The 144,179-nt window shown below is 41.5% G+C and overlaps 3 protein-coding genes across 6 annotated transcripts in view; all 3 read right to left on the bottom strand.

The window, feature by feature from the left end:
• The window catches only part of bnip1 (BCL2 interacting protein 1), a 12,469-nt gene extending 2,630 nt beyond the window's left edge, over window positions 1-9,839 (bottom strand). Inside the window, exons 1-5 of one of the 3 annotated variants that reach the window (XM_033029638.1) lie at window positions 9,730-9,839; window positions 6,479-6,602; window positions 4,904-4,995; window positions 2,642-2,746; window positions 1,502-1,620 (exon numbers count right to left, since the gene is read on the bottom strand). In XM_033029638.1, the coding sequence (XP_032885529.1) occupies window positions 1,502-1,620; window positions 2,642-2,746; window positions 4,904-4,995; window positions 6,479-6,602; window positions 9,730-9,758 (469 nt within the window). In that variant the 5' untranslated portion in view covers window positions 9,759-9,839. Of the gene's footprint in view, window positions 1-1,501; window positions 1,621-2,641; window positions 2,747-4,903; window positions 4,996-6,478; window positions 6,603-9,429; window positions 9,530-9,729 lie in introns of those variants that run through there. The other 2 variants (XM_033029637.1, XM_033029639.1) reach the window with 2 other exon arrangements.
• Window positions 9,840-28,090: 18,251 nt separating this feature from the next.
• crebrf (CREB3 regulatory factor) lies at window positions 28,091-108,909 on the bottom strand. 2 transcript variants are annotated; one of them, XM_033029636.1, is made up of 9 exons: window positions 108,808-108,909; window positions 81,656-81,832; window positions 78,148-78,273; window positions 68,777-69,839; window positions 65,564-65,761; window positions 61,640-61,829; window positions 50,250-50,323; window positions 35,112-35,234; window positions 28,091-34,420 (listed from the first exon to the last, which is right to left on the bottom strand). In XM_033029636.1, the coding sequence occupies exons 2-9, from the start codon at window positions 81,662-81,664 to the stop codon at window positions 34,305-34,307; spliced, it is 1,899 nt and encodes a 632-aa protein (XP_032885527.1). In that variant the 5' UTR covers window positions 81,665-81,832; window positions 108,808-108,909; the 3' UTR covers window positions 28,091-34,304. The 2 variants fall into 2 exon arrangements, 1 of the variants encoding a protein (XP_032885527.1); XR_004413460.1 differs by lacking the exon at window positions 28,091-34,420 and adding an exon at window positions 58,183-58,253 and having other exon boundaries at window positions 35,169-35,234.
• Window positions 108,910-116,381: 7,472 nt separating this feature from the next.
• atp6v0e1 (ATPase H+ transporting V0 subunit e1) lies at window positions 116,382-143,077 on the bottom strand. The gene is made up of 4 exons (XM_033029635.1): window positions 142,902-143,077; window positions 141,843-141,890; window positions 118,458-118,584; window positions 116,382-116,834 (listed from the first exon to the last, which is right to left on the bottom strand). Exons 1-3 carry the CDS (start codon window positions 143,003-143,005, stop codon window positions 118,491-118,493), a joined length of 246 nt encoding a protein of 81 aa, XP_032885526.1. The 5' UTR covers window positions 143,006-143,077; the 3' UTR covers window positions 116,382-116,834; window positions 118,458-118,490.
• Window positions 143,078-144,179: the final 1,102 nt, after the last annotated feature.

Raw genomic sequence — 144,179 nt, 5'->3', positions numbered from 1 at the left:
TATTTACTCATGTTACTAATTATCAAGTTTAATGTATTTTCCAGTCAAATTGTTCTCCCTCTCAAGTGATCATAGAAACATAGGAAATAGGTGCAGGAGTAGGCCATTCGGCCCTTCGAGCCTGCACCGCCATTCGATATGATCATGGCTGCCTTCTCTCCATACCCCCTGATCCCTTTAGCCACAAGGGCCACATCTAACTCCCTCTTAAATATAGCCAATGAACTGGCCTCAACTACCTTCTGTGGCAGAGAATTCCACAGATTCACCACACTCTGTGTAAAAAATGATTTTCTCATCTCAGTCCTAAAAGACTTCCCTCTTATCCTTAAACTGTGACCCCTAGTTCTGGACTTCCCCAACATCGGGAATAATCTTCCTGCATCTAACCTGTCCAACCCATTAAGAATTTTGTAAGTTTCTATAAGATCCCCCCTCAATCTTCTGAATTCCAGCGTGTACAAGCCGAGTCTATCCAGTCTTTCTTCATATGAAAGTCCTGCCATCCCAGGAATCAGTCTGGTGAACCTTCTCTGTACTCCCTCTATGGCAAGAATGTCTTTCCTCAGATTAGGAGACCAAAACTGTACGCAATACTCCAGGTGTGGTCTCACCAAGACCCTGTACAACTGCAGTAGAACCTCCCTGCTCTTATACTCAAAACCTTTTGCTATGAATGCTAACATACCATTTGCTTTCATAAATATTTAATTTATGAACCACAAGAAAATATTAGTTTTTTTTGATTCAATCACAAATTTTGATTAATCCTCTAAAATTGATACTGACACAGCATCTGGAGTTCAGCACTTTTTGTGAATACTGACATTAAGTTTAGTATTCACAGATTAGATGTTGACGTTGTTGAAAATCTTGAGCTTTTATTTAAAGTGTAAACTCAATGTGATAGAGCTACTAATTATGTTAAAAGTGGAATTGTCACAATGTACATTCTGGTTCATCCCAAACACATGGCAAAACATGACTGTTGAAACTGAAAAACAGTAGTTGCTGGTGACAAGTAAAAGTGAAGATGATGCAAAGCTGGACATTGACAGCTTAAATGTGGATACTTCATTCTACAGCTGCATTAACACAGGAAGGCAAAGGAGGAGCTGGGAATAAGGAATTACCTACATCACTTACTTCAGCACATCTGCATTTAACCAAACAGATTACTCTGAAAGTAGCTCTGATTTTCATGTAATGACAGCAAATATTGACATGTTAACCAAAATTCTAACTATATAATTAAGCATCTAACAATGGCCTCATTTAATAATTTAGGACTAATTTTGGCTTGTTTGCAGAATTCTTGTAAATAGTAAGTGTTCAAACCACTTATCAATATCCAATAATCAAAAAGCAAATAGTTGATGGTTATCCTCTGACTACAGCTGAAGAGATTAAATTGGAAGCAGATAAAAAGTCCTTCAGTCATGTTACGCCATTTAACGCAGGTGAACAGAGAAATAGTCCATGTATTAGTACTTCAACTTACCCAATGTTTGCACTGATTCTTCACTTTGCTGCACTTGTTGCGACATCATCCTGCTGATAGTCATCAAGCTCTCAGTAATGCTGCTTGCTGTCTGTACTAAGCCTTCCTTTGTCATCTTCCTAAAACCCCAAGAAAATGTAATCCATTTCAGAAATTGTTCTTTTTTATTTGGTCAAAATTAAATGAAATATACCAAAGTACCTTAGATAATTATCAGTTTCGAACTGGAATACATAAAATTTCAATAAAAAGAAAGGAAACCTCAAGCCACAGCTATTCTCTAGAAACATTTAAAGAGAACACGAACAAGATAAATCTCTAGTGCACACAAAATCTAGTCAGTAACAAATCTCTTTTTCAAAATGTACCAGATTTTCTTTTCTTCACCCAACACTTAAACGCTTATATTTCAACCCAATAGCCACAAGTGGCGATATCTTTCAAATATTCTCTAATATGATTGGAAGTGAAGGATTTTAGCATACAATTTCTGATATTTCTGACATGCTGTGTTAGTATCAATTTTAGTGGATTAACCAAATTATATTGTCAGGTACTTCAGAGGGAACTACAATTCATAAGAAATTACTTATTTTAGGAGCAGATTGTCTATGTGGCAGTAATTATGCATTAACTTGATGTGTTAATCACACCATTAAAGTTTGAAAAGTTATTAAAATCAGTAACTAAAAGTATAATAAGAACAAACTGGTATATAAAATTCAATTAAAATAAAATCTATTAATACAAACGCAATCCTTCATTGCAAACAATGGCGAATTCCCTGCATTCCCAGATCTAACCTGGTGCAAGTTGTACAAGCAGATTCTCCAAGTGCTGGGAGAATGCTTGCACTCCACTGCTGGGCTTCACAAGGAATCCAATGATTTGAGCACATTCAGGAAGTCCTTGGAGAAAAATGCCCAGACGTTTGGAACAACTGCATTCATGGTCAACTGGGTTGGAATACTGAACTCGCTTGCACTTGAAGGGACTGCAACTAAATCTATGTGATACTGTGCTATCTCTGCAAAATCTGATCCAAGAACTAATTTTACAAATACAATTAATTCCAAAGACATATTGCGAATAGCAGGCAGCTGTAAAATTATATATGCTAACGTAATATACATAATTTACCGTTGTCGAACTGAAGAATCCCCACTTTGAAGCAATTCATCTTTTTCATGATTGTCTATGGCAAGTTTGCAGGCCAGGTTTGCTTTTCGCCAAGCATTTTGGTTGCTTTAACAGAAGCACAGAATCAACATTTGTTTACTGTAAGGTACTGAACAATCAAACAATCAACAGCACCTTTGGATAGGCACATGGATATAAAGGGAATGGAAAGATATGGAGTTTGTCGTGGCATCGTGTTCAGCACTAATATTGCGGCCCAAAGGGCCTATACCTATGATAAGGCTGAATGATGTTAAAAATATAAGAAAATATTAAATGGATTCCTGGGCCAGCTTACAACTTATATTTAGTCTCAAAGCAGGCTTTTCTCCAGTAGATTGATACAGAAAGGCAAATCTAGGCTTGCCTCGGGTTGCTGTGTATTAAGATAATGACCAATGACTTTGATATGCAAGTCCTTGTACCAATGTCCGATGCCTTTGATATGCAAGTCCTTGTACCACATGACAAGATGCCTTTGATGCAACTGATGATTGACGAGACAACTCAGACACATTCTGCAGTAATGTGTATTCTCTGTACCTCTGACCATAATGTCTTTGGAATGTGCTTAGGTGACAAAAGAACAGTATATAATACCGTGTAATTCTGTTTTCAGGGAAATGGAGAGAGGACAGCCAAGGGTCTGTGTTGCTCCCTTGTCTGGGGTTTTCCTTGCCACTTCCATCGGCCGATAATTAGTAAAGTTTTGAACTGGTCTACCAAACCGCTTTGTGAGTTGTCTGTTTATTAAGAAGTTAACCTGTTTGTTTAATTAGAAGTTAACCCTTTTCACCTATGCTGTATTGTTCTATGTTCTACAAAATACTATTAAGATTGAAGTTAAAGATATATGGACACACTGATCTGTTCTGTATTCATGCCTTCTATATTCTGTTGTGCTGAAGCAAAGCAAGAATTTCATTGTCCTATCTGGGACACGTGACAATAAGCGATTGCAGGGCAATTGCTCTACAAAGCCTTGAGTGCACTGGGCATCAACGGAGTGGCGAGGAGAAGAGCCATTAAGAACACCACAGAGGCAGCGGAGAAGGCCTCGAGATGGCTCTGGATCAGGAGAGAATGGGGAGGAGCGAATGCCACCTGAACACGTCGTGGTCTGATCAACCACGGCTGGGTCACCTGGGTGAGGGTGTCTGATGTTGAAAGACCCGAAACACCCAATGACCCCAGGTTACATCACTGATGATGTGTTCAGGAGCATCAATAGATGTATTTGTATCAATCTTGACTTGACTTGACATCAGGCTCACTGGCCCGTAACTCCCTGGCTTATCCTTGCTGCCCTTTTAAAATAACAATGCCACATCAGCGACTCTCCAGTCTTCCGCAACTTCACCTGCTGCTAATGATGCAAATATCTCTACAAGAATCTCTGCGAATTTGCTTCCTAGCTTCCCATAAATGATCAGCAAATCCCATGTATGTAAAAAACTTAAGGGTAGGCAATGTACTCTTTGCCAATCAAAGTCAAGCTTTGAGATATTAATATATTCAGATCAGAAACCTGATTTCAAAAATATTATTTTTGATTTTAATGTACCATGAAGTACCCCAAAATCTAAAAGGCACAAGTTCCTAAATATGTTGTAGGAAAAATTGTCAGAACTTGTAATGTTCAAGTTAAATTGTATTGGAATATATTAAAAAGAAATATCCTAAAGGCCCTCGGGTCTTGAGAGAGAATATGAAAGAATAAATGCACTGAAGATTACCACATGCTAACAAGCTGGAGCAACAGAGTACTATGGTGAAGCTTGCACAATATTAAGTCGTCATATAAAAACTGCATTTTTGTTGTCATCACAATAAAAGGAATGTAATAAATTAGTGGCACACATTGAATTTTATTGACATTTCCCAACTTGCTCTAATCCAGATGCTTTTCAAAGCATAATTTGTGATAGATGCATTGATAGTGATACAGCAGTCAAAATCACATTGTGATAATGTTAACAGAATTATAATAAATTGTATTTCATTTATATGTGAAGCAATATTAGATCAAAATCAAAGTGGGGTAAAATTACAAAAGGGGACAATCCATAAGGTAATGATGGATTTATCCTTGTTTGCCTTTATTCTAACGTTTCAATTTGTATATGAAAGCCTAAACAAATGTGCACTCTACAACACATTATAAGCAAGTTTAGAACCTCATTATGCTATTGTTTTCAGACCTCTATCTTACAGATCACTTACCTTAACATTTGTTTGTGATGATTCTCCACTTCAGCCAGCAACATCTGCTTCTCAGATTCTTTGTCTTGTTCCTTTGCCATCTGTTCCAAATCCTTCAAAAAATTTTTTTTTTTAAATCAGGAAATCCTTACTCTTCATATTTGAGAAGCAATTTGAAAACCTGAGATTTGTTATCAAAACAATCCGAACTCCCTAACCAACACACCCACTTTCCAGGAACCTTCCTCTGCAACTATAGGAGGTGCCATACCTGTACACCTCCTTTCTCAACACCATTCAGGGACCTAAATGCACTTCCAGATGAGACAGAAATTTACATGCACCTTCGTCAACCTCACTCACCTGTTGCAATCAGTGCTCTTGATATGGCTTTCGCTACATTGGTGTGCCCAAGCCTAGACTAGGTAACCACGTCACAGAGCACTTGTGCTCTGTCCGCGAGGGCCAGCTGGAGGTTGTGAGCCACTTCAATTCCGTTTCCCAACCCAACATATCTATTTAGCAGCTTTGTTCACTGCCAGAATGAGGCTACATGCAAACTCTTGAGCAGCTTACAATTCAATGACTTGAACATTGAATGAGCTTAAGAGTTCCTCCAGCAGTCTGTTTTTGTTCATGATTCCAACATCAGTAGTCTCTAATGTCTCTGGCCTTAATGCAGGTTTAGTGTGACTGCCCATTCAATGTTGTTCCTAAACTTCTGCATATATAAATGCTGTTTATTCTGTGGGCAACAGCAATTGTTATTATTTTTGACCAAAGTAGTTGAAAATCCTGTTGACAACCAAGCTTAAATGTTGCACTACTGTTGTCATAATTTGGCAAAGTTGAACAGAAAAAAATGACTAAGGAACACAAATGAGCAGAAAATGCTTGCAGCAAGCTGATACACCAAGAAATATGCAACATTGCTTCGCCCCACATTTAGGTAAATTTTTTTTTTTTTTTTTTGGCAATTGCGTAAATGGGTTTCTAGACCTGAATATTCTCTGAGATGTCTTAAGATGTTTACTATGCTAAAATTGATGCTGCTAATTATATCAGGGATAAAACCAGCTTTAGTCGGATGGGTCCCAATGGTTGAACTGACTTTATGTATATGGGTTGGGTACCAGAGAGGTACAAAGTATAACTATCTTCCATTGTTCACAGGTGCCTGCTTAGATTATCAATAGTATACAAATAAGAAAGTTATGGGACCTTAACATGAAAAAAATATGAATGTTGCAATGATTTGAACAGCTTAATGAACATTAGCTTCAAAAAATATTCCTTACCCAAGTCAATATCTGAATTAGAGACACAAAAGACAGCAGAGACTGGAATCTGGAGCAAAAAACAAACTGCTGGAAAAACTCAGCAGTTCAGGCAGCATCTGTGAAGGGAAATGGATAGTCGACCTTTCAGGTTGAAACCCTTCCAGAGGAAAAGGTTGCTTTTTGCTCAATATCTAGATCACTTGGTTTCCTTAGTAAGGAATGTAAGTGTAGAGTTTATGTGTCTGGTTTAAGTTGTACTTTTGCTGGCACTATTGAGTAACATCTATCTACTTAAAATCTTCAAGAAGTCACTCACCTGTATTCGAAGTCTGAGTTGGTGAAACATTTCTTTCACTTTGGCATTAAATTCTGTGAGAAGGTTCAAAGGTCCAGGACTGTCTCGGATATCCTGCAGGCAAATCACCAGGTGTTCTTCTAATCTAAGCATTGGATTTAAAGACTAAACAGGTGCAGCCCTTAACGGGAACTCTTATTCGTTAACAGATTATCATCAAACCATCTTATTTTAGGATTATTTCATGAAGATGAAATATGTTTAGATATCTAATGAAAGAGAACATTTTGAAAACACGCAATTATTTGTTGTTAATATAAAAGTGAAAATTTCAGCGCAAACTAATGAGATATTTAAGCATTTCAATTTAGAATAAACAAGATCAGCATAATTTACAAAGCCTAATAATATTTTCACTATTTATGAAAGTAAATTCTAACAGTCAATAATTTACAAATGGAACTTAAGGCCTTTCAAAAATATGGAAGCAATTTTCTACTGCTTAATTGCTTAGAATTCATCAGGCATAACTATTCTAGTAACTTGGGGGGGAAAGTTAACTGGACTTTCATCGCAGCACAGCCATGACGTTTAACAGCTGTTGGCAACGCAGAACTATTTGATCATTTGTGTGGTTAAGAAAATGTTGTTGGCTGTTTTACCTAGTATCACATGATTTTACCTAGTATCACATGACAGTAGCACTGTCATGCTAATTCTATACTCAATAATGTAGGCCATTCAACATCTGTCATCATTTCAATTCGATCAAAGCTGATAGCTGTCTCCACTTTATAATTTGATTCCTATTCCTTGACGTTTTTACCCAACAAGAAATCACCCAATGCGAAATATTATCCAATTGCATCGTCATTTAATGAGGAAACTGCAGATTTATATTACCATTTTTTTGAGGGAGGGGGTTGGAGTGTTTCCTGATTTTATTCCTCAATGATCTACTTTTAATTTCATAGGGCGCACGTACCTTCTGAATTCTATACCATAGGAAGTTGCTTCAATGTGGCAAATATTATTTTAACATGTTTCACTTCGATCATTCTGTTATAATTCTGCTACGTCATTAAATACAGTGGACCATACTCCAAAGGAGAGGATTGTATTCATGATAGGATTCAGAGTACAGTCCTCTGTATAACCAAAGCATCACTTCTTCACTTTTGTGCTCCAGCCTGCATGAGATGAGGCTAACATTCAATGTAATGTCTCAATGTAATAAAAAGGAACTTCAGATGCTGGTTTATATCAAAGATAGACACAAAATGCTGGAGTAACCCAGCGGTTCGGGCAGCATCTCTGGAGAAAATGGATAGGTGGTATTTCGGATTGGGGTCCTTCTTCAGACTGAATATAGTAGGGTGAGTGGGGGGGGGAGGGAAGAATAAACTGGAAGAAAAGCAAAAAACAAAAATCATGACAAATCAGGGTCGGCAACAGATCCCCTCAGGCAAGGAGGTTCCCTGATAAACTGACTGTTGACTGGAAACAGTTGTGACCCCAAGATGAATACATAGTGGCGAACTCTGGAACTAGTTAGCCGACTTTTAGTGGAGAGCTGCGGGAGGGAGAGGAAGGGGGACCGAGACATTTGTAGAAGTTACCTAAAATTGGCGAATTCAACGTTTATACCGTTGGGTTCTAAGCTGCCAAAGCGAAATATGGGGTGCTGTTCCTCCAATTTGTGTGCGGCCTCCCTCTGATTTAAATGTCCCAATAGTGCAATGCATTAGTCCTTGGGAAATATGCATCCAATGGAATGTCTGAGTAGGGTAAGCTGTGGCTCTCCAGCTCTTCCCATTCCTTTTCCTACACCACCTAAAGAGGCAACTTGATCCACAAGCTGGCACCTGTTCCTGGAGGTCCTACAGAACATAATCTTTCCCATTCCAAAATTCTGGATGTGGAAGGAATTACTGTGCCTTTATGGCAGTATATGGGACAGGGAGCCACAAAGTAGCTAGAGCTGAGTAATCACCCTTCAAAAAGCCTAAATAACTCTTGATGGGTTGGCAAACTCTTTTGTTTAGAATCAGATTAATCGATTAAACCGATTTACTCAAGAAATCCCGTCAAATTCTATTGGTAAAATTATCAAAGTTAGTCTATTACAACGATTAAGAGAATTTTAGGTCAGATTGCCTAAATAGGCCAAAACGTCACCTATCCATGTTCTCCTGAGATGCTGTCTGACTCACCGAGCTACTCCAGCACTTTCTGTTTTGCTTAGATCAGATTAGGTCTTTAACAATTGCAACCATTTTTTGGAATGGACTGAAAATAATATCCTCTTCATCAACACAAAGGCAGCCTATGACAGTTTGGAAAGGCATCTCAGTCAAACTTTGTAACCTCGTCATTCGTTGTCTCATCTAACTGATGATTGATATTTTCATGTCACTCTTAACAGGAAAACCAGTCACTAAAAAGATTGGTATAGCAACTGCTCCATCCAGGATCACAGGAAATTGCAGAGTTGTGAAAGCAGCCCAAACCATCATTTCCCAGCCCCCACCCTCCAACTGACTTCATCTACATTTCACACTGTCTCAGAGGAACAGCCAACAAAAGCAAGAAACATATACTCCAGTCATTCTCTCTTCTATCATATCGCCTGGCAGATACAAAAACTTAAAAGCATGTAGCAGTGGATTCAAGACCAGCTTCTTTCCGCTGTTATCAAACTCATAAGAGTTCAATCACTACAAAAATACACCCTGCCTGTACTTCCTACGTGCACACCCCCTCACACCCAGTCTCCAGTTACACACACTGCATACACCCACACCAGCAACATGCATTGTCTGCACACCCACCTGCTCACCAGCAGCATACACTGTCTGCACATCCAGTTTTCACACAAATTCTCACCAGAAACAGACTGTCTTCACATCCAGTCTCTATCTGCACACACATCCTCACCAGCAGCACACTGCACACTCGGTCTCTACACTCACACTGATCTTTAGCAGTGCACACATCCTCGCCAGCATCATACACTGCCCACGTCCAGTCTCTATCCACACCCCAAATCTCTATCCACACCCCCAGTCTCTGTCCACATCCCCAGTCTCTGTCCACATCCCCAGTCTCTGTCCACATCCCCAGTCTCTGTCCACATCCCCAGTCTCTGTCCACATCCCCAGGCAGACACACGCCCGGCGCTCACACCCCGTCAGTGCCCATTGTTGGACGTCTCATCTTGATTTGGATGTTTTCGGAACGGAGGAAAACAAACGAAGGAGCCACGTCTTCACCTGCACCAACGCTTTAATCTCCAGATCATATTTAATTATTTCCTGCGCACAGATCCTGACGTGAACATCCTGGGCCGCCGCCATGTTTTACCCAGGGACTACAGCGTCCGCCGCTTGCCGTCTGAAGGAAGTGTGCGGAGAACGCACTTTCAAAATGGAAATAAAAGCGTGTAGCTGTTGAAATCAAAGCTCCGCTATAGGATCTTTGGTTGAAATGCTGTGCAAAAAATAAGTCCAGGAGTCCTGAACTCACCGAGTTCCTCTTGCACTTTGTTTCTCTAACTTCGAAACGGTTCAGAAGTGAAAGAGGCAACCTATGGCATCTGGCCCCGTTTTTTCTCTCACGAAAATGTGAATCCATTGTACCTTGGTCCTGTACTTTGCTTTTAATCATGGTTTTAAATAAAAAAGTTTGTTTTATATCTGAAACACATTGTATTTTAATTAACAGAGTCGCGTAATGGTGAACATCTCAACCAACTGCAAAAAAGCAATTGCTCTCCTTAATTACAACACGCAAATAAAGATAATTCCAACCCGGGGTTCAAATAACTGGGTACAAAACTCGTGGTGTAATTTAAAAATACAAATAAAACATAAAAGGTAGGAGTTCACAAAGTTATGGGGTCTTTTGGTGAGCAAACAGGAAGCTCGTGTGCCACATGAGGGCAGGAGACTAGGCTCGATTTTAAATGATACTTTACCTCTATCTTCGATGATGATATGGGTTTAACAGTTAACATAGAACCATAGAAAATAGATGCAGGAGTAAGCCATTCGAGCCAGCTCCGCCATTCAATTTGATCATGGCTGATCATCCAAAATCAGTACCCCGTTCCTGCTTTCCCCCCTTCCTGAGAACATTAAAAAAGACTGGTCTGCCCCAACAGCTGCTGACAACCTTCTACCGCAGCACCACAGAGAGCATACTAACGTATGGCATCTCTGTGTGGTATCTCAGCTGCACGGAGGCGGAGAGGAGAGCTCTTCAGCGCATCGTCCACTGAGCGCAGAAGATTATTGGGACACCGCTACCAGCCTTGGAGGGCATCTACCACACACGATGCCTCAGGAAGGCCGTCAGCATCCATAAAGACTCCTCACACCCTTGTAATGGACTGTTCGAACTACTTCCCTCCGGCAGACGTTACAAGGCCTTCTATGCCCGCACATCCAGACTCAGGAACAGCTTCATTCCCAGAGCTATAGCGGATCTGAACCGGCCCTGCTGAGTGCCACCCACCCCCATAGACTGTCTCCCTCGGATGGTCACTTCGCATAGTCACATCTGCACTTTAGTCTGTTTTTACTGTTTTACTGTTTTAATGTTCTTTTTACAAACCATGTTCTCGGGGTATCTAAATCTAAATTGTATTAGTTATTTAAGTTATGACATCGGATGGAAGCTGCATACCAAATCTCGTTGCACATTTGTGCAATGACAATAAAATATATTATTATATTATTATTATTATTATATCCCTTGATTCCTTAAGCCCTAAGAGACTGAAGAAGGGTCTCGGCTTGAAGCGTCACCCATTCCGCCTCGCCAGAGATGCTGCCTGTCCTGCTGAGTTACTCCAGCATTTTGTGTCTTCCTTCGATTTAAACCAGCATCAGCAATTCTTTCCTACACAGCTAAATCTATCTCTCTCTTGAAAACATCCAGTAAATTGGCCCCACTGCCTTCTGTGACAGATAATTCCACAGATTCACAACTTTCTGGGTGAAAAAGTTTTTCCTCATCTCAATCCTAAATGGCCTACCCCTCATTCTTAAACTGTGACCCCTGGTTCTGGACTCCCCCAAGGTCGGGATCAATTTTCCTGCATCTAGCCTGTCCAATCCTTTAAGAATTTTATATGTTTCTATAAGATACCCTCTCATCCTTCCAGATTCCAGTGAATACAAGCCCAGTCGACCCATTCATTCATCATATGTCAGTCCCGCCATCCCGGGAATAAACATGGTGAACCTATGCTGTACTCCACCAATAGCAATAATGTCCTCCCTCAAATTAGACCAAAACTGCACACAAAACTTCAGGTGCAGTCTCACCAGGGCCCTGTACAACTGCAGTAGGACCCCCTTGCTCTGAAATTCAAATCCTCTCACAATGAAGGCCAACATGCCATTAGCTTTCTTCACTGTCTGCAGTACCTGCATGCTTACTTTCAGTGGCTGATGTACAAGCAGACCCAGGTCTCGTTGCACCTCCCCTTTTCCTAATCTGAAGCCATTCAGATAGTTCAAGTTCACGTTTATTGTCACTTAACTAAGTGACAATAAACAGTGAAATTTGAGTTACCATACAGCCATACTAAGTGAAAAGCAACAATACACACAGCTACATAAAATAAAATTTAACATAAACATCCACCACAGTGGAATCCACATTCCTCACTCTGATGGAAGGCAATAAATTCCAGTCCTCTTCCTCCTTCGTTCCCCGTGGTCGGGGCCTTTGAACACTCCGCAGTTCGCCGCTGCCGACGGTCCGATATCCAAGCCCTCACGTCAGGATGATGGAAACTCCGGCGTCGTGACGGATCGAGACACTCTGCAGCATTGAACTCCCGAGCCGGCCTCTTCTTACCAGAGACCGTGGCTTCACGGTGTTAAAGTTCACAGTCCCCCGCGGTCAGAGCACTTTAGCTGGCGATCCTCAGCAAAGGATTGTCCGCTCCGTGATGGTAAGTCCGTGCCGCTCCCACGGCTTGCAGCTCTGGGCCGGTACCCAGGAAAGGCTGCACCACTCCACATTGTTAAGCCGCAGGGGGGGGGGGACTGAGATGCGACACGGAAAAAATCACATCTCCGATGAGGTGAATGGCTGAAAAAAGATTCCCCTGACCCCCCCCCCCCACATAAAACATACCCAAGAAATATTAAAACATACATTTAAGACATACTTCAAATAATAAAAACAGAGAAGGGACGAGAGACTGTTGGCGAGGCGGCCATTACGGGCAACACCCTGTGGTAATAATCTGCCTTCTGATCTTGCCACCAAGCTGGATACTCACATTTATTTATATTATACTGCATCATGCCATGCATCTGCCCACTCACCCAACCTATCCAAGTCACCCTGCAGCCTCGTAGCATCCTCCTCGAAGCTCACACTGCCACCCAGCTTTGTGTTATCCGCAAACCTGGAAATATTACATTTAATTCCCTCGTCTAAATCGTCAATATATATTGTAAATAACTGGGTTCCAGCACTGAGCCTTGCGGCACCCCACGAATCACTGCCTGCCATTCTGAAAAGGACCTGTCAATTCCTACTCTTTGCTTCCTATCTGCCAACCAGTTCTCTATCCATGTCAATACCCCACCCTCAATACCATGTCCTCTAATTTTGCACACTGATCTCTTGTGTGGGACCTTGTCAAAAGGAAGAAATATAAAATATTGCATATTAAAATTAGAAATACTAAAGAGTTAAGAACCTGTCCCACTTACGCGACCTTTACACGCGACTGCCGGCATCCGTGATAGGTCGCCGAAATTTTCAACATGTTGAAAATTCAGCGGCGACCAGAAAGACGTTACGACTCTTTGGAGACCTCTCACGGCCATACAGGCTATATGGTATCAAGTATCAAGTATCCTTTATTGTCATTCAGACTTTTCAGTCTGAACGAAATGTCGTGCCTTGCAGTCATAACATAGAATAAAATAACAATAAACACAGATTTAACATCCACCACAGTGAGTCCACCAGGCCCTCCTCACTGTGATGGAAGGCAAAAGTCTTAAAGTCCTTGTCTCTTCCCTTCTTGTTGTCCCTCTGCGTTGAGGCGATCCAGGCTTCCGATGTTGTGACCCCACCGGGTGATGGTAAGTCCCGCAGCTGATTCCGAGCTCCGCGAACGGGCCGGTTCAAACTCTACGGCCCGGGGCGGTCGAAGCTGTTCATAAGCTGCCACCCTCCAGTCCAGCGGACGAAGCTGTTGTTGCGGGAGCTCCGGAAAAACAGGTCACCAACCTGGGACCTGCGAGCTCCCGACGATGTCGTCCACCGGGCCCGAAGTTGGGTCGCTGCCGCCGCAACGCTGCCACAGCCCCGAAGTCTGGTCGCCGCTGCCGCAACGCCACCACAGCCCCGAAGTCGGCCAGTAAGTCCTGGCTGGCTCTGCCTCCGGAGCCTCGAGGTCGGTCGCCGTTGGAGGCCGCCAGCTCCGCGATTAGGCCTCAGCGCAGACGGAGGTGGAGACGGGGGATACAAGAAAAGGTTGCATCCCCCCCCCCGAAGGAAGAGACTAAAACAAGTTTCTCTCACCCCCTCCCCGCACATACACAACTAAAATAAACCGAAATAAACTATAACAACAAAAAGAAAAACAAAAAAAGAAAAGACAAACGGACTGCAGGCGAGCCGCAGTTGCTAGGGCAACGCCGCCACTTCCGGTCATGAGAGGTCTCCTATGGTCGTGAGAGGTCACCTGTGACATGTCGCCAGGGGTCGCCTGCATGGTCGTGAGAGGTCTCCTATGGTCGTGAGAGGTCTCCAAAGAGTCATAGCATCTTTCTGATCACCGCTGAATTTTCAACATGTTGAAAATTTCGGCGACCTATCACGGGTGCCGGCAGTCGCCTGTAAAGGTTGCATAAGTGGGACAGGCCCTTAAGGAATATTAAAAACTTGATCAGTGTTGGAGAGCTGGGGCGGAGGGAGGGATGGAAGCAGAAGCAGTGGCGGGGACAGATGCGATGGCGAGCCAGGGCTGGCGAGTGTTTGCCGGGCTGGCTAGTGTTTGCCGGGCTGGCGAGTTGCTCGCTGCAGCTCCGGCCATGGAGCAGCCGCAGTGCAAGAGTCCCGGGCCGTCGGAAGCGTTGCACCGCTGCCGTGAGAGTCTCTGTGCCGAATTCGCCCAGGTGACCGGCATGGACCAGGCTGCGGCTCGGTGCATCCTGGAGGACAACCACTGGCTGCTGTAAGTAGGTATCAAGCACTGGGTAGAAACGGTGGAAGATAGTGGCCTTCAAATGGGGGTGGTTGGAGAAAGCATCCTGCTTGCCAGATATTCACTTAACTGCAGGAAATATGTTCCCGATGTTGGGGAGTTCAGAACCAGGGGTCACAGTTTAAGAATAAAGGGTAGGCCATTTAGGACTGAGATGAGGACAATCTTTCTTCACGCAGAGAGTTGTGAACCTGTGGAATTCTCTGCCACAGAAGGCAGTGGAGGCCAATTCACTGGATGTTTTCAAGAGAGAGTTACATTTAGCTCTTAGCGCTAACAAAATCAAGGGATATGGGGAAAAAACAGGAAAGCGGTACTGATTTTTAGATGAACAGCCATGATCATATTGAATGGCAATGCTGGCTCAAAGGGCCGAATGGCCTATTCCTGCACCTATTTTCTATGCTTGAGTATATGGCAATAAAACTTGATTTTGAAGCATGCATGCATGCATGGTGGAGGTATAATGTAGTCACAGAGTGATACAGTGTGAAAACAGGCCCTTCAGTGCAACTCTGCCACACCCGCCAACATGTCCCAGCTACACTACCTGATTTTGGTCCATATTCCACCAAACCTGTCCTATCCATGTATCAGTCTAACTGTTTCTTAAATGTTGGGATAGTCCCTGCCTCAACTACCTCCTCTGGCAGCCTGTTCAATACACCCACCACCCTTTGTGTGGAAAAAGTTAATCCTTAAAAAGTTACCTCTGAAAAATACTTCAAACAAAAAACATTGAAATCACACTTCTACAATGCACTAAAACATGATGCAGTCCCGATAACCCATTATTTCCTTCAGTTAAATACTGGGAAGGTAGCACTATTGTCATTTGTCACTCAACTATTATGTTTGTTTACCTCACTGACTATTTCTAACCCCCCCCCCCACCCCAAATTCCTTTGACAGGTTGAATAGAAATGTCTCCAATCTTGTTTTATTAATTGAACATGTAGATGAACATCCTCAAGGAGTGTAATCAGATGGAAACTGATTCAGATGCGGTGTTTAAGAGCTTGTTCAAAGGGACATATTTTAAAGGAGTGACACTTGCAGGGGAATGTGTGAGGAGGTTATTATTTTTCTTTAGCTTGAACCAGGACATCTGAAGATTCAACGTTTAATATAGTAATTGTGCTGATACTGACTACAAACAACCACATAATGAATATCATTCATTCCGGAGGTTTTATTTTTCTGATGCCATTTAAACTTCACTTGGATCTCAATCACTTCAATGTAAAAGTAATTGGGAATGGGGAGCATTGGAACAAAAATTTGCCCTCAGTACATATTAACTGTAATATAATAATGTAGGCATGTTGGTAGGTGCAATCAAAACAAATATCTTTTTATCATTGTTGTGTTATGAATACCACAGAAAATATTATGTACTCTCAAGATCACAATGAATACAATAATATTGCTTAAATATAGTTATTGGACTGCATTTCATAAAAGTCCCAGCTCCAGTACGGATTACTCCAACTCCAGCAAACATCAGCTGTGGACCAATTATGGGAAATTGCAGAGGCATAAAATAATCAGGAATGCTTCAACGAATTAAGAGCAGGAGTGGCCGCCCAGCCTGTGGAGCTTTCTCCACTTTCCAAAAAAATTACAACTGATCTGATTGTAACCTCAACTCACCATTTCTGTCTGCCACTTGCTTATCAAAATCTAACTTAAAAAATCTCAAAGACTTTACTTCCATCGCCCTTTCAGGAAGTTCCAAAGACAAACCTTTCCATAGTCAAGACATTGAATACAAGGACAGGGAGGTCAAGCTCCAATTTTACAAAATGTTGATCAACTACAGTATTGCATGCAGTTCTGGTCAACACACAAGGGGAAGGATATGATAGTGCTGTAGTGGGTGCAGAGGAGATTCATCAGGATGTTACCTGGGGTTAGAGTGTTTTAGTCGGTGAAACATCACTCCCTGACGAGCTCAATGCGTTTTACGCACGCTTTGACAGGGAGAATACTGATGTGCTTTCCCGATTCCCCATTCGCTGTGATGGCATTTCAGTCTCAGTCACGGAGGCCGATGTCAGGAAATCCTTCAGAGGGGTGAACCCCCGAAAAGCACCTGGTCCTGATGGTATACCCGGTCGTGTTCTAAAAACCTGTGCGGACCAACTGGCGGGAGTTTTTACGGACATTTTCAACCTCTCACTTCTGAGGTCTGAGGTCCCGACCTGCTTTAAAAGAGCATCAATTATACCGGTGCCCAAGAAGAGTAAGGTGACGTGCCTCAATGACTATCGACCAGTGGCACTAACGCCGGTGGTGATGAAGTGCTTTGAGAGGTTGATTATGGAGCAAATCAACTCCTACCTCGACAAAAACCTGGACCCACTGCAGTTCGCGTACCGCCACAACAGATCAACGGTGGATGCGATCTCGCTGGCCCTCCACTCCGCACTGGACCACTTGGACAACAAAAACTCATATGTCAGGCTGTTATTCATTGATTACAGCACGGCATTTAACACATCATCCCCTCCAAACTGGTTACCAAACTCGCAGAACTGGGTCTCTGCGCATCCCTCTGCAACTGGATCCTCGACTTCCTCGTCCACAGACCACAGTCTGTTCGTATTGGTGGAAATGTGTCAGCCTCGATAACAATCAGCACGGGAGCACCTCAAGGCTGCGTGCTCAGCCCCCTGCTGTACTCACTCTATACCCATGACTGCGTAGCGAACCACAGTGCGAACTCCATCATCAAGTTCGCTGATGACACCACCATCGCGGGGCATATCACTGATGGGGATGAGTCAGAATATAGAAGAGAGTTCGAGCAACTGTCCATATGGTGCCAGCGCAATAACCTGGCCCTCAACACCAGCAAAACCAAGGAACTGATTGTGGACTTTGGAAGGAGTAGGAGGGGGTGACTAATGCAATCATCAAAAAAGCACATCAGCGCCTCTACTTCCTGAGAAGATTACGGAGAGTCGGATTGTCAAGGAAGACTCTCTCTAACTTCTACAGGTGCACAGTCGAGAGCATGCTGACCGGTTGCATCGTGGCTTGGTTCGGCAATTTGAGCGCCCTGGAGAGGAAAAGACTACAAAAAGTAGTAAACACTGCCCAGTCCATCATCGGCTTTGACCTTCCTTCCATCGAGGGGATTTATCGCAGTCGCTGCCTCAAAAAGGCTGGCAGTATCATCAAAGACCCACACCACCCTGGCTACACACTCATCTCCCTGCTACCTTCAGGTAGAAGGTACAGGAGCCTGAAGACTGCAACAACCAGGTTCAGGAATAGCTACTTCCCCTCAGCCATCAGGCTATTAAACCTGGCTCGGACAAAACTGATTATTAACAACCACTTTCTGTTATTTGCACTTTATTTGCAGTTTATTTATTCATGTGTGTATATATTTATATCATGGTATATGGACACATTTATCTGTACTGTAGTAAATGCCTTACTATTTTTCTGTGTGCTTAAGCAAAGCAAGAATTTCATTGTCCTATACAGGGACACATGACAATAAACTCACTTGAACTCACTTGAACTTATAAAGAAAGATGGGAAAGGTGTTGGTGCATGCATCCTCTTGAGCTTCCTAATAGCAGGGTCGTGTATGGAACTCAAATCAATCTAAGTATGACTGTCTTTTTGTGTAAAATATGGACCAATCCTAGTTACAGTTCTGGGTTCAGTCCATATCTCTGTCTTAGTTTCCAGAACATTGATGATTGTATTGTTGCCAAATTCTGTAATACAAACGTAAAAGTTTAATAATTGTTTTTACGATTTTCTGTTCTGCTCTCATTTAAATCATCGTTTCCAACTCCCTTTCTCGATCTCCTCTATTGCAGGCCACCGACTCCCACAGCTACTCACGTTTGGCTTGATTTTATGTATGTTTGGCATATCTGATCTGTTTGGATAGCATGCAAAACAAAGCTTTTCACAATACCCAGTACGTGACAATATAAACCTACCTTGTTGGTATCTCTTCACTTCCCTTCAAGAATCTTTCACCCAAGCAATTTCTGCTGCTTTGTCATAACCGTTCTGATGATGACACAATGGTGCTTTCAAAATGATTTTTTTCTTAAAAGTGTTTTCTTCTCAACCGTAATTGACAGGATTCAACTATATCCACTGTGAGATGCAAATGTGAGTGCTCACAATCACGATGCCAGAGACAAAGTCGTGGAAACAAGGAACTCCTTTATTTACGAGTCTGCAGCCCCCGGGTGTTTCTCCAACCGAGACACACCGAGACCAGGAAACCATCCTCTACTTATACAGCACCATTTGGCTGAATCAGCCTCCCCTTCTGGCTCCTTCCAATCAGAGCACTGAGGTTTACACTCTAACCGGAACGCCTCGTAATGTCACGCAATGCCTAGGGTACCTCCCAGATCATACATTGCATGTGCATTTAAATGAGACATCTTGTCATGCTGGGTGTTGTCGTAATATTCATGTATCTTATTAAGCATGTGCAGTACAGAGTAGTTCATGCCCTTTCCCCTAGTTCTCGTGATGTTCCTGCCGGACTGCTTATCTTCTAACTCTCAGCCTTGAAATGTCACTACCTGTTCTCTCGCTGTTACTAATCTAGCCAAGCGCGGTCGGGTGTTTGTGCTGAAAGCTCACTATTATCCTACCTCAGCTATTTCTCAGGATTTCTAGTCAAAATCAACTATCCCTATTAACCCTTTCCTCACAATCCACCCTTTTTCTTTTGCTACGCATCTTTGATTTATACTATTTCTTCCTTTTCTAGTGCTAGCAGCAGACTCTTCACCTCCCTATCCTCCTCTCGCTGGTCATACTGTGTTCTGAAGGCCATCATGGCGGCATTGTTCTTTGTCAGGGCTGTCTCTATCAATCGCTGAGCCAACGATGGGAATGATACAACATCCGAATAGGCACAGCAACCCCATCATAACTACCACTGATGTTAGGGCTGATGTAAAGATGTGCTTCCATTTCCCAAACCAGGAGTCTAGAAACCCAGTCCAGGAGGTGTCTACTCCAGAGTTCTCGGCCAATTCGATAGACAGGAAGGTGAGACCTGCTAGGGCTCTTGACACTGACCCATCCGGAGCAGTGTTGTTGGGGATGAAGGTGCAACATTGTTCCCCAAACATTACACTGCTCCTCCCTTCTCAGCCATTAGTATGTCCAAGGCCATGAGATTTTGCCAGGCCATTAGGCTGGTAGCTGTCAGTTGTTCCGCTAATCCTTCAACTGCATCTCGAGTGTAATTTATAAAGCGTTGTTGATTGTAGTATAGGTAGTTGATCCAGTCCACATTTACTTACAGTGATTACCATCATTAGCACAAGTGCCAAGCACTGCATTTTATCTCTTATTTCAATCGCTCTTTCTCAAAGATCAGAGTCAGTGGTTTCTTTCCCTGTCTTACTGTCCACTCCTCCTCAGCCGGAGGTTCCACTCTATTCTTTATTCGCACTGCGTGTGTCCACCCTTTTTCTTTTGTCTGCACTGCTGTTTCCGTGGTCAATAGTACCAAATATGGACCAGTCCAACGGGGTTGCAACTTTTCTTCCTTCCACGATTTTACAAGATCCCAGTCCCCCGCTTTCATAGAATGGATTGGAAAGTCGAGATGGGGACTCTGTGCCAGCAGCCCCTTGGTTTTTAATTCTGTAATAGAACGAGATACTGCCAGTAAATAGTTCCTTAAGAAAACATCACTACCCTCTATGGTGGGTATTCCTTCTATCTTTCCCAAATAATAAAGACCTAACTTGTTCAACCTTTCTCTGTATCTTAGTTGCTGAAACCCAGTCAATATTCTAATTGATCTCCTCTGTACTCTCCATATTTTGTTGACCTTTTTCCTATAATTATGCCTACCAAAATTATACACCATACTCCACAATTGACCTCACCAATACCTTGTACAATTTAACATTACAACCCAACTTCTATACACAATGCTCTGATTTATAAAGGCCAACACACCAAAATCTTTCTTTACCATCCTATCTACATGAGATTCCACCTTCAGGGAACTATGCACAGTTATTCCTAGATCCCTCTGTTCAACTTCATTCCTCAATTCACAATCATTTACCATGTACGTCCAATTTTGATTTGTCCTGCCAAGATGTATCACCTCACACTTATCAACATTAAACCCATCTGCCATGTTTCAACCCACTCTTCCAAATGACCTAAATCTCTCTGTACACTTTTAAAATCTACTTCATTATTCATACCACCTATCTTAGTATCATCTATATACTTATTAATCTATTTTACCACACCAACATCCAGATTATTGATTCACATGACAAACAACAGTGGACCCAACACACATCCCCGAGGTACCCCTCTAGTCACTGACCTCCAACCTGACAAACAGCCATCCACCATTGCTCTCTGACATCTCCCATACAGCCACTTTTAATCCATCTTGCTATTCCTCACTAACCCCTTCTTAGCCAACCTTATTTCCTTATTGAACCTTGTCAAAGGCCTTACTGAAGTTCATCTAGACAACATCCACCACTTTACCCTTATCAATTTCCCTAATAACCTTTTCAAAAAAATCAAGATTAGTCAAACATCACAATCACAAATCCATGCTAATTCTTCCTAATCCTACCCTATTTATCCAAATTCCCATATATATATTGTCTTTAGTATCCTTTCCATTATTTTTCCCACCACTGATGTTAAACAACGTTCTTGTTAAAATTCTACTCTTTTCTCACATCTTTGTCCTCCTGTTCACTTACCTCAGGGCTATTATCTATTCGTACCTGCGGGACAGCCCTCATGTAATTATTGAAATGATACTAGGTATATCAACCTTCTAAACGAACATCGGTCGGTGGTTTAGAAAACTCATACATACACCTTGTCTTCGGGTTTAAAGGGTCCTTCCTCCTGGTCCACCTCCAACAGCTTTTACTTTACCTGTTCATAAATAGACTTGTATATCATAATTAACTGTTTCATATACTTTTTAAATTCTATCTTTAACTGTTCCAAACTCGGTCCCTTGTAGGGACCTCTCCATTGTGCCACCTGCTGGTTAGTTTGCATGCAACATCTCTTTAGTGCCAATGGCAGGGCATCGATTCAATTCAACTTTGTAATTACACAAATCTTATTTATATTAACCTTCAATGTTACATTTATTCTTTCCACCATGCCTGTGACTGCAGGTGTTACAGACCCAAATGTGTATTTTACTCTAAGGGCCTGTATTGCCAACTTGACTTCTCCCTAAATGAAAACAACCCGTTGTCAAAGCTGATTTCTGTAGGTCTACCAAACCTCTTAATTACCTTATTCATCATAAACGACACTACAGTGCTCATACCTAAATCGATTCAGACTTACCCTAGACATAACAACAGCTTATCATCTTCCAGATGCTGTTCTGGCTGCTTCGTCTGCACTTTAATTTACCTTCTTATGTGCTTGACATGTACTGCTAACTTCTGGTCTCCATTTCACCGTACAATTTCAACATATTTTCCAATCTAGTCTGAACTATATCCTGCCTTTCCCAAGGTCATCATCCTCTGTCCTACATTCTGAAGTTTTTTTTATCTCTCTCTCTCTCTTACATTACTTTTCACTTGTGGAACAAACCAACAATTCATCCATATCATCAAATACTTTCTAAGGGTATACCTTCCAACTCTGCCTTTATCGTCCAATTAAAACATGGGGCTAGTATTCAAAACCCTACCTCATCCTAGCCTTTCTTGACATCCTCCTTTAAATCCCTTTCTCTCTTGGGGACCCCAGTCCTGTTAGGGCTTATATCCAGATTAATTTCACTCCTGATAGGACTTTTTGAGGAAACGTTCCCCAAAGACATTTATTATTGGCATGTAATTCTCTGGCCCTGCTTGGTTCTGTCATAGGACTCACTTGTGTCAGTTCATCACTTATTTCAGTCTTTTCAACCAGGTCTGTTGTTTATTGACAACATTGTCTTTCTTTTTCCAGCTTTCTTTTTTAAGTTTTTCCTGCTGGTTTGCAAGTCTTTTTCCTATCTTTGCGATATTTCTCGACCGTAGAGACCAACTGTTTGCTGAATCGGGGGTGGGAAATTAATGACAATCCCACCACCTCCTCCAATCTGCTTGACTTTAAGAAGAATGACATCCACCACAGTAGTTCATAATATAATGTTCATCAACTGAACATCGTCCGGGGTTCGGCCGCGGGCCAGTGGCTGCGTCAGCAGGACTGGTGGGCGGCAGCTTCGACCACCCCGGGGCGCGGTGATTGAGCCGCGGGACAGTTTTTAACATCGCCCGGTGGGGGATCGCCTCAGCGCAGAGGGAGAAGAGGAGGGAAGAGACTGCAGACCTAAAGACTTTTGCCTCCATCACAGTGAGGAGATGCTGAGTGGACTCACTGTGGTGGATGTTAATATGTGTTTATTGTTGTTTTTTATTGTATTGTATTGTATGTATGACTGCTGCAATTTCGTTCAGACTTCGGTCTGAATGACAATAAAGGCTATCTAATCTAATCTAAACTGGTTGCCTTCTATTTCTTGTTCATTTTCAACTCTCCACCTTTTCAACTGGTTTTCCAGATAGGCTACATTATTTGCCTCTCCTTGTGTATCTCCCCTTTGTTCCTTGGGGTTCACCTTAAGTGGGTAATATTGTCTGAGGGCCTGCCATACCCTCTGCCTGACTGTGTCAAACAGTATGCCATTGCTTATTACATTGTTCGCATCAGTTTATACCATCCATCTTCAGTAGTTCTGTCACTTTAGTGGTTCCTATCACTTTTACCAACAGTGCCTTCAAATCTTCCATGGTCAATAATCGTCCCACGTTCTCCTCCTCCAAAGCCCTAATCCATTTCCTCCCCAATCAGGGATATAGGGTGAGGTTTTTTTTTTTCTTAGCCTGCTCAGTTTATGGGTGCCCCAAGGGATAATCTGTGTCTGTCCTTCTCTTTCCTCTTTAAAGCAGTCTCATCACTTTATCCCTATGCTTTCCACTTTAATCCTTTCTGGTATGCCTTCTTTCTTATTCTAAACTCAATTTCTTGCTTCTCAAATATTCTAGCCTCCTTGCAAATTCATTCACCTTTCTTTTTAAATCTTCCATTGACTCCTCCTGCTTTATTACTTTCACACCTGTCGTTTCCTACTTCTGTTATCTCCTAACTGCCTCTCTCTCCTTTCTTTCTAAACTTGAATGTTTACCATAAAACAACAAACCATAAAAGCTGATCATGTTTCATCAATTAACTTATTTCCAATTATTTCAATACATATTCACCACTATTTTAAATGTCCAATTCCTAGCACTAGTAACAATTTTCCAAATTAACTTTACTGACAAGAAATCTAAAAGAACATCAGAAAAACCAAAAGCTGATTTTACAACTTCCCCTTTTAGGTTACGAGGATACAAACAGTTCATCGTTATCTTACAGCTGTTCGTAACCTTCCCCCATTGCTTCCAATTTATTTAAAGGAACCTACAGTGGAAATTTTTGATTCTGCTGTGGGTGTTCAACTCTATAATTTGTTGTGTTCTATTTTTATTTATTTATTTATTAACCTTTACAATGTGGTCTACAAATGCAATAAACAAAATAATTATCACATATATAAACTTCCTCTTTCATTCCAAACCGGTTTTTACACACAAATCACATTCGTTCTATTCTTACTTCAAATAAATTATTCAATTTATATAATTCTTATCTCCCTGTCCGACGTCTCCCGTCCGACAGAACATTCGCCCCAACGGACTATCGGGCAGAATGTGAGGACCCTCTTTCCTTGGTGCCTTTTTCTTAACACCGTGTTTATCATACCTGCAAACATTCGCCCGTACAGACCCCTGAATTCTTCAGGGTGGTAACCACAAGGTCTTAATAGCTGCCTTGCCCGTACAGACCCCTGAATTCTTCAGGGCGGTATTTATCTTAACATCGTGTTTATCATACCTGCCTTGCCCGTACAGACCCCTGAACTCTTCAGGGCGGTAACCACAAGGTCTTAACCCAATCGCCCGAGAAGTACTTAATAGTCAATTTTCCTTACCCGGGTACCGTGCACAGGAATTGCTCGATTGATCCCTTCCTTTACTCCTGATTCCCTCTTGTTTCCAGAGTCTCTTGTCCGGATATCACTCGCTCAAACGGCTGACGGCAAGCAAGGAGTCTGAGACCGCTGAACTCAGCGGGGTGCACCGTCCCTTCTTCCGTATACTCCCGCCAGCCGTCCGGAGTGGGATCCCGGAACCGAGCCCCCAAGCTTGTGAGATGCAAATCTGAGTGCTCACAATCACGATGCCTGAGACAAAGTCGTGGAAACAAGGAACTCCTTTATTTACGAATCTGCAGCCCCCGGGTGTCTCTCCAACCGAGACACACCGAGACCAGGAAACCATCCTCTACTTATACAGCACCATTTGGCTGAATCAGCCTCCCCTTCTGGCTCCTTCCAATCAGAGCACTGAGGTTTACACTCTAACCGGAACGCCTCGTAATGTCACGCAATGCCTAGGGTACCTCCCAGATCATACATTGCATGTGCATTTAAATGAGACATCTTGTCATGCTGGGTGTTGTCGTAATATTCATGTATCTTATTAAGCATGAGCAGTACAGAGTAGTTCATGCCCTTTCCCCTAGTTCTCGTGATGTTCCTGCCGGACTGCTTATCTTCTAACTCTCAGCCTTGAAATGTCACTACCTGTTCTCTTGCTGTTACTAATCTAGCCAAGCGCGGTCGGGTGTTTGCGCTGAAAGCTCACTATTATCCTACCTCAGCTATTTCTCAGGATTTCTAGTCTAAATCAACTATCCCTATTAACCCTTTCCTCACATCCACCCCATTCCCTATCCTTCTGTACTCAACCCTTCTCATCCAACCAGGGCATAGATCCTTGTCTTCAACTTCCACCTCACCAGCTACCATATTATGTGAATCATCCTTTATTATTTCTACCAAATTCAATGTGATGCCATGATCAACACGTATTTATTACAAGTCTTGCTAACCATTCAGTGCTTTGGTGAGACCTACATACCATTTTTGAGACACAAGAAACTACAGATGCTGGTTTACATGAAAACACGAAGAGCTGGAGTAACTCAGCAAGTCAGTCAGTATGTTTGGAGAACATGGGTAGGCAACATTCCAGGTCAGGACACAACACAAATCATTGCCTATCCATGTCTTCCAGAGACCAACTCACTGAATGACTCCAGTTCTTTGTGTTCTAAATACAACTATGAAGGAAGTGCAGAGAAGTTCACTAGATTGCTTCTAGGATTAATGGTTGTCATATTGGCAACTTTGAACTTATATTCTTTGGTGTTTAGAATCTTTAGATAAAGAGTGGCTCATTTGAGTCCGAGATGAGGAAGGATTTCTTCTGAATCAGCAATATTTGAGGCGACAAAGCTTTTAGACAAGTGATCCAATGATCAGATAAGCCATGGCTTTATTTCATGCAGCAAAGCTCACATCTGTTCCTTTGTTTTATGATGCAATTTTGGTAGGATTAGAATTGAGGAATGTTTGGCTATTGATTTAAAATTTTCTTCAATTGAAACTAATGGTTATGGCACAAAAAATCTGATGTAAAACAAACTTGGTTCCTAATCAAGAGTTGGCAGTTAGGATTACCTTTACCAACTTTAAATTACATTTCACAAAATTGTTCATAGGAGTATTAATGAACAAAATGTTAATATTCAATATGAAGCCAAATGGCAAATCAATATACACTTCAAAGGAAAATAATTTTGTGGGGAAATTTCAGCTTCAGATTTTAAGAACTGAATATATGAGTAACAGTTGTCACGAGAATTAAAATTAGGAATTCCCAAGTGGTCAGACTCTGGGAAACACATCTTAGAAGGTTATCTGGGAATGGAGAGAAATGGAGGGAGTTCAAAATGGAGAAACACACTTTAAAACAACATTTTCCTTAACTTACACCTGCTGTAAGCAGTGCTGAAGAGACTGAGATAACAAATTTGGATATGAACATCAGTGTTTCCAATGATCAATAGCAACCATTATGGAGGATCAAAGTATGTTTTAGACCAATCAAAGCCAAAGATAAAAAATATATTTCAAGAGATTTCAAAAGATGCGATAAAGTAGGAACTGAGTTAGACAATCTTACATAAGTGGAAATAAATTGCCAGAGTGGTAGTTTCCTGCTTCAGCAAGATTGTATTTTTTGCCATCCTTTTTGGCATCTTATTGCCATCTTTGGTAATGAAAAATCCTTGTAAAATCAGTGACCTAAGTAAATTACTTACTTAAGGGAAGTTAATAAAGACTGCATATTGTTATGGACTTGGACTCCAAGATCTCTGTATATCAATGCTGTTAAGGGTCTTGCTATTAGTTGTGTATTTTCCCCTTATATTTAACCCCCCTCCCCCCTCTCCCCATCCACACAGTGCAACACCTCACACTTGCTCGGATTAAACTCCATTTCTCCTCCTATTTCTGCAGCTGATGCATATCCCGCTGTATACTTTGACAGCCTTCTTTAGTTACCGACCCCAGCAATCTTGGTGTAATCTGCAAATTTACTAACCAACCCATCTATGTTTACGTCCAAACCACTTGTATTTATCACCAACACAGAGGTCCCAGCACTGATACCTACAGAACTCCACTGGTCACAGCCTGAATATTGTTTTTCAACTACAACCCTGTCTTCTATCAGAATGCCAGTTCTGGATCCATATAAACAAGTCACTGTTGATCTTGTGCATTTTAATCTTCTGGATCAGCCTATCATGGGGGACTTTATCAAAAGCATTTCTATGTAGTTCACATTTTAACACATTTTGGACAATGTGTGTTCTGATGTCAAATATTACCAGCTCATTATCCTTTGACTGCTTTCATTTTTACGAATAAGCATCCTCTTAACACTATCATGAAATCTCTGAATAATTACAGGACAAGTTGTCCTTAATGGTTTTATACAATGCCTCTGAAAAGTGTTATTTAGCAAAATCATTTCAATCAATAACGTGGAAAGGTTTATTACAATCCAATCCATACATCACCCCTGCATACAGATTTTTATTACATACTAGACCAAGTGCTGGGTCTGCTCCCTCAACGCAGCCGTTCCCTACCCGCAGCCCCCACGGGAGACGTGGTCCTCCAACTCAAGCGGCTCAGGAATCAGCACACACACACATATATATATATATATATATATATACCCACAAACGCCCTGATTATATATACACATATATATACAGATATATATAGATATATATATATATATAGAGATATATATATATATAGATATATATATATATATATATATATATATATATATATATATATAGATATATAGAGATAGATAGATAATCTAAGAATAAAAAGTCAATGTACATTCTAGGGTTTAGTTGCTTTATTATAATCTCTGCAAAACAATATGAAATTCAGACTGTGATTACAAGTAGCTGTAGTACCAACACCTGGCTGATACAAAGCAATTAAGAAAACTGTTAATGGGGCACAATCACCAAAACACAACACAACCTTGTTCATTAAAATATTTTCCACCATTTTCTGTACATTCAGCAAATGCATACGAATTAAAACCCCTACACTAACATAAACCTACGTTGAGGTTTAAACAAAATGCCTCCAAATTGACAGGCAAACAAATGTATCATTGGTAACTAGTTGCCAACTTAAAAAAAAAAAAATCCCTTTAAGTCTTGTCAGAAAATCATAGCAATTGTCCCATTTTTAGGAGTCGGCCTATGTCACTCTTCAGCTAGCTAAATAATCAAAACTCACAGTGAGTTGTCCTCCAATTTTCCCTCTTGTGGGTAATGTCCCTGACTGGTGTCATCATCCAATTTTTCAAGACTGGCCATCAGTAAATGGAGAAACATGACCTTAAATCCTTGTTCTACCACCTCAGGGCACAGTACATCGTTAAGCGCACCACCGTCAACCACGGTTTTAATGAGTACAAAATTAATTGTAATGCAAGGCTCTGCTGTGTACCAGCATCAATCTCACGTATAGACTACACAATTATTAACACACTATAACCAATTTATTGGGGGGGGGGGGGGGAAATGATGTTTTCACGTGACATAATTGTGTCCATGAATAATTATATGAAAATGGTAATCAGTTACCAAGATTGTTCAAAATTAAAATTGATATAATTTGGAGTGATCACCCTTTCTTTTGAGATATTAAATATATAGTGCTATGATGGTTAATATTCATTTGAAGAATAAATTGCAGTGAACTCTGGATTGCATGACAGGAACAAGTATAGATTATTGTAATAGGAACCAAATTAATATACATGAAGTGAATGCAGAAATCTAATTTGTGGTATTATATTGTGAACATGAAAAAAGTTACCATGGAATAAAAAGAGGAAGAAGCTCAGAACAGTTCCCCTTTCAAATCCAGTAACAAAACATATAGCAAAATCCTATTATAAAAAAATATTAACCAGTGAATTGAATGAGGATGTGACATTAAGAATTGTGTTTGAGGTGGAAATATTAGTGTTCTAAAGTTGCAGAAGACATTTAGTACTATATATTCAATAGGTACGGTACTGAGAATAATAATTCTAGCAACCTCAAACTGCTGGCCCAGATTAGTCTCTTCTGCTATTATATCATGAATGTATTAAAGTGCTTTATTCAAATAAGATATGGAATAGTTACTGGTGTCATAACTTCCTTAAACACAATGCTGGTACCAAACAGGCCTAATTAAAAAAGTCTCCCAAATGTAAAAATACTTATGTACATATTATACTGTACATTTCACTAATATTTAAATTGATGCAAATTCCAACTGCAATATGTATACTATTTTGTGGCGAGATACAACAGCAGTAATAATCAAATTCAAATATCCCATTGAAATTATTTTCTTAAAAAGCCAATAAGCATTTTACAAATAATTTTTCATCATCTCATTTTCTTCAGTACATTGTAGCAATGAATAACATTACATATCTTTGTTAAACATAGGGTCCCATGGATGTCAGAATGTACAATGAATAAAATTACGATTCAGTATAATTTTTGTATATATACATTATATATCATTAAGTTTTTTTTAACTCATTCAATGGAAATCAACAATAATTACACTTTCACATCCTATATCCACTTTCAGTAAGACACCAGATAATGATGTTGCAGGATGAAAATGGTATGAATGAAACAAAAACAAATGACAGTAGTAAATTAGCCAGCAGTTCAATTTAATATTCTTTACTCAAGATGAATTCTAGCTAGAATTTAGAGAAAGCAGACAGAAGTTCCAAATGTCTTGTAAAGTGAGCACTTACTTAACTTGAGGATGGAAGACAACTGCATAGATGTTCAGGATTTCAAACTTATAATCTATTGTGCTACTACTAAATATATATTGTGTATCAAACACATTTTCTTTTAAAGTAGATAAGCATCTTTGTATTGGAAACAACAGACCTGTTAACTTTGACCAAGTGTATATTTGTTTAGTGCATTAATTGAAGAGCTTTAATTTAATGGTACATACAAAACATATTGTTAAATTGTTACATATTCATTGACTTGGTTATGGCAAACGTACGTCTGGCAAAAAAATGTTTATACGGGCACAGATTTTCTTAAAATATTTATATAATTAAATTTGTTGGAATATTTTAATAAAAGAAATTGGGTGAGAATAGAATAGTTTTGAAAAAGATAAATACATTTTCAACAATAAATCCTGAATTATAAAGTGAATGAAGAATGATCTAATTAATCACGAGATACTTGTGCAAGTGAAATATATGTCAAAACAAAATACTCATGCTAAGTATGTTGCATTCTGTGGGTCTTATATACTTAAAATTTGCAATATAGAATGGAAATATAATAACATCTAAATAGCTGATCAATATGAGCAATGCTACCATTCTTAGTAAATTATGAAATTTTGAAACAACTAATGAGTAAAATTGAATGCAATCAAACAGGGAATATACCTTCAAAGTTAGGTTGCTTTGGAATACCCACATCTAATTTCATCAAGAAGCATTAAGTGGGCGTCATACTGGCAGTTATTGTTTAGATTTGAACATATTCACTATTAAAACAACAACACCTCAACTATTCTTAATAGTTTCCAACATCAAAATTCCAACACTATTTTGTGAACACTGTTCTAAAATTGTACATGGCAACAGTTTGAGGATACATTTTGTTAAGGCGTAAAGGCTAATCACATCTGACAAATCTGTTGAGTTTTGTTAAAGGTGTAATGCATAGGATAAGCAAGAAGAAAACCAGAGATGCGAGTAGTTTTAGAAGGACTTCGGCAAATGCCATAGGGGGTTATTTTAAACAGTTAAATCATTTTTGATTGAGGATTTATTAACTAACAAAAACAGTGTGGGAATAAACAGGTTATTTTCAAGTTAGGAGGCACTGACTAACGAGGTGTTGCAAGCAGCAGTGCAGGTGCCCGAGCAGTTCACCATTTATATTTATGGCTGGAAGACAGTGTGATATATCCAAGCCACGCATAATTTGTAAGTGGTTTCAAGACTCAACTGGCAAGTACATGGTAAATGGATTATGAAACTGTAAAAAAAAATAGGTCATTCACTTGGGTCGAGAACACAGAAATGCTGAATACTTGTTTAAATGTTAAAATATTTAAGAATTTCAGAGACCTGCGTGTCTTTGTACACTTCAAATTAAAAGGCAGCAGAAGCATGAAATTAGGAAGGCTACGAATATATCATCGTTTATCGCAAATATAATTGAGTACCGGGTAAAAATGTCTTAATGTGATGCACCCAGAATGTTGTGCACCAGTCAGGTCTCAGCTTGGCCTATATTTTCAAGCTCAGAAGAGTAAGAGGTGATTTCAATGAAACACAAACTTCTTCAGAGCTCCACAAGATAATATTACCCCAGCAGAAATGTCTCGAAGCAAGGGTGACAAGTCAGCAACTTAGGACAGATACGAGGAAAAAAATCTTCTTTATCCAGAGGATAGTGAATCTTTGGAATTCTCTTCGCAAAAGGGTGGTGGAGGCAGAGTATTTTCGGCAGAAATGGCGAGATTTTTGGTTATTAAGGATATAAAGGGATTTTGGATTAGTGCAAGAAAGGGGCACTGAGGTAAAATAGCAGACCAGGCGTGAAGAACTGAATGACCTACTCCTACTTTTAGTTCGTAAACATTTCTTCAAACTACTTCCACTGACTTTGTTGCCAGCTTTCGACTTTTTTTTAAATTTAGAATAGATGGTTCTTTCACCACACATTAAAAATCCAGTTTACAAAATGAAAATATTAAAGGAACATGTTATCAATCTGATTTATCCAAATTGCTGATTTAGTGACATGTACAGCTCAGCACTGCATTTTAAAACTGTTGCAATTGGGCCAGGAAAAAGAGTTTTGAAAAAACAGATAGGGTCTGAAAATAGGACTAAATATATTTAAAGTTATAAAATATAGCTATTCAGTCCTACAAGGTACTTTATGACTGGAGATAGTTTTACAGATCTGTTGTTCCAAAACTTATGACAAGGATAAACCAATCATTCCAAGAACACTGAACATGCTCAATATATCAAAAATTCCAAATAGAACATTATACATTTCTCTTTTTATAAGGTTATTTTTTATATATATTAGCATACATTAAAATATTTCATGAAAAAAGGAAGCAAGATATTACTGGCATCAAATTATAACCATTTTTAGACTGTTTAGTGCCACAGAGTCCCCTGGTAAAATGTAAAGCTGCACAGCTTGCTTTCATCTTGTTGCCCAAGTGTAACTGTACATTTTACTAACAGGTATAAATCAAGTATCAATGTAGCATTCTTACAGGTCAGGAGTAGCAGCAAATGGCAGGAATACAAATGCAATGATGACAAAAGTGCAATTCTAATATCCGTAAAGTAAAATATCATCAATGAACAAGCTATCTTTATTTACAGAGAAACACTGCTAATCAAAATCAAACTGCACTTCAACAGGCTGCCAATGGCATATAGCTTGGATGTTAACACTAAATTTGACAATAACTCTCAGCTATCAGTTGTTCACAATTAATGAAGTCAATAACTGTGAAGCATCCTTTTGGAACTATGACTTACCAAAGTGACACAACTTTTCAATCCAGTTACAACTAATGCTTATTCAAAATAAAAACTGAAACCCAAGTTGATCTTTTATAATGTCTTAATTGAAAAGCTACAGAAACAAACAAATAAGATCAACTGTATTCATATATTTACCTTTAACAATATCTATTTTGGTTACCTAATTGAAAATACAAAAATATATAGCTTTAGAAGTACTTTTTACATCCTATCAAGTAACATTTAGAAATTTGACATGCACGTTACTACATTAAATGCAAAAGGTGGCAACTGAGGAATTTTAGTATCGGTAGGCAATGTACATTTATACAATTGTACAAATAGTTAAAATTAAATTTTGGTTATTTGCCTTTGTTTCAAGAGTGTACCACATACATGCTTTTTATCTTTTTTAATGTAACAACTGCAAGCCACTATAATACACTGAAATGTTAACACAAATCTATTTATAAATTACATTCTTTCGCTATGCAGAAGATATGAGCCTATAATCTTTCAATATCTGATTTTCTAGAAGCTTACAGGATCAAAATCTTAGAAAGTGTACTTGCATCCTCTTTCTGTGGATATTTGGACCCACACAACATATTTCACAGTTCTCGTAAAACCCTAACCCAACCCTGATTACATTCAATTTTGTATCAGTGTAAGCTGTGCAAAACTTTACTTCACTGGCATTATGCCAAATAATTGCATTTATCTTTGGTACAAAATAGTGTGCAAATATTTCTGAAAAGTACCGAAACCCTTGTTTCAATAACCATCTTTATACAATACAGACTCTGTGGCATATATATCTACATTGTTGAAATATTCTTATATACATTCATAATGGTTTAAACAGCCAAAGAGTGAAAATAAACAAATACTTTGAAAATCCATAAAATTTACCCACTGTACATCCATTACCTTACATCTTTTCTTTCATTTTAAATACAAGGCACAAAGAATATTACTCCTTTCTGAAACTTAAATACTAATGCAATGTCTGAAGAGGCCATGTAATTTACTATATGAACTAGTTAACGCATACTTAATAATACAAGAATATATACAAAAAGAATATATAGTAATGGTGTTAATGGAAGAAAATCAGCAACAGCTGTTAACTCTATAAGGAACTACAAATAATATTTGTTTTGATTTCTTGATTCAACCACTGCATCCATATCTCTCCTGAAACTTAACATAAGTTTCAACCAACATATTAGAACACATCAATCACTAGGTCATTTCAAAAATAGGTAAGTAAAATTTACCTTCTAGTACCTGAGCACATAACCATATCTATAAAGAGCATTCCTTTTTCCAGAACTCTGTATCAACATGAGTTTCCACCTCTCTTTTTAAAGCAGCCCTCACACAACTAACAAACTGTCACTTTTTATAATGAATCAAACATTTATCACAGAAATGGCAGATATGTAATTATAGGCTGAAGCTGTTTTGGACAGAGGATGGCACGTTATGCTTTTGATGTAGGGACTCGAAGACCTTCAAGGCCACCTGTTGGGTCCCCTTCTCCTGTTTTTTCCAACACTTGGTTGACAAAGTCAGATGTTTGTCCAGCTACCATTGTCCCTATCAAAAATACAAATCATTAAAAAAAGATTAGCTAATTAATAATGAAAAAGCGACTCCATTTATGTTAGCAGGTATACGGTATTAAAAGCAAGAACAGCACTAATGAGCAACCAAGAGCTAGGTTATAAAACAAGCTTGCAAGTATACAAGGCTTAGGGAGTATAAGGAAAATATTTTTTAAAAGCATCAAACAACAGCTACTCATTGCTGAATCTCTCTAATCTTTCCTGTATATCTTCTACTCGCACAGAGAAGTTTGATGTAGTCAGCTGTGCAGATTTAAAATCAGGGAATTGCTTCTTTGAAAATTCAGATTTGTAAGATTCTCCAATATACTTCCCCACATTAACCCATCCCAACATTCATTGACTTTTGCAAGGAAAATAATAGAAACTATAAGGCATAAAACCAAGGAGAATTGCAGAAAATTACAAATATACACATAGTAGTCTAAAGGTAATTTGTGATTTATCCATGCCAAATAATGGCGATTGTCCACTTTAAAGTTTATTGTGTAACGTCCAGAACATTTAAATATTTAACGAACACTGAGAGAACAATTTAGCTATTTATTATAGCGATGCGTCCTCTCAAAGTTTGCCATGCACGTTAATCTATATGCACACTACGAGGGAAAATGGAGTTTGATAAGACAAAGAATTAAAATAAACAGGATATAATTTCTTACCCAGTGTTTTGTTTAAAAGATTTTCAAGCTTTTCTAGCATGCTGTTGCCTTCCTTTTCCCCCTGATTCTGTATACGACTTACTATATCTTGTTTAATTGAGTTAATCACATAAAGCAGGTGATCTACAAAGAAAAATATACATACACTTAGAAAATCCACTGTGTTTTAAAACAAATGTCAGTAGTTGTCAAGTGTTTAATTGTCATATGTATTGAATTGGAACAATTATATTATTACTTTCAGCAGCACAATGGATTTGTAAACACAGTAGGTAGATAACAAAATAAACAAAAAAATGTTTCAATAAATAAAAAAACAATATTGTGTATAAAGTAAAGCCTTAAGTCCCTAGTGCAACCAAGACAGTTCATAGCTCAGAGTTTGTCGTGTTCAATGGCATGATGGTTGTTTGGAAGAAGCTATTCCTGAACCTTTACCATCACAATTTTCAGACTCCTGTATCTTATTTAAAATACAAAAGATTTGGGCAAAGGAATACATTTAAATTGGTAATATATATGGAGAAATAAGCGCCATAAACAAAACCAATATTCTTCTCCATTGACAAATTATATATTTATCGCAAAACCTAAAACATATTCTTTTATCAACATTGCTTTTAATGATGGGAAACAGAAAGTCTCGTGATCAACATGTTTAGTTAGTTTACCTAATTAAAGTAAGGAGCAAGGAGCCACCGCATTGTAGCCGGGGAGGGAAGTAGCTTGCGTGGCTGCGAGCGGCCATCGGGACGAGACAGCGGAACCGGATGCCACCTCAGCGCCATCTGCCAGCCCGCTCACCTCTGGCAGTGCTCACAGTTTGAACACCTCTCTCCTGCCGCTCGCCGGCCTTGCTCATGTCAGCCGCTTCCCGCAAATCCTTAAATTCCAACTGCCGCCAGGAGCAGGACATGGCCTCACTTATTGCGCTGCATGGCATTCACTACCCGTTCCGTGTCTTTCAAAAACAAGGATCAGAGAGCGTAGCGGATCAGCAGGTGATGGATAACAGGACAGCGGGCGGTGGAGCTTACTCCTCTGTCAGCGCGAGTAACCTCAATTGGTCCCCTGAACTAGTATTGTCATTCAATAAGATCACAACTGATTCAACTTATCCCGGTGTGCTCCCGTTTTTCCCCAACATCTCTCCACCTGCCGTCACCCTCCACCCATTCAGAATGGAGGAGATCTGGAAGGCTTGGGCAAATTGAATTGTTACTGTCTTCATTTTTACTTATTTATTTATTGAGCAGGAGAAATTCTATGTCCCGCCAGCCTTTTTTCAAAATGTAGCAACTCAAAATGGGGGTGCGTCTTCGACGCAGGTGCATCTTCATTGCCGGGAAATACGGCATGTGAAGAAAGCAAATGGCATGCTGTCCTTTATAACAAGAGGAGTTGAGTGTAGGAGCAAAGAGGTCCTTCTGCAGTTGTATAGGGCCTTTGTGAGACCACACCTGGAATATTGTGTGCAATTATGGTCCCCTAATTTGAGGGAGGAAATTCTTGCTATTGAGGGAGTGCAACGTAGGTTTACACGGTTAATTCCCAGGATGGCGGGACTGTCACATGCTGAGAGAATGGAGCGGCTGGGCTTCTACACTCTGGAGTTTAGAAGGATGAGAGGTGTTCTTATTGAAACATATAATATTATTAATGATTTGGACACGCTAGAGGCAGGAAACATGTTCCCGATGTTGGGGGAGTCCAGAACCAGGGGCCACAGTTTAAGAATAAGGGGTAAGCTCTTTGGAACAGAGATGAGGAAACACTTTTTCTCACAGAGAGTTGTGAGTCTGTGGAATTCTCTGCCTCAGAGGGAGGTGGAGGCCGGTTCTCTGGATACTTTCAAGAGAGAGCTAGATAGGGCTCTTAAAGATAGTGGAGTCAGGGGATATGGAGAGTAGGCAGGAACAGGGTACTGATTGGGGATGATCAGCTATGATCACATTGAATGGCGGTGCTGGCTCGAAGGGCCGAATGGCCTACTCCTGCACCTACTGTCTATTGTCTATGTCAATGAATTGTTTATTGGGTGTGTACACTGCAGTTTACAACATGTTCCCAGATTAAAAAAATTATGGCATGATTTTTTTCCATCTGTCATAGCAAAAAGTATGATAATGTTTGTTGGGAAAATAAATTATTTAATGTAGTCATCTTAATTACACTCCAGAGAAAGTAGTTTCGTGCTACATCAAAATTAAGAGTCACTCCATCCTGACCCAAAATTTGCTTCTTATATATTTATTGTTTTAACGTGAGTTTATCTCTTCCCACGGTAATTATGCCAAGTTCTGACTGACCAATATGCAGCCTGTTTTTTAAACCTAGCTTTTCTGATTAGATTTCTCTAATCATCAGCCCAGATAGAAATTAACTGACAGAACTGAAGTTTACAACCAGTTTAGATCAAAGCCAAATTTGACATGAAATATGAACTTTGTTTCTTTTTTCACAGATGCTGCCTGACCTACTGAGTATTTCCAGAAATGTATTTTTTAACCAGCAACACCCAGATTTTCCAAAAAGCTTCGAGAGATCAGTGCTGTTCCCTCAGCAGGGACACTCACGCACGGAGATATTCTCGGGGGAGAGACAAGTAATTAGCTTGGAAGAAAGAGTGAAACTAAACAATTTCGATTTCAAATATTCCCTTTCAAATCACGTTCCAAACAATTTGCTAGCAAACTATGTTTTAAGGATATTCTCTAGTTTCAGAGGTAAGTAGGGGACACATGCTAACAGGAATATCCCACAAACTACCAATTATCAATGATCAGTTGAGCATAATATCTGCTACATTCTCTGTGGAATACATATTGTCTGCACCCCAGAATAATTCTAACAAATGAAAATACTACCATGAGAGATTTTTACATTTCTACAAAACACTAAAATAGGCTCAATATCTCAAATTGAACAATGCCAATAGACAATAGGTGCAAGAGTACGCCATTCGGGCCTTCGAACCAGCACCACCATTCACTGTGATCATGGCTAATCATCCACAACCAGTACCCCGTTCCTGCCTTCTCCCCACATCCCTTGACTCCGCTATCTTTAAAAGCTCTATCTAACTCTCTCATGAAAGCATCCAGAGAATTCCGGATTCACAACTCTCTGGGTGAAAAAGTTTTTCCTCACCTCCGTTCTAAATGACCTACCCCATATTCTTAAACTGGTTATGGACTCCCCCAACATCGGGAACATGTTTCTTGCCTCTAGCGTGTCCAATCCCTTAATATTCTTATATGTTTCTATAAGATCCCTTCTCATCCTTTTAAATTCCAGTGAATACAAGCCCAGTCATTCCATTCTTTCATCATATGACAGTCCCGCCATCCCGGGAATTAACCTCGTGAACCTACGCTGCACTCCCTCAATAGCAAGAATGCCCTTCCTCAAATTTGGAGGCCAAAAACAGCACACAATACTGCAGGTGTGGTCTCACTGGGGCCCTGTATAACTTTAAAAAAAAACGTGACACTTTCTCAGCATCTACTTTTGAAGTATTATCCTGTCAAATCATTTATTAAGGCCATCTACACTTGCTTGAAGAGTCTGGATCCAGGAATCATAGTTTCCGGAATAGTAATAGCTATTTAAGACAAAGATGATGGGAAATTTCTTCAACAGGAAAGTTGTGAATTTTTGAAATTCCCTATCCCAATGGTTGATCAATCAGTTGATGAATACATCCAAGACTGACAATCTTGGGTACAAGAAGAATTAAGGAATGTGGGGTTATAGCAGGAAGTGGAAATGTACAGTGCCCTCCATAATGTTTGGTACAAAGACTCATCAATTATTTATTTGCCTCTGTACTCCACAATTTGAGATTTATAATAGGAAAAAAAAATCACATGTGGTTAAAGTGCACATTGTTCCAATGGCATATAGCTTGGATGTTAACACTATCCCCCCCCCCCCCCCCCCCCGTTTCAGGGCACCATGATGTTTGGGACACAGCAATGTCATGTAAATGAAAGTAGTCATGTTTAATATTTTGCTGCATATCCTTTGCATGCAATAACTGCTTGAAGTCTGCGATTCATGGACATCACCAGTTGCTGGGTGTCTTCTCAGGTGATGCTCTGCCAGGCCTGTATTTGCAGCCATCTTTAGCATGCTTGTTTTGGGGTTGGTACCCTTCAGTTTTCTCTTCAGCATATAAAAGGCATGCTCAATTGGGTTCACATCGGGTGATTGACTTGGTCACTCAAGAATTGACTATTTTTTAGCTTTGATAAACTCCTTTGTTGATTTAGCAGTATGCTTAGGATCATTGTTTTGCTGTAGAATGAACCGTCGGCCAATGAGTTTTGAGGCATTTGTTTGAACGAGCAGATAGGATGTGTCTATACACTTCAGAATTCATTATGCTATTACCATCAGCAGTTGTATCATCAATGAAGATAAGTGAGCCAGTACCTTCAGCAGCCATACATGCCCAGGCCATAACACCCCCACCACCGTGTTTCACAGATGAGGTGGTATGCTTTGGATCTTGGGCAGTTGGGCAAGCTGTACCCAACCATGCTATTTTTTGTGGCTAACCAGTGGTTTGCATCTTGCAGTGTGGCCTCTGCATTTCTGTTCATGAAGTCTTCTGCAGACAGTGGTCATTGACAAATCCACACCTTACTCCTGAAGAGTGTTTCTGATCTGTCGGACAGGTGTTTGGGGATTTTTCTTAATTATTAAGGGAATTCTTCTGTCATTAGCTGTGGAGGTCTTCCTTGGCCTGCCAGTCCCTTTGCGATTAGTAAGTTCACCAGTACTCTCTTTCTTCATAATGATGTTCCAAACAGTTGATTTTGGTAAGCATAAGGTTTCGCTGACGTCTCTAACAGTTTTATTCGTTTCTCAGTCTCATAATGGCTTCTATGACTTTCATTGGCACAACTTTGGACCTCATGTTGATAAACAGCAATAAAAATTTCCAAAGGTGATGGAAAGACGTGGAAACACTAGGTGCTGAGAGCTCTCTTATACCTGCGATAAGGATGGAATTAAACGCACCTGAGCAATTACAAACGCCTGTGAAGCTATTTTGTCCCAAACATTATGGTGCCCTGAAATGGTGGGGACTATGTATAAACACAGCGGTAATTTCTACATGGTGAAACCAAAATGTATATAAATGGCCTTTAATAAAATCTGTCAATGTGCACTTTAACCACATGTGATTTTTTTCTATTACAAATCTCAAATTGTGAAGTACAGAGGGAAATAAATAAATGATGGGTCTCTGTCCCAAACATAGAAACATAGAAACATAGAAATTAGGTGCAGGAGTAGGCCATTCGGCCCTTCGAGCCTGCACCGCCATTCAATATGATCATGGCTGATCATCCAACTCAGTATCCCGTACCTGCCTTCTCTCCATACCCTCTGATCCCCTTAGCCACAAGGGCCACATCTAACTCCCTCTTAAATATAGCCAATGAACTGGCCTCGACTACCCTCTGTGGCAGGGAGTTCCAGAGATTCACCACTCTCTGTGTGAAAAAAGTTCTTCTCATCTCGGTTTTAAAGGATTTCCCCCTTATCCTTAAGCTGTGACCCCTTGTCCTGGACTTCCCCAACATCGGGAGCAATCTTCCTGCATCTAGCCTGTCCAACCCCTTAAGAATTTTGTAAGTTTCTATAAGATCCCCTCTCAATCTCCTAAATTCTAGAGAGTATAAACCAAGTCTATCCAGTCTTTCTTCATAAGACAGTCCTGACATCCCAGGAATCAGTCTGGTGAACCTTCTCTGCACTCCCTCTATGGCAATAATGTCCTTCCTCAGATTTGGAGACCAAAACTGTACGCAATACTCCAGGTGTGGTCTCACCAAGACCCTGTACAACTGCAGTAGAACCTCCCTGCTCCTATACTCAAATCCTTTTGCTATGAAAGCTAACATACCATTCGCTTTCTTCACTGCCTGCTGCACCTGCATGCCCACTTTCAATGACTGGTGTACCATGACACCCAGGTCTCGCTGCATCTCCCCTTTTCCTAGTCGGCCACCATTTAGATAATAGTCTGCTTTCCTGTTTTTGCCACCAAAATGGATAACCTCACATTTATCCACATTATACTGCATCTGCCAAACATTTGCCCACTCACCCAGCCTATCCAAGTCACCTTGCAGTCTCATAGCATCCTCCTCACAGCTAACCCTGCCCCCCAGCTTAGTGTCATCCGCAAACTTGGAGATATTGCCTTCAATTCCCTCATCCAGATCATTAATATATATGTAGGGCGCTGTAGCTATAGAATGGTTGAGCAGGAGATCCAATGACCTGCTCCGAAGTTGAGCTTTTACATAATTCATAAATGGATTTGAATTAGATTCTATTGGATAGGCATGAGACAGGAAAAAACTGGAAAAAGAAGAGAGATGGGGGTCCAGGGGGCATTGCCCCTTGGGAGTGTTCCAAGGGGCAATCCCCTGGCAGGGTTAAAAAGGCGCAGCGCCCCCTTTATGCGATTAAAAAATATATATTTTACCTTGAAACAACATTTTCTTGCCTGTTTACCCTTAATTTATACTGTAATTTATTTTATTGTACCTTAAAATAACACATTATACTTGTTTGTCACTTCTTAATTAACACAGAAAATTTGTGATAATCATACCTTAAAATGACACCAACTCCTTGCTTGTTTACACTTAAATCATATTGAAAATATTTTATATTACACCTACACCTACTTGTAACATGTTACCTGTTCCTTGCTTGTTTACTTTAATTAGAGAGAAGTATCCATTACACAGGAATTTTTAAATGATTTTTTCATAACTATACCTTGAAATGACACAATTTTGTTGCTTGTTTACCCTTAATTTATACTAATTTAAAAAAATTATACCTTACAATAACACATTTTACCTGATTGAATTAGATAAAGAAAAGACATTGTAGTGTCTATGACACACAGACTCTTGAATGCAGTGTGAACGTTGTGTACGAACTCTGTGCTCCCCGTCCCAACCCCGGTACACTAGGCCTAGGGGACAGAGGAAAACTGCTACTCTACATGTGCGGAGCTGAACGCTAGCCGTAGAGATGCACATGCAAAGACGTCGGCCCGGACCCGCGTACATGCTAAAATCGACTCAGCGGATTCCCACGCACTCAACCATTTCGGCGCAGCGACTCAGTCTCGTGGAAAGCCATTTATAGTGGAGATTTGGACAGATTTTTTTTTTTTTTAACTGGATTTCGAAATCCGCAGAAATCCACAATCCGCGGATAAATCTCATGCCTGACTGAACTAATCTTCTTCTTAATCAGTTTATCAACGCAGTGTACACAACTGGAGAAACCACGCAAGGACGATGCAGTAAACATTATTGTAACATAGAGACACAAGAAACTGCAGAGGCAGGAGAAATAAAAGGATGGAAGAACACGGCGGGTCAGGCAACAGGTTGGGACCCTTCTTCAGCCTGATGATTATACACAAAGCAAGCAAGATTAGCCTCTGAGTTTACCATGTTGGTTCGCTTTTGAACCTCTCTCTTAAATTGCTGTTTTGGGGGGAAGAAGTGACTACTAGGTACTTTACAGTTGAATTACATATTGAGAATGAAGCTGAATTATTGTGTTTGCTCTTGCGTATGGATTACATACTTCCGACACATGCGCCCTGAGAATATGTCAAATATGACATTGAATAGACCTGGTTGAAAAAAAATAATTTGATTCCACCTTCTGGACTACATTAACAGTTTTTTACTTCTTCTCTCCAGGGGGTATCCATTTCCAAGACTAATCCATCATCGGCTTCAAAGGGAATATGACTGATAACTAACTAAATCCACAGCTTGTTAGGAACTATTAATCAAGCAGGTATACACTGAACTAAATCTGTGATATAAATGTCATCTTCTCCTTCTTAGGCAGTCTCAAAAGACTGATGATGAGTTCATATCTATCAGTTCTTAAATGGCTACTGAAGCCAATGTGGGAACCGTGCTCTTCAAAGGATGGATTAAAAGAGGCCGAGTTATAAGGGAGGGTGGATGGTATGCAAAGAGGAACCATCCTTCTTTTGCTTATACATGGCCTAGGAGTAATTCCCATGCATATCCTTGAGATTCTCAATATTAACTCTAACCAGCGGATCCTAGTAGTAAAGAATATCCCACTTTTTCAAGGACGTTTTAAGCATATCCTTTAATCTTCTCCTCTGATCATTAATTATTCCATGGTAGACAAAAATGCTGGAGAAACTCAGCGGGTGAGGCAGCATCTATGGAGCGAAGAAAATAGGCAATGTTTCGGACCGAAACCCTTCTTCAGACTGATGTGCGGGTGGGGGGGGAAGAAGAAAGGAAGAGGTGGAGCCAGAGGGACAGCTGAGAAGGGGAGGAGATAGTAAGGACTACCTGAAATTAGAGGTCACTCTTCATACCGCTGGGGTGCAAACTGCCCAAGCGAAATACGAGGTGCTGCTCCTCCAATTTACGGTGGTCCTCACTCTGCCATGGAGGAGACCCAGGACAGAAAGGTTGGATTCGGAATGGGAGGGGGAGTTGAAGTGCTGTGCCACCAGGAGATCAGGTTGGTTATTGCGAACCGAGCGGCGGTGTTCGGCGAAGCGATCGCCAAGCCTACCCTTGGTCTCACCGATGTAGAGCAGCTGACATCTAGAGCAGCGGATGCAATAGATGAGGTTGGAGGAGGTGCAGGTGAACCTCTGCCGCACCTGGAAGGACTGTTTGGGTCGTCCTTGAATGGAGTCAAGGGGGGGGAGGTAAAGCGACAAGTCTCCCAAGCTATGGGGAGCGTTCCATATTTTCTAATTGTGTAAGGAACTTTATTATCAGAGGGCAACAGAATGGTAGTGGGGCATATTAGTTTTATCAACTACCTAGTCATTGAGCAATCACTAGGATTGAATGAAAAGGTCCCCGCAAGAACTTCATTTTTTCCCCCTTAAATGGTGTACTTATATTCTGCCACGATGTGCATTTCCACAGTGAATTGGATATAATGTGGTTGATGAATTAGATGAATTAACATTATTTATATTGCGTGGACTGAATTGGTAAGAACATGATTTTGATCCAAAAGTAGAGAACTACTTAAAGTTTACTTTGGAAATTGACAAGCCCGCAAAAAACTGCCCGCAAAAAAACCATACTAGGTAAATGAAAATATACAGTATCATTCCAACCTCCTCAGAGTAATCAGTCACCATCTTCTCTAAAGAACAGTTTGTCACTTTCAGCACAGGTAACTATCGGAACTGACAGGCAATCGCTCCTATTGAAACCTGTGTAATGTTACCTTATTAAGCAACGTAACATAAACCTACAACTATTAAAAAGATGTTTCTTAAAATCCCGCAAGAAAACTTTGTTATTGTGAGTCTATAGTCCCTGACCTTCTTTTCTCCATTGAGGTTTTTCTAATATGATTTTCTGAAACACAAGGTTCCTTAGGAATGCAACTATTACATTATAGCAGAACTACCTGCATGGGATTCCCTACAAAAATACTGAATTATTTATATATAATCATGAATCTTGCACAAAGCTCTTCACAGTTAGTGAAATAATGGTATATCTTAGTTTCTCTCTCTATGACATCTGAGATGTCCTTTTTTTTAGCAAACGTGGTCTCCTCCCTGTTGTAGATGGATCTCTCACCCTCGTCTCCTCTGTGTCCTGTATTTCTGCTCTCACTCCCTTTTCCTCCAGAGGAACAAGAGTTCCCCTAGTCCTTACCTTTCACACCACCAATCTCACATCCAAAACAACATTCTCTGAAATTTCCACCACCTTCAACATGACCCATCACCTGTCATATCTTCCCACCCCACCCCCTTTCCACTTTCATCAGGACCACTCCCTCTGCAACTCCATGGTTCACTCATCCCTTCTCACCCAAACCACCCACCCCTTCCCCAGATCTATCCCCCATAACACCTGTTCTTACACCTCCTCCCTTACATTCATCTCGAGTGTCCTATGACCTGGGCATGCGCAGTTGAAATGCCGAACTCGCTTATTGTGATTGGAAAGGTTATCTTCCCCCCCCCCTCACCTATCATTCGCCAGGCCTTGTCTCCGCCCCCACCTGTTTTCTCAGCTTTCTCACCTTTCCAATCACAATAAGCGAGTTCGGCATTTCAACTGCGCATGCCCAGGTCATAGGACACTCGAGATAAACATTCTCGGCAGCTGAGCTGCTGCGTGTATACAGACCTGCGTTTCATCCAGGGTCAGGATCGAACCCAGGTCTCTCGCGCTGCAAGCACTGTTAAATTGCTACTGGAGTTAGCAACACTATTTCTCCCTTCTCCACTGGTCCATGCAGAAATCTCAGCAGTAACAATCTAATGTGCACAAACTGCATGTGACACAAACGTGCCTGAGAGGGCCAATTTCTCGGCATTAATATCAGTTTGGGTGAAGGTGATGACATGCCAGATGGAGGGGACTATTCACAGGAAGAGAAAGGCCTTAGGGTACAACCCAAAGATCATAGAGCAGAGCAAGATACTCCACTCGGCGAAAAAGCCGTAGTACTTCATGGGTAATTTGTCGCACCATCTTGATGTGCTGCCTCGCGATTACCTCATGCTCGGATTTCTGTTGAAAATACGGCCAAAGATTCGCACCCCCAAACAGGCTTGTTTTACTCCACCGTAATGCACAATCAGCAGTATCACCCCGGTTTGCCAATAACGAGAGTCCAGTCGCTGCAATATATATATATATATATATTTTATTTTCCTTCGCCGCTTTTGGACTTTCCTGAATATAAAATAAAACCCCGTGTGTTTGGAACTTTCGGTTGAATTAACAAAATGATAATCCAAATTGGTTCCATAGATATTTACATCAACTGTAACAATTATATATTGACTGCCACAATACATACACTACCGTGCATCTTGAAGGCCAGTGGTCCTTTGGGTGTGAACCGAGGTCAGACAAAAAAATATTACTGTTTTATTAAAGAATATGTTAGCTCTCTGAGTCGGTTCTGTGATATGACGGTATTGGTGGTTTTGCGCTCGGCGATTTCCTTAGGGTTGGAAAATTGGTTCAGTTGTAGAGAAAACCTTTATCAAATGCATTGGACGAAATTAAACAAATTTCGGAACCAGCTTTCGTCTGATCTAACGGACCGCATCAACTATATGCTGCTTTCCAATACGAAATACACTCAGGGAGATAGGGAAAATTGTAAAAGATATGCAGTATCAACAATGCCAACGGTTTGCACGGGTTTGTAACTGAAGGTGCTGGGTACAAAGGCAAGGAGGTTGTGTTGAACTTCGTTAAAACATTGGTTTCATTAAGGCTGGGATATTGGGCACTGCACTGTACAGCGCGAAAGCACGGCAGAGAGCGCAGACAAGATTTACTAGAACAGTGTAGGAAATAACTGCTGATGCTGGTTTACACCGAAGGTAGACGCAAATTGCTGGAGTAACTCAGCGGAACAGGCAGCATCTCTGGAGAGGAGGAATGGGTGACGTTTCGGATCCGAAACATCACCCATTCCTTCTCTCCGGGGATGCTGCCTGTCCCGGCAGAGTTGCTCCAGCATTTTGTGTCTATTTCTTAGAATAGCCCTGCGACCTGGAACTTTGGTTGCAATGCTGGAGAATGTCTTTTAGGAGGAGCGAAGGCTGAGAGGAGATTTGGTTCAAAATCATCGCGGGCAGGGGGATTAAGGGGAATGGGTTGCACCGGAGTTTGGGCTGTTTGATCTAATGTTTTGATTTCATTGCACAGTACCTTTCTTTTCACTGTCTTGTACAATTTATGTATAATTTATGTTTTAATGTGTGGTCTATGTGTGCCGGCGATGCTGCTGCAAGCATGTTTTTTGATGTTCCTGTACCTCAATACACTAGCGCATCTGAAAATAATCCAATCTTAAGAACTGGAGGCCATAGACTTTATCTGGTTGTTAAAAGAAACAGGGATGTCGCAAAGAAAAAACTTGAGTAACTGGGATCTAAATCCAAAACCCGATGCGTGTTTTTTATATGTGATTTGGTAAGCATCTGAACTGAAACAGGTTACGGGAGATACATAAACAATGGCAGTAAATCGACTGCTCTTACAGAAAGCATATGGACAGCAGACACTCCACCTCTCCCATCCCACCATCAGTCCAAACCAGTTATATAATTCCATACAATGCCTCCACGGAGTCTATATTCCACAGTACTTGTGAATAGACACAATATGCTGGAGTAACTCAGCGGGACATGCAGCGACTCTGAAGAGAAGGAATGGGTGACGTTTCAGGTCGAGACTCTTCTTCAGATTGAACTGAACTCACGTCGGTTAGATTACGTGATTGACTGAGGAAGGGTCTCTACCCGAAACGTCACCCATTCCTTCTCTCCAGGGATGCTGCCTGTCCCGCTAAGTTACTCCAACATTTTGTGTCTATCTTCAATTTCAGAGTTAAATAAAAAATACAGAGTGCTGGAGGAACTCAGCGGGCTAAGTGGCATCTGTGGAGAGAATGGATTAGCAGTTGTTTCGGGCCAGGGTTCTTCTTCAACAGGAAGGAACTACAGGTGCAGTTGTCTTTGCAAAATGCCAAATGATTCCAGGAAGAGAGAGCGAGAGAGAGAGAAAGAGAGAGAAAGAAAGAGAAAGAGAAAGAGAGAAAGAGAGAGAACCAGTTCGACCTTGATCTTGGGTGCTGTTGTGTTCTCCCTGTGACGACGTGGGTTTCCATTTTAAACTGGTTCTCCAGTTTCCCCCCACATCGCAAAGATGCGGAGGTTTGCAGGTTAATTGGCCCTGTAAATTGCCCCTAGTAGATGAGGAAATGGGATAACCTAGAACTAGTGTGCATGGTCAGTCAGTGTAGGTTCAGTGGGCCGAAGGGCCTGTTTCAACGTGGTATCTCTAAACTAAACTTATTATGCACTCCACCTATAGGTATGTATGCACATGTTATTACGCTAATATAGAATGAAAGAATGAAAAAATATCTTGACATGTGTTCATGGATATTTTATTGACAATACTAGGATTTCATATATATGAATACTAGGATAATATATATATTAAACCAACGTATGTTAAATTTGTGCATTGTGTGTGTTAAAGCAATACAAGGAGAACTGCACAAAGGAGGGGGCCCTGAGGTGGAAGGATGTGAAGGAAATGGGCAGAAACAAATAGATTAAGCAAGGGGGAAACATTTAGAAAGAAAATTAACAAAAATATGTGAATTGATAGATGAGCTATATCACACACATATTGTCCCCCTACAACACTGCGAGAGGCATAACGGAAGTCGGGTTGAGCATTCCAAGATGGCGGCCATTAAGCTCCGTTATGTACTACACCTCAATGCATTGAATTACGTAAGAGTGGAGTATCTTGCTCCGCTCTATGATCTTTGGTACAATCCAGAACAAAGAAACTACAAAGTATCGAACGCCCTGGAGTGCAGATGTTGATGATGTTACGATGAAATGTGCCAATTGGTAGTGTTTTATTTTGTGAGCTTATGTGGAAATCTGGCCAATTCCAAGCTCTGGGTTCGACCCTGACCTGGGTCTGTCTGGAGTTAGCACGTTCTCCCTGTGCAATATAACGTTGCTTTCCTTCACATTATTTCCTGCACCCACACATTCCTTCAGATGTGCGGGTGCAAATGGGTGATCGGCTTGGACTTGGTGGGCCGAAGGGCCTGTTTCCATGCTGTGGTAAACCAAATTAATCTAACTAGGTAAAGGTAAGTCATCGGAGGACGCAGGGAGGGTGAACACGGGAACAGGTGGGGTTGAAGGGAGGAAGGAAAGTTGGCTGGGACCAAAAAGAACTAGGGGGCTTAGGTGAGGCGGAAAGATTTAATAAGAACTTGAGGTTCAACTTTTTTCACATAGAGGGTGGTGGGGAAGTTACTAAGGCAAGTATAATAACAATATTTTGAAAGACATTTGGATATGTGCATGGATAGGAACCCTCTCTCTCCATCCTCTCCCTCTCTCCACCTCCTCTCCATCCCCCCCTCCTCTCTCTCGCCACCTCTCTCTCTCTCTCTCTCTCTCTCTCTGTCCACCCTGCCTCCTATTCCCCACTGTCCAAACAGATGAATCACAGTCCGGTCCCACTCAGCCTGGGTGTATGGGTGCCATGCTCACTCGGGCTGCCCTCCCGGGTTATACAGGGTTAATATACAGGGGCGAACCATGCACCTCTCTCCTGCATAACCCCAGGAGGCAGATTTGTGAGCGGAGTCTCACTACCGTCACCTCCCGAGTGTCTCATCCCTGTCCGGGGGCGGCCGGAGATATCCGGGGTGACAGGACACTGGCCCGGAGCAGTGGCGGCCCTAGGCTTACAGCCAGCGTGGAGAAGAAGTGCTAACACGTTCCCCGGTGGGCCGGGGACCGTCAGCTGCATGTCTCGCCTTATCCAGTGGCTGTTGGTTAACCCCCTCGGAGAGAGAGAGAGAGAATGTCCTCCAATGCTGCCGGGAGAGGTTCTGCGGAATTCCAGAGGGTGGGTTTGTGAAGTGAGATAGAAATAAGATCAAATTAATGTTCATAAAAGAGCGACACCTGTCCGCTATTGAGTTGACAGAATTCTAGGTTAATTCATTGGTAGAATACTTAACAATTTATACATAGTTTATACAGCCAGCGCTTCGTTTGCTTTTTCTTTATCACGAATGACCTTTGACAAATCCCATGATTCCTTGCATTTTTCGGAATACCGAACTCGCTTAATAGTTGGAAGAAGGATCCTGACCCTAAACATCATCAATCCATGTTTTCCAGAATGCTGCCTGACCCACTGAGTTACTCCAGCACCTTGTGTCTTTTTCTGGTGTATCTTAGGTGTTTGTTGTGACAGATCGAGAAAACGTATTGCACCAGATTTGCCGTGGGTTAAGAAGAAAAAACAGATATTACAATTTCTGCAGCACTGATATCAATTTGAGTAAACTGGAAGTTTGATGTTATTAATTGAAAGATGCTACTACATTACATAATTGTTCGGCCAGAAATATGTGTAATGGAATTCATGTTTATTAAATAAATAGTATAACCTTAAAAGGATGAAGAAAATTAAACTTACAACAGCTAGAACAAACAATTAATTCAAAATAAATTAAGCAAACCTGTGGTCTTACCATATTCTGTGTTGAGACCCCACAGCTTTACTTTATTAGCTTCATATTGTGCCTTTTTCTTTAGGCGACAAGCCCTGCAAATAAAAATATACAATCAAGAAATGCTTACTTTCAAATTGCTAACCTAGGTAAGTTAACTGGAAACTTACTAAGTAGAAAAGTAGAAAACCAGGAATGAGTGGGTTAGCATATGATGAGCATTTGACACCACTGGGCCTTTACTCGCTGGAGTTGAGGTTGAGGGGGAACCTCATTGAAACTTACAGAATAATGAATGGTATAGATAGAGTGGATGAGGAAAGGATGTTTCCACTGGTGGGAGGTCATAGTCTCAGAATTAAAGGGCTTTTAAAAAGGTGAGGAGGAACCTCTTTAGTCAGAGGGTAGTTAACCTGTAAAACTCATTGCCACAGAGGCTGTGGAGGCCAAGTCAGTGGATATTTTTAAGGCCGACATAGACAATTTCTTGATTAGAATGGGTGTGAAGGGTTATGGGGAGAAGGCATAAATGGGATTAGGTGGCAGAGATTAGCCATGATTGAATGGTGGAGTAGACTCGATGGGCCGAATGGCCTTATTCTACTATAACTTGTGAACGTGAAAAGTCAATGCAGGTAATTCTGCCATAATGTGATGGTTGTGTTCCTAAGAAACCACTTTTTATAGAAAATCACATAAGGACAATTGTGCCAATAAGGGAAAAGGAGGTTAGCAATTAGAACGTTTCAGATTCACAAGAACAATGTTTTTTCCCCATCGATTTTCCAAAACAATCTTTTCAATAGCAATGTTTATTTTTATTACTGCTGGCTAAAAATACATACGGCTGTACAGGGCTCTCGCTTAACTTTTTTTCCCTGTTGCCAGCCGGGCAACCTTGGCAGCCTTTTAGGTTGCCAAATGACAGTTTAGGTGGTCATTTAAGATGGCTTGCATGACGCGTGCGATAATGTGCTCGGACGAAGTGCGTAGTTACCAGTCGGAATTATATTCAATGAAGCATTCACATATTATTTCTGCTTCAAATAAAGTCACAAACTAAACATTTACCAATCAAGACATGATATATCACGCAGCAAAATTATAAGACAGTATCTCAACTCTTTTTACACATTGCAATTAATGCAATTTCTATTAGTTCTTTCCACTTCCAAATAAAAATGTGGTTGAATTATTCAGCGTATGATCAACCTGTGTCAAAAAAACCTGGACCATGGTAACATATATGCGTACGTATAGTTGTGAATGTTGCTCTGAAGACATTTCCAGGCCAATAGGGTCGGGGGGGGGGGGAGGGGGTGTGTGAATCAGTGCGGGGTGGATAGATGGCGGGGTGGGAGGGGGGTTAGAAGGCAGTCGGTGCAGAATGGATGGATTGAGGCAGGTGAATTAGTACGTGTTGGTTGGAGTAGGTAAAATTGTGAAGGGAGAGCACGGGGGATGTCAGTGATGTTGAACGGGGGGGGTTCAGGACGGGATGGATGGGGTAGACAAAAGTGCTGGAGAAACTTAGCGGGTGAGGCAGCATCTATGGAGCGAAGGAAATAGGCAACGTTTCGGGTCGAGACCCTTCTTCAGACTGTTCCCCCCATTCTTCTTGAATGGGAGGATCAGTACAGGATGGATGGGGGGGGGGGGGTAGATCAGCGCAGGATGAATGGGGGGGGGGTGGGTTAGTACAGTGTGGATCGGAGGGTCTGTGCAGGATGAATGGGGGATCACTACAGGATGAATGAGGGGAAGGCGCAGGGTAAATGGAGGGTGGGTCAGTATGGGATGAATGCGCGGATTAGTACAGGATGGATGGGGAATCAGTACAGGATGGATGGAGGAGAAGTGCAGGATGGATGGGAAAGGGGTAAGTACAGAGTGAATTGTGGAACCAGTGCAGGATGGATGGGGGGGGGGGGGTGGCAGGAGAATCAATGCGAGGTGGATAGGGTGATCAGCGCAGGATGAATGGATTGGGGGAGGGGGGGGGGGAGGGGAGCACAGGGGATGTCAGTGAGGACTGAATAGAGGCGGGAATGGGGGTCAGTGCTGGATGTAGAGGAGGGGGTCCAAGGATAAGGGGGGGGGGGGGTGGAGGGGGCGTACAAGAGAGAGAGAGAGAGAAGAGGGGGCGAGGTGGGGAGGAAGGAAGGTCAGCGCTCCTCGGACAACATCGCCCCGCTGCCTTGGCCGTTGGGATCTCCTCGCCACTGCCTCCCTCCTCCGCCAGCCAACAGCAAGGTGCGGGGCCGAGCGGTGCAGCTCAAAGATCCTATAGCTATAGGATTTATGGTGCAGCTGCTTCAGAAGTGTCGCAGCGAATGACGGGACCCGCACAGCAGCAGCAGCGGCTTCATCACCTCCTGCTTCCTGATAGCGGCCGCCGCTTGCAAACCCGCTAACGGCGCACTTTCAAAACAAACCCTCCCGCACGCCGAGGCCTCCCCCCCCTCCCTCCCTCCGGCCTCGGCGTGCGGGAGGGTTTGTTTTGAAAGTGCGCCGTTAGCGGGTTTGCAAGCAGCGGCTGCTATCAGGGCGGGCGCGGGGCGGGAGGAGGAGATGGTTCGGGGGCCGTCATCAACACGCAATACAGCCGTCACCGCCGACACAAAATGTCGCGTTCCTTTTCTCCAGAGATGCTGCCTGACCCGCGGAGTTACTCCAGTTTTTTGTGTCTATTTTCGGTACAAACCACTATCTGGTTGCCAAGCCGGGCAAAATAACTCGGTGTTTAGGTTGCCCGGCGGCGCTTTGAGTGGTCAATGGCACCCGGGCAACCGTTAATTTCGAGCCCTGCTGTATGTTACATTGTGTATTAACAAAGCATCCTTGCACAGGAGTCAATAGAAATGATTGCTTGATAGTTCCAAAGGCCATCCACAGTTAAAAGTAGCAGCAATGGTATTCGGTAACTGCAAGGAAATTACATAGAAACGGGTCTTTCCCCCTGCTCAAATCCAAGACAGCTTCTTTTCTGCTTGTCAATCTAATGTCTCACTAATGAATTATCTTGTTTTATCCATGTCATATAATGGAAACGTGTGTTATCGCAGATCTACTTATTCCAACTTGCAGATCATTTACCATTTCCCCCCTTTTCATTAACATTTTATAAATTACCGTTTTAACAAAAAAGGTAAAACGAGTGGTGAAAGTAAAATCAAAAGTAGAATCTTCATTGTTTAAATGCTAGGGTTGCCACATTAGAATAAAATGTGAGAGGCTCACATTTTTCTAATGTTGAACTTGTTCTCTAACTTTTACCCTTGAAAAGTGTTATACATAGGTTTACCATGGTTTACGCCATCACACATGACCCCGAATAATCCTTAAGAACAGGAAGAATTGGTGCACTTCAAGCAGATGAATGATAAATACATTTTTAAAGATAAATCAATAATGTTATTTAATTCTCATTCTTTGGACAAAAAAAAACTAGTGACGTATATTTAAAACAACCTATTTGTTTAACTAATGGTTTAGCATGTTGATAATGATAGCAGTGGGCTAGATTATCTTCTCTCAGCCATATTTAGACAAAAAAACAAGTGGTTTAAGTTTAAGGATTTAAATATTTTTGAGAAGTGGGATTTTTCTACGGATGTTGTCTGTATTGATTTTCAGAAGACATTTTTTTGTAAAGATTTCACACAAAAGGCAGACAAATGAATGTAAATGGAATTACAGGCAAAATAATGGCCTTTCTGGTAGACTAGTTTAGTGGTTGAAGACTTTGGAAAATGGGTATGTGCTAGAACTTGAGAAGTGACCAATGGTGTCCTACATGAATATGCATTGGGACCTCAATTACCTACATTTAATGATAATTAAAATAAAGCAAAAAAACATCTAAACAGTCAAATTCAATCATTTTGGACCAGAGATATAGCCACGTATTTTTATGTGATTTAACCACCCATGAATCATGTAAGTTAAAGTAGTCAGATATTTAATAAAAATCCAAGTCACTACTGGAGTTAAAACTTGGAATATAAACGGCAGAATATATTGCTACAAATGGTCTCCAGTGCGCTGGGCATTACATTAAAAAAATTATTTTAAAAAATCAGACTGCCAATTCCTCAATGCTTTCATTGCTTTGAAGCCTACGAAGATGATGTTCCTCATTTTATATAGAATATATAGTACAGAATTAGTCCATTCAGCTGAATTGTTCAAATTGTGATAGCCTAATCCTCCAGCTTAAATATATCAACATTCTCCTTAAATCATCGCTGAATTAATGAGTTTTACATTTTCCTCTCAGTGAAGACTTTTACTTTTGTACTGATAATTATATATTAATTATGTATGGCTATCCTCTTCCTCATAAATGAAAAACATTGCATACCTACTCCATTCTCTCATAATTTTAAAGATCTCTCTTAAATCATCCTTCAGCTTTTGCTTTCTACGGGGCCAATCCTGTACATTTCCTGTAAGGTACTTCACAGTTCTAGTAATGTAAATCTAAACCTAGTCCACAACCTTGAAACCCCTTGTATAAAATACTAACCACAATTATATGCTGAATGCCATGGAAAACTAATCAAGTTTTCATAATGCTTAGCAGAACTCCTCTACTTTTCAATGCTATTTCCTCAGAAATAAACACAGCGTTTTTGTTTTACAGCTTCGTAACCAACATCACAACATTTTGCATTTTATGTATTTGTACTTCCAACTCCCTTTGGTCCTCTAACCCAGTGATTCCCAACCTGGGGCCATGGCAAATTTCAGGGGGGCCATAGAAACATTTTGGGATTTAGGGGGCCACAGGTTCAATGAAGGGGGCCACAGAGCTACCACCCTGTTGCCTCCTAAATTTCAGTTCTAATAAATTTAAATCTATGCAGTTGAAATATTTTTGATGTTTGTGGAATAGAATAAAAGAGAATATATGTGCAATTAATACACTGATATTTTTATGGAAGGTATTATAATATTGAAGTATTTTTTTTCTGCTAATAATGTCAGGGGGGGGGGGGGGCACAGAAAAATTAAAAGATCCCAAGGGGGCCATGAGCTAAAAAAGGTTGGGAACCACTGCTCTAACCTACTTATCAAAATAGCATTTAATCCTTTATTAAAGAATATGGCATTCCCCATAATGTCACATTGAAATCAATTTGCCAATTTATAAACCCATTCATAAATATCAATATTTTCCTGTTATTTTATTGTACCCCATTTCATTGTTGACTCTCCGAAATTATTTATTCAACAAATTAAAAAAATATTTTGATTCCAAAGTTTAAATAATTAATATAAATGGTGAACAGTTCATATTTGATCATTACCACTGTCCATGTTTGGCACTTTTCACACTCTACGTTAGTTATGCTTTGTTCTCTGCTTGCTGTCTTTCAACCAATTCAGTGTCTTTTCTTGATCCCTCTCTATACATAACCCTAATAAGCGAGTTTGGCATTCCAAAAAACGCAAGGAATCATGGAATTTGGCAAAGGTCGATTGCGATAAAGAAAAAGCGAATGAAGAGCAGGCTGTACAAACTGTGTATAAATTCTTGTCTTTATTAATACTTTATGTGTAAAAAAATATTTAATCTGAGGAACGGGGGTGCCAGGTAGAGGGAGAGCGGGTATGTAACAGTGACGCCTGGGGCAACCTCGGACCGACGGGACACTGGCCTGGAGCAGTGGCGGCCCAAGGCCCACAGCCAGCGAGGAGAGGAAGCACCAACTCCAGCCCAACCCCGCTCCAACTCCCGAGGAATCTGCTCTCCGACGGGCAGGGGACCGCCAGCCGCACCCCCCGCCCCACCCAGCAGCCACCCCCCCCCCCCAGCCATCAACGGGGGGACCACACGCAAAACGCTGCAGCAACACAGCGGGACAGTCAGCATCCCCGGAGAAAAGGAATTAATGACGTTTCAGGTCGAGACCCTTCCCCAGAGATGTTGCCTGACCCGCCAAGCCACCGTAGCAACCCGTGTGCATCCCCGCGCTCGGTCCCCGCCGGCACTGAAAGGGCCAACCAACAGCCACTGGACAAGGCGAGAGGCGCAGCCGACGGTCCCCAGCCCACCGGGGCACAGGCCCCCGGGGAGCCAGAGCAGAGCCGGAGCCAGCACCCCCCCCCCCCCCCCCCATCCACGCCGGCTGCAAGCCCGGGGCTGCTACCGCTCCGGTCCGGCGCCCCGCCAGTCCAGGACTGCCGGCAAATCCGGCGGGACAGGCAGAGCCGACCTGGAGCCAGCGCCTCCCCCCCAGCGCCGGCTGCAAGCCCGGGGCCAACACCGCCTCGGGCCGGTGCCCCACCAGCCCAGGTACTCTCTGCACACCTCCAGCCGCCTCGGACAGAGACGGGACACCCGGGAGTGGACGGGGATGGCCCAGCAGTAACTCAACAGCACCCGCAGCACCGGAGACCTGGGCCCGACCTCGACCACAGACAAAACGCAGGCCTGCACACATGCAGCAGCACAGCTGCCGAGAATGTTTATCGCAAGTGACCTATGACCTGGGCATGTGCAGTCGGAATACCGAACTCGCTTATTTATTCTTAGCCTCATTTTGTAATACCTTATCCAAGTTATTTTAAAAATTCAAATATATCATAACTGCTGCATTACTATTAACCCTATTCCTTCATCAATTGTTGTTTATAGTTAAGTATTGCTGTGTACTATTTTTCTCTGTGATTACATTCTATTCCTCACAAACTAAAGCCATTGTACTGATCTTCTGTAACTTCCTGGACTTATTCCATCTTATGACAGGCAGTCCAAGGTTATCCATCACTCCTCAGGTACATCTTTTTTCTAATGAATTAGTAAATGTATGAAATGTTTATACGATTGTCTTACATAAATTCTGAGAATATGTAGATCAAGAAGAATATGTGGATCAAGCAATCAAGGGCATTTATACTGTTTTATTCACTATTTCCCTTATATTTAATTCCACATTTAATTTTTAATATAATTTTGATTTTGTGTTCAAGTGTTCCATTTCAAGTAAGTAACGATGCAAAGTAATTAATAAACATTCTTTTGTTACTGATTTTGTTTTCTGACCATTCCATTATGACCATATTCTCATTCTAACTTTTTTGTATATGGGCTGATAAATATTTTTATTGTTTTAAGGGTTGTGATAATTTAACTTCATTATTCCTCTTATTCTTTTAAATTCTTTGAAAGGAATTGATACATGAAAAATAAATATTTTCTGCAAGTGGACAATTATAAAACTACTGAGCCAGAAGTTGGAAAATACTTCAAGAAAATGGATGGTGGAAGTTACTCACATATTTTAATTAATTAACAACTTTAAAGCTAAGCTCAAGAATCTTGTCTAGTTAAGGGTGGTAAGGGACAAGTAGCCAATGTAGACAATGAAATTAGGATACAGCTCACACATAACTGAAGGACAGACAGGCTTGAGATGCTGACTGGACTATTTTCCCGTTCTATCTCCCCGTTCTCCACAGAGGAAGTGGAAAATCAGCTTGATTTTCAAACTTAATTATTATCCAGCATACATGTATGTCGAAATAGACAATTCGCCCTCTCTCCTTCAATAACTAAGTTGACAAAGAAAGCTCACGAAAATCCCCTCAAAGAGAGTCAGTGTTCAGAATTAGAGAGAAAATGGGAAAGAAAAAAGAACCAGTGCTTTAGTTTTAGATGCAATTTACATACAATTTTAAACACTACCAGAACCAGATGTAAATTCGGTGTCTGATTCATTAACAAAAATATTTTTCAGTTGTTGGAAAATACCCCATATTGGTTTCTCAATAAAACAGTTTCCAGGCCATTTGATCTGTTAACCAAAAGCAATGACTATTAAAAATAGTTATGATAAGAAATGCAAAAGGTATAAGTCAGTCATGGCATGCAAAAACTTTATGAAATGTAGTTTAAGAAATATTGTCATCAAAGCTGTATCTCCTTGTAATAAAGTGCATTACTCACCTTTATAATAATGTAGTCATCATTTTCTGAAAAGGTACACTCCACATCCCAAGGGTAGGTAGCCTATTCAACTGGGGGAAAAAAAATAATAAAAAAAATTACAGGGCTGTGCCTCCGCTACTACTGCTTGAAGTTCACCAACACTCCTGGCAGAGAACAGAGTTAGGAACAAAGTCCTTTTGACAGCAGCTTTAATCTACAGTAGCCATTGGCTCAATATGGGCTGGTGCTGGGGCTGGGGCAGGGTTGCATCAGATTATATAGCACAAAGATCCCATGCTTGGATCAAGCAATTGGTTGGGTCTTGATGTGGGGACAAAATTCAAGAAATAGCTTTCCAAAGAATGTCTTTCCACTTGATAACGAAAGATAGAGAGCGCTTTTGCAGATAGTTCCATGGAGTAGTGCTGAAATGTTGCATACAGCAGTTCCAGGATATAAATGAACATCAGGCTTTATCTCAAGAGAAATCAAATCTAAAGATAAAAATTAACACTTAACAGCCTCTCTAGATTGCCAACGCTAAAAGCAGAAAATGTCCGCAAAATTCTGTTGCTGGCAATTTAAGACTCTTGGAAGTAATTGAAAATAAGTTTTGGCTCTCTTATTAATGATAAAGAAAAACTAAAGTGGACATAATGGTCATTTTGCCTTAAGTGTAGATAATCAAGTATTTGAGAGACAAAATGATGAGCCAAAGAGGACTCTGATAATGTTGAAATCATCCAATGGTGTTTTTGCACATCTTCATCAAAAATCTGTAGATAGGGTGGTCAGTGCACAAAGTAAAGGAGCAATCATAACGTTTTTCCTCGCTCAGTTGATTGCCACCTACAGGACACCATGACAGATAAATTTTAATATAACTGCAAGAACGTTCTGATTTTTTTAAACTCCAATCCTGGATTGGCTCAGCTGTTCTTTCAAGATATATCAAGTGTTAACAGTATCTGTACAATTACCATTCTTAATGCTGTGCAACTCTAATAAGTAGGTGGTCCACTAGTGATTTCCATCTTCACCAAATTAAAAACAAAGTATTCATGTTCAGTTGCTTGAATCAGAAAATCTATTAGACCCAGCTACATGCCATGTAGCCTGCCACAAGCAGTTTCCATCTCCGAATAAACTGCTCACTGCGCTTCCAAACACAGGAACAAAATTGAAAGTTAGAATGCGCAGCCACTCTTCCATTTCTACTTTAGTCCAGGTGCTCAATTAATACCTATTTTTAAATCGCCACAGAAAGCCATTGTGAGGTAATGAGAAGTTATAAATGTTCCACTAGATTGGGTGGGTTGAAATCCAGAGGAATCGGATTATCATTCGATAATAAACAGGTTAGGGATACGGATAGGTTTCTTGCATATATTCCTTTCAGTGCAGAGAATTCTGCTTTGATATGGAGCCAGAAGATTTCCAGGTAGAAGAGAGCCCAGAATGTGAAAACTTCCAAGAGCACTGGTGCAATTTCTATTATTTAATGAAGGATGGTGGAAGACGACAAAATGAGCAAATATCATAATTTCTCTTGCTGGGATGAAGTAAACCAATCATGCCATTATTGGCAGGAAGATAATTCCATACACAGTTAAAGTTCTTCTCATCTGTTCAGTTATCTCATTCGTTTCAAATATAGAGCTTGCCAATTTTAAATGGCAAAATGCCTCGATTGCAGGCCGAAAGTGTAATAATGATTCCAGGATTTATAAATCCCATAAATGCTTCTTTTCAAAAGCAAGAGTGATTTCTGTAGCTATCTGTGATGGTAGTTCATGAATGACTATATGTCAGCAATGATTACAGCGTGCTTTCTGAATGATGGTGAGTATAATAATGATCACAAGCTTTCTTTTGTGGCTACATCCAGTTAAAGATATCAATGTTTGAACATCTGTCATTGTGAAAAAAAGAGGTAAAAGGAGCAGATATTTTACCTTCATTGTTTTAAAATAAAATGACATACCGTCAGACAAAATATTTTTGGATTGCTAAGTATTTTTATTATCTTCGTTGCTCTATGAAAGGACAATACCACCTAATGACTTTCCATTTGCTATTATTAATGATTATTCCCCAGTTTCACTGGTTGATTCAGAACCAGATAAGACAAAAAACCCGATTTTTTGGCATCACTCCACGAGACGAGCACTGCAAGGAATTGTAACTTCATCCTTCAAATGAAGGTGCAGAGATCTTGTTTACTGAAAACTTAGCAGTTCAATGTAAACGGAAATCAATGTGAACCAATCCTTTCAGTTTTCTATTTGTGCATGTTTGCCTTTGGACATATTGGCTCCAGTCTTTAAAATTGGCTCCAATAAACTTACCTGATGTTTCAAGAGCATGAATTTTCAGAAAGATTTCAATTGTTTATCAGTGGAACGTTTTCATTGTCCATGTACATTCATGAGAGTATGCACCAGCATAAGACAAAAACCCAAATTGGAATAAGCCAGCGCAATGCTAAACCAACTTCAAGTTAACAGTGGAAAATTACGCTTCCAGCTTTCTAATAAGGGTGGGGATCGCAAGTAGTTGCTTTTTGGCACCTCTCAAAGAACAGCTGAGCTCGCTTTAACACAAGGTTAGAAAATGGGTCAAAAATAGGTGCATCGGATTTTATTTTTCCTTTAGTGCACTGAAAAGTGTTATTTTTCCATTGTATTCCTGCTTTTCTCAGAAGATGAGATCTGGGATGTAATCAATATGAATGACAGAGTTTTGGTAGTTATCTGCATTTTGGATGAATGACGATGCTGTGATCCGATTCATCCTACTACCAAATGCAAGAGTTCACAATGTGATCAAGAGGAAAGCACTGGATGCACATATTTGTTTGCTGACAATAGAAAGGATCTGCAGCTGATATAGAACCTTAAATTCAGCAAAACAAAATGCAGATACTGAATATTCTTTCAAAGGTAAGAAATTTTAGTATCAGGGCAGTAAAAAGTGTTGATTGAGAAGACTTCTAATGCGATGCAACAAACAAAACAATAGGGGTCAATGGCAGGAGGAAAAAAAAAAAAGATGTTTAACTGGAGGTGCCCTTGTAGAGTGCAATTATCACACATCTACATTAAAATATGAAGGGACAGATGTCCCAGTAAATTTCCCAGTTGGATAGGCCACCTAGGTATACATATGTGGAGTAGAATCAATGAAGATAATACAAAACAATTGAGTTTGATTTTTCCATTAAGTTTGAAAATCCTTTTATTGATATGATTCAAGTAATTTTTTTCCAAAATTGCACAAAAATTTGTGGGTGGTTTAGTTCTACCCACCCATTAATTCAATAGAATTAAATTGAGGGAACAAGAATATAAATCAAATGTTTATTAGATTAAAATCCCTCAAGTAATAACAAACCGTTAAAATAATTTTGTTTCCATTATAAATTACACTGTTTATACACAGGATGACAATGATGTTCAGAATTCTTCTTCATTACCTGGATGCTAGTTTGTTCTTCTCTTTTCTGGATCTTGGCCTGGCAGTTAATGGCAGTTCACTTACAGGCGTCAGATCACTAATCACCTTGTTTAATTTTCTAAGTTCATTTCCAATCTGTAGTAACTTTCTTGGATTTGGAGTCAAATCTTCAACATCTGTTCTGCGTGATTTCTTCACTAAATATTTTCCTATTTTATCACGAACACAGATCATTAGTTCATGCTGTCGATCAAAACATTATGAAATTAAACAATTATGAATAATTTAATATATGACAATTCCACTGTAGCATTCTGCAGTGGAATACAGTTCCATTACTTTTTATTTACATACACACGTTTATAAAACACGTAATAAGAATTCACAAGTAAAATTGGTACATTTGTCAAAACAACCAAGATTCCCGACCCTCAGTGTGGCCTACACTGTGGACTAATGAGAGGACTCTCCCGACGCTGAGAGGACTCTCCTGACGCCGGGGCAACACCACCCGGTGAGAACGGCCAGGAACATCGGGCCTCCGTAGAGGCAATTGCGGTGGCCTCAATAGGCCTGACTTTGGGGTGAACTTGGGGTTGGGGACTGGACATTGTGCCTTCCCCCACAGTGGTATCCATTGTTGGGGGATGATTTTTTGTCTGTATGGTAATCCTGTTAGTCTTTGTCCAAGATAGCTGCCGTGAAGGGAGAGTGGACGCTGGCGCGCTTTAGCTGCCGCTGCTCTCTCTTCACATTGTGTTTTTGATTTTTTGTTTTTGGACTGAATTCTGTTTTTAATTTGTGTTTCTGTGATATCTTTATTATTTATTTTATTCTGATTATATGTTTATATTCCTGTTAATCTATGTAAGGTGTCCTTGAGATGTCTGAAAGGCGCCCAATAAATAACATTTATTATTATTATTATTAATGAGTGAGACAAATGCTGAACCATAGGGATTTCTGAAGAATCAAACACTGGATGATCAGAATTTTACTGTTGATAGGTTCAGCAAATAGACAAGAAATTTGCAAATGGAATATCATGTGGGAAAGTCCAAGGGTACCACTTTGGAAGGAAGAATATCAAACTAAATTAGTAAATAGTGACACTCCAAATTTTGCATTTCTCCCCCCTTCCTCCCCTGTGCCCCACCTGGACTTGCACTTTTGCTCCCCTCCCACTAAATTCCTTCTTCACAATTTGAAACTCTTCAATCCTTTTGTCTCACACCCTTTGTCTTATCATCTCTGGTCTTTGTCTAACCATCCAGTTATCACCTGTAGCAACCTATTACCTGCGAGACTATAGGACTGCAGGCTTTTCTCCTGTCCACAACATTCCCCCTTCTCTTGGACTCCCCCTGCTGGCCTTTATCTTCTCTGGTCTTTTTTATTTTTAACTGCTGGCGCAACATCAATTATCTTGACTTTTCTACTCCCCTCAGAAACTCTAACCTCACACAATCTAACGCACAGCACTTTGTTTACTTAGAACAATTCCAACATTATTATTAAAGCTGCCGGCAAGAGAGGTGCTGTTGTCGCCTGACATGCTGACCTCTATCATGCTGAGGCAAGGCGCCAGCTCTTGGACACCTCCTCATACCCTTTGACCATGACACCACAGACAAACAAAAGGCCATCATCCCTCAAACTGTTTCTGATCTCATCACCTCTGGCAATCTCTTCCTCACAGCCTCCAACCTTTTCGTCCCCAGCCCCACACTACCCACTTCTATTTCCTCTCTAAAATCTACAAACAGGACTGCTGCGGCAGACCCATCATCTCTGCCTGCTCCTGCCCAACTGAACTCATCTCCACATACCTCAATTCCATCCTATCCCTCCCATGTCCAGTCCCTTTTCCACCTACATCTGAGATACCTTATACGTCCAACTTGTTAATGATTCTCTTTCAATTTCTAGGCCCCCGTCGCCTCATCTTCATCCCCCAACAGGAATGTGATCACTGGAGTCCACCCTCCGCCACCTCCAGTTTAAATTCCATTTGGAATATTTTGGAGGACCAAGAGCCAAGAACATGATCCTACCAATAGTCACATCTTTCCATCTTCTGTAGAGACCGTTCCCCCACAACTCTTTGGTTCACTCATCGCTTCCCACCCAAACCACCCCCTCCACAGGTATTTTCTCCTGCAACCGCAGGGGATGTAACACCGGTGGTCCCTTTACCCCTCCGAAGCCTCCATCCAGGGACACCAGAAGTCCTTCCAGGTGAGACAGAGGTTCACATGTACTTCCTCTAATCTTATCTACTGCATCCGCTGTTAACAATGTGGCCTCTGGTACATAGGCGAGACCAAATGTAAGCTCACCGTCCATTTAGCTGAACACTCCTGCTAAGACCTACTGGATCTCCCAGTTGCTAACCATTTCAACTCCCCTTCCCATTATTTTTAGGTAAACTCTTACACCACCTCTTTCAGCTCTCCCTTCCCTTACCTGTGCTCCACCTGGACTCACATATATTTCACCCGTTCACACACCCACCCTCCTACGTTTCCTGCCAATTTCCTCCCTCAGGCTTTACAATCCGCAACTCTTTAAACCTCCCTTCCTTTCTTATCTTTGGCCTTTGTTCCAACCAGTTGCCTATCAAAACCCCTCTCCCTTGCCTATGTCGATTTATTACGTCTACCTAAAACGCAGGTTCTATCTCTCCCCTTTTCCAGCTTTCTTCTCTCCCCCCTATAATCAGTCTGCAGAAGGGTCTCGCACTGAAACGTCACTTATCCATGTTCTCCAGAGAAACTACCTGACGAGCTGAGTTACTCCAGCATTTTATGCCCTTTTGTGTATTAACCAGCATCTGCAGTTCTTTGTTTGTACCTACAAGGCCTTGTCCTGCCCCTCCTTTCATTCAGCTTTCTCCCCCCCCCACTCCCCAGAATCTGTTGGTATTAGGATCCCGATCGAAATTGTCACCTTTCCATGTTCTCCAGAGAAGCTGCCATACCCACTGAGTTTCTCAAGCGCATTGGGGTTTTTTTGCATGGAAGGTTCACTAGGTTGATGCATTAAGAAAGGTTCAAATCCAGAAGAATGAGGGCTAATCCTCTAATATTCAGAGGGTGAATGCTGAGCGGGTATTTCCCACAAATGAGGGATCCAGAACTGCAGCACAGTTTCAGTATCAGGGCTTACCATTAAAACAAAGATGAGGATGAATTTATTCTCTCAAAAAGATCCTGAGTCTTTACAATTCCCTACCCCAGAAAACTATGGAGGTACAGAAATATTCAAGGGAATATATTTGAATTATAATGTAGTCAAAAGGTATCGGGAAAGAAGTATAAGAGGAATCAGGGAACAGGTGCTGAGGCCAAGACTGCATCAGCCATGACCTTATTGAATTGCAGAGGAAACTTGATAAGTTGACTGAGAAAAGAGAGCATGTGGGAAAGAGAGGCTGAATCCAGGAGAAGGAGCATCCAGGAGAGGGAGAACCAAATGGAGGCTCATTGTTTTGGTTTATAGTGCAAAAAAGAGTGATAGTGTTTGGTTGAGCTGTGGCAAGATGACAGGAGAAGGGAGTTTAGGGAAGAGAAAGCGATGATTGAGTGATTTGGGGAGCGAAATAAAGAGCGAAGGGTGGAGAACAGGGGAATCCTGGAGGGGGGGGGGGGGGTTAGGAGGATGTGGGCAGTTTCAAAATACATTGAATGGACTGAATTTAAATTCTCCAGATGTCTAAGAACGATTTGAGTTTGTGTTGATCAATAGTCTCATTCTCTAATTGGTTGCCCAGTAACTACAAACGCCCTATTAATCTGCTCCCCTCTATTTGTAATAAATGAAATGAAGCCAGACAGAATCAATATTTTTAAGAAAATTGATAGTTCAGACATTGGGTTTCAGGAGTACATTTCTCCAAGAAGCATGATCTCCCCTTTACAACACTTTTAACCATTCTGCTTACCATGCTGTAATCCATTTTTCTGATACATATTACTGGGCAACGTATCTCTATCCCATTCGGAAGGCTTTAACATTCGATCTTGTTTAGGTGGTGGAATCAGTTGTTCACTGTATTCCCAGAAATATCTTCTTTTGCTTCTTTTTCTGGAAACGCCAGTTAATGAGTCTTTCATATCATCTGCTGTGTCATTTTCATATCCTGCAGAAAATAATCAAACTTGACACTGAAATCATTTTGGAAAATCACAAGACATTCATACCAATGCATTGCAATCGAGTAAAATCTATTGATCAATTGATAGACATAGGGCAAATGAATTTTAAAAGAGGTTCATGTGAAATGGTGATTTTAGCTGAAAGATAATGGATAGGAAATAAATAGTACAATGTTAAAGATGATGGAGGAAGTGGAGATATGGGGGCGTGTAAGCAATCAAATATATATATATATATCGGCGAGACCAAGCTGGGCGATCGTTTTGGTGAACTCCTTCGCTCTGTCCGCCTTGACCTGCGTGATCTCGGTGGACTCCCTCCTCTCACCAGCTACACCTTCTTCCTGTCGACCAACACTTTGTCCGCTCCCCTTTCCAAGATGGCATATGTCGACGACTCCGGGAGAAGGAGGAGGCGGCGGTGGAAGGGGGCAAAGGGGTCGGGTGGAGAAGGAAAAGAAAGTGGCGGTGGAGAGGAGGAGGAGAGAACGAGTGGACAGGAAGAGGAGGAGTAGCAATGGTGGAGGGGGATGGAGGAGACAATGTGGACAAAGCGACGGGCCGACAAAAGAGAAGCGACAGCTGGTGAAAGGGGAGGGAGCCCCACAGTGTCCAAGCACAGCCATGTCATTGGCAGTGGCCTAAAGAAAGCACTATCCTCAGGGGCTACAATATGAGCCGCAACAACAGTCGAAGAGCTCGCTGCTGCACCTTGCAATCCAGAAATGGTGTTGGAAGCCAGGGCTGGGTAAAAGGTGCGAGCTGGGATGGTGTCAGTCCGTTATACCAAAATCCGTTATAAAGGGTTTGGTAAAATGTGGGTTTACTTTAAGTAGGGAAGAAATTGAATTATAGGATCACTCATGAGGATTGGAGGTGTTTTGCAAAGTGGTCAGCCTATTGACATCTGAATTTTCCAAGGTAGAGGTGACCACATCGTGAACACCAAATACATTAAATTAGAATGCAAGAGCATTGCTGTTTCAAATAACAAAATTATTAGAGTCGCGGTGGTGGGAAGAGGTGAAAGGACATATCTATCTACCAAGGCCTCATGGGAAATTCCCAAGAATGGGCAGTGCAGATGGAAGAATGAACAAGGAATTTGTAAAGAAAGTGGCCCTTTCAACTTTGAAAGGAGAGGTGAAGAGAATGTTTGAACAGTAGAGAATCTGTTGAAGATGATAGAAATTACACACAGTGATATGTTGAATGCAGGGTGGAAGGTGAGGTATGAATGAATGAATGATACTTTGTCACATGTGACAAGTCAGTGATATTCTTTGTTTTGCACACCCAAGGTATGCAAAGCCATATAAGAGCCACCTAAAGCGCCAAGATAAAGTTACAAAGTATCCCACGCCAGGTCCTCCTGCGACAGGCATAGCTTGGGGTCCATCCTAGTTCCCATTGCCATACCTTTGACTTGGATAAAGTGAATGTAGTTGAAGGAAAATTGTTTAACACAAATAAGTGTTCAGCAAGCCAAGTGAGTAAGTGGTGGAGGGAGCCTTTGTAGAACTAAGATCATACTGGTATGGAATAGAGGTACACAGGGATTAGGTGTCCATGTAAAGATGAGCCAGTTGTGACCAGAAAACCAAACACTATCAAAGAGATGGAAAGCATCAGTGATGTTACAATAAATGGGAAGGGATTAAAACAAAGGGAATGATAATTTAAATTCTGTGGGGCAAGAGCTGGCTGGATCAATACTGGGCAGTGCACTCCAGAGGGCTGTGAAGAATTCAAAATAGAGACTGACAGATTTCTGGAAATGGGAGGAATCAACAGATAGACAAAGAGGACAAGAAGGTAGAACACAGAACAGTTCAGCACAGGAACAGGCCTTTCAGTCCATGATATCTGTGTCAAACATGGTGTCAAATTAAATGAATCCTTTTGCCTGTGCATGCTCCATAACCCTTCATTCCCTGCATATTCACGTGCCTATCTAAAAGCAACAACCATTGCATCTGGATATGAACACAAAATGCCGGAGTAACTCAGTGGGACAGGCAGCATCTCTGGATGGAAGGATTGGGTGACGTTTCGGGTCGAGACTCTTCTTCAGACTAAGAGTTATGGGAGAGAGGGACATGGAGATATGGGTAAGGTGTGAAAACGACAGATCAAGGGGGACAATGCTCAAAGAAAATTGAGATTTTTCTCTGCATTGTACCTACTTCCATCATCACAGCAGGCATCGCATTCCAGGCACCAACTGCTCTCTGTGTAAAAATAAACTTGCCATGTACTCCTTTAAAGTTCTCCCTCTGAACTTAATGCTATACCCTCCAATATTTGGCATTTCCACCGTTGGAAAATATTTCTGACTATCTACCCTATCTAAGCCTCATAATTTTATAAACTTTCATTGTTTCCTCTCAGCACCCAATGCTCCAGAGACAAATAGGACAAGAAGGTAGTCCAAGTTTGTCCAACCTCTCCTTATAGCTGATATCCTCTAATCCAAGCAGCATCCTGGTAAACTTATTCTGCTCTCTATCCAAAATCTTCTCATCCTTCCTGCAATTGGGCCCATCCAGAACTAATATTGGGGTACAAAATCAGCCATGTTTTTATTCAATGGTGAACAACTTTTAAGAGGTTAAGGCTCCTCTTGTTCCTATTTATTTTATTCTTAACTAGCTTCCATATCCTCACCTATATAGAACCACACGGGCTATGAATAAATCTCCTCTTTTAATCTATAAATAGTTCTGCATTTAATTGTGCACTCCTCCCCATGTTTCATTGTGCATTCAAGCTTGAAATTATTTAAAGTCACTCCCCACCCCACCCCCTGTACTTGATTGTTATTCAAAATAATAAATAATGCAAGAAAATCATGAAGGAAACAAATGTGAAACTTAAACATACACATAATACTGATTGGGGTAAATATGGTGTATGTGTGTAAGTCTTGTGTATAAATATCTTTGCTGCACATTCCACATACCAAAGTAGTCTTCCAGTATGAATACAATCTAGTGTACCTGGTTCAGAGAAGGTGTCGCTGACATCATCATCCTTGTCTTCCTCCTCTTCATCATCTTCATCTTCATCATTATCACTGTACTCATGCTCACTACCAAATCCTTCATCATGGTCCTCATCATCATCTTCATCCTCATCGTCATCTTCAGCCTCCTGTTCAATACTAGGGGACTTCTCATTCACACCATCAGAAACAAACAAAGAATAATTATGCTCTTCCTTTTTCTGCGTGTGATCAGAAACAGGTGGTGATACCATTTGAACTGTTTCAGTTGGAGTATACAAGTCATTACTTTCTTTGAATACTGTGGTTACTTTACTTGCGTATAGAGTTTCTGTACTTTTTTTCTCCAGTTTCCTGGCCGTTGCTCCAATATCACTACAACAGGAATTATCTGGCAAGTCCCTATGGATAACTTGGGTTGCACCCAAGGTTGATTTACCAGGTGAGATGGGATTAATCCAGACTTTAGCTTTCTTAACAAAGTCTTTGTTATCCACAAGAACAGAACCTATTTTGCAGTTTAGAGTCTGTGGTTTGTTGCTGTTGTCCACAGATGCATTTGTGGTTATTGATCTGGCTATCTTTTGTGTTGTCTCAGGCAAGCAGGCATCTAAACAGGGACTTCTGGCAGATGATACTGGCGGCATTGCCCTATTTGCAGCAAGTTTTTTACCAGCCAGAGAAGAGGTTAATGAATTCTGATTTAAACTTTTTAATAAATCGGGATGATATAATGAATCTAAAATAGGTTGTGAATCTTCACAATTTAGCTGTGCCAACGTAGGAGTTCTGCTGATGACCTCTTCATTTTGGTATGGACTGGAAAAATCATCAAGCCCAAGGAAATCCACTTCCTTGGTTCCCCAAATATCATAGCTAGTTAATTTGGTATATTTTGTTAAGTCTTCCCAGCATGCGTCCCATTGCTCCCAGTTTGAAGTATAGGAGGGATCCGAATCTAGTAGCTCATTTAAAGGCTCTAAAATATCCATGTCTTTACACTCTTGCAAAGTAACGGGATCATCTCTAGAGCTGTAAGTGCAAGTCATTTCTCTATCCTGCAAGAAATGAAAACATTCTATTAAAAACATTATGTAGATTCAGACACAAAAATCAAATTTTACCACAAATTGGTTTTATAATTTAATCAAATTAGGGAACTATAATGAAAACTATAACTCATATTTTGAAATAAAGGAGCAAACTGACCCACACTTGAAACAAAAATTGAGTGTACGAGAAATAATCAGTGGCCCTTGTGGCTAAGGGGATCAGAGGGTATGGAGAGAAGGCAGGTACGGGATACTGAGTTGGATGATCAGCCATGATCATATTGAATGGCGGTGCAGGCTCGAAGGGCCGAATGGCCTACTCCTGCACCTAATTTCTATGTTTCTATGTCATATGACATCTTTATGAAGAAACAAGGTTAACATTTTAGGTTCACAAAAATGCTGGAGAAACTCAGCGGGTGCAGCAGCATCTATGGAGCGAAGGAAATAGGTATCGTTTCGGGCCGAAACCCTTCTTCAGACTGAATTTTAGGTTGATGTCTCTTTCATCGATCTGAGACATTTAGTTTTATGCTACATTAAGGCTGCCTGCCCTACTAAATATTTATGCTTTCATTTCAGATGTCCAGCATGTGCATTTTTTGTTTGCTTTTCCAAACCAACTACTCTTTTACAAAGATTAGCACTCGGGCCCCAGTTATTCACAGTATGTATCAATGGTTTGGCTGTGGGGGGCCAAATGTCACAGTTCCAAGTTTCCTGTTAATACAAAACTAGGTGGGATTGAGAGTCATGCACAGAATGTGAAGAGACTTCAGGGGCATATAGACAAACTAAGTGATTTGGCAGAAACGAGGCAGATGAAATATTAAGTGGAAAACATTTGAAGCCATCCACTTTGGAACACAAAACAGAATAACAGGATATTTTAAAAAAAAAGATTGGGAAAGATTGATGTTCAAAGGAATCTGGATGACCTAGAACGCAAGTCACTGAAAGCAAGCAATGCAAGTGCAACCATCAATCTGAAAGGCAACTAGTAAGTTGACTTTTATCATGTGGAGATTTGAATACAGGAGTAAAAAAATATACAGATAACCCTTGTTACAACAGACTAAGGGGAGGGGGGGGGGGGGTAATGGTGTCTGTTATTGCGATTGTCCGCTATAACCGAGTAGGGATTTGCTCCAACTACCTAGCGGTCACTCCGTGAAGCTACGTGTTTTTTCAAATACAAATTTCTAACTAAAAATGTATTTTTGTTACTGCAAGCTATTTGTTACATCTATCTATATTACTAAAAGTCTGATCTTGACCACTTCCTGTTGTTCTGTATATTGATTTCAGAAAAAACGCTGCCACTTACAGCTGTGATTTTTGGCCATCCTACTCAGAGTCCCTCTCCGCAGCGCAAGACAAGAGGATTTTTCCCATCGATGAAAAATAAAAGTTATTAGTGTTTAAAAAAGGTTGCGATTCTATCCTGAAGGCCACGCCCCTTCTGGAGGGACTATAAAATCCGGAAGTGTGGAGGTGCCTCAGTTCTCTGCAAGATGGGGGAGCGAGAGGTCACAATTCTCAGTCCGAGCTGTGAATAACACTGAACACATGTCTACTAAACTGTGAGTGGTTTTACTGACCTGTCAGTCCCCTTAATGTGGTTTGAAACTGCAAAAGTGTGTTTTGGTTTGAAAGTGCTAAAGCTGTGTTGTCTTTGGTTTCGAAAGTGCTAAAGCAAGTTGCGTTGCCTTTAGTTTTGAAAGTGCCAAATCAAGCTGCCTTGCCTTTGGTTTTGAAAGTGCTAAAGCAAGCTGCCTTGCTGTTGGTTTTGAAAGTGCTAAAGCAAGCTGCCTTGCATTTGGTTTTCAAAATGTTAAAGCAAGCTGCCTTTGGTTTTGAAAGTGCTAAAGCAAGCTGCCTTGCCTTTGGTTTGAAAGTGTTAAAGCAAGCTGCCTTGCCTAATTAGAGCTGCCTTGCCTAATTAGAGCTGCCTTGCCTTCTATATAATTAAAAGTCTAATCTTGACCATTTCCTGGTTGCGTTTTATATTGATTTTAGTAAAAACGCTACCATTTACGGCTGTGATTTTTTGCCATCTTACTCAGAGTCCCCCTCTGCTGATCAGGTGCTGAGGATTTTTCCCATCGATGAAACATAAAAGAGTTATTAGTGTTTTAAAAATGTTGAGATTCTCTCTCCTATCAATCACACCATGAAGGCCATGCCCCTTCTGGTGGGAGGGGGGGAGGGACTATAAAACCCGGAAGTGTGGGCGTGGCTCAGTCTCTGCAAGATGGGGGAGGGAGAGGTCACGACTCGCTGTCTTTAGTGGCCTTGCACCCTGCATGAAATGTAATGAAACTACACTTGAATTTGGTGCCCTAGCACCCTGCTTGAAATGGAATTTCAAGGAATAGCCGTGAGTCAACTGAGAGCCCACCAGCCGTGAGTAAGCTGTCAGCACAACAGGGTTGAGTGACTGAGCTGCCAGCCCAGGAATCCATTCGGCCCACAATGTCCATACTAGCCTTCTGAAAACACCCATACTAGTGCTCCAGAAAGCTCCCCCCACTGGCCACCAATATTGGAATTGGTGGAGAGGTGGAATATTGCGTTGGGGGACCAGCCCTCCCGTGTGATGCTGGGACCCAACGGGTCCCACTTAATCTAGTTGTTTAATAGAGTTTATCATAACACAAATGTTGATCGAAGCAATTGCTTGACAATTTCAATGTCCTCCTGCGGTGTAACTAGCATTCTGTATTCTTAAAAAGACAGGTTTGTCTGATTACGGTGGGGATGCTCCATCCACTATAATCAGAATCAGTTACAAAGAGGTCATGGAACAGCGGATGCAGTAGATGCGATTGGAGGAGGTGCAAATGAACCTTGGCCTCACCTGAAAAGACTGGGGTCCTTGGATTGAGTTGAGGGGGGGGGGAGGTAAAGGGACAGGTGTTTCATCTCTGTGGGGTCATGGTCCAAGGATAGGTAGGAGGAGGTGTCTGAGAGTTGTCGCCTGGCCTCAGCCCGGTGGAGGCCAGCGTGCCAGACTACCACGGCACTTCCCTTGTCGGCGGGTTTGATTATCAAGTCGGGGTTGCTGCAGAGTGAGCGGAGGGCTGTACGTTTGGGGGGGGGGGAAGAGGTTAGAGTAAGTAAGGAGAGTGGAAAAGTTGAGGGTTGATGTCCCGCCGGCAGTTGGAAATGAAAAGGTCTAAAGAACGTAGTGGGCCAAGAGGAGAGAGTCCTTTGGAGACGGGAGAAGGGATCATCATTGGGTGGTGAGAACTCCTTCCCATAGAAAAAGGCACGGAGGCGGAGGCGATGGAAGAAGAGCTCTGCATCGTGGTGGATCCGGAATTCGTTGAGGTGGGGGCATAGGAGAACAAAGGTGAGGCTTCTGCTGAGGACATATCTATATCTGTCATGGAGAGAGGGCGGCAAGGATTTATAGACTGATTATTTTGTGATAACAAGTTTGCTGTAGAGAGATTGAATAGGATATGCCAATATACTTCAGAATTTAGTAAAATAAGTGAAAGTTATGAAATCCTTACAGACCTCAAAACGGTGAATGCATACTGATTCCCTTGCTAAAATAGCAGGTACGGTCTCAGGATAAGGCATGTGGTGGCGCCATCGAGTGTGGCAGCGAAGGGAGAACCTGTTTTTCAGTCGCTACCTGGTCGAGAATGAGTCTTTCCTCCGAGCGCATCTTCGCCCCCTCCTCGCGGCCTACCCTCTGGATTGGCGCGGCCTTTCCTGCCGGAGACCGGCCAGAGCTTCAGCAGTGGCGCAGCACAGAAGTACCATCGCGGAGCGGGCGATGCCTTACTAGGGTCACCGTATTGGAAGCTCCGGAGTGCTGGGACTGCCGACTCTAACATCGTGGAGCTGTGGTCCGCAGAGCTTCCAGCCGCGGGCGGCGCTGACTTTAACATCGTGGAGCCCTGGGATCTTTCGGTGAGGTCGCCAGTGTTGGAGCTCCGCCCAGCTCGACCTGTGGACTTCGGGAGCCGCGGTCTCCGGTAGGAAGCGGCCGATTCGGAAACTACAAGCCGCTGAGAGTGTTTTTCCAACGCCGGAGTTCCATCATCCCGGCGAGAGGGCCTGAAACATCGGGCCGCCCATAGCGGCAACTGCGGAGGCCTCAATAGGCCCCGACCACGGGTGAACAAGAGGAAGAGGACTGAACTTTGTTGCCTTCCCTCACAGTGGGAAACGTTGATTCCGTTGTGGGGGGATGTTTTTTATGTTTAGTGTTAAATTCTATAGTGTTGTGTTTATCTTATTTGTGTGCTGCATGGTAACTCAAATTTCACTGCACCAATTGGTGTATGTGACAATAAATGTCCTTTGTCTTTTGCCCTTTGTGTCAACCAGGATTGAGATAAGTGACCTCTCGCTCCCCCATCTTGCAAAAATGTCTTCACTCAAAGTGGTGAATCTTGAAATTGTCTAACCTAGATTTCTGTGGAAGCTCAGTTATTGTTCATTTAAGATAAGATTCATTTCTGAATATTACGGGAATGCACAAAAATGTTGCCGAGAGAAAATCAATCATGATCTTGATAAATAGCTCAAGCTCAAAGCGGCAGATGGAAGTCTCCTCCAACATTGTCGGTCTCAAGTGGGCCACTGAAGAGTATTTTACTTTTGCTCTTGGAACCACAAAGGTTTTTTCTTCTGCCAATTTCAATGCTATTCAATCCTCCTACCAGGTATGTGTATTTTGAAATGAATAGAATCTGGCTTCATTGTTATCTAATATTCACAATGAATATCCTGCAAACAATCTATCTCCAGAATTTAGTAGTATGAATGGCCAATTGTGGAAGTATAGTTGACAAGATCGGAAAAATGCTGGCGAGAGCAGGAACAGGGAGATACGGGACCTGAACGTGTGGCTGAGGAACTGGTGCACGGGGCAGGGATTTAGATTCTTAGATCACTGGGATCTGTTTTGGGGTAAGGGGGAACTGTACAAAAGGGACGGATTGCATCTTAACAGGTGTGGGACCAGCATTCTGGCAGGCAGGTTTGCCACTGCTACACGGGTGGTTTTAAACTGAATAAGGGGGGTGGGGTGTCGAATGGGATAGTGGAGGATGGAGTTAAAGGGAAAGGGTTTCTTAAATGTGTGAGCGTAGAGACAGAGGGGTGTAAAATGAGGGTAGAAGCAATAGGTAGCAAGGTGAAAAGTAAAAGTGGCAGGCAGGCAAAACCACGGCAAAAATCAAAAAGGGCCACTTTTCAACATAATTGTATAAGGGGTAAGAGTGTTGTAAAAACAAGCCTGAAGGCTTTGTGGCTCAATGCAAGGAGCATTCATAATAAGGTGGATGAGTTGAATGTGCAGATAGCTATTAATGACTATGATATAGTTGGGATCACAGAGACATGGCTCCAGGGTGACCAAGGCTGGGAGCTGAACATCCAGGGATATTCAATATTCAGGAGGGATAGAGAGAACGTAAAAGGAGGTGGGGTAGCGTTGCTGGTTAGAGAGGAGATTAACGCAATGGAAAGGAAGGATATTAGTTTGGAGGATGTGGAATCGGTATGGGTAGAGCTGCGAAACACTAAGGGGCAGAAAACGCTGGTGGGTGTTGTGTACAGGCCACCTAACAGTAGTAGTGAAGTTGGAGATGGTATCAAACAGGAAATTAGAAATGCGTGCGACAAAGGCAAAACCGTTATAATGGGTGATTTCAATCTACATATAGATTGCGTGAATCAAATTGGCAGGGGTGCTGAGGAAGAGGATTTCTTGGAATGTATGCGGGATAGTTATCTAAATTAACATGTAGAGGAACCAACGAGAGAGCAGGCTATTTTAGACTGGGTATTGAGTAATGAGGAAGGGTTAGTTAGCAGTCTTGTTGTACGTGCCCCCTTGGGCAAGAGTGACCATAATATGGTTGAGTTTTTCATTAGGATGGAGAGTGACATTGTTAATTCAGAAACAATGGTTCTGAACTTAAAGAAAGGTAACTTTGAGGGTATGAGACGTGAATTGGCCAAGATTGACTGGCAATTAATTCTAAAAGGGTTGACGGTGGATATGCAATGGAAGACATTTAAAGACTGCATGGATGAACTACAAAAATTGTTCATCCCAGTTTGGCAAAAGAATAAATCAGGGAAGGTAGTACATCCGTGGATAACAAGGGAAATCAGGGATAATATCAAAGCGAAGGATGATGCGTACAAATTAGCCAGAAAAAGCAGCATACCGGAGGATTGGGAGAAATTCAGAGACCAGCAGAGGAGGACAAAGGGCTTAATTAGGAAAGGAAAAATAGATTAGGAAAGAAAACTGGCAGGGAACATAAAAACTGACTGCAAAAGATTTTATAGATATGTGAAAAGAAAGAGATTAGTTAAAACAAATGTAGGTCCCTTGCAGTCAGAAACAGGTGAGTTGATCATGGGGAACAAGGATATGGTGGACCAATTGAATAACTACTTTGGTTCCGTCTTCACTAAGGAAGACATAAATAATCTGCCGGAAATAGCAGGGGACTGCGGGTCAAAGGAGTTGGAGGAATTGAGTGAAATCCAGGTTAGCCGGGAAGTGGTGTTGGGTAAATTGAATGGATTAAAGGCCGATAAATCCCCAGGGCCAGATAGGCTGCATCCCAGAGTACTTAAGGAAGTAGCTCCAGAAATAGTGGATGCATTAGTAATAATCTTTCAAAACTCTTTAGATTCTGGAGTAGTTCCTGAGGATTGGCGGGTAGCAAACGTAACCCCACCTTTTTAAGAAGGGAGGGAGAGAGAAAACGGGGAATTACAGACCAGTTAGTCTAACATCGGTAGTGGGGAAACTGCTAGAGTCAGTTATTAAAGATGGGATAGCAGCACATTTGGAAAGTGGTGAAATCATTGGACAAAGTCAGCATGGATTTACAAAAGGTAAATCATGTCTGACGAATCTTATAGAATTTTTCGAGGATGTAACTAGTAGCGTGGATAGGGGAGAACCAGTGGATGTGGTGTATCTGGACTTCCAGAAGGCTTTCGACAAGGTCCCACATAAGAGATTAGTATACAAACTTAAAGCACATTGGGCATTGGGGATTCAGTATTGATGTGGATAGAGAACTGGCTGGCAAACAGGAAGCAAAGAGTAGGAGTAAACGGGTCCTTTTCAGAATGGCAGGCAGTGACTAGTGGGGTACCGCAAGGCTCAGTGCTGGGACCCCAGCTATTTACAATATATATTAATGATCTGGATGAGGGAATTGAAGGCAATATCTCCAAGTTTGCGGATGACACTAAGCTGGGGGGCAGTGTTAGCTGTGAGGAGGATGCTAGGAGACTGCAAGGTGACTTGGATAGGTTGGGTGAGTGGGCAAATGTTTGGCAGATGCAGTATAATGTGGATAAATGTGAGGTTATCCATTTTGGTGGCAAAAACAGGAAAGCAGACTATTATCTAAATGGTGGCCGACTAGGAAAAGGGGAGATGCAGCGAGACCTGGGTGTCATGGTACACCAGTCATTGAAAGTAGGCATGCAGGTGCAGCAGGCAGTGAAGAAAGCGAATGGTATGTTAGCTTTCATAGCAAAAGGATTTGAGTATAGGAGCAGGGAGGTGCTACTGCAGTTGTACAGGGTCTTGATGAGACCACACCTGGAGTATTGTGTACAGTTTTGGTCTCCAAATCTGAGGAAGGACATTATTGCCATAGAGGGAGTGCAGAGAAGGTTCACCAGACTGATTCCTGGGATGTCAGGACTGTCTTATGAAGAAAGACTGGAGAGACTTGGTTTATACTCTCTATAATTTAGGAGATTGAGAGGGGATCTTATAGAAACTTATAACATTCTTAAGGGGTTGGACAGGCTAGATGCAGGAAGATTGCTCCCGATGTTGGGGAAGTCCAGGACAAGGGGTCACAGCTTAAGGATAAGGGGGAAATCCTTTAAAACCGAGATGAGAAGAACTTTTTTCACACAGAGAGTGGTGAATCTCTGGAACTCTCTGCCACAGAGGGTAGTCGAGGCCAGTTCATTGGCTATATTTAAGAGGGAGTTAGATGTGGCCCTTGTGGCTAAGGGGATCAGAGGGTATGGAGAGAAGGCAGGTACGGGATACTGAGTTGGATGATCAGCCATGATCATATTGATTGGCGGTGCAGGCTCGAAGGGCCGAATGGCCTACTCCTGCACCTAATTTCTATGTTTCTAAGATACATCCACACCCAATCAACAATTTGTGCATCCAGTTAAAAGAGAATCAGGTAGCAAAGCTATAGTAACTGCAAGTGGTGAAAAAACATGCAACAAATGAAACAATTAGAGTAAATTAGTTATTAATTGACAACCATAAAATTAATCTTACCAGTTCATATATGAAATCAGGTTCCGAATTATTCCCCAACAAATCCGTGCTGGTTAAGGCCTGATCTGAAAATGTGCGATTTCGAAAGGCATCCCCAAGTGGAGGATCCATTCCACTAACATTGGGCTATAAAGGAAAATGGATGCAAAGCACATTAATAGAACAGCAGTTCATTTTTTTTTTTTTAAAGCACAAAACTGAGATTTATTTCAGGAAACAAATATAGGTGCTACTATTGTTAATGTTAAGCTATTGTGGATGTCATAATAATCAATAGCGAGGAACTTCCTTATTTGCACCTAAAGTGAAAATAGTTGGGCTGTAATGAGACCAATTTTTGTGTAAAATATCCCCTATGCTGCATTTACCAGAGAACTGTAGCTTTCATCCATATATCCTTATCCTTATAACTATAAAACTCTGATCTTGGATGTGTGCATGTGTATTTATTTGTTTGTGTGTTTTCACATCTTCTCGAAAAAACGACGCGCGAGAAATATTTTACATATTCCTGTAGAGATTTATCAAGTGGTCAAAGGTCGCCTTATCTGAAAAATTAATGTATTATTTCTCAAGTTATTAATCAAAATGTTCAAAAATCTCAAATATCTTCGAAAATGAAACGCAAAGAAACCGCTGGCTTTGGCTGATGACGTCACAATGGCTGCACATTGTGTTCATGCGCTGCGAGTCACGTCGCCCAGGGCCGCCCGCTCGCAGCAGCAGGGCCGCCGCTCGCAAGACGCCACAAATCGGAAACCCCAGCTCCAAAAGGCAGCAAGCTCCCCTGCCTCTGTGTCCCTGCCTCTGCGCCCCTCTCCCTACCCCCTCCCTCTCTAGCCGTGCCTGCGAGTTGGGGGCTATGCGCGAGTGGATAGGGTGGGGGATGGGGTAAAAGGAGTGAATAAATAATATTAATATACTATCAATGGGGGTGATTAATGTGTGTGAGTGTGTTTCGGGTGGTTAATGTGTGTGTGAGGGGTTGGTTAGTGTGTTTGTGACACCACAGGCCGCCCCCTCCCCCGCAACCACGCGTTGAGAGGACGGGACCCAATGGGTCCCACTTGGTCGAGTAACTATTAAAAGTCTGATCTTGGATGTGTATTTATTTGTGTGATGTTCGTGTGCGATTCACATCTTCTCGAAAAAATGAGGAGCTAACGGTGAAATCTTTACATATTCCGATAGTGATTTATGCCGTGGTCAAAAATCACCTTATCTGAAAATTTAATGCATTATTTCTCGAGTTATTTATGAAAATGTTCACAAATCTGAAATAACTTTGAAAATAAACGAGGTCTCACTGATGACGTCACAATGGCTCTGCTCCTCGCGGCCTGCTGTGCTGTGTTCCACTCGCAGCCAGTGACTTCACCCTTTCCCCCCCCCCCCCCGACTCGCAGTCCTTTGGTTGCCGCCCGCCCGCTGGCCTCTCGCCGTCCGCCCTCTTAGCTTCCGCGATGACGTCACAATGGCTCTGCGTGCTGCCCTCGCCCTGGTCCACGCTCGCCACTGCCTCCCTAAGGGTCTTCGGGTCGACGCCCGCCCGCGGACTCTCTGGAGTCCACGTCCGCCCATAGCCTCCCTCAGGTCGACGATCGCCCGCCACCTCGCTCGGGGTCCTAGGGTCGAGACGCCTACCCGCGGCCTTGCTCGGGTCCACGCCCGCCCGCAGCCTCGCTCAGGTCTGCCGCCTGGTGGGGAGGCTGCTATTCTACGACCTGGGTAGGTGCTGCCTCTACCCCCTCCCCCTCCCTCTCCACCCCCTCCCTCTCTACCTCCTCCCCTTCCCTCTCTAATCCATCCCCCTCTACACCCTCCCCTCCCTCTACCCCCTCGTATTCCCTTTCTACCCCTTCCCCCTCCCTCTCTACCTCCTGCTCTCTGCCCTCCCCCCCCTCCCTCTCGGGGTCCCCCCTTCCCTCTCGCCCGCCCCCCCCTTCCCTCCCGCCGCCCCCCCTTCCCTCCCGCCGCCCCCCCCTTCCCTCCCGCCGCCCCCCCCCCTTCCCTCTCGCCCCCCCCTTCCCTCTCGGCGGCCCCCCTTCCCTCTTGGCCCCCCCTGCCTCCACCCCCCTCCCTCTCTGCCCCCCGCCCCCCTCCCTCTCTGCCCCCCCCGCCCCCTCTCCCTCTCTGCCCCCCCCCCCTCTCCCTCTCTGCCCCCCCCCCGCCCCCTCCCTCCCTCTCTGCCCCCCCCTCCCGCGCCTGCGCAGTTGGAGGTTATGCGTGAGCGGATAGGGCGGGGGATGGGGCAAAAAGAGCGAATTAATAATATTAATATAATATCAAGGGGGGTGTCAGTGTGTGTGTGTGTGTGTGTGTGTGTGTGTGTGTGTGGTGGTTAGTGTGTGTGTGTGTGTGTGTGTGTGTGTGTGGGTGGGTGTCACCGAAGGCCCCCCCCCTCCCCCCGTGTTGAAGGGACGGGACACAACGGGTCCCACTTGGTCTAGTAAATTCATAAAAGGCCCAACTTCTCCCACTATAACTTTTTTATCCATGTACTGGTTTATCAAGAAAAACTACTTCAGTCTCAGTCATAAATTCATCTTGACTATGTTGAGAGTTAATGTCAGCCCATTCAAATAGCCCATTCCTCCTCCAACTCATTGATTGGCACTAGTGATGTCAGCAGACATTCTGGAAATTCTGATTTGGGTTTCTGAAAGAGACTTGCATTCCAAAAATCAAGGCTTTGCTCCATTCCAGACGTTTAACTATAAATTACAGTGCAGGTCCACCACCGATTTTCCAGCAACTGATGATCCCGGCACCAGTTAAAGTTAAACATGCAACATATGAAACAATTAAATTCGAACAGAATTACAAGAGCGCACTAGAAATCTCCCCTGGAAGTCTCCAAAAAATGTGGCGCCTGGGCCGGATGAGGTGGTCGATCTCAATTTGGCAGATCGAATTTGCCCCCTGCAATCGGGGCTCTGGAACTCCAATCCGACTGGAGCCAGCAGATCCGTTCCCATATCTGACTACCATGGCTGATCAGCAGGTCGCATTTTCCTTCTGCAGCCGGTGCTCTGGAACCCCAGCCTGGCTGGAGCTGGCTGATCCGTTCCCAGAGCCAGCTTCAGCAGCTGACTTTGCAGGCCAGTGACTCGGCCCAAGGATGTGACTTCTGTTGGTCCTACAAAACGGATAATACGACAAGTCTCTGGAACCAAGGGTACTGGAAAATTGGTGGTGGACCTGGATTACATTCTATTTACCAAATCAACACTATGTATATTGTGGTAAAATTGTACTGCTGGAGAAAAATAAATTGTTCACATATCTTAGCTCGCAAGTCATAAATTACATTTCAATCCTTAGAATCAGTAACATTTTTACTCTTGCTTAGTATATATCAAATTATAAAAGGTTACAAAATAAAAGTTCCAAAATGGTTGAAACTTTAACTCTTAAAATGTTACTTTGATATCAAGGCCTGAAAGTACGAATGGAGAGTCCTATGACAGAATCACTGGAGTTAAGATCTGCATGATTGAAAACTCACCTGCGGCATTCCCAAACCCACATCTGCTTTATCCAAGAGAAATGTTTCCTGTTGTGTTGGTGGAGTCGTTTCCAGTTTGACTAAATAGTTGAAGTGATGTACAAATGTGTCAACCTTAGTACACAAAATTCAATGTTTTGAAGTTTCTCCTGGAATTATTTTTTTTAACTCACAAGCCTAAGAAAAATAAAGCCAAATGGTAATCAGAAAATGTTCCCTGAAAATGTGCAGCACTGCTCAGTTATATCATCAAAAGCATGGTTATTGATTCATTTATGTATTTGTTAAACCAATTTTACTTATCTTCTCTCAATAGACAATAACTCTCCTGAATAAATTACCTTGGCATCCCATAATTCTTCACAACACAGCAGCAATATACTTAAAATCTATTTCCCATGTTTATTTTAAGTACTAAAATAAGACATGTAATCCCAAAGTGTGATTTTAAGACCAGGAATGATAGAGAAAGAATGCTGATTGATGCAATCCATTTAATGAAGACTTTGAATCCTCAATTAAGCTATTTTACAGAAGTATCCTAGATGAAGTTGCTTTATAATAGATTCAGAGCAACTATTTTGTCGTTAGCTAATAAAAGGAATTTTCTTTTATGTGTTCTACTTAATAAAACACATTTTAATAACTAATACCCAATGTATTTTGTAAAGGATATAAATATTTAATGAACAAATAATTAGCTGATGTATGAACAATTTTTAGAATTCATACATCATAGATTATGAAAATACACATATAAAACATCTCTTTGGCAAGATATAATTAGGTTCCAGTAAAGAATAGTTTTTCTCTCCAAGATTACAAATCCTTACAATAATGCATATTTTGAGTCAACTAGTAACACCAAGTCAGAAGCTTGCGCTCAATTTTCATCATGCATTTAAAATTATTATCTACAATGACATTTTACCACAACAAAGAAATGAGGTGCTGTGTTGTTGAGATCCATTATTTCATTTTTGACGATAAACCTTGGAGCCAACTGCATGCCCCAATCCAATGGATGATCTCCAAAGAACACCATGCTGGTCAACACTGCCAAAAGACTATCTATGCATAGATCACTGAATGCAATGCCCGCATGTACTTAGTTGATACCTGTATCCATGTACTAAAGGCCACAACATCCATATCTCTGTAATTATAAAACTCTGATCTTACGTGTGTGTGTGTGTGTGTGTGTGTGTGTGTGTGTGTGTGTGTGTGTGTGTGTGTGTGTGTGTGTGTGTGTGTGCGCGCGTGTGTGTGTGTGTGTGTGTGATTACATCTTCTGGAAAAATCGACTCGCTAACGGTAAAATGTTTACATATTCCGGTAGAGATTTATCCCGTGGACTCCAAAGTTGTCTTATCTGAGAAATTCATGCAATTTTTCTCTTGTTATTAATCAAAATGTTCACAATTCTGAAAAAACTATTACTATTTGTGGTAAATGTGGAAAATTCCTTGTGTAGGAAAGAACTGCAGATGCTGGTTTAAATCAAAGGTAGACACAAAATGCTGGAGTAACTCAGCGGGTCAGGCAGCATCTCTGGAGAGAAGGAATGGGTGATGTTTCTTGTCGAGACCCTTCTTCAGACTGAAAATTCTTTGTTGTAATCTTTTTCAAGATTTTTGCCTCAACTCATTTTCCAGTATATCGAGAACTATATTTCCTAATTTCCTGCGACAAATAAAAAACATAACTGGCTCATTTGTCTTCCTCCATTATTCTTTAATAAAATGTAGATAAAAGTTGGTGGTGGGAATCTCCTTCAACTAGTAGAGTTGGTTTGGTGAAGATCCTTCTACTATGCGGTCAACTGGGGAGTTATTGGATTGACCCAGTGACAAGAAAAAAATTTGAACCATTAAACTGGCAAAAAGGTTTCAATCAATCACGATACGCTTTTTTAAAATCATGAAAACTGAGCTTCAGAGTTAAGAGTGTGAAAAGATTTGGTATATTTAAATGCGGAAATTTCAAATAAAAGGATAAAAATGAAAGCAGGAATAGATTATTCAGTTGCTCAAACCTGGTTGCAATTCAACAAAAATCAAGGTTAATGTACCCCTGGCAGAGCATCATCAGAGAAGACACCCAGCAACTGGTGATGTCCATGAATCTCAGACTTCAAGCGGTCATTGCATGCAAAGAATATGCAACAAAATACTAAACATGACTGTAAATACCTTAGTCTCACACAGGTTGAAGCACAAGCATCTTTATTATCTAGTTCATCATTACATATGCAGTACATCACACATTCAGTCTACTGCAGCTACTGCTAGGCAGCAGGCGAGTTCTTACACTATAAATCATATAATTAGGCGGAGTTATAATTACTAAGCATTCTGATTGACTAACATGCAATAGCCAATCTACATCTCTTCTTGTATAAATGAAAAAAGCAACTAAGGCATTTCAACCTATAAACCGAGTAAATAATAATGGTTAAACATAATAAGGGTTAAACATAATCGCCATATCTAATAGGTGGCTTGCTAACCCGCCCGGTCCTCGTACAGTATGGGGCTGCCTAATCAACCTTTTCCTCCGAAATGTTGAGGGCTGGGGTAGGTAAATCCGCGTGGGGATTTGGGGAGAGATCGCAGGGGAACCTGGGGTGGACCGTTGTGGGGATCCTGGGGTGCCGGTTACAACAGGGGACGCAGGGACAGACCGACGCGGGGAGTGGGCGGACCCGGTAGCGGCAGGTGCTGGAACGGTTGCAACAGGCTTGATTTAAACTGGGGCATCAGAGCGGTGGGGCATCAGGACCCTGGGATGCCGGACGCCGTTCCTTCACAGGAAGGAGATGTTGACGGTTGCGTCTATAGAGGGCTCCATCGACTTCGACCAGGTAGGAGCGTGGTTCCTTAGAGGAGCCGTGAATGTGTCCCTGTTTGGTATGTCCTTTATCTGTTTGCAGTCGTACCTCTTGACCTTGTATAAGTGGTTTAAGTAGTTTGCTGGTCTTGTCATGACAGCGTTTCTGCGTGTCTCGATTAAACTGTACACACTTCTGTATTACGGCAGGGGGGCAGACTTTTGGTCGTAGCTGTTGCTGGGAGACAGGCAGTGGAGGGCGTGTCCGGCGGGACATCATCTAGATAGCCGAGAATGTTATCTGTTGCAATGTTTCGCAGGTTTAGCAGGTCCAGGTAGACGTCAGATTTAGCTAGATTGGAACGCTCCATGAGTTGTTTCGCGCTCCGAACAGCACGCTCGGCAAGTCCATTGGACTGTGTGCATTCCGGGCTGCTGGTGACGTGTTGGAAGTTTCACCGTTTTACAAAGTCTTTAAACTTTTGGCTGGTGAATTGAGTTCCGTTGTCAGTCTGAAGGCGAACTGGTACCCCATGCAAAGAAAGGTATACTTTCAGCTTTTGGATCACTATTTCTGAAGTGATTGTTGGCAGAAAGTCAATTTCAAACCAGTTAGATTACGAGTCCACTAACACAAGGTAGTGTTTCTCGTGCCATTTGAAGATATTGGCAGCCACTGATGACCATGGTAGAGAGGGAGCTGGCTGGGATATGGGGAACTGCTTCTGCTGATGGGGTGATTGACTGTTGCAGATCGCGCACGATTCTGTTTTCTCACGTATGTACTTGGTCATCCCGGGCCAGTAGATCATTTCTTTGGCTCTTTTTAGGGTGGCATCCGTGCCAGGATGTCCTCCGTGGACTTCCTCATGGTACTCGTTTCGCAAGGTTGAGGGAATGACCGCCTTGTGACCCTTGACAATGATTCCGTCCTGTAACACCAGTTCGTCATGGACCAGGAAGTAGGGTCGTATTTCAAACGGCGTGCTTGACTGCTTGTTTAGCCACCCGCCTCTTATGACGGAGGTTAGCAACTGTGAGGTTTTGGCTGCAGCGGTGTGTTCGGCAAGGCGGCGCAGGCGATCGATCAGTGGGCACAAACGAGACCTTCAGGACAGAGAATTTGGTCTGTTCAAACGGGTGTCGTTCACTGGTGGTGCGCGGGGCTCTAGATAGCGTGTCTGCGATGTGCATGTCTTTACCTTTTTTGTAAACAATGCGGAAGTCAAACCGTTGTAACTGCATCATAATTCGCTGTAGTCGAGCTGGGGCAGCATGGATAGGCTTGCTCAGGATGGTGACTAGTGGCTGGTGGTTGGTTTCGACCGTGAAGGTTTTGCCAAAGATAAAGTCTTTAAATTTTGAACAGGCAAAAACCACGGCAAGCAGTTCCTTCTCAATCTGAGCATAGCGTTGTTCAGTTTCAGTCAGGGTGCGTGAAGCGTAAGAAATGGGCATCACGTCGCCGTCGAAGGATGTTTGTAGGCATGCTGCGCCTAGCCCATACTTGGATGCCTCGCTGGTGATATTGACTGGCAGATTGAGATTGAAGAATGCCAGTGTAGGCGCGCTAGCTAGCTGTAGTTTTAAAGTCTCGAAAGCTCTTTGGTGTTGCGGGTATCAAGACCATGCATTGTTCTTGTGGGTCATTTGGCGTATGGGAGCAGAAGGTTCACTGAGGTTGGGAATAAACTTGCTCAAGTAGTTGACCATGCCGAGAAATCGTTTTGAAGGTGACGTCGGTTGGGACTGGCAGCTTGTTGATGGCTCAGTCTTTAGTGGATCAGGTTTTAATCCGTTGCTGGTGAACACGTGACCGACGTATGTAACTTCGGAGACTCTGAACTTGCATTTCAGAGGGTTGAGTTTCACATTAATGTCTCTGGCACGGTTCAATATCTTTTTCAGGTTGGCATCATGCTCAGTCACATCGCGACCGTATACTAGGATATCGTCAACAATGATGCACATAGATATTCTGCAAATAGTTGTTCCATTGCGCGCTGAAAGACTTCGCTAGTAGAGTTGATACCGAAGGGAATTCTTAAAAACCTGTAGCGGCCGAACGGTGTGGCAAAAGTTGTTAGGGCAGATGATGCTCGGTCCAACGGAATTTGCCAGAAAGAGCTTTTGGCATCGTGGACTGAGAATACTGTTGTATTACCAATCTGTGCCGCTACGTCCTCAGTGGTTCTCATCGGGTAGTGTTGGCGTTTGATTGCTGTGTTTAAATCTTTAGCGTTGATGCAGATGCGTCATTTTTTCTTATCTTTTTTTGTGGTGACGACCATAGTGGAGACCCAGTCCGGGGGTTCACTGACCTCGGCAATGACTCCGATGGAGATCATACGCTTGAGTTCGGTGTGTATTCTCTCCCGCATGCCATGGGGGACGCGGTGAGGTGCACGAACTATTGGGGTGACAGTATAATTTACTGTGATCTTGTATATCGTAGACAATTTGCCAAGCTTGTCGTCAAATAAGTCTTAATAGTTGGTTAGCATCTGTTGTGTTGGTTCCTCTGTCAAACAGTGTTTGTGGACAGCAGAAATAAACCAGACCCAGGTTGTGGCATGCATTAATGCCAAGCAAGGTTTCTGTTCGGTTGGACAATGTAGAAGATTAGGTTTTTTGTCTGCTCGTTGACAGTGCACTTTAAATCAGCTTTACCCAACGGGTGGAGAACATCCCCCCAATAAGCATGTAGGGTGGAGGAGTCTTTTATCTTGTTGAACTCTTTGAGTGACATTACGTTCACTCTGGCGCCAGTGTCGACTTTGGCATTCAAAGCTTTGTTATTGATTATAATGGTCACCGCAGGATCCATAATTTTGCCTGGGGAGCGCAGGTTTAGGGAAAGTACGGTAGAGTCAGTGTCTGTGATATCGTAATCATTCCCGTGGGAAGCATCGTCTTGTTCTTGGGAGTCAGAATCAGACAGCTCTTGTTGAATCAGGTGCAGATTTGTCCTTGAAGCAGTGCTCTCACGCGACCGACAACAATTAGCAAAGTGGTTGAGTTTCTTGCACTTATGACAGAATTGGCGCCCCCTATAGTGGAAATAGTTGCAGTTTTGGCATCTCATGGCAGGCACATTTGGACCTTTGCGGTACGCATTTAAAAATTTCTGCGGAGAATAGTTGGCTAGATTTACATTATGTTGCTGTTGAGGACTGTTGGCGTCAAAATCAGCTAACTGGCAACAGTTTCTGCCATTCAACATGCATGAATGGCTTGCTCTAAAGTCAGTTCAGCGTTCCGCAGCAATTCAGCTCGTAGCTTGCAGTCGCTCATTCCTCCCACAATTTTATCTTGCACGAGCTAATTTGTCAACTCACCGAAGCGGCACCGTAAGCTGATGTGTCTTAGATCGCGGATAAATCGTTCCACAGGCTCGTCAGTCTGTTGCTGTCGGGCAAAAATTCTTGTTCTCTCAAGTATGCGATTCGATGGCAGGTCACACAGTTCTCTAAACTTTCTCAGTAGAACTGCTGGGTTGTCGATAGTCTCAGACCATTCGCGTCGAGGTGTGCTGGTGCGAATTCAAAGGAGTCAGCGCAGATCATAGCTTCCAGACCCGCTACATTCAACAGTAGCGATGCCTTTAGGTCATCGGGGTCGTTTCGGTGAACGATGCGGATATAGTGAGCGTAGTCTCGCTCAAACATTCGCTAGCGCTCGGCTATATCAGAATCAAACACAAGCGGGCTTGGCTTTCGACAAGAGTTAGCCATGTCGTCAAAATCACTCACAAATAATAACTGATAAACAAAATAAATCGCGGTAAACAGTAGCGGGCTAGACCCGATTTTCTGACACCATGTAAATATCTTAGTCTCACACAGGTTGAAGCAAAAGCATCTTTATTATCTAGTTCATCATTAGATATACAGTACATCACACGTTCAGTCTACTGCAGCTACTGCCAGGCAGCAGGCGAGTTCTTACACTGTAAATCATATAATTAGGCGGAGTTATAATTACTAAGCATTCTGATTGGCTAACTTGCAATAGCCAATCTACAATAACTACTTTCATTTACATGACATTGCTGTGTCCCAAACATTATGGTGCCCTGAAATGAAGGAACTATGTATAAATGCTCCTGTAATTTCTACATGGTGAAACCAAAATGTATAAAAGTGCCCTTAATTAAAATCTGACAAAGGCAGTGAAGAAAGCAAATTACATGTTGGCCTTCATAAAAGTCACATTAGACAGGAAATGGTGTTGGGTAGATTGATGGGACTGAAGGCTGATAAATCCCCAGGGCCTGATGGTCTGCATCCAAGGGTACTTAAGAAAGTGGCTCTAGAAATTGTAGATGCATTGGTGATCATTTTCCAATGTTCTATAGATTCAGGATCAGTTCCTGTGGATTGAAGGGTAGCTAACGGTATCCCACTTTTTAAGAGAGGCAGGAGAGAGAAAACAGGGAATTATAGACCAGTTAGCCTGACATCGGTGGTGGGGAAGATGCTGGAGCCAATTATAAAAGATGAAATAGCGGCACATTTGGATAGCAGTAGCAGGCTCGGTCCGAGTCAGAATGGATTTACGAAGGGGAAATCATGCTTGACTAATCTTTTTTGAGGATGTAACTAGGAAAATGGACAAGGGAGAGCCTGTAGATGTAGTGTACCTGGACTTTCAGAAAACATTTGATAAGGTCCCACATAGGAGATTAGTGGGCAAAATTTGAGCATATGGTATTGGGGGTAGGGTGCTGATATGGATAGAAAATTGGTTGGCAGACAGGAAACAAAGAGTAAGGATTAACGGGTCCCTTTCAGAATGGCAGACAGTGACTAGTGGGGTACCGCAGCAATTTACAATATACATTAATGATTTAGATGTAGGGATTAAAAGTTACATTCGCAAATTTGCAGATGACACAAAGCTGGGTGGCAGTGTGAACTGTGAAGAGGATGCTATGAGGATGCAGGGTGACTTGGACAGGTTGGGTGAGTGGACAGATGCATGGCAGATGCAGTCTAATGTGGATAAATGTGAGGTTATCCACTTTGGTGGCAAAAACAGGAAGGCAGATTATTATCTAAATGGAGTCAAGTTGGGAAAAGGGGAAGTACAACGGGATCTGGGGGTCCTTGTTCATCAGTCATCTGGATCAATGGGACCTCTTTTGTGGAAGGTGCGACCTGTACAAAACGGATGGGTTGCACTTGAACCCGAGGGGGACCAATATCCTGGCGGGGAGATTGGCAAAGGCTACTGCGGAGACTTTAAACTAGAACGGTTGAGGGGAGGGACTCAAATAAAGCTAGTAGACAGTGTGTGAGGCAGGAGGCAGAGAAGGGAAGCACTCAGACCCAACATGTAGGGGGGGAAAGAAGAAAACAATAATAAACAGAGAATAAGAGGTGGTGGGGTTCTTAAATGCGAGCAGAGAGACAGAGGGGTGTACAATGGGGGTAAAAGCAATAGGTAGCAAGGTGAAAAGTAAAAGTGGCAGGCAGACAAATCCAGGGCAAAAATCAAAAAGGGTCGCGTTTCAACATAATTGTATAAGGGGTAAGAGCATTATAGAAACAAGCCTGAAGACTTTGTGTCTCAATGCAAGGAGCATTCGTAATAAGGTGGATGAGTTGAATGTGAAGGTAGCTATTAATGATTATGATATAGTTGGGATCACGGAGACATGGCTCCAGGGTGACCAAGGCAAAAGCTGAACATCCAGGGATATTCAATATTCAGGAGGGATAGACAGAAAGGAAATGGAGGTGGGGTAGCGTTGCTGGTTAGAGAGGAGATTAACGCAATGGAAAGGAAGGACATTAGCTTGGAGGATGTGGAATCGATATGGGTAGAGCTGCGAAACACTAAGGGGCAGAAAACGCTAGTGGGTGTTGTGTACAGGCCACCTAACAGTAGTAGTGAAGTTGGGGATGGCATCAAACAGGAAATTAGAAATGCGTGCAATAAAAGTAAAACAGTTATAAGGGGTGACTTCAATCTACATATAGATTGGGTGAATCAAATTGGCAGGGGTGCTGAGGAAGAGGATTTCTTGGAATGTATGCGGGATAGTTTTCTAAACCAACATGTAGAGGAACCAACGAGAGAGCAGGCTATTCTAGATTGGGTATTGAGTAATGAGGAAGGGTTAGTTAGCAGTCTTGTTGTGCGTGGCCCCTTGGGCAAGAGTGACCATAATATGGTTGAGTTCTTCATTAGGATGGAGAGTGACATTGTTAATTCAGAAACAGTGGTTCTGAACTTAAAGAAAGGTAACTTTGAGGGTATGAGACGTGAATTGGCCAAGATTGACTGGCGATTAATTCTTAAAGGGTTGACTTGACAGTGGATATGCAATGGTAGGCATTTAAAGATTGCATGGATGAACTACAAAAATTGTTCATCCCAGTTTGTCAAAAGAATAAATCAGGGAAGGTAGTGCATCCGTGGATAACAAGGGAAATCAGGGATAGTATCAAAGCAAAAGATGTAGCGTACAAATTAGCCAGAAAAAGCAGCCTACCAGAGGACTGGGAGAAATTCAGAGACCAGCAGAGGAGGACAAAGGGCTTAATTAGGAAAGGGAAAATAGATTATGAAAGAAAACTGGCAGGGAACATTAAAACTAACTGCAAAAGTTTTTATAGATATGTGAAGAGAAAGAGATTAGTTAAAACAAATGTAGGTCCCTTGCAGTCAGAAACAGGTGAATTGATCATGGGGAACAAGGACATGGCGGACCAATTGAATAACTACTTTGGTTCCGTCTTCACTGAGGAAGACATAAATAATCTGCCGGCAATAGCAGGGGACGGAGGAGATGGAGGAACTGAGTGAAATCCAGGTTAGCCGGGAAGTGGTGTTAGGTAAATTGAATGGATTAAAGGCCGATAAATCCCCAGGGCCAGATAGGCTGCATCCCAGAGTACTTAAGGAAGTAGCTCCAGAAATAGTGGATGCATTAGTGATAATTTTTCAAAACTCTTTAGATTCTGGAGTAGTTCCTGAGGATTAGAGGGTAGCTAATGTAACCCCACTTTTTAAAAAGGGAGAGAGAAAACGGGGAATTACAGACCAGTTAGTCTAACATCGGTAGTGGGGAAACTGCTAGAGTCAGTTATTAAAGATGGGATAGCAGCACTTTTGAAAAGTGGTGAAATCATTGGACAAAGTCAGCATGGATTTACAAAAGGTAAATCATGTCTGACGAATCTTATAGAATTTTTCGAGGATGTAACTAGTAGAGTGGATAGGGGAGAACCAGTGGATGTGTTATACCTGGACTTTCAGAAGGCTTTCGACAAGGTCCCACATAAGAGATTAGTATACAAACTTAAAGCACACGGTATTGGGGGTTCAGTATTGATGTGAATAGAGAACTGGCTGGCAAACAGGAAGCAAAGAGTAGGAGTAAACGGGTCCTTTTCAGAATGGCAGGCAGTGACTAGTGGGGTACCGCAAGGCTCAGTGCTGGGACCCCAGCTATTTACAATATATATTAATGATTTGGACGAGGGAATTGAATACAACATCTCCAAGTTTGCGGATGACACTAAGCTGGGGGGCAGTGTTAGCTGTGAGGAGGGTGCTAGGAGGCTGCAAGATGACTTGGATAGGCTGGGTGAGTGAGCAAATGCATGGCAGATGCAGTATAATGTGGATAAATGTGAGGTTATCCACTTTGGTGGCAAAAACAGGAAAGCAGACTATTATCTAAATGGTGGCGATTAGGAAAAGTGGAGATGCAACGAGACCTGGGTGTCATGGTACACCAGTCATTGAAAGTAGGCATGCAGGTGCAGCAGGCAGTGAAGAAAGCGAATGGTATGTTAGCATTCATAGCAAAAGGATTTGAGTATAGGAGCAGGGAGGTTCTATTGCAGTTGTACAGGGTCTAGGTGAGACCACACCTGAAGTATTGCGTACAGTTTTGGTCTCCAAATCTGAGGAAGGACTATTGCCATAGAGGGAGTGCAGAGAAGGTTCACCAGACTGATTCCTGGGATGTCAGGACTTTCATATGAAGAAAGACTGGATAGACTCGGCTTGTACTCGCTAGAATTTAGGAGATTGAGGGGGGATCTTATAGAAACTTACAAACTTCTTAAGGGGTTGGACAGGCTAGATGCAGGAAGATTGTTCCCGATGTTGGGGAAGTCCAGGACAAGGGGTCACACCTTAAGGATAGAGGGGAATTCCTTTAGGACCGAGATGAGAAAAACTTTTTTCACACAGAGTGGTGAATTTCTGGAACTCTCTGCCACAGAAGGTAGTTGAGGCCAGTTCATTGGCTATATTTAAGAGGGAGTTAGATGTGGCCCTTGTGGCTAAAGGGATCGGGAGAGAAGGCAGGAACGGGATACTGAGTTGGATGATCAGCCATGATCATATTGAATGGTGGTGCAGGCTCGAAGGGCCAAATGGCCTACTCCTGCACCTATTTTCTATGTTTCAATGAAAGTAAGCATGCAGGTGCAGCAGGCAGTGAAGAAATCAAATGGCATGTTGGCCTTCATAACAAGAGGAGTTGAGTACAGGAGCAAAGAGGTCCTTCTGCATTTTTACAGGGCTCTTGTGAGCTCACATCTTGAGTATTGTGTGCAGTTTTTGTCTCCCAATTTGAGGAAGGACATTCTTGCTATTGAGGGAGTGCAGCGTAGATTCACCGGGTTAATTCCCGGGATGGCGGGACTGTCATATGTTGATAGAATGGAGCGGTTGGGTTTGTATACTCTGGAATTTAGAAGGATGAGAGGATATCTTATTGAAACATATAACATTATTAAGATTTTGGACATGCTAGAGGCAGGAAACATGTTCCCGATGTTGGGGGATTCCAGAACCAGGGGCCACAGTTTAAGGATAAGGGGTAAACCATTTAGAACGGAAATGAAGAAAAACAAATTCACACCGAGAGTTTTGAGTCTGTGGAATTCTGCCTCAGAGGGCGGTGGAGACTGTTTCTCCGGATGCTTTCAGGAGACAGCTGGACAGAGCTCTTAAGGATAACGGAGTGAAGAGATATGGGGAGAAGACAGGAACGGGGTACTGATTGTGGAGGATCAGCCATGATCACATTGAATGGCGGTGCTGGCTCAAGGAGCCGAATGGCCTACTCCTGCACCTATTGTCTATTGTCTAAAGTGCACTTTAACCACATATGATTTTTTCTATTACACATCTCAAATTGTGGAGTACAGAGGCAAATAAATAAATGACCGGTCTTTGTCCCAAACATTATGGAGGGCACTGTATAGCACATGCCCTCAAGTCAAGAGAGAGTTGGAGAGAACTCTTAAAGATAGCGGAGTCAGGGGATATGGGGAAAAGGTAGGAACGGCGTACTGAGTGTGGATGATCAGCCATGATCACAGTGAATGGCGGTGCTGGCTCAAAGGGCTGAATGGCCTACTCGTGCACCTATTGTCTTAGAAACATCCTTGCAAAGTTTCTCTGCACTCTTTCCATTAACAAATTCCACCCCTTTGAGCCTTTGACTCTATGACAATCCCAGTTTATATTGAGAAAGTTAAAATTCCCTACTATAACAATCTTATTAGTCATGCAGTTACTTGCAATCTCCTGGCATATTTGCTCTTCTAATTCTTGTATGCTATTTGGGGGCCTATAGTGCACTTCTGGAAAGGTGATCATCCCTTTTCATTTCTCGGCTCCACTAGAGAGACCATCAGTAATGATATCTCAGACTACTGCCATGACATTCTACATAATCAATAAAGCAACATGCCCTCCCCTTTCACCCCCACCTCTATCTCTCCTGTAGCACCCAAATGACTTCAAGCATCTCACCTGTCTCCATCCTTCTTCCCTTTGCCAAACCCACCCATGTAGCACTAGCAAACCTGCCTTCCAGGATATTGGTCCCCCTTCAGTTCAGGTGCAACCCATCCCTCTTGCACAGGCCACCTCTGCCGCAGAATAGATTCCAATGGTCTAAAAATCGCAATCCCTGCCCCCTGCACCAACTCGTCAAGCATTCATCTATCCTATCTTTTTGTTCATACCCTCACTAGCACACAGCACCAGGAGTAATCTGGAGATCACTACCATGGAGGACCTGTTTTTTTTAAAATCCTTTTGCCTAACTCACTATATTAATTTTCTCATCCCTATGCTATTTGTGCCAACATGGGCAATGACTCCTGGCTGTTCACCCTACCCATTGGGAATGTCACGCAGCTGCTCTGAGACACCTCGAATCTGGAACCAGGGAAGCAACATGCTATCTTGGAGACCAAGCGCAGGCTCGGCAATCGTTTCGCTGAACACCTCCACTTAGTCAGTCTTAACTTACCTGATCTCCCGGTAGATCAGCACTTCAACTTCCCCTCCCATTCCCAATCTGACCTTTCTGTCTTGGGCCTCCTCCATTATCAGAGTGAGGTCCAGCGCAAATTGGAGGAACAGCACCTCATATTTCGCTTGGGCAGTTCACACCCCAGCGGTATGAACATTGACTTCTTTAACTTCAAATAGCTATTGCTTTCCCTCTCTATCCCCTCCCCCTTCCCAGTTCTCCCAACAGTCTTACTGTCTCCGACTACATTCTATCTTTGTCCCACCCACTCCCCTGACATCAGTCTGAAGAAGGGTCTCGACCTGAAACGCCACCCATTCCTTCTCTCCAGAGACATGCCTGTCCAGCTGAGTTACTCCAGTATTTTGGAGACTCAATTGCTCCACAGAATTTCCTGTCCACCTCCCTCATTGATGAGTCTCCTATCACTGTGGCTATCCTGACATTAGCTTTCCCTGCCCTGCTACTCACCTTGACGGGCAATCCTCCCTCCCCCAACAGTTTCCGAAAGTGTATATTTGTTTTGAAAGGGAATGGCCACAAGAGTCACCTGCATGTGTAGGAAAGAACTGCAGATACTGGTTTAAATCGAAGGTAGACACAAAATGCTGGAGCAAATCAGTGGGTCAGGCAGCATCTCTGGAGATTCCTTCTCTCCAGAGATGCTGCCTGACCCGCTGAGTTACTCCAGCAGTTTGTGCCTACCCCGGAGTCACCTGCATTCTGTCTTTTCCCTTTCCTCATGGTTACCCACCTACTTTCTCTGGTACCTTACATGTAACCGAACCATATTGAGAACGCGGGTGCCACAGCCCCTCGCCAGCCGTGAATGCGCACGCGTGCTTGCGTGTCTAACCACCTCACTACAACTACTATCAATTAAGCTCTTATTCTCCCAGACTATCCTGTGATCATCCAGCTTCAGCTTGTTAAGTTTTAAAGAGCTGCACCAGGACACAATTCCCACAGTTGCAGTGATCGGGAACACAACCAATTTCCCCGACTCCCCACATCCTGCAGCAGGAACATTGCATGGCTGCTCATTTAGTAAATTCTCATCATTCAACCTATCCAACTTCTGCATTTTGAAATCTCCCACTGCTCAGACACTGAAATACAGACTCCATCAATTCCACTGCTGCTTTTTGAGCGCATTCATGCATGTGCTTCCACAGGGCCGGATTTAGATTCCACTTGTGAGGCCCCTCCCAATCCTCCACCCCCACGACTAGAGGAAGATGGTCCACCAGATTGACACCGATTTGCAGCCGAGTGTGGCCAATGAGATAAGGGGCTGGAAAGCTGCGATTATTTATTTATTTGTTTATTGCCAGTGCTAGTGTCGAGTTATTGGCTTAAAACACTATTATTCTGAAATGGAGGGCAAGGAAAATTACAGAAGGGTTCTGTAGAGACCACAGGGCATTGTGATAGCATATGTAAGAAAGTCCTATGACAGTGTCAAAAATATTATACACCTTGCAGGGCACTCACTTAATTTTTTTTCACTGTTGTCAGCCGGGCAACCTTGGTAGCTTTTTAAGTTGCCAAATGACAGTTTAGATGGTCATTTAAGATGGCTTGCCTGACGCTTGCGATAATGTGCTCGGACGATGTGCGTAGTTACCAGTCGGAATTATGCTCAATGAAGCATTCACATATTATTTCTGCTACAAATAAAGTCACAAACTAAACATATTCACCAATCAAGACATGATATATACCACAATGACATGCAGCAAAATTATAATACAGTATCTCAACTCTTTTTACACTTTGCAATGAATGCAATTTCTATTATTTCTTTCCACTTCCAAACAAAAATGTGGTTGGATTATTCAGCGTATGATCAACCTCGGTGAGACCAAGCGCAGGCTTGGCGATTGCTTCGCACAACACCTCCACTCGGTCTGCAATAACCAACTTGATCTCCTGGTGGCCCAGCACTTCAACTCCACATCCCATTCCGAATCCGATCTTTCTGTCCTGGCCCTCTTCCATGGCCAGAGTGAGGCCCACCATAAATTGGAGGAGCAGCACCTCATATTTCGCTTGGGCAGTTTACACCCCAGCGGTATGAACATTGACTTCTTCAATTTCAGGTAATCCCTGCTTTCTCCTCCCCTTCCCAGCTCTCCCTCAGCCCACTGTCTCCGCCTCTTCCTTTCTTCTTCTCGTCCCTCCCACCCTCACATCAGTGTGAAGAAGGGTCTCGACCGGAAACATCGCCTATTTCCTTCGCTCCATAGATGCTGCCTCACCCGCTGAGTTTCTCCAGCTTTTTTGTCTACCCATTCACACAAGTTCTGTTATCCGACTTTCCTCACAGAGACAAGTTAACCTACAAAGCCAATGCGTCTTTGGGATGTGGGAGGAAACCCACACGCTTGCAGAGAGAATGTGCAAATTCAACACAGACAGTGCCTGAGGACAGGATCGAACACAGATCTCTGGCGTGTGAGGCAGCAAGTCTACCAGCTGTGCCACTGTATTTTGTTTTCCAATACACAAAAAATTATACGTTGATAACTTTGGTTACCAAAAAAATGAAAATATCGATTTTCAGTTTTAAATCTCCAAGTGACGCTAAGTCCCCCTTTACAGCTACTGTATGTTTTAATTAAGTTCAAGACTATGGGGCAGTACATTGGCCATAAAGTTGCTGCCTAAATGTGCCAGAACCGGAATTGATCCTGAATATGGGTGCTGTCTGTATGGATTGTGCTCCTTTTCCCTTTGATCGCATGGGTTTTCTCTGGGTGCTCTTGTTTCCTTCCACATTCCAAAGGTGTGCAGGAACCTATTTCAGACCCAACCCAAAACGTAATATTTTCCTTTTGACCAGAGATTCTGTCTGACCTGTTGAGTTACTGCAGCTTTTTGTGTCTATCTTCAGTTTAAACCAGCATCTGCAGTTCCTTCCTACACACGATACTATACGATAGAACTTTATTAATCCCAGGAGGGAAATTGTGTGTGTGTGTGTATGTATATATATATTATACACACACACATATATATATATACACATATTTATATATAGTTATATCCATCTATATACTTTTAAAACTGTGTGTGTGTGTGGGTGTACAGCATTTTGCCTTTGCAACGTATCTCCTCGAAAACCAGACGCAAAAAAGGCGGAGATTTTTACAATTTCGGTAGCGATTTATCTTATGTTCATAAATCCACTCCTTAGTCAATTATTTACCCAGATTTTGAATAAAATTTATCACAAAACTCACTTTAAAAAAAATATAATCGCCGCTTGAGCTGCTGACATCACAATGCCCACATTCCCACCAATCGGGGCCCATCTGCCCCCCGGCCCCCCCCCCCCCCCCCCCCCTCGCCACTGTGGACTAAAGCCCCGCACCCAGCCCAAGTACGCTCACGCCACGCTTCCCGCAGCTGGACTCCCACGCCCGCTCACTCCAACCCCCACCCCCCCCTTCTCAAAATGCGCTGCAGATCGGGAGGTCACCGGAGGTCACAGCAGGTCACTGACGGTTACCGGAGGCTACCGGCTTGCTTCTGAATGGCTCAATTCCTCCGTTAATCGCAGGGACATGGGGAATCGTCACGCGAGAGCTGCCGAGGCTCGCTGCCCGTTCGCAGTAGGCCCCGTCCGAGCCGCCCGCTCACCAAGTTCAGGTCCGCCCTCTCCCTCTCTCTCCCCCAACCTCTCCCCATCCTCCTTCCCTCTCCCCCTCCTCGTCCTTCCTCCCCCTCCTCTCCCCCACACCCGCCCCTTCCCCTTTTCTCTCCACACACTCCCTCTCCCCCTCCCCACTTTCCCCCATCCATCTCCCTACCCCTCTCCCCTGCCTTCCCCATTCTTCCCGCCTCCCCCCTTTCTCCCCCTCACCCCTTCGCTCCTCCCATCCATACCCCCTCTCACCCCCGTTATGGAGTAAAAGGAGCAAATTAATAATATTAATATAATATCAAGGGGGCAGTTAGCGTGTGTGCGGGGGGGTAGTTAGTGTGTGTGACGCTGCATGCTGCCCCCCCCTCCCCGCAACCGCACGTTGGGAGAAGACCCAACGGGTCTGCACTTGGTCTAGTATTCATATATAAATATACATCGTTTTGTTTTCTCATTTATAACATTGTTTACAGAGTACTATGTTTACAAATTCTGTTGTGCTGCGGCAAGTAAGAATTTCATTGTTCTAGAATGATGTGAGAGAATAAAACACTCTTGACTAATGTGTGGGATAGAACTAGTGTACGGGTGATCGGGGGTCGGCGTGGACTCGGGGGCCGAAGGGCCTGTTTCCACGCTGTATCTTTAAATTAATATCAATTTCAAGCTAGAATATCACAGACAGGCCAATTAAATTAGAAGAGTTCTAAATTAAAATAATTTACAATTTAAAATCAATGATATGTGGCTACAGCATACACTAGATAGAAACAATGTATTCAAACAATAATATTATTTTAGTTCATAATTAAGAAATATACACACGTTGTTCAAATATAGGGTAATTGACATGAAGAGTAGATCTTGAAGTTTACTTATGGAACAAAAAGCATTGCATTGCCATCTACTGGTTGAAAGCTTGTATCTACATTACACAAGATGTTTGCACAGTATATTCTGATTTAAAAATTATTCATCAATATGAAACTAAAATTGGGGTTTGTGGATCGGAAGGTACAATAAAAGAATGTTGGAAAACATACTTGGCTAATAAAGTATGATTATGATTATGATGAAGAATTGACAAAAGCAATTTCCCTTTCATAACAACATGCTGACTTTGCGCAGATTATGATTTAAGTGAAAATAGAATACGGGAAATTCACAGGTCAAGCTGCATCTGCATCTGCATGGAGAAAATTGTAGTTGGCTTGTCAGGCTGATGACGTCTCCTCTACCTAAACCCTTAACTCTGTTTAACATTCTAAAGATGCCAATTAATCTGCAACATATTTCCAGTATCACATCTTTAATTCAGATTACCAGCATCTGCAGAAAATCATCCAAAGGTTAAAATACTAAGTGTTAAAATTATTGCTTCACTAGCATTTTCCTGACAATAGATGTCAGGCTAAATAACCCACAGTTGTTTCCCATGTTTCTTTATTGACATTTCCTTTTTTTAAATCTACCAAGACTTTTCCATAATACAGAAAATTCTGAAAGACCACATCAATGCATTCACTATCTCTTCAGAGAGCTCTTTTAGAGTCCTGGGATGCAAGTCCATCACTCTTAATGGAATTATAAGTTCAGTTCCATTTATAATGAAGCTCTCATTGAACTTTAGATTCCACCCTTTCTGCTATATTATAATGGAAAATAGTAAAATTTCTTGACCCTCCCACAGTACTCCACCTTTGCTGTTGCAATTATTAATTTGTGAAATGCTTACTAATATATGGGACAGCCAGAAGCTGGATCATTACTGCCCAAGTCTTATGGACATTGAAGGAGGAATCTGAACTATTATCATAGTTTCACAGCAGCCATCTACCTGACAAGCTCCTGCCACGTAGGTTGCATCAAAGTAGCCAGGACCATTTCTGGATAATCAACATGTTTATGAACCATGGCAAGTGACCAATGAAAAGTGATGAAAGTGATGAATAGTAAAGGAATTGTTTTTTTTTTTTTATCAGTGACCTTTATGATCCTCTGTCATGAATCGAAAGAGATTTGGCAACACAGTTCTGAAGTCTGTTGAAGGACAAAGTGTTTAAGAAGGAACTGCAGATGCTGGAAAATCAAAGGTACACAAAAATGCTGGAGAAACTCAGCAGGTGCAGCAGCATCTATGGAGCAAAGGAAATAGGCAACGTTTCGAGCCGAAACCCTTCTTCAGTTTGAAGAAAGGTTTCAGCCCGAAACGTTGCCTATTTCCTTCGCTCCATAGATGCTGCTGCACCCGCTGAGTTTCTCCAGCATTTTTGTGTACCTTCTGTTGAAGGACAGGTGGCTTTGAATTAGTTACCAACAAGATTCATTTGAAGTGTAAGTTTACTCCTATTGCTCAAAAAACTATTTATTTTTGTATGCTCTATGTTTGATCCTGTGAAACATTTACTACTGGTCTTCCATAATTTTCAATCTGTGCAGCATGTTTCAAGTTACTAAACTTTGGGGCCATTTTCAAACAGTTCTGGCACCTACTACATCAACATCCAGCTTGAAGATAATGCAGTAGCAATGTAGCTTAAAATATGGAAATACACAGTTGGTATGTGGAGCTTTCTAGGGGATTTGGAGGGGGTGGGGGAAAAGAAGGAATGCAAACAAAAAGAATTGTGATACATGCCACCAGAGTCTTCCTAATTAACTGATAAACTACCAATCACTTCCCCAGATTCATGGCACTTCATGGATTACAAATGTTTTTTTATGATGAAGGGAATGGAATCTATTTGCGTTCCACTCTATGTCAGAAATTATATGAAGGATTCTAATGGGCATATGTGTGCAGTCAATGGCCCACTTGACTATGGGGACCCCTCGCACCTGGTGAATTCTAAATGCCCTTGCTCCTCATTTTCCTTAGGAACATGGAATAATGTATTAGTCATCTCCAAAGAACACAGGCATCAGCTACCTCCATCATTAAGATACAGAGTTGCTGATAATATGTCCATGGAAATAAAGATGTTCTTAATATCACTTGTGTTGGCTTCCAAGTTTCCAACAGCATAAGAATTTAAGTGCTACTCTAACCTTGATTGCCTCACGAATTGAGTGCTGACTGTGGTGTTGGAGTATAACTATTGCTTGGATGTGGCCACATAACTATGTAGTGCCTTTCTTCATAAAGAGCTATTTCAATATCCACTGGTTATGTTAATGAAAGATAGAATCTCTGGATTGAAAGATCCTTCTGCTCAAATCTTTCCTCACCATCAATCCACCAACATCTACATGATCTTACCTCCTTCTCCCATTCTTCCTCAACATCAAGATGTTTCCCCAAGAATACCAATTTCTCATTTTGCTTTGAATAACTTCTAATAAGGTACAACATCACAGCATTCATAATCTTCATACAATCTCTCAAGGAAAATGTTGATAGAGTATATAACACTAAAAGGCTTGGAAATGTGTTCCAGAAAATTTCACCGTGTCTCCAAAATGAACCTAAAATCCTTTGCAATCAAGCAAATATGGCTGCAAGCAACTTTGAAACTTTCAAATGAATTCTGCACAGTTGTTTAGCAGTTGCAATAAGGATGTCATTAGTTACAATGCTAGCCAGCTAATGGTATGCGGCAATCATCAATCAGAATATTGAGGATCCTTGAGGTGCCATCTTCTGGCATGCCGTTTAACTCTTTACTAGGATGCGCGAACGCCACATTAAAAGGCCTGTCCCACCTGGCGATTTTTTTCAGCGACTGCTGACAGTCGCTGCTAGATTTTGAACATTTCAAAATCCAGCGGCGACAAAACAATTGTTGTGACACCTGAGGAAACACCGCGCGTCAATACGTCATAACGTCGCATCACCACCACAACGTTTTCGGTGACCTGATGCGTCAGTCAATGATGCTGGCAGTCGCCGAAAAAAATCGCCAAGTGGGACAGGCCCTTAAATTGATCTCGAAATTCAAAACCTCATCTAAAGTCTCTGAAGTCCTTTTGTGTGTTGGGAGTCATAGGGTATTGCCTTGTTGTATATGACAGGAGCAGGTAGCTACCAGTCTAGGAATGTTACGTCTATATTTTAATCACACACAAAGTCTTCAATAAGATACCTCGATAGCTGTTTTAAATTTAAATTTAACTTCAGTAAAGTTAAGTAAAGTTTGAGTTATTTAAATAGGAATCTGAGTTATCGGATCGCACAATGATTATTTTTGTCTATTATATCCAGTCAACATATGAAAGTTAACAATTACTACCAATGATAAAAATGCAGTGATTTAAGTATTACATAGAAACAGCAAATGCTGAAAACATTTAGCAGGTTGGGCAGCAATTATCAAAAGAGAAACAGAAAAAACATTTCAGCTTAACGACAGGTTGTCCAAATGAGACGATTACCTATTAAAGGTGTTTAACCTGAAACATTAACTATACCTCTTTTCACAAGTGCTGTCCAACCTGCTGGATGTTTACAGCACTTTGCTTTAATTGCAGAGGCTCTGCATTTTTCTTTTGATTTTCAAATTATTACGTTTCTCTTGCTGTTGAGTTTCAAATCTCAAGCTATTAGTTGAACATTGAATGTCAATGTTCCCAAGTTGATTATCTTCTGCATCTCATTCTATTCACTTCTATATCCATATATGGCACAAGATAAAGTTAGAATTATTCTCCAATCTTGTTCTGTAGTCCTTAAAATACAGACAAAATTAATTTACTTTATATTTCATTTAAAGTATCAACTTCAATCAGAACCGTTCTCTTTGACATCAACATAAAATGAGGGAAAAAGCACATGAGACAACTATGAGAGTAAGGAAGATAGGGTTATCATTTCAATTGTAAGATTCTTCAGAATTCATGTATCTACAGCAATGGATTTTTAATTCAATTTCATCTCATGTAATTAATAAAAAACTTTTATCACGTTTTGCAACCTTCCTACATGCTACCAATTCCTCTTAAATCCTCTTTTAATATAATACTAGGCCAACTGCGACCCGTTGGGTCCCTATCACACGGGAGGCCTGGTCCCCCAACACAACCTGTTCCCCAACGCAATATTGTACTACTAACCCATAGCCCCCACGGGAGGCATGGTCCCCCAACTCAACCCGTTCCCGAACGCAAGGTTCCAGCACTCCCCTGCCTCCCTCAGCAGTGGACTTGAAAAAAAAATGCAATTGCACTTCCCCTGCCTGCCGCAGCAGTTCCAATTGCAATACCACTTCGCTCTCCCCCTCCTGTTGAAGCACTTGCTGTGATCTCCCATTGAGGTGAAAAATTCAGCGTGTTCCTGTCTTGCAACTTTGTATCGAAGTGTGTTGGAAGCTGGCAGGAAGGATTTTACCAGTAAAAATCATGTTAAATTTGGTTTTTGAAAGCTTTAATCATCAATAACATGAAATATAGCATTGAATCTTAAGTGAACCTGATTTCGGCACGGAGGGCAAAAATGTGAGTCAGAATATGTAAAAATTTAAGCGTTAGCACGTATCGTTTTGAGGAAGATACAAAACATACACGCACACAAGATGAGACTTTTAGTATATAGATAGATATTATTTAATTTCTTTCTTTCCTTGCTTTGAAAGCTCATTGTTTGTTAATTAACAATGTAACTTAGTGGAACACTTAAAATCTAACTTGGTTTCCAGAAACAATAATTATTTTGAGTAATCAACTCCCGTTGTTTATCTAGTGCTTCTCAGAAATTATTAAAGACAGTAAACAATGCAAGAAAGTTACTCTATTGCTTGCGTACTTCATAAGTTTCCAATCAATACAATTTGAACAATTTAATTTGTATCGTCATTATTTACTACGAATGCTACATACTACATTGAATAGTTACATATTTCAAAAGCAAAATGTAACTAGGTCGGAAACTTCAATCCATTTCACAATATAGCAAGAATCTAAATGCCAATAAATCTAATATATTGTGCTCTACTTATTACTTTATTATTTTGATTTTCAACCTAGGCATACAAATTGTTTCTCATATCACGATATGTGTGATGGAAATATGCAGGAAGTCATGGCACATCAAAGCCTTTGAAAGCTAATCACTTAATCATGCAAGTGTCTACAGTGCACGGCCAAGATTTTCCTACACTGCACTGATCCAAACTATGTGAAATGGTAAAACTTTTGGGATAAGAAAAGGTGGTATGACTTCTTTATACAAACCAAACCAGTTACCCTAGTCCCCTTACTTGTTAAGAAAGTATGTTCAATCACTATTCTGCTACACTTAAATGTGATGCCAGTGAATATTCTTGCATGCTGCCTTTGATCACCCTGGCTCCAAGGTGGCATTAGAGGGCGGTGAGACAACAGCAGGTGGTACGCAGATAAAGCTTAAATACGACAAAACCAAGCAGCGAGCACGCATCCCTCTCATAACATAAGCAATAGAAGCAGATGTAGTCCATTTGGTTCTTCATGACTGCTTCACCATTCAAAAAAGTCATGGCTGATCTTTACCTAAGATGCCACTTCCTGCACTAACCCATATCACTTGATGTTGTTAATATCCAAAAATTGAACAATCTCATTCTTGGATACTTAGTTACAGTCTCCCATTTCACTGGTGTGAAAATTTGAAAGATTCACTGCCCTCTCTGTGAAGAAATTTCTTCTCAGAGTCTGGTGGACACAGTGACCCCTATTACTCAGCACCCCAGCCAGGGGAAATATCAAGGAGTATCCAAATCTACCCAATCAACCCTTCAAAGAATTTTGTTCTTTTCAATAAAATCACTTCTCATTATTCTAAACTCTAGACAACATTGGCTCAATCTACTTAACCTCTCTACCAAGTGTATGATGCAAAGCGAGAAGAAATTGCAGGAATACTGGCAGATATATAAATCATCATTTGATACATGTGAGGTGCCAGAAGACTGCAGGTGGCAAATGTTGTGGCTCTATTTATGAATGGCTGCAAACAAAAACCTGGGAACTATAGAACTGTAAGCCTGACATCTGTGGTAGGAAGGTTACTGGAGAGGATTCTGAGTCACAAGATGTGCATGTATTTAGATAGACAGGGATTGATTAGGGGCAGTCAGCATGGTTTTCTATGTGGGAGATCGTGTCTCATGAATTTGATTTGAGTTTTTTGAAGAAGGAACTAAGAAGAATGACATGGGCAGGGCCATAGATGCAGTCTATGTGGACTTCATCAAAGCCTTTGATAATGATTTGCATGGTAGATTGCTCTAGTAGGTTAGATTGCGTGGGATCCAGAGAGAGCAAACTAACTGTCCAGAATTGGTTTAATATTTGGAAGCAGAGGGTGGTAGTGAAAGAATGTTTCTTGGACTAGGAACCTGTGACTAGTGGTGTACCTTTGGGACTGGTGTTGGGTCCATTGTTGGTTGTCATCTCTATCAACGATATGGATGATAATATACAAGGCATGATTAGTAAATCTGCAGATGCTACTAAAATATCATAGACAGCGAATATTGTTTTCAAGAACAACCGAGGAATAGCAAATGGAGTTTAGTATAGATTGATGTCAGATGATGCATTTTGGGAAGTGAAACCAGGGCAGAGAATGGTAGGGCCCTGGCAAGTGTTGTAGAGCAGAGGGATTATAGTACATACTCCGAAAGTGGCAACACATGGAACGAGCTGCCAGAGGTGGTACTTGAGGCAGGTACAACAACATTTAAAGAAGTTTAATTTGTACTTTGATCGGAAAAGTTGAGAGAGATAAGGGCCAAGCGTATGCACATCAAATTAGCTTAGATTGGGCACCTTGGTCGTCACAGATGAGAAGGTCTGAAGGGCCTGTTTCCATGCGTATGAAGCCATGACCAACATACCATCCCAGGTATCCATCAGTGAAACGTTGCTGCACTCCTTCATTGCATGTAAATCCTGCTTTAATTGTGGAGATCATATCTGAACACTATATTCGAGGTGTCATCTCACCAGTGCCATTTTCAATAGTAATTCCTGTACTCCGGGTTCTATCTTTTAAATACCCTCTTTTGTAATAATATAAGTACCACAATGAGAAATAGTACATTTTTTGAGCATCTCCTTAGGGCAATAATTAAGAATAGATATGGAAAGAGTTACAGGGAAAAAAACAAATTCAGTCAATCCTATCCATCTAATAACTTTAAAATAGCAATCAAGACCATTAAAGGATACATGTTTTAAACCCCAGAGGCATTGTTACTCCTTTTATATTTGTTTGTATCCAGGAGCTTAGCTTAGTACGCATCCGGTTTTAAGTTCAGACATTAGATATTAATTTTCTCAAACGAAGGAAAATTAATCTTAATTGGTTTGAATTTAATTATTTTTACAATATTAGTATTTGCAGCATCACTGGATAGCACAATGGTGCAAATAGTAGAGCTGATGTTTACAGTTCTAACAGGGTTGAATGCTGACCTTCCAGTGTCATCTGTGTACAATTTACACGTTCTTTCTGTGATTATGTGGGTTTCCTCCCACATGCCAAAGACACATGGGCTGGGCGGTTAATTGGAGACTGGCGTTTAGGAAAATGGCTGAATCTGGAGGGAGAATGGTTTACGAGGAAAATTATTTGGAGAATGGGATTGCCCTGTGAGTAGGCACAGATTGGATGGGCCAAAATGAACTCCCATGTCATAAGAGGATTTGGAAATATTATTTTTTTATGTGCATTTTAAGTAACATTAAAGCTCACATCAAGATCTCTGGGGCAAAATTCCACGATTTTATTTCAGGTCAGTAGTATAAATATAATAATTTCATATCAGTCCATTGCTGCTTATTAGTCAACATTCATTGATCAGAAAAGAATAGTGTTGAATTGTTTGCCATGTCATAAATGTTTGTAATGTTTTGGCGCCGTTCTCTTCCTAAAGCACATTTTTTAGTATAACACTTTTAGGTTACATTTTTTAAACTTTTATAGTTTAAGTATGAATTAATATTTTCCAAATTATTTCTTACAAAATCATGGTCTTCCAGCATACTAGTAGATTTATCCACTGCAGTTCACTATGAAGCGCCGAAGAGAATAAAAAAACTCCGTTTATTAGTTGTGTATGAAGGATGTGTATTAATGTCAGCCCCGGCAACAGTTTGACTGTTTGATCTGGCATCAACAAACCAAAGTTTGGGTTTGGAAAAAGAAAATATTAAATTACATTTTCTACCTAATTTACAGGCCTAAGAAATAAAACTTGTTAAAAATATTAAAGCAGCTGAGCCGAGTTACCATCCTCATTGAACAATTAAAATCTAGGCTCAGCCATTATGAACACATCATTCTGCATTCTGCTTCAAGCTAAACAATACAATAGTGCGAATTACCGATGATTCTCATTCCAAGATTACATTAAACACTTTAAAAAGTGCTTTGAAAATGTGTTTTTATTTATGCTTTCAGATGGACAAAAGGTGCCAATTTCCAGATTTTTAAATATTTGGATAGGATAGTTGGCCACTGAAATCCAGCACTCAAAAACTCTTTCCTACTAAAGGGGGCGTGGTTCAAAGATAAACCATTAGGACATGGTTTCTTTGCCTTTTTTATACGGGTTATTATTATTCTCCAAAATCATCCGCTCACAAGTAATACTGTTAGTTGTGGGACAATATTAACAACCAAGTACACTGCATTACACAAAACTACAAGACAATGCACAGCTGTGCCTTACCAACTTCCTTGTAAACAGACACCACGTGTAAATATAAATTAGATATTTACCAAGATAGAAATGAACGACAATAGAAAAGTCGCCGTTTGACTTAGCCACACCTTAAAACACAGAATGAGTAGGGTTTTTTTCCCAAGTGAACCCCTTCAATCAGCTGTAGACACAAACAAAATATCGCCATGTGTTTACATAACGGTTGGTGGGCGGGTTCCCTGGTCCATCGACACCACAAGGAACAAAAACCGCCGGAACTTATGGCTTCTTCACTCTTACAAAGCCCAAGGCCCGTTTGGGGCAGCTGCCAGTCTCTCTCAGCTGGCTTCGGGCGACGGGCCTGGCCTCACATTCTATTTCTCTGCCCTGTTTCTAACATGGCGACCAACACAAACAAACCCGCCGTGGGCGGGATCGCAGTCACTTCACAGCACGGCCAGTCCCGCCCAGCCGCCTCGCCCATTGGCTCGCCGCCCTCTGTTTACAGAGTGCCTATTCTGACGGCTCCTTCCCATTGGTCAGCCGGCTGTCAATCACCGACGTGACGTCACGACAGCTCGCGAGGGTTTCCCACCCCGCCCTCTTTCCTCCATCTCTCTCTCTCTCTCGAGCTACTCTCAGCCTCAGCGGAGGAAGATATAATTTTAAAAGGCCCCTGCTTACATGTCACCGCCTCTACCTCAACCGAGACCTTTCCAAATGGCATTAAGAGACGCAGTAAGCTTGCCGCACCTACCTCAGAAGATTTAGGGCGTGTTGTCAAGCTGGATGTGACCGGAGCCTTCACGGGTTTGTTTTGTTGATATCTTCCTGACGGGTTCCTGGAAAGCGCGTGACTGCTTTGTCGGAGGGGGGGAGGGGTCGCGCAGTAACCAATGGCCGTGCTGCCTGTGCAGCAGCCAGGCGCGACGTGTTTGCATGCATCCTTCCCCTTCCTTCCCCCCCCCCCCCGTGTACAGCGATAGGGGGAGAGACACAATCTTATTGATACATCTCGGTTTTCACATTTCCGCATTCATTTTTAGTAATAAAGCAAACATGTTGCCGTCTTTGATAGCTTCAAAATACACCTCGTTGTTAATCGAGGTATTTTTTACCGCATGATTCTTTATTTTTTTTATACATTAAATACACAACCAAAATCTTCTTTGCAGTTCTGCCGTGAAAATTAAACATGGACATGTTCTGTGACAAACATTGACGATTTGAAATCATTGATCTGTCAAATAGATCAACTAAATATTTCATTACCCTAGATTTTATTGCAAGGAAACACAAGGCTTGCCTTTTTTGAATAATGATTTATTACAGTATCAAGTTAATATATACAATTGTGTCCATTCAATAGCAATTAATTCATATTAGTATAATCTCAGTTTGGTGTTCTTATCGAGTCCACACACAAGATTAGTTGTTCAACCAGAGCTGAACACTCTTTTCGGCATCTGCATACAATGGTGTCCGTCTTGTGCATGGTGGTGGAAAGATTGGTGGAAACAGGGTCATGACGTGAACGCTCTTTCCTTGACCCCAGTTTGGTGTTAATTAAAACAAATAATTATGATTCGTTAAAATTAAATCGATTCCAGAAAGATCAAAAAATTCTCAAACACTCAATAAAACTCAGACACAGGGACAATTTCCTTTCCATTGAAATAAAAACAGGAAATGCAGGGGTTAGTCAGCAGGCACGGCAACATCTGTGCAGTGAAAAACTAGAATAGAATGTTCCTCAAGATAAAGAATCAGCATTGTATAGACCAAATGGGCAAGAGCCATGAATTTCTGCCAACCTTACAAAGGATATATTTTCAAATTGCTTGCTATTCCACAGTATGCATGCATGAAGGATCATGTAGGTATCTCAACAGGATAGTATTAGCAGAGCAGGGAGGTTCAGCAGTTAACATTTCAGCTCCATGTTACAGCGTTGAATCATGACCTCGGGTACTGTGCATGCGGAGTTTACACCTTGTCCACAGGGTCGCACTTCCCAAACATGTGATGGGAGGTTACTGTAAATTAACCTTAGTGTAGGCAAGTAGCTAAGAATCAAGAGAATTGGCGGTCATTTGAGAAAATAAATTTCACAGCTGTAGGAAAATAACGGGTGAATGTGGGTTGGGGGCAGTGGGGTTGGATGGGGAAACAGGACAGATGGGATTACTCTAGGGACCTGATAAACTTAATGATATGAAACCTAATGGCTCTGTTGTTGTAGTCAAGTCAAGTTTATTTGTCACATACACATACGAGATGTGCAGTGAAATGAAAAGTGGCAATGCTCGCGGACTTTGTGCAAAAAGACAAACAAACAAACTACAAACAGAATCACATATTCTTTTCCATATTAAATATTGTGGGTGGAAGGATAAAGGGAAAAAAACAGCAATTTAAAAAAAAGCAGTAGAGTGGTACAGTAAAAGTTAGTCCCTGGTGAGATAGGAGTTTACAGTCCTAATGGCCTCTGGGAAGAAACTCCTTATCAACCTCTCCGTTCCCACAGCATGGCAACGGAGGCGTTTGCCTGACCGTAGCAGCTGGAACAGTCCGTTGCAGGGGTGGAAGGGGTCTCGCATGATTTTATTGGCTCTGGAGTTGCACCTCCTGATGTATAGTTCCTGCAGGGGGGCGAGTGAAGTTCCCATAGTGCGTTCGGCCAAACGCACTACTCTGCAGAGCCTTGTAAGCAAATTTACTAAACTGTTGGCTTGACCACATATATTTCACCATTACAAAGTTAGTCATTAGTTCATATAGCATGGAAATAGGCTATATGGCTCATCACATCCACACTGACCTTTGAGCACCCATTTGTATTAATCTCCTTTTACAACACTTGCCTTGTACTCTTCTGTGCCCAGCTGATTTACATGCTTGTCTGGACACTTAAAATTTTGTTAGTGGCTGTTTCCACCACTCTCTGGTAACGCATTCCAGATACAGGCCATTGTCTGGGTGAAAATGGGCCCCTAAGTCTCTTCCCCTAACCCTAAATCTCTGGTTTTATTCACCTCCGATATTGGGAATTTTTCCTGCAGTTTACCCTATATATACACACACATCTCTATTTTATATGACTGCATATATCCGCTCTTAACCTCCTCTCCAGTTTATCTTCATAACTACAAAGTTCATAACATGTTGTATCCTTACCTAAATTTGAATTCATCTGACCAGACTCCTGGTCTTGCCACAATACTGTAAGCTCTGATCAAATTCACTCTTGACATCCTCCCTATGTGACAGAAAATTATGCTGTATCCTTCCTGACCCATTTGCAGCCTTTGGCACAGTTGACCAAACACTTTCCCCTTTAGGCCTCATAACTGTCTACCTTTCTGGGGCCACATTCAGGTTACATTTTTATCTCTCCACTCAGTTACCAACAACAACAATACCTCTTCCATCACCCATCTCATAAGTTCATTTATTGTCACATACACCAATTGGTGTAGTGAAATTCACTGGCCAGGTCAGTCATACAATTTAAAAAAGCAACAGACTCAGAAAAACACATTTTAATATAAACATCCATCACAGTGACTCCTACACATTCCTCACTGTGATGGAAGGCGAAAATAAAGTTCCAAGTCCTTCCCTTGTTGTTCTTCCTTGGTCAGGGGCCTTGAGCCCCTCGTTGACGGGACGGTCTTAACTCCCTTAGCCAGTGGTGTTCGGGCCCTCCACGTCGAGGCGTTCAGCTCCTGCATCGGGGGGGGGGGTGTCAGCTCCCCCGCGCCTGGCGATCAAACCTCGCGTCGGGGCTGGACAAACCTTCTGCGGCGTTAGAGCTCCCGACTATCCTCTTCCGAGACTGTGAGCCCTTGATGGTAAGTACGCAGGCCGCGGTGGGGCTCATGACAGTCCGAGGCGGCTTCCAGCTCCAGCGATGGTAGGCTGCAGAGCCCGGAGAATGTGATCCGAAACTTGATCACATCTCCGGGAAGGTAAGAATCTGAAAAAAAGTTTCCCCCAATTCCCCCTCCCCCCCACATAAAACAAACAGGTGAACATTGAAACAAACTTTAAACAAACGCTAAAAATAACAAAAAGGATGAAAAAAACAGACTGCCGGCAGGGCTGCCATCTCCCTCCTCCGGCACCTCCTATCTTCCAATGTTCTCCCAAGATATAATTTTTCAGCAAAACTCTCCATACCCACAGCATCAGGTTTCACACGAGCATCGATAACAGCCTGCTTTTCTGTATTGCCACATCTCTTAACCACTCTGCCATCCTAAATTAGCAGACTTTTGATGTTCAACATAAGACATTTCTTCCAAGTTTTGGCAAAGGTCATCACCATCAGTCCCCACTACAAACTTAATTTCTTTGTCAGTAACTCGATCCATTTCCAAAGCCGAGTCACGCTTGGTAGCTCAGACATTTTACCTGCACCAAAATGACCAATTTTAACTTTGAAAACATTGTGCAACGGGATTTGCTTCAACTTATGCACTGAAACCCCAACCTTGTGTTTTTTTCCCTATATGCAACTGTGTTAGTTATCAATTCTCTTGCTCAGCTAATTCTCATCATCCTATTTACCAATCACTTATTCGCTCCCATTCTTGCTTCCTAGTAGTGCATAGACTTTGAAAACTATCATCCTTGCATTCTAGTACTTTCTCTTCACCATTCTCTCCCAATTAGTCTTAACACTCAAATATAGATCTACCAATTCTGGCATTGAGATCCCCAAATTTAAACCTTCACACTATTGGCTTTTCATAAGCCATAATTTTGTCCTTCTACGATTCCTCGTATTTTGCTGTCAATTTTCTGTTTGGAATATGCCTACAAAGCATTTGCAGATATTTTTATGTTAGAGATGCTGTAAATGGAAGTTATTAGTTCAGAACCCGTAACCATTACATCAATCCATGATTATTGAAAAAACAAAACAATATTTGCTAATCAACTTAATGATATTTGCTAATCAATCAATTTCCTGCCTCCAGAGCCCCCAGCTGGAGAGGTTATTTTTGCTTTGATTTTCTATCCAAATTTTCTCCTGTTGTTTTAAGGTTCAGGAGCTAACAGCAGCATGAAAGCCTCAAGAGTCAACGTATAAAAAGGCAATTCGATAAATATTCAAGTTAGAAAGAACTGAGTGGGAGCAGACATAGTAAGACAGGAAAGAACGAGGGAGACCACACTTTAATAATGCACACTTCTCTGACATTTAAATTAAGTAAAATGGTCACTAAAAACAAAATGTGGTAAATGATGCTACCAACATTTAAAACACTATTCATTTTAGAGCAAAAAATTAAATGCAGGTGCATTATATACATTTAGGTTTATTTAACAAGCAGCAAAAAGTGTACTTTGCAGACAAACTTGCATCAAATATAATTTAGATTTTGTCCTTTAACCAATTTTAAGATTTAATACTGTATAATGGCTTTATATGCTGTGTCATGGAACAAAATGCTTAATGTAGATGTACTTTGATTGGACAAATCAAAACGCGATAATTGTGTTGTTTGCAGATTCTACTGAGGTTCAAATGGAATCTATCCAAAGGTTATTGTATAATGGAAGAATAGTATTTTCAAATCCTGCAGTAGTAACCTGTCATAGTACACTGTGTTGCAGCATTCACGTGGATATTGACATAATTGACATCAAATGTATACTCAAAGTGGATTTATGCCAGGATAATTCTTCTTTTTAAGTATAGACACACACTGGGTCAGACAAGGAATCCAAGAATTACCCAGAATGCAGTTTCTGTAATACTGTCACCTGAGATTGCAAAAGCTGTGCTATGGATTAGTAGTTTAGTTAATTTTAGCTTGAATGAATTAGTACAGATCTGCACTACAGATTCAAAATATGTTGAACCACAGGTTCAGCCTGTATTTCTATTTTTTCAGATTTCTAGTAAGTGTTTACCTTTTTAGATTTTTACTTGTACTGTTAGCAGTTTTTGAAAGTTTCGTTCTAATCCATTCCTGCAACCCTGGATCTTCAACTTCCACTTTGGACGTCATTCTCTACGCAGAAGTCTAAAGCCATTCCTACCCATACCACTAATCCCCGGGCTACTGCTTGTCAACTACATAAGCAGAAATTGTTTGTTACTTATTCCAAAACACTTAGCAATTTTGAAATATCAGGCTCTTCTAAGTCATTCCTAGTGAAAAGGCCTTTCCTCGTAACCACAGCTTGCCAGAAAATGTTGCCAACAACGAACTGCCAAGCTCACCTCTGAACCAGATGGTAAGTTTGAAAACAACTATTCCAGATCCAAGTCCAACTTTTCCAGAGTTGCTGTACAATGCCACTGCAGTCCAAAACAGCAAGGGTCTGTGCAGAGCCTTCAGGTCAAATTAATCATCTGGCGTGCCAGAACATATCTCACCTATGAAGCATGAAGCAGCAGGGGGGGGGGGGGGGGGGGGGGGGGGGGGGGGGGGGGGGGGGGAGGGGAGAGAAGGAAGGGGAGGAAACTTGACAGTTGGCTAACCCCTCGTCAATTTTTTTGAGCGCTCGATTGTCAGGGACATTCACAACAACTGAAAGGATCAATCCATCATAAATTCAACTTTTTTTCTAGTAAAAACCTTATAATTATGTTATAGCTCTGGCAGATTCCCTAGCACATTTACATTCTATCACAGTAAGCTCAGAATCCCCCGCACATTAGTGTACTTGGACCAATTATAAAGCTCTTACTGCTGCTGTCTCACAGCTCCAGGGACCCAGTTGCAAACGTGACCTCAGGTGCTGTCAGTGCAGAGTTTGCAAATTCTTCCTGTGGGCACATAGATTTCCTCTGAGTGCTCCAATTTTCCTCCCGCATGCTACAAAGGGCTGTTAAGTTAATTAGCTACAATATAAACCCCTAGTGCAAGTTAATGTTGAATTGAATGTTAAATAGAAGATAATTGTGTGAGAGAGAAAGCTGCAGGAGCACAGGGAAACAAAGGGAGGAATTAGATTCTCCCATTAAAAGATGTCAAAGAGCTGCCAGCAAGTTCTGCATGTATGTGAATCCCACATCTAGCAGCATTTAAAAAATGTACCGAACTGCAAGCAATATCGGTAGAGTTGGATAGACTTGGTTTATACTCTCTAGAATTTAGGAGATTGAGAGGGGATCTTATAGAAACTTACAAAATTCTTAAGGGGTTGGACAGGCTAGATGCAGGAAGATTGCTCCCGATGTTGGGGAAGTTCAGGACAAGGGGTCACAGCTTAAGGATAAGGGGGAAATCCTTTAAAACCGAGATGAGAAGAACTTTTTTCACACAGAGAGTGGTGAATCTCTGGAACTCTCTGCCATAGAGGGTAGTCGAGGCCAGTTCATTGGCTATATTTAAGAGGGCGTTAGATGTGGCTAAGGGGATCAGAGGGTATGGAGAGAAGGCAGGTACGGGATACTGAGTTGGATGATCAGCCATGATCATATTTAATGGCGGTGCAGGCTCGAAGGGCCGAATGGCCTACTCCTGCACCTAATTTCTATGTTTCTATCCCAGCAAGTTTTTACAGGCGCAGATGTGCTTTAATAAAATGCCCAGAAATGTACATAATATTTTAACTGCAACCTTGTCAATTAATCGCACAAGTAAGTTTGGCTTTATATTTAAAGTTTTCTTTGTTGGAGGCTGCAAATTTGTACTTGCTAAGTGATCACTACATTCTCAATGTAACAATTTTTATCTTGCATATCATTTGAAAGAAAACAGCAATTCAGGAAATACTTCCTTTTCAACACCACCAGATAAAATCTCACTTTACCTCAATGTGCTTATGCCTGCTAGATTTTAAATTGAAATAATTCCTCATGCTCATGGCCAATTTAACCTTTTTTATTAATATTTAATCTTATCATTTTTTTCTGTAGTTTTCTCCATATGTTGAACTTCACATGAGCAAGATTAACAAATGTGATGTTCAAACCCCAACACTACTGCAAATAACATACCAAATATTATTCCAAGTACAGAATTGATGCTACTCTAGCAATAATTTAAATCATGAGCCCTAAAAGTAGGTTAAGTAGGAACGTGATTTTTTTATCCTCAGATAAATTATGAGTTACTTTTCATTCCACAGCAAGGCCACTTGCTGAATGTTTAGATACGACAATGTTAATGTTTTCAAGTTTACTTTTACATGCCTCATCTGAATAGGCTTTTGCCCCAAAAAACTGTCAAATTGTTTAAAAACAACATAAAAGTTAATATAATTTCTCAGTTAAACTCAATTCCTTAAATGCAGGATTTGACAGTTGCACTCAATGTCAATGTAAGGATAACATATAACTATATAATATAGAGAGGAGGCAGAGTGTATTGTTAAGAGTTTATTAAATTGTCTGATGTTTAAAGTGGTTTTTAGTAAAAATCAAAATCTGCAAAATATTAATTGGTTCTTTTTCATAAGGCAATTATGCAGTTAGATGGGTACAAAAATATCACAAAATCATTATTTGTTTGATACACAACCTTATTTCTAGTCAGTTCTATAGTATGTTTTAAATCTTTGGTATAAATGTTGTAAAAAATATGCTCAAAATTCATTGTTGTAAAACACAATTAGATTACAACTAAGTTGCTGCTAAACATTCATACTTGTTAGTCTTATTACTTCAACTGCCAAGTATCATCTATTCCAGTTCACACATTATAAATCAGAATGCTGAATTCAAATTGATCCATGCTGTTTGGAAAAGTTCCCAGTTTTATGTTACTCAGACGCAGAAGAAATAATCATTTGTAGTTTTTAAATAGGTATTTTCGTTCTCTGTAAAGGAAAAACAGTGCATAAAATGTGAGCAAGTTTCCACCAGACATATTTTCATAGATGAACTTACAGTTGCTGAATTATTAGTGGCATTTAAAAAAAGTGGCTTGACATTCAAAAGCAAACCAAAAATTCACAGATACTTCCAGAATAGCCACAATGACCGCAAGTCTCAAATGACCGACTCAAATTCTTTTAGCAATATCAAGATGATTGAACAAGAAGGATAACAACGTTCCATAACTGAATTAAATCCAGTGCATGGTTTTTAATATAATGCAAGGGGGATTATGGATTTATTACTGCCTGGCAATAATTTTCCTAATTACTTACAAATCATTAATTCATGTAAATACAACTCAATTGAAACTTTGGTGCAGTTTTCATTACCACTTTGAGTCAATTTTAATATGTACAAGTTTATACATGTAAAAAATATTTAATCTTCCAAACTGGGTAATGTTCAGAAACACCTCGATAATCGACTAGAGCAAAAAATAATTCAGCTGATGCTCAACATTACTCAGCATACATTTTTGGTTCAATTTCCAGCTATTTAATAAACTTTGCAGAAAAAAAATAATGTGGCTGACACATTCATTTTGTATTGTAAAAAGCATATTTTTTTGACAAGCTTTTTGATGTAGACAAAACTGAAGAAATGCAGTTATCTGGAGGATTATTTCATCTATGTTATTGTTATCCACATTATTAGTTCTCACACATTCATTTACTCTTCCACACATGGCTAAATCAAAAGCACAAACATGTTAAGAGTGGAAACCAGAAGCAAAGCTAAAACTGTAAAGTCATGACATTGCATACATTTCTGCGCAACCCACTGTGATGTGATGAAAAAGATTGCAGTCTTGATTCATTGAGAAAGATGCAATAATGGAGGACTTGAAGCTGTTCCGGCCTCCCACCACCAAGAATTGTTTCATTATTTGTAAGATGTTATAGGATTCAGCAATTGAGGAGTGGAATGGGGTAAGATTGCAGATGTGAAAAACTAGCACAAACCAGAACACCCTGCTTCAGTAGTGGGCATTTCTAATCAAGTAATTGCTCTGACCCATCCAATCTTTAGCAGTGAACATCATTGTTTTTACTCATCTACATGCTCTTTGCTACAATTAATTTATCTTTCATACCTAGAGCCCTCCTCTATACCACACCCTCCATTCCCCACATTTTTCTCCTCCACTCCGCCGCCTGTGTCATTACAAGGCCAGCCAGCTGTGCTCACAATGTACAATCAAACAAATTAGGTTATTATTTTCATGCTCTATTTTAGTTATGCCATTCAGCAAAACAAAGCTACAATTTCACAGCCTACAGTTAAAAGATTCTTTTATTTCTGTCCTTTCTAAACTAGACAATGGTTAACAAGGATCAGTATTAGTCTGAAACCTAAATTTGGTTTTCAATTTGAGTGCAAATAGTTTTATTTTAAATACCTAACATGTTAGGTTCCACCCAAACAAATAACTGGGTAATCTACCAGTCTTTAAAACAAATGTCAAGGTCATTACTCTGCTCAGAAATATTATTATTGTACACACTGAAGCTACACTAAAACAAATAGAATTTATATTGTGTAAATTCTTCAAAAAAGCTCACCTCTTCTCCACAGAACTGGTTTTGCTGACGAATTCAAGGCCATTGGTGATACAAGTACCAAACCGTATCGTTTTTTAACTGTGGACCAAATAGAGGATTCAACTGGGACAGGATTGCAATTAGCCAGCTGCAAAATAAAAGAAGATCTAGCTGAGAAAGATCTTTATTACAACCTTTAATTACATCAAAGATGTTATGGCAACAAAGGTAATATTCACGATTTGTCTCCAGTTGGCAGAATGACATTACAGATAACTTATTAGACATTAAGTTGCAGTGTTTTAAATGGTTTGTCTTTCTATTAAATTAAATCATTGCCTTAAAATAAAAATCACTGGCAATACAGAAATCCAGCAATACATAAATATTGATTGTTCACTCTTCAGATATATAGGCCTAAATAGGGGATAATGTGGTTTATGGTTCGATATTTTTTGTTCATTGCCCAGAAGTCATGTGATGAAAGCAGATGTTACACAACATTGCTGATAATAGACATCAAAATGAACTGCAAGCAAAGGGTTTAGGTGCAATGTTAACAAGCTCATGAAAATGAAAGAAATCAGTTGAGTCACGAATGGTCCCACTCAGGGATATCAAGTTCATGACCACTTGTGCAAATAAATGTCAAAAAGGACAGAACACTTAAGTGTTCCATGACACTACTTTATCATAACAGCATGGCACCTGCACAAGGCTGTAGACGGGTCACGTGGAAGCAGTTAGTATGGTTTATGCTGCTGTCAAATCTTTGATTTATTATTCACTATCTTATTAGGCTTATATAATTCAAAACTTCACAATATAAGAGCAGAGCAAACTAATTAAAGAACACTCAGCTGAGATCAAGGTATGTGCAGTTACCATCTAAACTACACATTTAAATCTGTCAGTATATTTTAGCTATATTGCTTGGGCTCACCACAATGTTGTCAGATTGTCATCTAGGGTCCAGCCTACGACAGGATAAAATAACAAGATGGGGCTAGAGATAATCTGCAAGTAGGATGTCAGAGCCAGAATTGGAAAGGGATTGATGCATTGTGGTCAATTTATGCTGTGTCTAAAGGGACCATTAACAAAGAACAATCTTTATATTTTTTTAAAGCAGGAAGTTAATTTCACACTTTAGTAGGTCAAATCTTGTGTAGATAGTTTTCAATTATCACATCATTTCATTCTTGCGAGGGATATTTGCTGGTTCGGAAAGTACCTCCACAATTGCTGTTGATTCTTCAGAGGGCATATATAGTCTACATAGGAAAATCTGCTGCTCCTTTACCAAAAAGACAGCTAGAGCCTTTACAATAATTCATAGGCTTTCAGTCTATTTGCGAGGTGCTAGATGACAAATAGACCAACCTGATTTGTCGAATGCAATCTCACTTCATGCTAGAATTTACGCTGAATCTTTGGGTTGCTCATCCAGCAACTTGAGCGAGCCACCATGTAAATTGTATTCCTTGCATATGCAAAATCCAGCAATAAAATATGGTATGCTATGAATTGAGGCAAATGAAGGACTAATAAGACTGATAAGAACTAAATTGAGGATGTGAATAGTTTGATATTCAGACGGAAAAAGACTAGTGCAGAATATTTATTTGAATTCAGTGTCTTGTTGAAAGAGGGAAAGAACGAGAATTAAAATGAGAACATATTGTTCAGTTAGATTTTCGTTTAACTGATTTGTGTTTGCTGATTTCACCAATGGACATGATAAATAGGATAATAGAGATGGCCTAGAGATGGCCATCAAGGCTGTGCTCCCTGCCGATCACCAGCCCCTCACACTCACCCCCTACGACGTGTATGTGGCACTGAGTAGGATTAATGCACGCAAGGCTGCTGGCCCTGACGGCATCCCTGGGCGCGTCCTCAGGGCCTGTGCTGCGCAGCTGACAGACGTCTGGACTGACATCTTCAAACTGTCACTTGCCCAAGCAGTTGTCCCCACGTGCCTTAAAACCACCTCCATCGTGCTGGTGCCAAAACACTCCACTGCGGCAAGCCTCAACGACTTCCGCCCAGTTGCACTTACTCCCATCATCACCAAGTGCTTCGAGAGGCTGGTCCTAGCACACCTCAAAGGCTGCCTACCCCCCACATTGGATCCCTATCAGTTCGCCTACCGCAAGAACAGGAGTACGGAGGATGCCATCTCAACGGCACTTCACTCCGCCCTCTCCCTCGACAACAGAAACACTTACGTAAGAATGCTGTTCATCGATTACAGCTCAGCATTCAACACCATTATACCCTCTAAACTGATCACCAAACTCGGTGACCTGGGCATCGACCCCTCTCTCTGCAACTGGATATTGGACTTTCTAACCAACAGACCCCAGTCTGTTAGGTTAGACAAGCACACCTCTTCAACCCTCACCCTGAACACCGGCGTTCCACAGGGCTCTGTGCTGAGCCCCCTCCTCTACTCCCTCTTCACCTACGACTGCACACCTGTACATGGTACTAACACCATCATCAAGTATGCAGATGATACAACGGTGATTGGCCTCATCAACAACAACAATGAGTCGGCCTATAGGGAGGAGGTCCAGCTCCTAGCAGCATGGTGCGCTGACAACAACCTGGCCCTTAACTCCAAGAAGACCAAGGAGCTCATTGTAGACTTCAGAAAGTCTAGGGGCGGCACGCACACCCCCATCCACATTAATGGGACGGAGGTGGAACGTGTTTCCAGCTTCAGGTTCCTGGGGGTCAACATCTCCGATGACCTCTCTTGGACCCATAATACCTCAACTCTGGTCAAGAAGGCTCACCAGCGTCTAGGGAGATGCTAACTGCATTTCATTGTCTCTGTACTGTACACTGCACAATTACAATAAAGTTTGAATCTGAATCTGAATCTGAATAGACAGAATTGAAAGATGCGCACACAAGTTCACTTGTTATGTGGTTCTAGAACTAAACAATCCAAATTCACTCATTTGGACCAGAGGGAAGAGTGGCACGCAAGGGATGCATACCAGTAGAGTCACTTTCAAAAAAGGAAAGGATACTAGGACTCATCATGCAGGATACTCCAAAGTGCATTACTGTGGAAGAAAACATGAGTTCATGTGATCATGGAAAGGAAATAATTTGTACACTGAAATGACCCACAAGGCGAAAGATCAAGAGAATAGCAGAATAGCTGTGGAATCTTTCAGAGCTGTTAATGATTTATTTGAAAACCGAACTAGTAATACGAAGTTCATACAATATTGCACTGAATCGCTTGCCTGAGAAAGTCTCAAACTCAAAAGACTGGTATTCAACTAATGCAGCCAAAGTTAACAGGCGTAAGAGAAACAATGTGCCATGCATACCAGACAAGTAATAATCACTGGTACACAAAAATGCTGGAGACACTCAGACTCTGAAGAAGGGTTTCGGCCCGAAATGTTGCCTATTTCCTTCGCTCCATAGATGCTGCTGCACCCGCTGAGTTTCTCCAGCATTTTTGTGTACCTTCGATTTTCCAGCATCTGCAGTTCCTTCTTAAACACAAGTAATAATCACTGTTAACCCTGCATTTCCTTAAAATGTGGGAACAAAGGTATGACTAGGACTAAGGCATTTTGCCTCTCGTACAATAATTGCAGAGACAATTAACCACAGATGCTGCAATTCAATGTTCATATGGGTTGTAAGGTACCTAAATGCATTACGAGGTGCTGTTTTTCCAGTTTGTGGGTGGCCTTACTCTGGCAATGGAAGAGGCCAATGATACAAGGCCAACATGGGAATGGAGGGGTTAAATGGGTCGCAAACGGGAGATCCAACCGCTCTTGGCGGACAGAGCGCAAGTGTTCGGTGAAACAGTCACCCCGTCTAGATGATGCAAAGGAGGCCATATTGGGAACCCTGAATGTTGGAAGAGGTGCATGTGAACCCATGTCTCACATGGAAGAGCTACCAAAGTCCGTGGATGAATGCAAGAAAGGTGATGTAGGGTCAGATGTTACATTCCGTGATTGCAAGGAAAAGTACCTGAGGGCGAGTTGGGTGGGATGGGATGAGTGAACAAGGTCTATATGGAAAGGTGTGGGGAAGATGCCACGGGGGGTGGATTTACACTGAACGTGGGGGAAGTGTCAGTGAATGTGTTGCATGCAGAGGATGGTGGGGTGAAAGACCAGGACTTGGAGAAAACTATACTTGTTCCGTCTGGGCACAGAGGGAGTAAGAATGGAACTACGAGAAACAAGAGACATGAATGAGGGCTCCATCTGCAATAGCAGGGGCAAAAACTTTACTGGAGACAAAGGACATCTTGGGATGTCTACTGTGGAAAGCCTTATCCTGGGAGCAGATGTGGCAGGAATGGAGAAATTGAGAGTTAGGTGTGGCGTCTTTGCAATAGGGAGGGTGAGAGGTGTAGTCAATATAACATTCACATCTACATATGTGCTGCACATGATATATCAAATCGAAAATAACAATGAGTGTGATCTTTCATATAGTTTAAATCGAGCAGTGTGCAGAACCCAATACCATTCTTTTACAACAGATCAGAGGAATAAGTGCATGGTATGCCTGGACTCTTGTGAACCACAGTACAAGAACAGATCATACAAGAACAGGTTGGTTGCAACAGCAACATCAGAATCCAAATGAGGGAACAAAATGTTAAGAATTCATTGATGAATGAAGAGGAAGTCTGCCCAGAATCTAGACTATTTCCTAAATTACGTATCGACTAACAGACTGTTCAACAATAGCGCCTTTCATTTTTGGTTTACAACAGCCATTGTGTGCTTCTCAAATAAACCATTGTTATGCTTTTCTCACTTTCCCATTTTATCATAAATTCTCCCATACAAGTCACATTAGCTTTTGCCCTCCCTCCCCCAAATAACCCATTTACAGAAGAATTGCACAAAGAAAATCATTGTTTTACATTCAGAAGGAAATTAAGGAAACCTTGTCTTTTGCAACATTGCTCATTCCAGTCCAAGCACATCCTCCAATGTCAATAGCAATACAGGATTTGGGTATTACATAGTGATTTTATTTCAAAAACCCAGAATACCAGTCGTTTCTTAATCTTGAAGGAACTTCAGCATTTCTATGTAACATATTAGCTATCCTCTTCTGTATGACCTCACATTGCAGTTCCACACTTGTACTTTCATTAATCCAATCTTCACATTCCATGTGTAACTTTACAGTTGGCAACCATTCCTTAAATTGGTATAATTATGCTTTGAAGTTTCCTTCTATCCCTTCAGCATTCCTAATGACTCTCCATCTTGCTAGTCTCCCTTTGTCACTTTTTTGTTGTCTTTACCAAAATTTTGATCATCCGAATATCTAACTGTCAGCTTCTGCACCTGAGATTTCAGCACTTTTGTTTTGCCATTTCCCTCTTGGTTCGTCTATGATGCACATATGCATTTATTTCCACCCAGATTTTATCACCCATTTCAGTTTTGCATCGGAAAATATCCGATCTATCTTCTCCTTGCAGAGCGTGTTATGCAAATTGCATTTGATAATTATTTTCACTATGATGCTGCTTTGGTGTGACTGCAGAAAATGTTTGAAGTCACCAGTTACAAACCCATTGAAAACCCCATTGTATTTTTCTTCTCCAAGTCCTGGTCTTTCACCCCACCATCATCTTGTTTGTTTGTTCAGTCTGTTTGTTAATAAGTGCACTCAGGTGCTTAAATGCATTAGGCCACTAATAATAAGATGTTCTATAGTGTTTTTCACAGGAGTAACATTCAATAATTATACAGTTAAATAGTACAGATGACTGCATTATTAAACACCTCTACATTGTGCAATTGACCCTTGTGCCACTTTCCTGCAATATCCCTGCATATCTTGCCTTTTGAAAGTGTAACTACATCATTATCAAAAATGCCATTTTGTCAAACATGATTCTCCCAACACAATTCATTGTTAAAAATGCCCTAATAAAAAATATGCCAAGTGAGATCAAATTTTTACTTGACTGCAACTTGACCATCACTTCCTATAATAAATGTATCAGTCTTTAATACACTAAACCAAGCCTCAACAGTATAACAGCTCTATTCACTGAAGAAATTCCACATCTCAACCCTGATCAGTCAACTATTTTGAGACTATTCAAGATACCATTGCCAGCGGGAAAACATAATAAAGAACACAAAAACCAAAGAATTATTTATTCCCCTTTTGTCCTTTAACCAATTCTCAATCCATATGAGGACATTACAAGGGGCCAAGGAGTGGGGTAATGTAATTTTGTTTCAACTCTCTACCATCATATAGAAAGCCTTCTGAAATAGGCTGTGGGCCGAGGAGCTTTTTTGTGCAGTTTCGTAACCCAACTCACGGAACTACATGACATTTTCACATATTGTGTAAAGATATTATATAAATCATCCCTGAAACTCGTCAAGAACAAAACTTGCACATTTTTTATTAAATTAGAGAAAAAAACGGAACATTTTCGTGTATTTTTAGTCCAATCAAAGCACGTTTGACATTGAGTCGGACGCCAGTTGGCCATTCACGAGCTTTGTTTCAGGCTAGCTAGGCAGGGAGCACACATCATGGCTGAGAGTGCTTCTACTGATGCCTGTTTTACTGGAGATTCCGCTGAAGGTTCTTTGTTGTTCTGTGGAATACATGTCGTGGAAACTTGTAACAGGGTAATTGAATTTAGTGAGAAAAGCATTAAGAAGTCTGAAGAATGTGCAGCTAAGTGGATAGGTGGAACAAAGCCTTGAAAGCAGTCCCTGCTGAGGTGCTGCAACACAAAGAGGACAGCCAAGTGAAACCAGTCAAACTCTGTGAATCAACTGGAACTGAAAGGTAAGATCTAAAGTCTGAATTTATGAAAATTAATCTGTATGGACTTTAATTAATTTAATTGCACCCTTTTATAATGTGAAAAAATGAGATTTGGAGGCTGTACATTCACTCATTCATTCATTCATTCATGAAGTTGAGGGCCTAAACTATGTGTATCCATAACAAAGTAAATTAACCATTTTCACTAATGCCAGCTAGCTGAAGTTTAATAAGTTTTCTTTAACATCTATTCTCGGAGCTGCCTGCGATAACTTACCGGGAAAAAGGACTCCGACCGCGGGCCTATGTACTTAACATAGTGAAACCGCGGTCTCAATTAAGAAGCGGCCGATTCGCGATGGCGGATTTTTTTGTAGCCTCTGCCTGACCCTCCACTTGAACTTGAACTAACTTATCAATGGACTTATCAAAACTTATCAAAAGACTTGGAATCTGATGAAGAATATTCAGATGAAGATCAGATGTAATGTAAACAAATAAATTGGGGAAATAAATGATTATATAAAGTTTTATTTTAATGTCGATCGTTTCACTGTTTATTTGGTCAAATTATTTAAACAATGAGTAAATTACTTATGATAATGGCGTGCTGGTGAATGACAGTGCGACAGTCCACCCACCCATCCATACACACATCCACACACACATCCATCCGTACGCACACTTCCATGCATGCACACACACACAAATACATGCACACACACACATCCACCCGCACGCAGACATACATGTACACATCCATGCACACACATACATCCACACATACATCCATCCACACATACATCCATACAAACACATCCACAGATACGCGTTTGACAGGTATACACAGACACACACACAAACTACAGATACTCAAACAATGCAACACTTTTAAGGTTATTTTAGGGTAAAGGTAATAGCCCTCATTTGCAAAGGCACCATCTCTAACATAAATATAGGTTCATGGTAGCTTAAAATGAATACTCATCGAGTAAACATCAGAGCATTCGATTCTTGGTCAGGATATGACATTTACATCAGAAATAAGACAGGTCTCTTACAGGTCTGTCACCCAGCCTGGCACTGCCCCAGTCCCACTATGGCCGTTACCCCCATTCTCCCCACTATGGCAGTCAGTGGGGTTCAGTAAACGGGGGAACCCAGAGGATCTGTCCTGACCCTTTAGTTAGGCAGGTTCATGAGCCCTTAAAACCTGGGACCTCTGCTGCAGTCTCATTAAATTTCCTATTAAAGCGACAGGAAGATGCCTTGCAGGACTGTTCCCCAGCCTGGAACTGCTCCAGTCCCACTATGGCTGTGACCCCCCCACTCTGCACACTGGCAGTCAGTGGGGTTCAGTAAAGGGAGGAACCCACAAGAACTGCCCTCACCCATTAATTAGCCTGGTTCAGGAGCAGGACCTCTGCGACAGTGTCATTAAAAAAACACTCAATTATATTCATCATATTATTTTTATATAATCATTATATATGATTAGTTATATTTACAAGTCATATATATATGCAGTTTAAATTCACTGCAACACGGAAATAGGCTGCCCATGGTGTAATATGGGCATTGGCCACTAGATTGCGCTTACTTTCCCGATCTCGTTTTCTAATTAGTTTAATTCATTAATGTACAACTTTCGGCACTGACGAGTTATGACATCCTTCTCAATTATATTTCACCTAAATTGTGGAAAATTTAATGTAGTTCCGTGACGTGGGTCACGAAAATCGATTTCTAGACACATTTTTGATGCTCGGCCCACAGCCTAAAGGTGCAATGTACCAAATCCACTGGTTCACCATCATCTATTCCATTTCTTACAACTTCAAAAAACTTCCATTCATTAATTGAACATGATTTCCCCAATATAACTCAATATGAACACCACCAATCCTATTCTTTCGTGGTGCCAGCTGCCTCCACCTTCAGCCCGGTATCTTTTTGTTTTTTAGTTTTTTTTGTTATGTTGAAGTGTGTTTTTTATGTTTTTTTTAAATGTTTTAATGTGGGGGAAAGAGGGTACGGTAAGGGGGATACCGTCCTTCAGTCACTTCCTGGAGAGGACGCGACTGATCGGGAGGTCCGGGCCGCTGAGGAGGATTTTCACCGTCGGGGTTCGGCGTCGGCGTTCCATCAGCCCGGCGAGAGGGCCTGAGCATCGAGCCACCCGGGGTGGCGACTGCAGGTGCTCGGAAGGTCCCGACCACGGGTGAACATCTGGGAAGATTGGAGGGGAAGCTGGCTGGACTATGATGCCTTCCTCACCTTGGTGCCATTGTGTTATGCTGTGTCGTGGACTTTCTGTGTTTGTGCTTTTTTTAAATTCTATTTTATTTTTAATATGTTTTATTATTTATTTATTTTTATGATACTGACTGTAAAGGGAAATTCATTTTGTTGTCTCTAATTGAGATAATGACAATAAATTTGAATACAATACAATTTTCCATGAGCCCTAATTACCACTTCCTCGGTAAGAGACACCAGCATTTTCCTTCCACCTGATGTCAGGCTAAATGGCTTTTAGGTTTCTGTTTTCACTGTCCATTCCTTTCTTAAATAGTGGGATTACATCTTCTAATCAAGAGGAACTACATTTGAACTGTAGCATTTTTGGAAGATGAAAACTTGTACATAACTCACCATACATTTCTTTCAGGATAAAAATCATTGTTCCTGAGAAATTGTCAACATTTGTTAATTTTACCAATACCATTTGTTCTACAAAAGGTGATTTATTTCAATTCCTCCTTACTTGTTCCCTATTATTTGCAGGGGCATTTTAGCTTTTGCTACCATTTCTTAATTCTCCGACACAACATCTACCCCCATGTGCCACCAACTTAAATTATTTGTTTACATAATTGCTAAACATAGAAAATAGGTGCAGGAGTAGGCCATTCGGCCCTTCGAGTCTGCACCGCCATTCAATATGATCATGGCTGATCATCCAACTCAGTATCTTGTACCTGCTTTCTCTCCATACCCCCTGATCCCTTTAGCCACAAGGGCCACATCTAACTCCCTCTTAAATATAGCCAATGAACTGGCCTCAACTACATTCTGTTGAACTAGTTTGAAAATTGTTGGGGGAAATAAATTCCGTACCAATTTGAAATTCACAAGTGCAAAGAAATGAAAGGTGATGTGATTGATCGGGGAAAGACAACTAAAATGGGGGCAGGAGACACCAGCCATGAGGGAAAATTCTCAAATATTGTAGCAACATTCATAACTCGTCATTCGTAACTGTCACTCTGTGTCATGTTGTTACTTGTGGGCGGAGCACCAAGGAAAATTCCTTGTATGTGAATACTTGGCCAATAAACTTACTTACTTCACAACAAGTTTAGATTAAGACGAGCAGCCAAAACCCATTTACGTAACCAGGTTTCCCACTCTGCGTCAGATTTGAGAGAAATGTCCTTGCAATAAAAGAACAAGATACGGGTTTTCTTCCATGTTACATTACAAGAAGAAAGCTTGACTTACAGCCAATTCAGACCCAGATAACGCTAGTTGGATTTAAAGATAGCTGGCTTAATTGTTGAAAGTGGTTTGTGTTTTACTGAGGTCAAGAATTTGACAGATCAGTTATTAACTTTTACTTGATTGTAATAAAGGAAAAAGTATTATTCTTTCAGAGTAGAACAATGACTAGTTACACTTAATAAACGACTATTGTCTCAACCTAACATTGACTTTGCACAAATGAAACTACCGGTAATTGATTCAGTCTGAAGAAGGGCCCCGAACCGAGGCATCACCTATCCATGTTCTCCAGGGACCCACGTAACCCAGTTATTCTAGCACTGTGTACTTTAAAAAAATATGTTGATTCTAAATTGTACCAACATGGGAATTACAAAAAAATCAATAATTAATGCATACATTAAAATAAAATTCCTAAAAAGACAGTACAGCGCAGGAACAGGCCCCCTTTGGCCCACAACTTGTTTATATAATAAATATTTGTTCATATTCTTTTGAATTTCTGAAATTGATCCAGTACATCTTTGTGCTTAAATTTGATTACTGAATCTACAAATGAAGATATAAATACAACTGTATTTGACAAGCTTACAAGTTGACCTCTGTGCACTATGTTGCAAACATGGAGCAGAAATCCTACTAACACTTAGAAATGATCAATTACTCTGGTTAAGTAATACTGATAGAACAAAATTCAAGGTCATGTATGCTGTAGTTCAACAGATATGTACGATTTTTAAATATACATTTTACAATAAAACTGAAATACAGTTTTAGTCTGAATACATCAAACACTGTTGCAGTTTCCATCAAATTTAACATAATAGAAAATCTGGAAATTATGAGTTCTGGCAAATGTGGAAATAACGTTAATGTTTCAGTAAATAGTCACAGCATGCATCTACACTTTAAAATAAAATAAAATGAAGCCCATCAGAGTTTTCGGGGAATATGGCTGAGAAATAATGATGAATTGAAGTGGGATCTTTTGTGCACAGTGGAAAATTATTTTAAATTCAAATTTTCTATAGTCAATATTTTTGGATAAAATTAGGCCCAGGTTGCAATTATTGCCAAAGCATCAGGGAGGCCAAGCTAAATCCATAGCGTCTAACCCATTTTGCTCAGTTTCAAAAATCTTATCCAGAACTGGAATATGACTATCCAGCATGATGCATTAATCCTGACATGAATAGCTGTAAACTGTCAGCACAATGTATCAACACATCCATCAACTTCAACATGGCTATCACCTACAGTTTCCAAATAAGTTGACAGAACCAAGACCATAGATCTGAAACATTAATAATGTCTACAATTGAAATAAAATTGTATTTTATTTCAGTTTGTCAACATTTAGGGTACAGGTGACTCCCTATGTTATGGCCATTCAGGTTATAGAAATCCACCCTTATGGAATTCACAAATTACTACCCAAAATGAGATGTGGAATAAAAGGTGCTTTTATGGAATTTGTGGGAATAATCATTAATACAACATAAGCAGATGGCAAAAGGAACAAATTGTCTATATTATCAACTCCCATTTCGTGAGGCATTCCTAAGCAATGTAGCTTTATTTTAAAGGTAGACAAAAGTGCTGGAGAAACTCAGCGGGTGCGGTAGCATCTATGGAGCGAAGGAAATAGGCAACGTTTCGGGCCGAAACCCTTCTTCAGACTGTTCAGTCTATTCAGTCTGAAGGGGTTCGGCCCGAAACGTTGCCTATTTCCTTCGCTTCATACATGCTGCCGCACCCGCTGAGTTTCTCCAGCACTATTGTCTACCTTCGATTTTCCAGCATCTGCAGTTCCTTCTTGAACATAGCTTTATTTTAATCAGTTTTAAGGGCATGTCCCACTTGGCGATTTTTTTGGCGATTGCCGGCATCATTGACTGACATATCAGGTCACTGAAAAATATGTGGCGTGATGACGTATGACACACCGTGTTTTTTCAAGTGTCGCAACATTTTTTTTGTCGCTGCTGGATTTTGTGATGTTCAAAATCTTTAGGCGACACTGATATAACGCCGGCAGTCACCGAAAAAAAAAATCGGCAAGTGGGACAGGCCCTTAAGTACATTTTGAAGACACCCTCCCCAAAAGTTCACCATATTATTTACCCTGAAAATGTCTGAAATAGGGCCACATTTCAGTGCAAGGTCTAAACCTAAACAACCACATAAAGAGATTTATCTGCATGTATAAAACAGTATTTTAAAGGTTAAATGCTGGAGAAAATGCTTGCCACAGCATCTGCAGTCTGTTATGGCCGCAACTGCAGCTGCTGATCACATAAGAGATTGGCCAGTTTCATGAGCTGATGCCGAATGTAAAAAATCCTATAGGATGCCAAATGTTTTTTTAAATCCTATAAGAACATATGGCCACTTAACATGGGATTCAACGAGACATAGGGTTTTGCAGCACAGCGAAATAAATTGCAGCACAGACACTTTTTTAGGAACAGAACCTCTCCATAATGCAGGGGTGTTGCCTGTATTTTGCTTCCAATATTTTATTACCTTTTGTTTTAGGACAAGAAGCAAAAGCATTTAAATTAATAATCAACTGAGTAGATTAATAAAATTTGATTTGTTTTAAATTAAACACCATGCCAAATTAAAGCTAATTTATCCCACATTTCCATAAATGCTTTAAATGTGACTGGCACCTGCTCCAAAATACCCCCAAAACAGAATGATTTTAATGTTTTGAAGTAAGCCACACTCATTCCAACTGAAGACTAAACAGAAAATTCACCCCTTGCTTTGATGAACATTTGCAACAAATCTGATTTTTTTTAGTAAGACTAAGCCAGAATTTTACAACCTGAATTTTCTCTAAATATTCATGCTTATTCATTTTCATCATGTTCCTTTGATTACTCAAATATTTCCTTTCGCATTAAGATGATTCATTATAAAAAGTGGAATTTTAATCTAAAAAGAAAGTGCTATCAAGAAATTCTTCCATGTAATTTTGTGCAATTTCATCTAGCTTCACTTACCTAACAAGGATTAACTGTGAAAAACAAAGAGATCGGGTTGAAGATGGTTCGAGGATGAAGTCGTTTCAGGTTGAGAAATGGAATATTCATAAAGAAATGCTTTATTTTAAATCTTTATATTAGAATTAGAATAACTTGAATAACAAGATAACACTAAAATAAATTAAACTGCAGTGCTACAGCATAGCTGTAAATAGTGAGGACAAGCTGAGGTCAACAGGCAATTAGATGGAAAAAGTGAGACCGTGCTAATCGATGCTCATCTCTAACTATATTGGTATCAAATCTAATGAAGCTTTTTACTGAAGTTATTTTAGTTCAGATTTTTGGAACACCATTTAGTCTCTTGTGCCTGCTCTGCCATTCCAGAAAATTATCTAATCTTTCAGGTCTCTACCATATCTTGATTATACCTAGCAACTGAGCCATCACAAAGTCTAGAGAGAGAACACCAACGATTCATTATTGGCTATGTGCAGAAATTTCTTCTTATCTAAACCCCAAATAATCAACCATTTATTTTTGGACTGAGCCTGGCTCTGGACAAACATTCCAAAGGAGGATACATTTACCAAAGGATACAGTTACCAAACTCTTAAAAAATGAAGTTTCAGTTTTTATTTCCAATTTCTACAACCAAATCACTTCCTTTCAACTGTACTATTTGAAATGAGAGTTGACATCGTGTCGAGACAAAATTTCAAAGGGATGCATAGAGAGATGTTCCCATCCTCCTCCGAAAACAATAAAAAATAAGGATGAATAATAAAAATGTGTTTTTTCCCCCCATCGTTGGAGAAATCTAAATATTTTATTTTATCAGTGACTATGCTGTCCCCTCAACCTAAACAGGCCTACTGAAATATTGTTGTCTAAAATCTAACCTGACAAAATATCAATACTTAATCCTGATTAGTAAAATAAATAGAATCTGCCAGTTTCTACAAGGAACACATGCACAAACATTTTCACTTTCATCCATGATTTACTGTATTAATTTTCGTTCATAAGTTAAAGGAGCAGAATTAGGCCATTTGGCCCATTGTCTACTATGTCATGCAATCATGACTGATCTATCTTTCCCTTAACCCCATTCTTCTGCCTTCTCCCCAAAACCGCCAACACCCCTACTAATCAAGAATCTGTCAATCTCAGCCTTAAAAATATCCATTGACATGGCCTCCACAGTCACCTGTTGCAACAAATTTCACAGGTTCACTTCTCTCTAACTAAAGAAATTCCTCCTTATCTCCTTTCTAAAGGCACATCATAATGAGGCTATGGCCTTGTCCTAGACTCTTTCACTAATCCAGATTAGTATACTAAATAGAATAATTTATGAAATTGATATAAAATTGATATCTATCTGCCTTAGAGGCAGGTGTGCCTGAACAGTTAAATGCCTTAGAGGATTTAGGTTTAAAGAAATTCAAGTTCTATACAATAAATGTTACTTTTTAAAAACAGAACTCTAAATTGTGCTGAAGACAGGAATATGGGCAAACAAAAACTCCACTTTGACTTACTTAATTCCTTGGGTGCTATAGGTTCAGCTGTCATAAGACCTGGGAGATAGATGTTCTGCACAGTTGTTTTTGAAAGTCATGTGCGAATGTTGATTGCTCAATGAGTATTTTTTTTTAATCAAGTATTTCTCATTATAATTTTCTCTGTCCACTTCAACTTGTGTTGATTATAAATCCACAGACAAGTTCAACTGAGGCATCGTATATTTTCTAACAATTTGGCTGACGATGTTGGAATGAAAACATTTTTTAAAAACAAAAAAGAGTTATGAACACGGTCGGTAAGAGTCGGTATATCTCTTTATGCTTTTGGTGTCTCTTGCTATTCCATTTCAATGGTTAACTTTCAGATGTAAAAAATAGTATAACAAAAGTATCAGGAAGCATGCCATATCAATACATTTGGCTAAATTGCGTGCCAATTTTTCTGTATTCTGCACAATTAAAAGGAACAAAATCCAAAGGATATTATAATGAAACAGCCAGTAGCTAACAGGAAATTGGATTAAAAAGACCAAAACTACAAAACTGAGAAACAACCAAGTCCCACCCACTTGTTCCTCATTCATTATTACTTTCAGGAAGTGACAATGCAACCATAAGTGACATTGAAAATAATTGCAAGAATATGTAACAATAAGGTCAGGTCTGCAATCACCCTGCAACTCATTATACTGGTCTTGTTTCTCCACTCCACTCTGCCCTCTGCTGGTGTTCCTGCAGGAATGAAATTGCCCATGGCTGCCTGCAAGTACAGGTGCACAACCTTTTATCCGAAAGCCTTGGGACCAGACACTTTTCGTAATTCGGAATTTGTCGGCCTTCGGAATGGAAATTTTTTAGCGTAGATTTTAATGGCTGGCTCAGTGGTAGAGTGCTCGGCTCATATCCGCAAGGTCGCGAGTTTGCGCCTTGATCCGAGCAGTTCCTCGGTCGCGAGTTTGAGTCTTCAATGTCGTTTTTTCTTGCAGAATAAATGTCTGTATGAAATGCAGTGTGTTGAATGAATTCCTGAATTTGTAAATGTGACCGCAGCATTGAATCACCTCTCACACTCATGTCACCCTAGCGGGGCTACATGCCCTTAGGCGGCCTAAGGCGACATTTCCACACTCTTATATCCGTGTGCAGCAGAGGCAACGTGTGTTTGGCGCCAAACGTGAGCTTTGGTGAGCTTTGGTGTGCAGACGACATCCTGGAAAAAATGTCCGGTTTCTTCCAGATAGGCGATATACCCACCCGGGCAATATACCCTCCACTTCTCTTTTATGAAGGGGATTTAGTTTCCCCGTTCTTCCAGGACCGACCGGAGGTTCCGCTGTCACCTCTGCGGGCCACCCTCGGTGAACGTCCTGTCTCCCTGTCCCTGGGATAGTAGGGGGCGATCAAACAGCACAATACCCCCCTCCCCCTCCAACTCCAGAGGAATCCGCTCCCCGATGGGCCGCTACGGCGACAAGTGGCAGTTCGCCCACAGCCCGAGCTGCGCGACCCCAAGAACAAGACGTACCTTGCACACCATCAGCTTCTGCCCATACGGGGAGCGTGTTCCTCTGGAGCTGGAGCGGGGCTGGGCTGGAGTTGCTGATCTGGGATCTCCGTGCTTGCAGTGGGCCTGGGGGTCGGTGTCCCGATGAGGGGGCACAGCTCGGGCTGTGGGCGAACTGCCACTTGTCACTGTAGCGGCCCATCGGGGAGCGGCTTCTGGTGGTCCTGACGTCTCCAGCCAGTTTGCAGTTTTCCTCTGGAGTTGGAACGGGGCTGGGCTGCTGCTGGCTGTGGGTCTCTGGGATCTCCGTGCTTGCAGTGGGCCTGGGGGTCGGTGTCCCGTTGGTCCTGACGTCTCCGGTGACTGGCACTGACCTGCTGGCATTGCCGACGTGAAGACAGTGCAAAGCCCCCGCGCCGGTGCAATGGGCGGGGAGCTGGAGAGGGGAGGGAAGGGGTCACACACATGGCCGGGAAGCAGAGGGGTGTAGGTGGGGTGAAACTGAAGGGAGCGACAATCTGCTGCTGCCTGCCCGCTGAGTTAAAAAGTTCCCACGCAAGACTCACGATACACTGTGTATCGTGAGTCTACCGTGAGAACTTTTTAACTCAGCGGGCAGGCAGCAGCATATTGTCAATTATTAACCCTCCCGCGCAATATACCCTCACCTTCTCTTTTATGAATGGGGATTTAGTTCCCCTTTCTTCGAGGACCGACCGGAGGTTCCGCTGTCACCTCTGCGGGGCGCCCTCGGTGAACGTTTTCAAAGACCTTTCTTCAAGGACCGAAAAAATGTCCGCTATTCGGAGGTTTTCGTTATTTGGATCTTCGGATAAAAGGTTGTGCACCTGCACTAATATTGGAGATAGGAAAACGTATGACAAATATCAGAACATAGTTAGATTTAATTCGATTGAAATCTACCTCAACAGGGGAACTGTTTTGGCAAAGGAAGGAATTCTAAATATAGCAATTTCACCATTTCCACATGGGGCTCATGAAAGAAATTGCTGTCTATTTCATGTTTAATGAAAACACACATACAAGTTGATATACTTAAAACAAAGAGGCTGTTCACAGATTTCACAATCTAACTTATCCCAACATTGAAACAGAACAATAATACATCAGTTTAACAGACCTAACTGGTAGAAATCTGCATTATAATAAAATATTAAACGATAATAAAAATAATATCAAGGGCATATGGAATGTGTTAAATAATATTATCAGGAATGGATCAATGAATATAAACTACCCTCAGTATTTTAAAGCCAATGATACAACTGTAAGCGATATGAAATGATGTGGTTAATGGGTTTAACAAATTTTTTGTAAGTGTGGGACCAAAACTGGCAGAAGAAATCGATAATCCACAGTCAGAAGAAGGAGAGGGGAAGGTTGTGGATTTGTTAGACAGCAACCCAAACTCAATGTTTTTTAAAGCAGCTGATGAAAAGGAGATTATTGACATTGTTAGTAATTGTAAGAATAAAAGGTCTACAGACTGGAATGACATTGATATGGCTTTAATCAAGGTAGCCATTGATGTAATTGTAAAACCCTTAACTTATATTTGCAATTTATCTTTCAAAACTGGTGTATTTCCATGTAAAATGAAAACTGCCAAAGTCATCCCACTATACAAAGCTGGAGACAGAAATTAATTTACAAATTACAGGCCGGTGTCGTTACTCTCTCAGTTCTCAAAAATATTAGAAAAACTGTATGTAAGTAGATTAGATAACTTTATCGAGAAGCACGAATTGCTAGTTGATAGTCAATATGGATTCAGGTCAAACAGATCGACATCCATGGCATTAATGGAGTTAATTGAAGACATTACCAGTTCTATAGATAACAAGAAATATGCAGTGGGTGTATTTATAGATTTGAAAAAAGCATTCGATACAATTGATCATCATTTGCTAATCAAAAAACTGGAAAAGTATGGAATCAGAGGGGTTGTACTAGAGTGGATGAGAAGCTACATAAGTAAAATACATCAGTTTGTGCAAATAGGGGACTGCAAATCAACATGCTTAGAAATAACTTGTGGAGTCCCACAGAGGTCGGTTTTGGGCCCCAAATTATTTATTTTGTATATTAATGATATATGTAGGGTCAAACCTCTTGAAATTTGTGTTATTTGCAGATGACACTAATATTTTCTGTGATGGGGACAATTTGCAGCAGCTTTTGGAGGTGGTCACAGCAGAAATGAGTAAACTAAAAACATGGTTTGATTTGAATAAATTATCATTAAATTTAAACAAAACCAAACTTATGCTGTTTGGAAAACGCAAAATAAATACACAAGTAAAAGTAATGATAAATAATGTTGAAATAGAAAGAGTGTATGAAAATAAATTTCTGGGTGTGATTCTTGATCACAAAATCTGCTGGAAACCCCATATAAAACATGTGAGAGCAAAAGTAGCACGGAGTATTGGAGTGATGGGGAAAGCAAGGCATGTTTTGAATGAGAGAGCACTGTATATTCTGTACAGCTCACTTGTGTTATCGTATTTAAATTACTGTGTGGAAGTATGGGGCAACACCTACAAAACCACCTTACAATCACTAAGCACACTACAAAAAAGAGCTATTCGTATAGTAAACAATGTAGGATATCATGAACACACCAATATACTGTATTTAAAATTACACACCTTAAAGATTAAGGATCTGGTAGAATTTAAGACTGCACAAATAATTTATAAAGCAAAAAATAAACTTCTACCTGTAAACATACAAAAACTGTTCAAAGACAGAGAGGGGGGTTATAACTTTAGAGGGAAACTAAACTTGAAACAGCATTATGCTCGGACCAATTTAAAAAGTATGTGTATTTCCATTTGTGGGGTGGTTTTGTGGAATGGTCTTGACAAAACAATTAAACAAAGTATGAATATAATGCAATTTAAAAAAATGTACAAAAGATATATCTTTGAAAAGTACAGTAATGAGGAAGGAAAATGTAAATCTCACAGATGTTAATGGTGCTTGTTCTTTTTGTTCTTTTCTTTTTTTGTTCTTTTTTTCTTAATAGCTTGATTGGAGTAGTTTTATTTGAATTGACTGTTAATTTTATTTTATTGAATTTTGCATTTGTTAATGGTGAAGAATGGGGGTAGGACTTGACAAGCATAGGCTTCTTCCTATCCCTTTTCAAACGAGTCTAATGTGTATTATGTTGAAATTGGCTTTTGATTTTTTAATTTATGTATGTACATATATGTTATGTATATGTGTATGTGTGTATATGTATGTATATATGTATATGTATATATGTGTGTATGTATTTATGTATATATGTATATATATAATTTTCCTTTTATTTATTCATTTTCATCTTTTCTTTTCTTCTTTTTTTTTTAATCGTTCGAAATAAAAGATATAATTCATTCATTCATTCATCAGTATTGTTGATAGACACAAAAAGCTGGAGTAACTCAGCGGGACAGGCAGCCTCTCTGGAGAGAAGGAATGGGTGATGTTTCGGGTTCGAGACCCTTCTTCAGTATTGTTGATCTGACTACCAACTTAAATGTTTCCCAAAAACCTGTTTACAGAGCAAATCTTCTCTAGTTGAACACTTAATGCAATGTGCTAGATTCAAGGTTACCATACAATGCTTATAATGAGAACAGAAACAATTTCAGCTACCCAACCCAAAATATTTTCAATTTTAGTTCTATTTAAGCAGGTTGGAGATATTTGCAAATATTATTACATGATAGGATACAATAAGATATAGGCAAGATCTCTTTCCTGCGCAATCAAATGAATAAGCGAGTTTGGTATTCCGAAAAACGGAAGGAACCATGGGATTTGTCAAAGGTCACTCAGTATAAACAAAAAGCGAACAAAGCACTGACTGAATAAACTGTGTATAAATTCTTATCTTTATTCATGATTTATGTGTAAAAATATTTAATCTGAGGAACGGGGTGCCAAGTAGCGGGGTGTAACAGCGAGATAGAGGGGGCAGATGTGAGTGGGAGACGGGTGGGGGGGGGGGGGGGGGAGACTGGACGAGAGACATTCTCGGCAGCTGCACGCACACAGACCCGCGCCTCATCTGCAGCCAGGATCAAACCCGGATCCCCGGCGCCACAAGCGCTGCCGAACTGTCACTGAACCGTCCATCCTGTTCCCATCCCCCAGGTGACGTCCGGACCGACAGGACACCAGCCCCCAGGCCCACTGCCTGCACGGAGAAGCGCCAACCCCAGCTCAACTCCGCCTATCACGCCGGGTGAACTGACAGCCCCGGACCAACGGGACAGTGGCCTGGAGCAGCGGCCCACAGCCAGCGCGGAGAAGCGCCAACTCTAGCCCAACCTCGCTCCAACTCCTGAGGAACCGGCTCCCCGACGTTAAACATTTTAATGGAATTACTCAAAGTTTAATGAAACCTGGAGACATGTGAACAGGGAGACTTGATTCCATCGCTCCCAGAAAGTGGTAACATGGGTAGATAGGGTGGTGAAAAAGTATATAGTATATAAAACACTGGTCAAGCCACACTTAGAGAATTATGTGCAGTTTTATTTGCTATTTGAGGAAAGAGAGGCTTACACTGAAGAGAGTGCAGAGGTGATCTACCAGAATGTTAACTGGAAGACTTTAATTATTAGGAGAAATTTGATCTGAGGGGCAATATTTGTTTGAAACATATTTAGAATGCTCTGTATATTTAAGAGGCATTTATACAGACACTGAGAAGGGCAAAAAGGGTGGTGTCGACATGGTGGGTCAAAGACTGTGCACTGTTTATTTTGTCATTGAGATGTGCAGATTACAACACATCCCAAATAATCATTCTTAATGCAAGGAGCAAATGAATGCATTGCGTGTTACGGTAGTCTAAAATGTTTTTTATTGTCAGATGTCCCAATATGGAACAATGAAATTTTAACTTGCAACAGCATATCAGGTAGATAAACAGAGTACTCAGTAGAAACCATAGAAAGAAGTCAGAAGTGGAAGATGATGAGGCTAGCAGTTTCAACATTTACAGTATGGCGTGCAGTTATTGAGTCAGTGTAGAAACAGGCCCTTTGGAGCAACCTGCCCACGCCGATCAACATGCCACATCTACAGTAGTCCTACCTGCCTGCACTTGACCCATGACCCTCTAAACCTGGTCCTATCCATGTACCCGTCCAAATGTCTTAAAACATTATGATAGTACCTGCCTTAACTACCTCCTCCGGCAGCACTTCCATATACCAACCATCCTTTGTGTAAAAACCTTACCATGTACCCATTAAATCTTTCCCTTTCACCTTAAACCTATGTCCTCTGGTTCTCAATTCCCCTTCGTTGGACAAAATACTGTGCATTTACCCTATCTATTCCTCTTATGATATTGTACAGCTCTATAAGATCACCCTTCATCTTCCTGAGGAATAAAGGAATAAAGTCCTAGCCTGCTCAACCTCTGCCTATAGCTCAGGCCCTCGAGTCATTGCAAGATCCACGTAAATCTTCTCTGCATTCTTCGCAGCTTGACAGTATCTTTTCTATCTATATAGATGTCCAAATGCCTTGAAATATCATTTTACCCACCTCTATCATTTCCTCAAAGATAGACACAAAATCATGGAGCAACTCACTGGGTCAGGCAGCATCTTTGGAGAAAAGGAATAGGTGATGTTTTGGGTCGAGACCCTTCTTCAGACTGGGAGTCAGGGGAGAAGGAAACTGAAGGTATGAAAAAGTACAAAACAAATCAGAGCCGGCACTGATGGCCAAAGAGCCCACAACAGTCCTTTGTTGGCTGTGGAGGTGGTGATGACAAATGGATACAAACAGTAAAACTAGCAGGATGACTGGGGTGGGGAGGGACGGAGTGAGAGGGAATGAAAGGGTTACCAGAAATTAGAGTTATCAATATTCATACCATTGGGCTGTAAGTGCCCAAGCAAAATACGAGGTACTGTTCCTCCAATTTGCATGTGGCCCAACTCTGTCAATGGAGGAGGTCCAGGACAAAGGTCAGTATGGGCATTGCAAATGTTTGGCAAAGAGGAGACTGCGTAGACCAAGGCGGATTGAGCAAAAGTGTTCAGCAAAACGATCTCTCAGTCTGCGTTTTGTCTCACCGATATATAGGATTGCACACCAAGAGCAACGGATACAGTAGATGAGTTGGAGGAGGTGCAAGTGAACCTCTGCCTCAATGAAAGGACTATCGGGGTCCCTGATTGAAGGCGAGGGAGGGGGTAAAGGGACAAGCTTTGCATCTCCTGCAGTTGCAGGGGAAAGTACCTGTGGAGGGGATGGTTTGGGTGGGAAGGAATGAGGGGTGATCTTAAAGAGGTGTGTAAAATCATGAGAGGAATAGATCAGGTAGATGCACAGAGCCTCTTGCCCAGAGCAATTTAATCGAAGACCAGAGGACATATGATTAAGGTTAGTGGGAAAAGATTTAATAGGAATCTGAGGGGAAACTTTTTCACACAAAGGGTGGTGGGTGTATGGAACAAGCTGCCAGAGGAATTTGTTGAGGCAGGAACTATCCCAACATTTAAGAAACAGTTAGACAGGTACATGAATAGGACAGGTTTGGAGGGATATGGGCCAAACATGGACACCTGGGGCTAGTGTAGCTGGGACATGTTGGCCAGTGTGGGCAAGTTGAGCCAAGGATCCAATTTCCACGCTGTATCACTCTATGACTCTAGTTATTGTGCCACAGATCTGGTTGCTGCTCTCCTCCACCAGGATCCAAAATTATATTCTTGTCAGTGAGGGAATGGCAACAGAGTAATCCTGCACTCTCTGCCTACCCCTTCTATCTTTCCTGATTGCCATCCAGATAAATTGCAGTAAATTCTGACTTGAAAATATATTGCCAGCCCTTCAACAGTGGTCTAAATCACAGTACTCACTTCTCAGCACTGAGTACTTACACCAGGTCAGCAGCAGTTCACCATCACCACCCTCTCAAGGGCAACTAGCAACACCCAGATCTTGACAATTTTACATGAAAACATCAGTTTACAATGTTCTTGAAATATCCTTCAGCGGGAGTATTGTTGATACTTACAAAAGATAGCAACAAACAGCACTCGTCACCAGCATAGTATTAATGACACTGCGGAAGAGAGAAGATTTTATACCATTAAAAGTGCTTTCTTTTCTGCCAGAACTCAATAAGCAAAATGTTATGCAAAGCTAATTTGGAGTATTATTTGAACATTTCAATTCTACATGTTTTGCAAAATCAGTTTACCACTTACATTGCATTGTGTGCACTATTTACATTGGGTTAAATCCCGGCAAAATTCATCAAATTAAAAATGATAATAGACAAAGAATAAGCTGATTTTTTAAATCAGTTATTAAAATATTTAGAGTTTTAATACACAAAGTGCTTTTGTAAATACAATATAACTGCTAGTACTGCTGTGGAAATCAAAGTTTGACTGCCTAAGTTTTAGGTACCCATATTGTACTGCCATTTTACTTAAACACTCTACAAAATGCTCACTCATATACAAAAATAAAAACAGTGACATAATTAGTTTTAAATCCAACTATGAATAGTTGATCATGTGATTGATTTACAACCCCTGCCCAAACACCCATTTCATCTATATCAGGTCCCCATACACATTTCCTCAACGCAGATATAGTTCTTCCAAACTGCGCACATCAGGAAAGGCGGGCTTCTTTCACTCGCTTCTCGCGTACCGATTTCGCGTGTTCCAACTATTCTATTGCTTCTGTCTTTTTCCTCCCGCAACTCAGCCCAGTCCCCACATTAGGAGACATTGCGTCAAACTACTTCTGCCCGTCTCATGTTCCCCAATTCTTTCCTGTCCCCGGACAAGTTCTCTCTTCCGTTCGTCCTTCCCCCTCCTCCACTTTCCCCCCCAAATCAGGGGTGTCTCTGTCTCTGTCTGTCTCTGTCTCTCCCCCTTCACGTACCCCGCTAGTTTGTGCCAGAGGTGCCACCCCCATGGCTCGCCTCTTTTCGGTAACCCTGCTATTTATTCTGTGACGCAGATTGAGCTGAGAGTGAAGGGCGTCCGTGCCTGTCCCCTCCACAACCCCCATCCCTCTCATCATCCCCTCCCTCCCCCAAACAACCTTAAAACCTCACCCTCTATTTGGTCCTTTGGGGATGAACCAAGGTACAACGCCACCCACAACACCCCAGAACACGGTGAGGACAATGATGGGGACGGTGAGACCGCTGTAACCCATGATGAACACACCAGTCCTTCCTCCACCTCACGCCACCAGCCTCCCGGAACTCACTACCGGAAACGACGCCAGCCCGATGGGGCCCTCCCTCCCTCCCTCCCCGTCATGTGCTTCTGGGATCCGCTGTGTGATCCCGCCTTAGGATCTTTGGTGTGAACTTTGTTCTGGACAAAGATCTTTGTTCCTGGGCCTCGCAGAGCGAGGGGACACCGCGGCCGAGCAATGGCCGAGAAGTGACGTGTGAGGCGGGGGGCGAGAGGGCAGGACGATCGGTGTTCGATGGTGCCGCTGACCATGACATTAGTGCCATTTAATTGGACCCAGTTGCAGATGTAATTCAGAGCAGAGAGGCGGCACACATTTTCCCATTGAGATTGATCTAACTCAACTGCTTGCAACTCAATAAGCAAGTATACGTCAAGAGTGTTTTATTGTCATATGTCCCTGAATGACATTCTTACATGCAGCAGCGCAACCGAATATGTTAACATATTCTATGTAAACATAGTACTCTGTAAACAATATAATAAACGAGAAAACAAAGTTCAGTATGCGTGTACATATATAAACATATACATATGTTTTATACACATACACATAAAACCAAACAATAATAGTGCAAAAAGTCAAAACCAATGCCCACGTGTCTGTCGTTCAGAGCTTATTTGGAGGTTGTGTTTAATAGCGCGATAGCTGTAGGGGAGAAGCTATTCCTTTTTAAAACATTTATTATTGTCTTTTACCTAAATTTAAAATGTCACTTTTATCTTTTTTTGTAATCTTTTTTTGTAATCTTATTTTTATCCTTGTAATATCATTGCTGAGGTGACCCGTTGTCTTGTCTAACACATTTAATTGTACCGTTGACCCTGTGTTAACCTACATATGACAAATAAAACTGAACTAAGCATGCACGTTACAGTTTTTAGGCTCCTATGTCTTCTTCTCGATGGGAGTGAAATGAGTTTGTGGCCAGGGTGGTGTGGGTCACTGATAATGCTGACTGCCTTTTTGAGACCGACTCGATAAATCCCTTTGATGGTGAGGAGGTCAGAACCCATGATGGACTGGGCAGTGTTCACCATTTTTTGCAGTCTTCTGGATAATGGTCCCAAGCTCCACATTGATTTCTAATATCAGGAACGTGTCTTCCAAGAGCTGCAGTCACCATATC

This window comes from Amblyraja radiata, chromosome 11 (assembly GCF_010909765.2).
Source record: "Amblyraja radiata isolate CabotCenter1 chromosome 11, sAmbRad1.1.pri, whole genome shotgun sequence".
In the NCBI taxonomy this organism is placed as follows: Eukaryota; Metazoa; Chordata; class Chondrichthyes; order Rajiformes; family Rajidae; genus Amblyraja; species Amblyraja radiata.
This window is presented reverse-complemented; position numbering and strand designations above follow the sequence as displayed.

Excerpts from the sequence above, each read along its gene's own strand:
- atp6v0e1 (XM_033029635.1), bottom strand. The coding sequence starts at position 143,005 with ATGGGTTACAGCGGTCTCACCGTCCCCATCATTGTCCTCACCGTGTTC. Across the intron at positions 141,891-142,901 it reads CCCAAAGGACCAAATAGAGG|TGTCATTAATACTATGCTGG; the intron begins GTGAGGTTTTAA and ends TCTCTTCCGCAG. Across the intron at positions 118,585-141,842 it reads GCTGTTTGTTGCTATCTTTT|CTGGCTAATTGCAATCCTGT; the intron begins GTAAGTATCAAC and ends TTTATTTTGCAG.
- crebrf (XM_033029636.1), bottom strand. Across the intron at positions 65,762-68,776 it reads CGACACCTTCTCTGAACCAG|GATATGAAAATGACACAGCA; the intron begins GTACACTAGATT and ends TATTTTCTGCAG. Across the intron at positions 34,421-35,111 it reads TCTTTTAAACAAAACACTGG|GGACAATGGTAGCTGGACAA; the intron begins GTAAGAAATTAT and ends TATTTTTGATAG.